The following is a 121896-nucleotide window of genomic DNA, read 5'->3' on the forward strand; positions in this document are numbered from 1 at the left end:
TGCTGATTGGGCTGAGATCTGGATGAGTAGGAGTTAACCAGATGGAGAGAGCAGGGAACTGCATTCCAGACAGAAGAAAGAGCATGAATACAAGTCCTGGGGTGACAGGGCCTGGTGAGGGAGAGATACTAAAACCATGAAGGAGGCTGGCTGAGGTTTAACTGGAAATAGGTAAGGCCAGACATCGCAGGTTCTTGATAACCATGTTAAGGATTTTATATTTACATGAAGAACATTGGAAAGCTGTCACTGGGTCTCCAAAACTTGGGGATTCTTTTCTTTGCTGTGTCAAACCTCATTTTAATTCTTTGTAATTATGATGAAATAAATTGTCAGGACACCAAGACATAGAGATCAGGCAAAGGGCTACACATAGCCTCTATTTCTTATCAAGTGCAACCAGTAACAACAGCCACACTAGCTCCTGCCTCTGGTTCTCCCTGTAGCTCCTCTTCTTCAGTTATCCAACCAATTCTGAGCCTCAGTCTTGTGTTTTTCTCGGTGTTTAGCAGAGCAGCTGATAGAGGAGTTTTGACCACAGCTTATATGTGAACCCCTGAAGAAATCAACTGTTCCAGAAAAGGAAGTAAAGTTCTTACATATTTTAAGTCTGACCAATGAGTCTCCATTCTGTGTAAGAGCAAAGAGGAAAGATGATCACATTTGGAAAAAATAACTAGAAGGGTGCCTGGGTCAGTTGGAAGGGCATGTGACTCCTGATCTTGGGGTTGTGAGTTTGAGCCCCACATTGGGGATGACTTAAATTTTACAAACTTTAAAAAAAGAAAAGAAAAGATAATTAGATACAGGTGGGGAAAAGAGTGAGGGGAGTTTAGAGGTTAACAGAGGATGCAAGGAGATAAGAACACTGTTGCTATCAACTAGGCAAGAGGTGACATCAAACGTGATGACAAGTAGATGGATCGGAAAGACCCAAGGTGCTTCATGGATGTTTCCAGTCTGGAAGCTCAAGTACTCCAGTGTGTGCAACACTCTTGAATTATTTCTTTGAGGCTTTTCTTGCCTTCGTTTTTTTCCTGCTTTTTTAGTATAACTCTTGCTGTTCAGGTGTTACATCCTATTTTTCATCTCTTTTTCTTTTTGACATATTTTCTGGAATATTTCTTCAAACTTACCTTCCAACATTTCTATTGAACGTCAGAGAAAAAGTAATAAATGTAGGCCCAGCTTCACAGAGAGATATCTAAAAATTATCACAGAAATCTGACTGGTAATTAGTAGTGCTATAGACTGAATGTTTGTGTCCACACCAAATGTTTTATGTTGAAACCTATTTCTCAAGTTATCTTTGCAAACTCCTAACAGAGTCCTGAAAATATGGTGAGGATAACCACTGTAGTCCCTTCCCTAGGCATAGAGACCCTACGTAACTCTCTGTGCCTCAGTTTCCTCATCTGTCGAAGGAGAGGAACAATAGTACCTATCTCAGAGGGCTTTACTCACAGAATAAATCAATCAATACATGTAAAATGTATATACATTAGAATAGTTTCTGTATATTGTAATCACTGGAACAGTGTTAGTGATTACCTCGCTATTATTATCAATTCTATTATATGAGAGTTGAGTGGCTGGTAGGAGACATTTCTGGCCTAACGTTCTCTTGGGATGATATCGGAAAGAGTGAGTCAATTGGCCTTTGAGAGCTCCTGATATGTCTGGGATAGACAAATGTGCTAGAGTGTCCTTTCTGTACCTGCCAGAGACTCATGTGGACCTTAAACTCAGCTCTTGAGACTTTTCTACGGTACACAGAGTCACTGAGCAGACTGAAGTTTCTTTGAGATTCTAACAACTTGCCATTTAAACCTATAGATCCAAAAGATAATAACCTCCATCCTTAAAAGGAGCCCAAAGTAGACAGGATTTGCTACCCATTGCTGCATCATAATACCAAGAGGACAAACTAAAGCAAAGGTGGTGTGGGCCATGCTAGGGTCAGTGACATTGTTGATGCGGCAAAGCACAATCTCATGAAAGGAGCCCAGGTCAGATTTTTATTTAAAGAATGTTAGGCCTTGCTATTCCTAAGGCTGATCCATTTCTATAGCAACCCTTGCCCCTTACCCCTCACTCAGGGTGTGGTTTATGCATGGCTGAAAGCACACCAGCTAATTCTCTTTGAGCCCAAACCTCTCCCCAGCTTGCCATTTGAAGATGGTTTATGGGCACAGAGCTCATCTCTGGAATGCTGGAAGAGCTAAATATTTGCCCAGTGGGCACTGCACCAAAGGCAGCCCCAGCTTTTTAGCTTTGGGTTGCTTCAATGTAGGATTTTGCAAATCTATCTTGCTGCATACTTAACCATAGAGACAGACCTCTCGGCTTTGGGAAGGCAAGCCAATTCGCAAATTCCCTTACCTAAACTGGATCAATTCTCCTGGACTGCCCCAGGCTCTTGATTCCAAGTGTGATCCTTTCATGTTACTCCTGCTAATTAACTATGACTAGAGAAGTGTCAAAGAGCTTCAGATAAAATCCAAATTAATTTTGAAGTGAGGGATTATCTTCACTGATTTTGAGGAGGCCCATTCCATTCTGCAGCAGGTGGTGTATTTTCACATGTATAGAAAAGTATTCTCTACAAATGTCAATCCTACAGATCTGGGGGCAGGACATAAGGTAGATTTAACCAATCGGGAGATATTTTTCATGCCATCTCGAAAGTAGCTCACAGATGCCTGACAGCTGCAGCTGTCCCGGCCCCTCGCGATGGCATTGCTCTATGACTCAGAGGGGTGTTTATGCCAGAGAACGCTGCCACTGCAACACTACCCCAGAGATGTCCCAGGAGAAAATAATCTGGAGCAATAAGTGAGAGAGGAAGGTCCTCGGGCAGACTTAGTCAAACCCAGCCCTGTATGTAAGGGTAAACAGTGTTATATGGGGTGGTGGAAAATGCATGGGCTTCGGGGTCAAACAGACCCAGCCATAATTCTTAGCTCTCACATTTTATATTCATCCAGTCAGTTATCCACTCATTCACTCATTCAACTAATATGTATTGAGAATCTACTATGTGACAGACACTGTACTCGGTGCTGAGAGAAAGGGGTAAGCAGGACCAGATAACATAATTTGTGAGGCCAGTGAAAAACGAAAATGCAGTTCCCCTGTTCAAAAAGCATTAAGAATTTCAAGACGATAGGGAGCCTGGGTGGTTCAGTCAGTTAAGGTTCATGACCGTGAGGTCATGCCCCACGTCTGGCTCTGCGTTGGCAGTGTGGAGCCTGCTTGCAATTCTGTCTCTCTCCCTCTCTCTCTCTCTCTCTGCCCCTCCCTACTTGTGCGCTCTCTCTCTTTCAAAAATAAATACATAAACTTTAAAAAAAAAAAAAAGAAAAAAAAAAGAATTTCAAGATGGTAACGATAGAGCATTAAACCAGCCACGGGGCCCTTCTGAGCATAGGGACTGTGTGACTGCATTACATGAAGCCAGTTCTCCTGATAAGCCTTAGGAAACAAGAGCGTTTGTGCTCATGGAGCTTAATTCACACCAATTAACCTAAAATCATGACCCTATAAGGACAGCTGAAGGACAAGAGCATGGTGCCATGTCTGGAAGAGGAGGTGTCTCAGTCAGCTCAGGCTGCCACAAAATACCACAGAATGGGCAGCTTGAACAAAAGAGGTCTATTATAGTTCTGGAGGCCGGAAGTCCGTGATCAGAGTGCCAGCATAGTTGGGTTCTGGTGAAAGCTCTTCCTGGCTTGCAGATGGCCACCTTCTCTGTGTCCTCATATGGCATAGAGACAGAGCTCTGGTCTCTTCCTCTTCTTAAAAAGACACCAACCACATCATGACCTCATCTAAACCTAATTATCTTCTAAAGACCTCATCTCCAAATACCAACATATTGGAGGTTAAGGCTTCAATATACGAATTTGGGGGGGGCACACAAACATTCAGCCCACAAGAGCGTTTGATTTGTCAAGGAGACGAGGAAATCCTTCACCAAGGAAGTGATGCTCAGAGTGAGATTTGAATGATAGTCGTTAACCAGCAAAAATGAGAGCTGACCTATGAGAGGCTCCATCATTCCAAAGCCAGTGATGAGCCTGCAAAGGAGAAAATGTCAACACAGGAGGAAACCAGGAGAGGCATGGGTTATGGGAGCCAAGGAAGGAAGTGTTTCAGGAAGCACAGAAAGCCTACGTGGGTGACCCTGGCAAGTGGTCTCATGTATCAACACAGGGATATACTCCTGAAGGCTTAGTGGGATTCTTGGCACATGTCATTTTTATTCCTTCCTGGTAATTGTCTCTATGCAAAAGCAGCTTCATCTTTTCCCAAACAGGTGGTCCGGTTCTCAATCTTGGGGCATATTTCAGAGAGGGAAGTTGAGGCACAGAGAATTCAAGTTTAAAAGGCTTCTAGGAGTGAGATAATGATCCGGAAACAGACAAGCAAACATACGTATTGTGAAGCCACTGGGAGCCACCTCCAACTCCAGTCCCATCTCCTCACTCTTCATCTCATTCTCTAGACTCTCTGCTCCCTGCACTTTCAGTCCCAGGATGCAGCACCTTTCTTCCCCACCTCCTAACCTGTGCTGTTGCTCTACTTCCTCTATTTCCACCCTCAGGCGTGGCACAGGACTGTTACTCATTCTTCTGACCACAGTTTACTAGTGCTTCCTTTGAGAGCTTGCCTTCCCCAAACCTCTCTCTGTTTTCCCCTATTATGTCATCACAAATATAATATGTAAATAAATGAGAAATATAAAATATAATTCTTCTTATAGCCCTGTTCTTTTCTTGATACCATTTATCCTACTTATGCTCCTACTTGTTAATGAAGGTGTCTTATTTCACCATTGATTCCTGGCAGGCAGGTACTGGCATGTGTTCGCCACTGTAGACCAGTTACCTACCACATGAAGTTATTAAATGAATTAACATAAAACTGTGTTCACCATAAGCTGAAGGTGCCCAACATCTTGCTCTTGCTCAATCTTGACTTAGAGAGGAAAATGTGCTTGAAGATTATTTAAGCTTCATTTACAGATATTTCCATAAGCCCTTCTCAATTCCACCATAGTATCTCACCCTCCCATCACCATAGCAACCCATGTATTAAAAGAGAAATATTCTGAAGCTTGTACTCTGATTCTTCATTTAGGTAATGTGTGTGTGTGTGTGTGTGTGTGTGTGTGTGTGTGTGTTTAGAGGATAGCCTTCACAATCCATCAACCAGGACATGGAGTCAAGATCAAACATTGTGGTCTGAATTCTCCTGTGACTCACAATTTACATATCAGTCAGGTAGGGTTTCTAACTGGAAGATAGGGCTGGGGTAGGGCTGGGGTAAGGAATGTAAACACTTGGGGTTGATTATAGCAACATATGTCAAGTTAGACATGTTCATGCCAAATTCTTAACAAATAATGGGTAGAGGAGCAGATTCCAAGTTTTCTGTCTCTCTGAGTTTGTTCCAACACTATCTGAATATTAGACTACCTTATGAATGATGTTGGGCTCTGTAGCATCTGTTTTCTGCAACTTGCACTAGCTGATGCTATTCAACAAGCTCAGAACCAAAGAATAGAAATAAAAAAATAAGACTAAGTTTGCATGGAGAAGAACCTTGGGTGTGTTATTCACCAGAGTGTAGACAGGAGTTCACAAAGTGCCTGGCTAAAAGTAGATATGCCTGGAGGAAGCACTAATAAAGAGGCAGAGAAGAGAGACAGGGAAGACAAGGAGGCCTATAATGGTATGTTATTGAGCACCTGAGACAATCACACTGGGGAGAACATCCAGAGGCATCTCAAAATTATTTGCCTTCCCCAGAGGGAAGGAAGATAAAGTATTTAATCTCCAATTTCCAACCACTTGGCCTGCTTTTAGTGGGCCAAGAAAAGGCCCTTAAGTGGAGAGGACTCCTACAGGCATGCAATAGAATGGTTAGTGCCCAGAGGTCATGGGTAGGGCACCAACAGGATCTGTTATGGATAAGAGAAAAGCAGAGTGAAGAGCAAAATGAGGAGAAAAGAGAAACAATTGTGTGTATGTGTGTGTGTGTGTGTGTGCGTGCGCACAGAGTAATGAGATCTACAGAAAAGTTTTAAATAGGAAATAGGAACACCTCACAATCAACCCATCTATACAACTCCTCTCTCCACCTGACATAAGCACTTTAATATTTATCAGTTTATAAAGATTTAAAAAGATTGTTGTTTTTCATTTCATGGATTTTCAAACAAAGCAATGCATTATAAAGCATTTATAAATAAAAATGGATTCATAGGAAAGAAAATTCCCTCAAGGGCTAATAAACATGATAAATACATGAAAAGATAGTCTACCACAGTGGTAATCATAGAAATGTATATTAAAGCAATGATATACCATTTGGGAGGAAATATTTCAGAGGATAGTAAAAAGATTAGTAATGTCCATGGGCACCTGGGTGGCTCAGTGCGCTGGGTCTCCAACTCTTGATTTTGGCTCAGGTCATGCTCTCACAGTCATGGGATCAAGCCCTGTGTTGAGCTCCTCACTGACAGTGCAGAGGCTGCTTAAGATTCTCTCTCTCCCTCTGCACCCCTCCCCCACTTTCTCTCTCTCTCCCTCTCTCTCTCTCTCTCTAAAACAAGCAAATAAATAAATATAAAAATAAAATAGATAAAATCAAAAGGTTAGTAATATCCAGCGTAGACAAGGATATGGGTGAATAGACATTGCCATGTATTGCTATTAAAAATTTAAGCTACAAAAAAATTTGAGTTACTAAAAAAAAAAAAAAAAAGAAAAAAAACACTTGAGTTACTACAACTTTGGGGGAAAGAAATGTCAGTATACACTAAAATTAAAAACATTCATACTCTTTTGTCCTGAATAAATAAAAGCACCAGAATATAAGGAGATTTGCACAAAGATTTTTTTGTGGCATTATTTTAGCAAAAATATTAATGCCATTAATATAAAAACCAGAAAATTTGAGGTATATCCATGCTAGTAAAAGTAATGCTGTTATCTGTTTATTTTAAGTAATGTTCGTGATATAGTGAGAGGAATTAACAAGTTGTACTGTAATATGTACAGCTCAATCCACTCAAGTGAAAAAAGCTAAGAGGAAATTTGTATGTGACAGGGAAAGATATGGAAAGATATACTTCAACCGATACTGTTAGTTACGTTGAGATTTGAGAGAGTATGATGGGATTTGTGGTAGAGGAAATCCTGTAGATAAGAATGTTTGCTTTTTCATTGTATTGTTTGGCTTGTGGTAAAAAGCAGGTATTTCTTCTGAGATTTGAAAATAAAATCACATAAAGTGTGAAGAATTTGAGAAACTCCACAGATGAGCATAGGGGAAAGGGAGGAAAAATAAGATAAAAACAGAGAGGGAGGCAAACCATAAGAGACTCTTAAATACAGAGAACAAACTGAGGGTTACTGGAGGGGGTGATGGTTGGGGGGAAGGATTAAATGGATGATTGGCATTTAAGAGGACAGTTTTTGGTATGAGCTCTGGGTGTCATATGTAAGAGATGAATCACTGGGTTCTACTCCTGAAGCCAAGACTACATTGTATGAACCAACTTGAATTTAAATTTAAAAAAAAAATATGAGGAAAAAACCCTCAATGTTGGCAGGACTGTTGAGAAGCAAATATGCTGACATGTAATTGGGGGCCCCAAGAATCAGTGGAATCATTGTTGAAAGTAGCTGAGCAGCATAAACAAATTTTCTAGAATAAATGATACTCACTTTGGGAATATATCTGGAAAAAATATCTACCTGTCCTCTCTTTATGAATGACCCCTTTTATTTTTTTTTTAAATGTATACATGTTTCTTCAACAGTGCAATAGAAAACCCGCATGGCCAAAAATCAGGGAGTAACTCAGCAAACCATAATGTACTAAGTACATTGTAATACAATAGTAAAGGCCAGAACTAGGTATATGTTGTGCTTGTGTTTGAGTCCTGGTTCTGTTTCTTGCAGGCTGTGTGGCTTTAAGCATGTCAGTTAACATCTTTGGGTTTTAGCTTCTTCATCTTGAAATGGGGATAACAATAGTATCTAACCAATAGATTTGCTCTGAGGATTAGATAAGATATGCATATCCTTATTATTACTACCACTACTTTATTATTTATAAAATAAATGAGCAAATGAATAGACAAATGGAGAACTCTATATGAGATACTGTTAAGTGAAAAAGTAGAACAGGACATGTGTGCTTTATATTAATTATGTTAAAATGATTTACACAATGATTAAAATCAAAAAGTCAATAAATTTTGTAAATGCTAGTAGTTGGTATTTTGACATGGAATTATTTGCCTCTTTGATTTTATTGATCTTTTACTTTAAGGTTAATTATGTAATAGCATAAATACATATATAATATGTAAAGCAGATTTAAGAGAAAAAGATTCTTAGAGGCTCATCCTTTGAAAACAAAAATAATGTTTTGTGGTGTGCTTGGGACAAATGTTTATTATGTCTCTCCCCACACCCCTACACACACACACACACACACACACACACCTCCAGAATATCCTCATTGTTCCAGGCTGCTCATCCAGCTGTGGCTGGCAATTGCAGTCTTACCAAATTAGAGTCTTCTAGGATGTCTTGCCAGAAACACCAAGGTCCAGGCTGGTGGAGGCATTTGGAGCAGGTCTACTCAGAAAGGAGATCAGAGAACAAGGAGCACACAGATATCTATGCAAGAAAACTATATAAGCCTGATTATTGAAAAAGAAGAAGAAGAAGAAGAAGAAGAAGAAGCAGCAGCCTGAGTTCCTTAGCAGAGCAGATAAGGTCCCTCAGAATCTGGCTCAGCTTCAGTGTTGGTCTCGGCCCTCGGCACTCTGCAGGCTCCATCAGGCACTTCTAGCCAGCCCCACCAGCCTTCTTGCCAGTCTCTGAACACAGCGTGATGTGCATGCCTCCATGCCGTTGTTTTGGCTGTCAGGAATGTCTTTCACGGCCTCCAAATTTTTCCTCTGAAAAACTTTCCCTGATTATTTTCTTCTTTCCATGGAAGATGGAACTACTTTCCACTGTGCCCAGCACTGGGTACATTTGTCCACCAGACCACTTACCATCCTGTACCATAACTGTTTGGCTCCATATTGTGACCTCCCCAACTAGATTATCATCCCTACCCATTTTTTGTTCCTCTTTCACCCTGCATAGTCACTAGTAGATAGCAGGCCTCCAAATCTGTTGGTTGGCAAAATCCACAGGGAATGAAAACACGGAAAGAAAATTGGGTATTCAGTGACATCCAAGGACAACTTAAATTCAACACTTCACTATTACACAACCAACTCTAACATAGAATTAGGCATAAACCTACGTCATGTTCAGATGTCACCCAAGAGGTTCTAGTTACAAGAAGCGCAGAAACAACCATGATCATAATTCCACCTAATTTTATCTCTGCCTTCCACGAGTTCAAGCATAGTAATACATACCACTTGCTAGCAATTTTCTTTCTTTTCTTCCCTCTTTTCCTTTCTTCCTTCCGATCCATTTCAGTCACAAAACAAATTTTGATCAAACACATAGTACCCTGCTACCACATTTAGCACCATGCTATGGGGATACAAACATTAATAAGATATAATTGCTGCAACATTTACATTTAGAATCTTGGCGTTGTCATTTAACCATAGAGTGAACTTTAGGGAAAGCAACCTCTATGACTCAGTTTCCTCATCTTTGAATTAACCTAGCTTTTCTTCCATCAGGCAAGAATCTTTTTTTTTTAATTTTTTAATGTTTATTTACTTTGAGAGAGAGACAGAGAAAGAGAGCATGTGAGTGAGTGTGGGGGGGGGTGGGGTCAGAGAGAGAGAGAGAGAGAGAGAGAGAATCCCAAGCAGGCTCTGCGCTGTCAGCACAGAGCCTGATGTGTGGCTTGATCTCATGAACCGTGAGATCATGACTTGAGCTGAAATCAAGAGTTGGATGCTGAACTGACTGAGCCACCCAGGTACCCCAAGAATCTTCCTTTTTTAGGGCTTTGGGAAGAGGGAGAATTCTCCTTGGCAAGGCAGGGAGGAAAGGAAAGTTGTAGATACTCTTACAGGATGTGTTTTTGTTTTTTGTTTTTTTGTTTTGGTCCCATCACAAGGATGTTTGGCAACCTGCAGGAAGGAATGTGCCAGAGACAAATGGAAGAGGAGAACCAAGTTAGAAGTGGAAAGGCATGTGAAAGGAGTAACAACAGCAGGTGGGTCGCCAGGATGGAAAGGAGAAAGGGGTGACCTAACCACCTGACTGTAACTTAAAATATCTTTTTTACTCTATTAATATGGCTGTTGGATGTCACTAGTATGGTAGAATTTGCACAGCTAATGAATGAATGCTACCCATGGGTATAAGATAATCTAGTACCTTTGGAGGAGATGTTATTGTTTAAATCTGTAGGTATTATGTGTGGAATTGAATTATTGAAGAACCACGTCAGCAACAAACACATCCCTGAATTGTGCTCAAAATATATGGAACAAGCTGCTATTTAGTGGGGGAGATAAAATGTTAGCTTATATTTTCTCCAAGTTTCAGAATATGGGCTTGAAGCCCGACTGTCTAGTGTCAGATCTCATTCCACCACTTCCTAGCTGTGTAACTTGGGTAAAAGGAACTTCTTCATCTGTAAAATGAGGATGGTAATAATACCTTCCACACAGTATTGTTGTACTCATAAACAGTAAAGAGTAGTATTTATTACATTAGCCCTCTTGAGATGGAGAGCTGAGAATGCTTTTCTTCTTATATTAAAATGTTTTGATGAAACAGAACTTGAACATTACAATTAAATCTGAATCAGGATAGAAAGCAAAGGGGCTGGGAGAAGTTATCATCTGAATGAGTTGTAATTAGCTTGGATAATAGAATCATAATATATTACTAGGAAAGAGAGCACTTCAGATATTTTGCCAGGTCTTCACTGAAACTATTAGCACTTCGTATATCAGAAGTTAAACTTAACTCCATGAGTAAGGCAGTTTGAGCCTATATTTATAACTGCCCTGGAAGTCTGTTGCATAGATGAAAGATCCTTGTTCATTTGGGATCTTAGTCAAGTTCAGGCCAATGAAAGAAGGGGGAAAAGACTGCAGGTAGCTGGCACTAATCTAGGATAGGGCTTGGGATCCATGTCTTAACTTGTTACAGAGATATTTTCGAGAGCAGATACTGAGTAATGTTGAGCTTGGAAAGACGTTAATATTATCCAACTAACTGTAGTGTGGCTTGTTTTATATCGTAAGGTGTTTTTCTCTGTATTATTATTTAAAACTTATTCTCCTGTATCTGTCACAGGAAAAGCTTAAAGGTTTGAATATTCCTGAATTGCTTACCTGCAAGGGAAAATGACTTTGGGCATGTGTTCTTGGTATTGCTATTTTTCCTTTCCTAAATTCAATGGCCACTGGTACCCATGGCAGTCTCTGAGGATGAAGTTGGCTAAAACTAAGTGTAACCAGAGTTAGTGACATTTCCTTACTGTACCTGTCACCAGCTGTATCAGATGCTCACTCTGTTTCATCAGTCCTATCAAATGTGCCCTTAAGCAGACGATTATAAATGCCATGAGTAAATGGGGCTAAAATGGGTTTGGGGACGTTGCAGTTTTTTAGAAGGAGGGCAGACCAAAAGAATGGAAGAGACCCCCATCCATTAGCCTTTTGGTTGGAGTTTCACAGTTGCTTTAGATTTCGGGCACTTGAAACACTTCACTCCCATCTGCAATGGGATAAGGCAAGGAGAGGTTCTTTGTTCAGGGTTCAAGTACTCTTGTGACCATCCCCAAAATAGCTCTGAGTGTAATACAGTGGGGCCTCACATAGCAAAACCCTCAAGCCTCTGGCTCACTATCACTGTCACCTCAATTGTTTTCTCCTCCTTTCTTAGGCAAGCCAGGCACTTGAATAAAATTTTCCGTCAACAATCAGGGTTGCATAAACCCCTGCTTTTTGCTTTTCCAAGTCCACGAGGAGCCTCCCTGTCGGTTAAAGAGAAAGTACATAAGCCTGATTTATCAAGTACTTCTCTAAATAAGTCTTCCTGGTGTCTTACACAGTTCTTCCCTCAGATTCAAATCAGATTAAGTCAATCTTTCCAGTTGGTTTCATTTCACCAAAGGATCTTATTTTCTTAATTGGTCAGATTTTGCAAGAATTGTGATATTTGCAACCAGCCTTTTATTTATGAGGTCCTGTGCGCCACTCTTCAGCATGTACTTATTCCATCAGCCAAGTTATTATGCTGAGTTGAGTGTTAAAGAAATCTGATCATTTCCTTGGTCTCTATTTTGGAAGATGCTAAAGTTTTATCCCTAGTGACGGCATGAAAGCAATATTTAAACTTAGAGGTTAACAAAGAGAAGGGGTTGAGATGGGAGGGTAAAGCTGTGAACACTTTGTTTTAAATGACCTCAAGATGCAGCATAGGAAATGAAAAGGAGTGTTTTTGAAACTGGGCAATTTCTAGAGTTATTATAATGTGGCACAGAAAAGCAGCACATAAGATGTGTGTGTAAAGAACACTGTGAAACTGATACCAAAAGGAAGGAAATATACCAACCACATTGAACATTTGGGTAGTGGAATTGCAGGTGATTTATTTTTTTCTTTGTATATCACATGGATTTTTTTTCAATTTCTATAGCTTTTCTCTATCTGCATGATTTCACACAATCTTTGCTATTTCATGCAAGTGTTTTTTTGTAGAATAAGTTCCTAGAAAAGGAGGTGCATGTGTAAATCAAAGTTTTTAAAAAGGGTATAAACTATTTTTATGTTTAAAATGCACAAAATTTAGGGGCACCGGAATGGCTCAGTTGGTTAAGCGTCCAACTTTGGCTCAGGTCATGATCTCACGGTTTGTGAGTTTGAGCCCTCTGTCAGGCCCTGTGCTGACAGCTCAGAGCCTGGAGTCTGCTTCGGATTCTGTGTCTCCCTGTCTTTCTGCCCCTCCTCCCCCCCTCTCAAAAATAAAAAAAACATTAAAAAAACTTTTTTAATGTACAAAATTTAAACAATAAAATGTTACATAGCTAAACCTTGCGAATTTCTTATTTTCCTTTAAAAATCATTTGTGTTGTTTTAATCCTAGTTACAAATGGTACATGGTATAAAACTGTCACTTCTTTATTGAACAATACTTCCTATTATTATTATAATTATTATTGTTGTTATTATTTACAAAGCAGGATCATATTATATACACATATATATTTCTGTGCTGCGACTTGCTTATTTCCCGTTGTATCTCAAACGTAGCACTCCATGACAAAATATAACTCTATTTCTTTTTGGTGGCTATTAACTCCTTTATATGTGCCATCTTATTGTGTAGCAAATATATATAATATATTTAATCCAACCCCCATTACTGGACACTTGGCTCATTTTCTTAGTTGCAAACAGCGCCCCAGTAAACACCCTTTTACTTAATCTTTACTATCTTGTGTACAGAGTTTCGTAGAGTAAATTTTTAGAAATGGAAATGTAAGTTTCCAAATCAGGCTGGGGAATGTGTTAGACAGCCTTTCTAACTTATCATTACCACAGGATGATGGTTTGCATACCCTACAAACAGCTCCTGCACACTACCTTGTCTGAAAAGACACTTAACTTTGTTTTGGAAAAATGGAAAGTGTTCAGTTTCTTCACCAGTAGGTGGCACCTAGTCTTCCTTTATATTGACAAAAATCCCCCCTAACCTCAACGCATTCCCAATGTGTCACTGAGCCTGCACTAACAAAGCGATGATCACATCACGTACAAATGCTCCCGTCTCATTCCACTTAGCCCATGTTTGTATTGTTCTGGTTCCAGAACGCTGAGACTTTAAGCCTGAGGCTCTAACTTGAGCAGGAAGAGTTTATTTTGGGATGAAGAATCTTCCCCCATAGGAGGGCCTCTCAACCAGTGTCTCTAGTTCTCTGTCTTTAGAAACTGGGAAATTCTGGGGAGGGGGAGAAAACTTTTTCTAAATCTGCAGATTGTCCCTTTCTCTCAGAAAGTTTAGACTCATGTGTTGGTTGCTCAGTTTATTGAGGGGAACACAAAGTTGCAGGGACATTGAGAGGTCATGAAGAGAGATTTCAGTCAATTGTGCTTAGGAAAATGACTCTATAAATCTCCTTAAGTATGTAGGGTTCATGGGATAAATATATACAAAGTATGCATTTCATCAAACCTATAAATATACATGTTTAAAATGGCCAAGGAGGAAGGAAGGAACAGCAAGCTATAATTTTTAAATGTGATGACACATCATTTTGTGTAAGTATCAGTTTCTTTTAAAATAAATATAGAAAAGGTCAGTGTAAGAGTTTAATATTTTACTTTCTTTAAAAAAAGTCATTTTGATTCAAGTGAATGTAAATTTTTTTCCTACAAAAAAACATTAATATGACCTTGAGTAAACCTTGAGGAGAAATATAAGAGAGAACTGGAAATGTATGATTTCCCTTTTCTATAAAAATGGAAATGTGCCGACAGAGTTCTTGTCTCTCATAAAGAATAGTTCAAGCACATGGGATTTTCTCAGAATAGATAAGAAAGATGGGCTTTTGGGTTTGGTAGGAAGGGGAAAATAACACTTTATGACACATTTGGCCAATTGCACCATGTAGCATTGTGAAAATTCCACTTTGGTCCCTCTGGGGATGATTTTATACTCTGACGTATAGGGTTTGCTTATCATCAGCATAACCTGCAAAAATGCAGTCCTTAAAAAATATCCAGATCTTCTTTCTCTCCTTCTCCCATTTCCCTTTCAAATCAGTAGAAAATGTAAAGTTAGAGTCTTTTCTAACAGACTATTTTGTAAATAATTGGGTGATGTGGACCAGTAAAATACAAAAATATCTTTGTTTTGTTCTAAGTTAGCTGAACATATTGTTGACCTCCCTCCCCTGGAATATCATGATATTGATATTGGGGGAAAAATAAGTGGTGAATTTTCTTACATTAAAACAATTTTTTTAATATTTACTTATTTTTGGGGACAGAGAGAGTGCAAGCAGGGGAGAGGCAGAGACAGAGATAGATACAGAATCTGAAGCAGGCTCCAAGCTGTCAGCACAGAGCCCAATGCTGGGCTTAAACCCACAAAGCATGGGGTCATGACCTGGGCTGAAGTTGGATGCTTAACTGACTGAGCCACCCAGGCATCCCATGAATTTTCTTACATTTTAAAAGGTTACATAGGGGCCTTTGAGTGGCTCAGTGGGTTAAGCGTTGACTTCGGCTCAGGTCATGATCCCATGGTTCATGAGTTCAAGCCCCACACTGAGCTGACTGCTGTCAGCACAGAGCCCACTTGGGATATTTTTTTTCTCCCTCTCTCTCTGCCCCTCCTCTGCTCACACTCTCTCTCTCTCAAAAGTAAATAAACATTTTTTAAAAAATCTTTTGAAAAGTTACATAATATAGAATTATTTTCTACCATATTTTATTCCTTTTTAACCACATTATGTTTTTTAACCTCCTTGTCCTTACAAATTCAGATACAGCACCAAAATTCCATTTTCATCTAACTTGAGATTTTAAAGGAAAGATACATGATAACTTTTAAAGGAAATGGGGGAGAGAACTGTTTTTTTCTGTGACTTATGAACAGAATATGACCTTTTATACACAGCTCAGTATTAGGCTTTTTAAAAATAATCACAAAACTATTCACTACAGAATTCCTTCTATATGAGCTTTCCTGGTGAATTTAGTAATGGTTATTAGATCATTGCTACTTGACAAAGAAATTGGAGTGTCAATGAACAGCCACAAAAGAAAAAAAATAGGCCTTCTGAAATTAAAGTTAGTGAGCAAGGTGGCATTTATAATTCCAATGGCCTTTCAGAAATATCCCCATTGTATAAAGTGAGCTACACCTGTAGAAATTCTTCCTTTGGACCAATCAACTACACCACTCAGTCTTTAAAAGTCTGACTGTTGACACCTGTGGTTATAGACTTGGCTGCAGATTTTAATCACCTGGGAGAACATTAATAAAAAAAAAAATCATGGTGCTGGAGCTCCATCCCATCCACCCCAATTAAATCTGTGTACTTGAACAAGGCAGTGAAAGCCTCAGTATGGGTATTTTTTTCAAGGTTCCCCAGGAGATTCTGATGGGTAACTGGGTTGCAAACCACCTAAATCTGAAAGAAATTTTCTATTTCAAATTCCCTGAGCAACTTGCAAGCATCTGGTTGGAACTTGAAATTTTTTTCCTCCCTTTCTCAGAAGGGGGCAACTGGACTGTGCTAACGATATAACCAAGACAGTTGGTGAGAGAAGAGAATCTGACTTGTGGTGAAGATACCCACAGAAATTATTTAAAGAAGGTGAACTTGTCTTACTGAGGGTGCCTCATGGCTACTTTATGACGTCATGCTTACCAAGGTCTTTCTCTCCTTTCAGAGCTAGCTTCCTAAGAAAGGATGAAGCCAGACAGTTGGCTTCCTCTGTCTTGCTCTATTCCCTATTTAGTAAGCCCTCAAAATGTGAGCCTGAGACACTTTGAAGTGGAGGGCATTTTTGGTCAAATGAAGTTCTCCTACTTTAGGTAATGGGGACATGCTTTAACCATTTTTTTCCCAGCTTTCCATGACTTACTGAAAATGAGAAGCAGAGACCACAGCAGCTAAGGGTGAGTGTTGGACAGACCACACAAGTTGAAATTCTGACTCTTCTATTTTCTAAATATCTATATATTTGGACAAATGACTCAATTTATCTGAAACTTGTTTGTTTTTTTTTTCTTTTTCATCTGTGAAATGGTGATGATAATTTCAGGGATATTGAAAGAATTAAATGAAATAATGAATACAGAATCCTTAATAAAGGATTAAATGTAGCGGCGCCTGGATGGCTCAGTTGGTTAAGCATCTGACTCTTGATTTTGGCTCAGGTTATGTTCTCGTAATTTGTGGGATTGAGCCCCACATCAGGCTCTGCACTGGCAATGTGGAGCCTGCTTGGGATTTTTCTCTCTTCTCTCTTGCCCCTGCCCCCTTCTCTCAAAGTAAATAAACAAACATTAAAAAGAATTTTTTAATGGAATAAAATATGCAAAATGCTCAGCATAATGCTTGAGTCAGACTAAGTAGACAAGAATTAATAGACATTACTATCAACTATTTTTATCCAACTCTACTTAACTGGAAAAATTAACCACCTTTCTCTAGAAACGTGCTGACTGATGCCCCTACCACCCTGGAATACTCTTTTCTTTTCCATTTATTTTTTATTTTAAGTAGGCTCCATGCCAATGTGGCTTGAACTCATGACCCTGAGATCTAGAGTTGCATGCTCTACTGACTGAGCCAGCCAGGCACCCCACACAAGCTTACCTCTCTTACCAATGGAGTTACAGCCTTATCAAGAGTATTTTTTGTTCCCAAACTTGTTTATGCCATTTACTTGTAATTAGAATTTAATTAAATGTTAAGTAAACAGATTAAATGTGAATGTGGAGGGTTATTTGATAACTAGGTGGAATACATAATTAATTCAAATTGCAAAAATAAATGCCCAAGTGGTGAAACTATGAACTGTAAGACTTAGAAAATGATAATAATCTAGAAGAATTCTAGGACTAAATTTTGGCTCTGCTTTTGTGAAACAAATGTTGGAAATCCTATGAATGCCATTTATGTGATAAATTAACAAAGATCTCTAGTCAGCATATTTAAAAAAGAAAAAGACTTAGTTTTATATCAAAAGATAGATGACTGAATGTGCACTTGTAAAGTCTACATACAAATATTGATAGATATCATTAAAAAATTATCACATATTTTTTTATTAGCCCACCCTCTTATAATGTTGAATAAAGCAGCTTTTACTAAATTATTATTTTCCAAAGATTTCACACTAGGAGAAAGTGGGGAGAGGTGATTTCATTTCCTCCAGTCAGCCTTTCCATTATAATTAGCCTAAGATAGGTAATTAGCTTTTTTCCTCTGGTTTTTGTATTTTTATTATCAAAACCTTCAAACACAAGAGTATGATCATTCTGTAGGTATAATGATCAACCACCCAGCTTCAACAACTATCAACTCATAGCCAATCTTTTTGATTTTTATTCTACCAAGTCCCTTGCTGCCTATATTATTTTGGAGCTATATCCCAAAGTTGATTTTTTTCATAGCTAAAAGATTTTATTTTATAAAGAAATAAAGAAAATGTTATTTTTTAATATAATTTATTGTCAAGTTAGGTAACATACATTATATATAGTGTGCTCTTGTTTTCGGGGGTAGATTCCCATGATTCATCGCTTACATACAACACCCAGTGCTCATCCCAACAAGTGCCCTCCTCAATGCCCATCACCCATTTTCCTGTCTCCCACCACCCCCCCAGCCCCCCAAATAAACCCTCGGTTTGTTCTCTGTACTTAAGAGTCTCTTATGGGTTTGCCTTCCTCTCTGTTTGAAACTATTTTTTCTCCTTCTCTTCCCCCATGGTATTCTGTTAAGTTTCTCAGGTTCCACATATGAGTGAAAACATATGATATCTGTCTTTCTCTGACTAACTTATTTCACCTAGCATAATTCCCTCCAGTTCTATCCACATTGTTGCAAATGGCAGGATTTCATTCTTTCTCATTGCCAAGTAGTAGTCCATTATATATATAAACCACATCTTCTTTACCCATTCATCCGTCAATGGACATTTGGGTTCTTTCCATGATTTGGCTATTGTTGAAAGTGCTTCTGTAAACATTGGGGTACAAGTGCCCCTATGAACCAGAACTCCTGTATCCTTTGGATAAATTCCTAGTAGTGCTTTTGTTGGGTCATAGGGTAGTTCTATTTTTTTTTAATTTTTTTTAACGTTTATTTATTTTTGAGGCAGAGAGAGACAGGAGCATGAACGGGGGAGGGTCAGAGAGAGAGGGAGACACAGAATCAGAAGCAGGCTCCAGGCTCTGAGCCATCAGCCCAGAGCCTGATGAGGGGCCCGAACCCAGGAACCGCAAGATCGTGACCTGAGTTGAAGTCGGACGGTTAACCGACTGAGCCACCCAGGCGCCCCCTATTTTTAATTTTTTGAGGAAACTCCACACTGTTTTCCAGAGCAGCTGGATCAGTTTGCACTGAAGTATAATATGCATATGGAAAAGTGCATACATCATTAAGTGTGGAGTGGAATTGCAGGGTCCCATTCAGCTTTTATAAATATTGCCAAGAATTTTCAAGTTGGTTGTTCTAATTTCAGAGTTTAAATATTTGTTTTGTGGTGTTAGCCTGGAAGGCTCAGAACCCATCCACATAGTCCTGAGGAGAAGAAAGGCCTGTGTGGGAAAGCTCTTAATCCCTATGAGGGAGGGTCTAAGAGGCTTTTAGGTACCATATCTGAACCTCATCCCTCTTTAGTAACTTTTTTTGAGAAAATGTTTAATTCCTTAACTGGGATTATAGAAAAGACTAACTTCATGGGAGATAGCCAACTAAGGTCCCGTATGGAGGACCCAGAATCACAAACATACAAACTGTAGGATTTAAAAAATGTTATTGGAGGTCTAGGTCATTTATGTAATGTAAGTGTGGGATATGACTCTGTAGATCTTCTACTTGGAAATATGTCCCAGGATGCAAGTCATATGCAAATAGAGACACATGGATGTAACAGGAGACCTGACCTATATGTGCAATTGTGATAATCTCCATTTGTCTATAAGAGGGTAAATGACCAAGATGCTATGGTGCAAATAGACTTATTAGAGCTTGGAGGATAGGGGGACAGTGTGAAATCAGATTTTCTGGCTTGGACAACTGAATTGAGAGTAGAGCTATTAACCCTGATAAGGAATATGGGAAAAACAGCAGTCATACTGTGTGGATAATGCAACTTTGACTACGAGAAGTCCTTTGAGCAGGTGGGGGCAGACTCTCCTTCAACCAATGAAAGAAATCATATCTGGCTTCTTGAATAGTTCCATGGTGTCACCAACAAACCATACTACACCAATAGTAGTATCAGTAACAGGAAACTCTAGTCCTCTAGGTGGTATTGAAGAGGTGCTCAACCCAACCCTCCACCATGAGTGTGATAATGTGGTGAACTGTCATGAAGTGAGTTGTTCGTGTCTGTCTCCCCAGCAAACTATAGGCTCTGTGAGGGCAGACACTGAGTCTTTTCATTGTTGAATACCCCGTGCTAACACTGTGGTAGACCCAAAGGAGATGCTCAACAAATAGACATTGAGCTGAATTGGATTGAGGTCCCCTATAACGATTGGTCATAGGAGTCTTGTATATCTCAGGAGACTGTAATTGAATCAAATGACAGGCAAGAGATGCTTCCTGTACACGGAAGGCTTAGGGTGTGCTGGAGGCATTTGTACATAGCAAAGATTATTTGGAGATTTGCTTTGGAATAAACAATTGGTATTGTTTATCATAATTGCACACTATAAATCTAGGTTTTTTAAGCTCTTAAACTGAGCTTACAAATACAATAATTATATTTTTACCTGTGGTAAAATTTAGCGATCACTTTTAAGGAGATAGCATATGATTGTTCCACTTATATATCTTGTTAGCTAGGGGCACCTGGGTGGCTCAGTTGGTTAAGTGTCCAACTTGAGCTCAGGTCATGATCTTGCAGTTCATGAGTTTAAGCCCCACATCCAGCTCCCCAGGGACAGTGCTGAGCCTGTTTGGCATTCTTGCTCTCTGCCCCTCCCCCACTGGCATGTGTTCTTTCTTTCTCTCAAAATAAATAAATAAACTTAAAAAAATAAATAAAAATAAATCTAGTTAGCTAAATCATTTTTCCAAAGTAGCACATATAATAGGCTATAGTTTATAAATTCAATATATTTGGGTTTTGTTTAAAAGATTTTACTTTTCTTAAATAGATTCTTAAATACTTAAATAACTCATGTGTGTGTATAAAATAAAATTCCCTTAGATATGCTGATATCGCCCAAAAACTCAATGAGATTTCAACTTAAAACCACAATTCTAAACCAATTACTCAATTACATGTTTTCAGTTGGAGTTATGAGGCTGTCTTCTAAATAGTATGGGACAAATGCCAATACATCAATACAACAATATTCATACCATGGTTTTGATTCTCTGAAACTTTTCCTAGACTTAATTCTAAATATTACCAGAGTTAAAAAAAAAAATGCATGGGGGCACCTGGTGGCTCAGTCGTTAAGCAGCTGACTTCAGCTCAGGTCATGCCTCACATGTTCCTGAGTTCAAGTCCCCCATCAGGTGAGCTCCAGCCCAGCGTGGGGTAAGCAGGAGCCCTGCTTGAGCCCCACTTCTGGTGAGCATGAGCCCTGCTTCAGATGAGCCCCAGTTCTCTCTCTCTCTCTCTCTGTCTTTGCCTCTCTGTCTCCCTCTACCTCTCTGAGATTCTCTGTCTCTCTCTGCCCCTCGCTCACTCACGCCCCTCCCCCAGTCTTTCAACAACAACAAAAATACCTCCTCATTTAATGAAGACAATTACTAGGCTAGTTAACTGAGGTTGCCCTTTTCACAATAAAGATAGATACTATACCAGGTAATAGTGATCGTGTGGGACCAGTGATTTTATCCAGACATGACACCTAGAGCTCCAGAGACATTTAGTGATTCTTCTCCACCCTCTACTGTCAACCTGAGCTCCTTCTCTTAGTCACTGTGGTTTGGGCTTTGAAAATTGTTGGGAGGCTCTCTGTCCTCTATCTCCCAGTACCTAGTTCTCTTTTGTTAAGAGCCCAACTCCCAAACCAACTCTGAACCCGTGCTGATCAGATCATTTTGTGTTTCTTCAGTTCTTAAATATGTGCATAGGCTTCCCATTAATATCTAAAGACTTTTGGACTTGACATAATTTGAATATACATAATTTTTTTTAACTTAAAAGACTTTGAACTTGACAAAGCCCTAAGATATGAAAATGTTTCTCTTTTCTGCTTGATGGAAACTAAGAACAATATATTCTTCAGAAACATTAAATGATGCTGTGACTTTTGACTTGCGGCCCTAACTAATGAAATCAATCTATTAGTACATTCCCTCAAAGTTAAAATATAAAGACCCTTGGGGCACCTGGGTGGCTCTGCGGTTAAGTGTCCAACTTCGGCTCAGGTCATGCTCTCACAGTTCGGTTTGTGAGTTTGAGCCCCACATCCAGCTCTGTGCTGACGGCTCGGAGCCTGGAGCCTGCTTCGGATCCTGTGTCTCTCTCTCTCTCTGCCCCTCCCCCACTCATGCTCTGGTCTCTCTCTCTTTCAAAAATAAATAAACATTAAAAAAAATCACTGCATTTTCCTCACTTAGTCCAAATGCTATTCAGAGTCCTTCAGTACTGTTTCAGATGACTCTATGGAGGCTTATGAAGTGAGCCTAGAGAGGACACCCTTGTTGTCCTGCTAAGGGAGGATTAAACAATTAAGGACTGGAAGAAATGTGTTTTCAAAGGAAAGATATTAACCTAAATTTATTTGAGGAGGTATAGTTTAATGGTTAAGACCGTGGATTCTGGGAAACATACCTGCTTTCAAATACTTGTTCCACTTCTTACTGTGAGCTTTGAAAAAAATTTTAATCTCCTTGTACCTCAGTTTCCTCATCTTAAATATTTTCTTTAATACTTATTCATTTTTGAGGGAGAGAGGGAGACAGAGCGTGAGTAGTGGAGGGGCAGAGAGAGAGGGAGACACAGAATCTGAAGCAGGCTCCAGGCTCTGACCTGTCAGCACAGAGTCAGACACTGGGCTCTACCCCAAGAGCCTAGAGATCATGACCTGAGCCAAAGTTGGGACACTTAACTGGCAGCCACCCAGGAACCCCTAAGTTTCCTCATCTTAAAATGAGAATAACAGTGAGACTTAAATGAGATAATACATGTAAAATGCTTAGCAAGATGCCCAGGACATTATAAATGTTTACTAATGAATAATGACAGTGGTTCCCTGAATTTTCTGGGAGACAGCCGAGGGAGGAAGCACACCTTCACCCAGGGAGGCAAAATGAGGCATGCGGGACAGCAGCAACAGTCAAGGCAGCTGAGCGGGACTACAGTCTTTTCAAACCAAAGGCCTGGAGCAGAAAATAAATCTGAGCCCCAGAACTCCCATCTCAGAGGCCCAGCACTGCAAATAGCAGCTGCAGCTGCAGACCAAGGGCTGGCCTTTACATGTCCACCAGCGTGAAAGGATCATAATGACGAACGATCTTTTCCATCACCCACATAGCGTTCAGCAATCCCACATAGGAATAAACTCTGGTATTAAGCAGCCAATTTTTAGTAGAATATAGCAGCCTGGCTGATAATACGACTATTGGGAAGAGCGCTTGGCAAATGTTGTAAAGTGATTATGATGTTCTTGTATCTGCATAGACGATTCTGAATCATTTCACTGCCAGTATAACTCCTTACACCCTGTAGAACACTTAGCACGTTCCACACACGGGTACCAAAGAATTCACATGTGTTTAGCTCATTTAATCCTCTCACATCTCTATGGGACAGATATTATTATTGTCTCGGCTAGATCTTGAAAGGGGCCAGCAAAAGATGAGGAAACTAAGGCTTAGAGGGTAATAATTTGTCCAATATAGAAGCTCCTAAGTACAGAGCCAAGATCTGAACCCAATTCTGTCGGGTTGCAGCATCTCATCTGTTAAAACACTTCTCTGTGCGGCTTTGAAATTGCAATGCTATCTAGCTCAAATTATTCCATGTGTATATTTCTTGTTACCTCAACTAGTCCCCTTTGGGATGAGCAGGGTGCCACATTTTTGCTTTGTGTCTCCAAGTGTTAACGCATAGTAGAAAGTGAATAGATACTTATGATAATTGAACAGTGTTATGATGGGACAGGAGAAGTGGGATGAACTGGTCAGATCCCAGTGACAAACCTCAAAGTCACTTTCAAGAAAAAAAGAAAGACTTGCCTCTCAAACCAGATACACTTAGTTTTTCAGCTGCAAATTACTAAGTGTCTGCTGTAGCTTACAAATACGATTAAGATAAGATCTTGCCTCAAGAATACTATAGTCTAGACTAAGTACTGCAAGTTCAAATGGCCACCTGGACTAGGCATGTAACATAAATGACTGAAGTGACCCAAGAAGCCAACCGGGGTGGCCCCTGTTGAGCTCCAGCTTATTGTTTCTTTCTGGACCAAATATTTCCAAGAGAAGTCATAAATTCATCTTTTATATGATATTTATATTTTTTGTATGAAACAAGTGTGTGGGCCACACAAAATTCATTTGCAAACTGGAATTAGCTAGTAGGCTACCAGGTTGAGGTCTCTGGCTTAAGCAACAAAGACACACAAACAAGGACAATATGAGGTAAACAAGGCTGCAATCACCATACAAGGATTGTATATAAAGTATTGAGAGAAGCCAGAGATAATTTCCAACTGGAGCATTAGAGAAGACTATGGAGGAAATCACTTCACGTTGATCCTTCCAAAATGGGTCCCCTTTGGCACCGTTGTGATGGGAAGGAACACTGCTTCAGCAGCAGGAAATAGTAGGAATGAAGATCAGCAGAGGGAAATGATGGGTCAAGGTCAGACAGCTCTGATGTACATGACACTGTACTTCGTTTTTTTGTTTTGCTTCGGTTTTCGCTTCTTACTGAAAATAAATGTATGGTACATGTAATCTATAGTCATCAAAATTAGGGACAATTTTTTGTTTTTTCAGTAAGCACTACAAGCACAGAGTAAGAGATATGGACGCTGGAAATTGTTAGGGTCCATAAATTAAAGGAGATTTTGAGGCAAAGGAACTCTCACTGCTGGCAGTCTACTGCATGGTGTGTGGTAGGACATGAAGCTTAAAAGAACATCTGAATCTTGGAAGGGGTCCAGCAAAGGCACCAGGACTAATTTGGGAGATGAAGGGTATGTCTTATGAGAGGAGGCTTAGAGAGCTTAACATGCTTCTGCTTTAAAATAAGGCGGGTGAGCAGAGTTCTATTGATAGCCTGCAAGGCTTCCAGCATGAACTTGTACTTGGTGTGAGATAAAATTCAAAGTCACACTAAGGAATGTCAAGAAGGCAGGTTTCTTTCTTTTTCATTTCAAGAATGATGAGTCCAGGAACATTTTGTGCAAGAAAGTTTTTAAAATGGAATAGGTTCCTATAGAGTTTTGGGGGGCAACGTCTTCAATTTTATCACCATCTGTTCACTAGTGGGCTAAATTTAAAGATAAGTTATTCATCATATCAATTTATAATGTTGTGGGTAGAAACATCACTGTCCGGGTAGCTGCAAGGGCACATAGAACAAATTTCACACACACACACACACCGCACACCGCACACCCCACACTCACACACACCACACACACCCCACCCCCATACCCATACACACACCTCAATCCCCCCCCCCCACATAGAAAGAAAGGGAAACAATATTCTCTGTAGTCATTGCTTTGCAAAACTCTGCTAAAATTTTACAAATTCACCAAGCTGTCACCACCTTTGCCACACTTGTTCCTTCTAGTTTCACATACAACGAGGCAGTTTATGACTGGGAGAATGGATAGACCTTAGAATGTCAGTAATAATTCTGTGGGGTCACACTTTAAATTTTAAATCACTTGATAACCTGTTTTCTGTTGTATTTGGACTAATTTCATTTTGGATCCTGGAATTCTGCTTTTCACAACTTAGTTAAAACTCAAAAACTCTCCACAAAATATGCTTAGGAAACAATGGGAAGGAAATATAACAATTTTAGCAATTGTTACATCTCTAATGGATTAAATTTTTAATACTCAGTACATATTGTATGTTCAGAAGTGGAGCTCAGGGTCAAGGTCAGAGATAGGTTCTTGGAGTCATTCACACAGTCGTAGATGTGTAGTCGTAGGTGAGGAGGGCTAGCTCACCAAGGGGGAGAATATACATAAAGAACAGAGGGATAGGAGCAGAATCTTGGGGAAAGCTCCCCACCCCAAACCCCAAGGACCCAAGCAAAGGAAGAGATGAAAAGCAGAAGCAGAAGGAGGGGCAGGCTCTTTTTATTGCCACTTAAATCTGTGAGCCACTTCTTCCTGACCACTCTCTTCTCTTAAAACGGGTCATTTATTTTATATATATATAATATATATATATATATTATATATATATTTTAAATATATGAAATTTATTGGCACATTGGTTTCCATACAACACCCAGTGCTCATCCCAAAAGATGCCCTCTTCAATGCTCATCACCCACCCCCCATCAGCCCTCAGTTTGTTCTCATTTTTTAAGAGTCTCTTATTAAAACGGGTCATTTAAACAAAGCCCTGAAGCTACTTTGTTCACATACCTTTTGCTATGAACTGAACTGTGTGCCTCCAAAATTCATATGCTAAGTCCTAACCCTAAATTGATGGTATTTGGAGATTGGGCATTTAGGTGGTAATTAGGTTTAGATGAGGTCATGAGGGTGGGATCCTCACAATGGGATTAGTGCCCTTATAGAAGAGCACCAGAGACCTTACTTTCTGTCTCTCACTGCCCTATGAGGACACAGTGAGAAAGTGGCTGTCTATAGCTGGGAAGAGGGCCCTCACCAGAACCTGACCGTGTTGATACTCTGATCTTAGACTTCTGGACTCCCGACTTGTGAGAAATCAAGTTCTGTTGTTTAAGATACCCCATCTGTGGTATTTTGTTAGGGTAGCCCAAGCTAATGCACCTTCAAAGCAAATTTTGGATGATCTTTACAGATTTTCAAATTGCTATTTAAAAGTTTCTGTCATAAGCTTAAGTAGTTGCAAAGAATATCATTTTCAGCCTTCTATAAATGTTGGCTTCAAAAATAAAAATAAAACCATAACCTTACTATTTTATTTTTTAAATGTTTATTTATTTTTGAGAGAGAGAGAGAGAGAGAGCGTGAGCAGGGAGGGGCAGAGAGAGAGGGAGACACAGAATCTGAAGCAGGATCCAGGCTCTGAGCTGGCAGCACAGAGCCTGATGAGGGGCTCGAACCCACAAACTGTGAGATCATGACCTGAGCTGAAGTCGATGCTTAACTGACTGAGCAACCCAGGTGCCCCTAACCTTACTATTTTAAATATCTCCATGGAATAAAAATGTCAGAGTGGTACAATACCCACCCTAACATATTCAAAACATATAAAAAAGCTCTTTAAACACAGGAAATTTATTTATTTATTTTTTGTTTGTATATATAAATATATATATATATGTATATATATATATATATATTAACGTTTATTTATTGAGACAGAGAGACAGAGCATGAACGGGGGAGGGTCAGAGGAGGGAGACACAGAATCCAAAACAGGCTCCAGGCTCTGAGCTGTCAGCACAGAGCCCGACGTGGGGCTTGAACTCATGGGCTGTGAGATCATGACCTGAGCCAAAGTCGACCACTTAACCGACTGAGCCACCCAGGCGCCCCAATATATTATTTTATTTTATTTTTTTTATTATATGAAATTTATTGCCAAATTAGTTTCCATACAACACCCAGTGCTCATCCCAAAAGATGCCCTCTTCAATGTCCATCACCTACCCTCCCCTCCCTCCCACCCCCTATCAACCCTCAGTTTGTTCTCAGTTTTTAAGAGACTCTTATGCTTTGGCTCTCTCTTCCACTCTAACCTCTTTTTTTTCTTTTTCCTTCCCCTCCCCCATGGGTTTCTGTTAAGTTTCTCAGGATCCACATAAGAGTGAAAACATATGGTATCTGTCTTTCTCTGTATGGCTTATTTCACTTAGCATCATACTCTCCAGTTCCATCCACGTTGCTACAAAGGGCCATATTTCATTCTTTCTCATTGCCATGTAGTACTCCATTGAGTATATAAACCACAATTTCTTTATCCATTCATCAGTTGATGGACATTTAGGCTTTTTCCACAATTTGGCTATTGTTGAGAGTGCTGCTATAAACATTGGGGTACAAATGCCCCTATGCATCAGTACTCCTGTATCCCTTGGGTAAATTCCCAGCAGTGCTACTGCTGGGTCATAGGGTAGGTCTATTTTTAATTTTTTGAGGAACCTCCACACTGTTTTCCAGAGTGGCTGCACCAATTTGCATTCCCACCAACAGTGCAAGAGGGTTCCCATTTCTCCATATCCTCTCCAGCATCTGTAGTCTCCTGATTTGTTCATTTTGGCCACTCTGACTGGCATGATGTGATATCTGAGTGTGGTTTTGATTTGTATTTCCCTGATGAGGAGTGACACTGAGCATCTTTTCATGTGCCTGTTGGCCATCTGGATGTCTTCTTTAGAGAAGTGTCTATTCATGTTTTCTGCCCATTTCTTCACTGGATTATTTGTTTTTTGGGTGTGGAGTTTGGTGAGATCTTTATAGATTTTGGATACTAGCCCTTTGTCCAATATGTCATTTGCAAATATCTTTTCCCATTCCATTGGTTGCCTTTTAGTTTTGTTGATTGTTTCCTTTGCTGTGCAGAAGCTTTTTATTTTCATGAGGTCCCAATAGTTCATTTTTGCTTTTAATTCCCTTGCCTTTGGGGATGTGTCAAGTAAGAAATTGCTGCAGCTGAGGTCAGAGAGGTCTTTTCCTGCTTTCTCCTCTAGTAAACACAGGAAATTTAACATTATTCCCTTTCTCCCTGGGTAAATATTTTCATTCTACTTAACCTCATAGGATTCTTTTTTTTTTTTTAATATTTATTTATTTTTGAGACAGAGAGAGAGAGACAGAGTGTGAGCAGGAGAGGGGCAGAGAGAAAGAGGGAGACAGAATCCGAAGCAGGCTCCAGGCTCTGAGCTGTCAGCACAGAGACTGGGCGGGCATCGAACCCATGAACCATGAGATCATGACCTGAGCTCAAGTTGGACGCTCAACCGACTGAGCCACCCAGGTGCCCCATAACTTCATAGGATTCTATTCCCATTTAATATAATTTATTGCCTTACATTGAAAAAAATGTTTTCTCTTATCTTTCTTTGCCTCAAAAGTTATATAAATAGAAATTTTTTTAAACATTTTTTTTCTGTGACCACAAGGCTTTATAGTGTTAGCAATGTATTTAGAATTGTTATTGTTAGAAGTATTGTTTATACACAATTGATTAAAGCAACATAAAAGATATTACATGATAAATAATTATTAAGCACAAAATAGCATTTTATTGGAAATGTATCCTTTAGATGGAAGATACTTTTGCTTCATTAGTTTATTTATTCATGTTTGGGTATTATTTATTGTCAGAAAGGAACAGACCTCAGTATCAATATCAGACAGAATATTCCAGCCACAAAAGTTCACATACCAAATGAGTCCATTTATATACAATATTCACAGAATAGGTAAATCCACAGAGACAGAAACATGTTGCTTGTGGAGGGCTGAGGAGGGGGTAAATAGGGAATAATTGTGTCATGGGTTTAAAGAGAAAGCACACTGACAAGTGAAAAAGGTACACTGCCTCTATGAATGGAGTCGTTTATTTGGGAACTTAACATAAACTCTAGATAACATTTCAAGTCAGTGGTAAAATAACAGTGAAATGGTGCAGGCAGGCATGTGTGAGGAGGGAACACAAACAAGTTTGGGCCCCCTAATTCACATAAGAAAATATTTTAATATTTTAAAATATTTGAAGAAAATTTATAAGAGTAATCCTGGGTGGTGGGACTTTTTTTTTTTTAAATAAGACAGGAAATCCAGAAGCTATAGAGGAAAAGATGACAGACTTGAATAAATACAAATTTTAAAATTTTGTGATAGCAAAAGACATCATAAAATCAAAAACCAAAAAGGATAAAATTATTTGAAACATATATTACAGAGTTAAGATTAATAAAAAGTAAAGTATTTGAAAAAAGCAGTTTCACAGAAAAAGAAACAGAGATCACCAGCAGACATGAAATCCTGCTTAACCTTTTGGAAAAATGGAAATTCAAATAATAAATAATAATTTCTCAATCATTAATTTGACAAGTTATGGGAGGTTTTTAATGATAAAATCCAAGGTATAAGAAAATAGGCAATCTCATATGTTGCTGATTGACCTAAAGCATAGGCAACCTTTTGGGAGGGTAATCTAGTAAAAATCTTTTAAGATTCAAACTATACATTTGCACCAGCAAGCTCACTATTAAGAATCTATCTTCCTAATTTGAAAGTATTGATATATAAGGTTAGTCTATGATGCTTATTGCAGTATTAAGTGTGGTAGGGAAACACTGAAAAACCTAAGTGTCTATCAAAAGGGAAGTTAGTTGAAAAATATGCCTCACTATGGCACTTCCATACCATGAATGATTATTCAGCTATTAAAAAGATTGAGTTAGGTATACACACACGCACACACACACATTAGCACGAAGGGATGTCTATGACAGGTTAAATGGAAAAAGTAACTTGAAGGGTAATGTAAAAAGTAAAGAGTAAATAAAAAATAGATGAATAAGGGTGCCTGAGTGGCTCAATCAGTTAAGCGTCCAACTCTTGATTTTGGCTCAGGTCATGATCTCACGGTTTGTGAGTTCCATCCCCACCCCAACCTGCACTGACAGTGTAGAGCCTGTTTTGATTCTCTCTCCCTCTCTCTCTTTGCCCCTCCCCTGCTCATGCGCTCTCTCTTTTTTCTCTCTCAAAATAAACTTAAAGAAATATATGAATAACTCCTGCTTATGAAAAATATATGAAAAATAAGATGTGAAACATATATGAATAACTCCCTGCTATGTCCTTACATACACAAGGAAATGTAGACTTTCATTCACACCATGGAGTGAGATCAAGGTTGGAGAGAGGATGAAGCTTACATTTATACTTCTCTGTATTCTTTGGTTGAGGCAGGGAATATTACTGCTTTTGTTTTGGAAGACGTGGCAGAGATTGATATTTGCCTATTCAACACCCCTTCGCTTCATTCTCTTCAGTAACAGAAGTCCATTGTAACCGAGAATAAAGGACTACATTTCCCAGCTTCTTTTGTAGCCAAATATGGCCATATAATCAAGTTGTGTCCAATGATAGGTATTAGATGTTTTGTATGGAACTTCAAAGAAGTCTTATTAAAATGGAAAATTGAGTCCTTTTTTTCTTTTTTTTTTTAATGCTGCCTGGAATGTGAACGTAATAGCTAGAGTACTTGCAGCCACAGTAAGCCATGAAGTTACCTGGAGGATGGTGGAGCAGGAAGAAGGAGCCTGGAATCCTGATGACACTGTGGAGCCCCTATAATGACTCTATATTAGTTACTTTTAGACTTATTTTGTGTGAGCAAGAAAGTTCTATCTTGATTTAACTGTTGTTATTTTAGGGCTACATTCACCCAAAATAACACTAAATAATAAAAAAGGAAAAACCCAATAAAGCATTTAACAAATGAAAAAAAAGAGCCTTGTTGACTATTTTCCCCACTTCCTGAGAGTGATGTTGGAGATGAAGTCTGTAACCTACTAAATGGATATACAAGATCCAAAAAAAGGGTTATGTGTTCCTAAAACAATATAGTCCTGGAAAAATTACACATATCTACTTGCTATTCTAACTTAAATCTTACTTCAACCATCTTATAGACGGCATTTATCCTAGAATTTGTCTTCCAATTCCTCCAATAATTTTTTGTCTTTTTACAATCAAGTCCTATATTACCAAAAAGTTTTTCAGGTCATAAAATATTTTCTCCATGGGTTGCAATATTTCCTGGCATTTGTTCGCTTCAGTAAAATGATCAGTGCATTAAAAACCCAATGGAGTCTCTGCCAAAGCCAATGATGGCATGGCACCTCTCTTGTGGCACGCGTGAAATCTGCCCATCACTATAGACATTCTTCTGCAATATGACACTTCGTCCTTATGTCCATTTTACATGTGGTGTCCAGTGTGCTGGGAATACTGAAAAATAAAAGATTCTTTTTTAGGGACTACTCATATAGAATCAAGACGTTAAACCTAGAAGGGGCTCAGAGGTCATTTTTTCTAGTCCCTCATTTTACACAAAAGGAAACTGAGGCCTAGAAAGGCCACTTGACTTTCTTAGAGTAACTCAGCTGGTTGATGATAGGTCGAAAAATAGAACCCAAGGATCTGACTTCAGATTCTAGCCTCTTTCATTTGTTTCATCTGTTAATTGATACTCTCATGAAGACTCAGGACAAAAAAAAGTTACTTTTTCTTTCAAGGAATATCTAGCTTTATATTACCAAATTGGCTGTTTTCTGGCTGGCATTCAGCTGTTTAGCATCTAAGAGCAAGGGAATATTTCAGAAAAGCAAAACAATGTGCTCAGTCTCACTATGTGGTTGAAAAAGGCTTTCTTTAGAGAAGATGTTCATTGACCTTCTTAACTGGCTTCCCTCCCCCTCCCCACCACATAGCTAAAGCATGATGCTATTGAGTTCTAAGTTGAGTTTCCACCCTTATATGAAAAGTTAGCTTGGCACAGAGTTTGGTAGAGCTAAGTCTGACCAGCTGCGCTCTCAGCCACAAGGGAAATTAAACGAGACAGTGTGGCTGGTTCAGTGCAAATCAATCAAAGTCCCTCGAAAATAATCTCAAAAACACATACCAATAAAGATACGTGAACAGTCGTCTTTCCACATGAACTAATTTTAGTCTTGGTCTCTGAGGTGTCACACATGTGGACAAAGAAAGCAAGGTGTCTTTTTTAGTTTGACCATGTGGTAGTTCATACTTCTTTGTCAGTTCCATGAGAGTTTTGGGAGAAAGTGGCCAAATCTGATATAGTTTGTCAATATCTGAGGTTACATTTGTGTGTCTGTTGGCCACCTTGAAACAAAACAATGGCTATAGGTCTATCTAACTGTATTTTCTCATGGCCCATATTTTTAAGTGAACAATTCCGTGGTTTTTAACACATTCACAAAGTTATACAACCATCACTACTATCTAACTCTAGAACACATTTTCATCACCCCCAAAGAAATTCCACATCCATGATCAATGACTCCCAATTCCAGCTCCTTCAGCCCTGGAAAAAAAGTCAACACTAAGTGACTGTTTCTGACTTGGATTTGCCTAACATGGGCATTTTATATCGTGGAATTGTATACTGTGGTCTTATGCACCTAGCTTCTCTCACTTAGTATAATGTTCTCAAGCTTCCCCATGTTGTAGCATGTATCATTATTTCATTTTTATATGCCCGGTATTTTTTTTCAGGACATTTCTTGAAAAAAGGAAAATGCTAAGTATATCCCAACAGAAACACTTGCTATTCTTGCAAAAACAAAAAATAAGGCAGGATTTTCAGTATAGAAATTTAGCTTGACAAATTAATATTAACATATTACTGAAAAAATGAGAAAGAAAATTAAAACCAATAATTAAGAACTGATGAATACAAAAAGCCAATGGGAGCATAAACATTGTCATCTGAACACAGAGATTTTTTTCCTTATAATCTTAGTGAAAATTAAGGTATATGTTGAATTGGCATATTATGATTTTTAATTTAATTTTTTATCATCCAGCAAACATTCTGTACTCTTGACTCGACACATGCCTCATCAGACAGAAAGACAAGAGTAAGAAGGAACACGGAGCTGCAGCTGAATTTAGAAAGTTAGAGGTGTTCTCAGAGCCACACGAGATGGACAGGAGATTCCTTCCAGTAGGCGAGAGAGCAGAGTGCAGACAACAGATGTGAGAAAGGTCCTCATAGCTGTCAAGTTTCAGCATCCTTGTGTTGAAGAAAGGGCGGTGCCAACGTGATTGCTGTGCAGACACAGTATAAAAGCACTGGACTTCTCCCCAGCTGCTTGTCACGCTGACCTGCACCATCTCTCACTGTCTGTGGGGTTTCTATCAACTAGTATCGGAGGGGAACAAACTTTTGGAGAATAACGTTTTATTGTGGTCATGCCAGAACCCACTAAGAAAGAGGGTAAGACTCATCCATAAATCTCTTTGTTGTACTTTTGAATACAGTATGCTCATTTGGGTATTTATTTTCAAACAAATACCCAGTTTCTTAAACAGACTATAAAATATAGAATCACTGTGATTTAAGGAAAAGATCCTTTACAGTACACAGACCAGAGGAAAAATATAGGAAGAGTATAACGAATTGAAAAATATCTGAGAAAGATGGCTTATGAAGGGATAGTGACTAAAATGATCAAATTATAATTTTATCATTCAGTTGAAAGGTATCCTCAAAGTGTAATTTAAGGATGTTAATTGCTCATGGTGAATATATTGCCTTCTCAAGCATATTTTCTCAGGCTCAATCACAAATTTTTCACCATGTATTTGCAATTTGTGGGTGGTGGGAGAAGCTTGTAATGCTTTCTTAGTTAATAAATTTGATCAGATTTTAAAAAATAATTTGCAACAAACATCTCCAGATTTGCTATATGTTTTTTCATGGGAAGACATTTAAAATATACAGATATACAGATGAAGCTATTTTTTTATCAGTGCTTTTGGAGTTTCTTATTATATTATTAAATTCTTGCATGCAAAGAAAATGAGACAACTGGGTAAAAGAGAATGTCTTTGAATATCGCTGCTACATTATGTTCTTCAATGGTTTTTCTTATAGACATATTCTTAATATGTAGCCTTTTAAGAATAATTACACTGAAAATAGGATAAGATTCTTCATTAGAAGAAATGCTTCCTCTAATAAAATTTCTCCCTTTTATAAAAAAAAATCAGTATTTAAGAAGTACTAATTAGTAACATAAATAAATTAGAATTAGAAATTACTAAAATGACTAATGAAAAACACAAATTAACAGCACAAGTACAGGAAGCTTAATTTTTAATGGAAATGTCTTTTTAAAATATTATTCATTCATATTAGTCTTCATTAGTGCTTACCAAATCTTATTTTTGACATCTTTTTTTTAAAAACACTGCTCATTTTATTTTATTTTGTTTTTCTAGTTTTTGCATTTTTTCTTTTTTAATTTAAAATTTGAGTTAGTTAACATACAGTGCAGTATTGGTTTCAGGAGTTTATTTTTGACTTCTGCAAATAAAGCAAAAAAAAAAAAGATGAGCAGAAGCATAAAAATAGTATTCAGTATTTTCACTTTTAATTCTTAAAACTGCTTTTAGTCATTGTTTTGAAGAACCTTGAAAAAGATGCTAGACATGGGGCCTAAAATTGAAATACTACCCAAATTATCAAAAGTCTTTGAAATATATTTTCTTTATGTAATTAAGTAACCAGTGTTGACAGGCTGTGGTGATCAGTTTACAGGTTGGCTTTACTTAGTGGTGGAGGCATTGATGGATGAAGTCTTCCACCCGAAATAACCACACCAAATGCATGCATTAATATGGGAACTTAATCCCAACTACCAGGCAGTGAGTCCAACCCCTGCTAAAGTGTCTTATTTGTAATGCAAATGATTTACATGTGTATTAAGTGTCCTTTTTATTTGATCTGTCACTTGACTAGCCTCTTCAAGGCTTATTTGGATGAAATGCATTCTATGTTTCCTGGCTAAGGACAGAATATTGTTTTAATTATCTTGCATTTAGTGGATAAATTTGCATGTGTTATTTTAATGCTCAATTGAAAATGACAAGCTGAAAAACTAATAAATAAGATGATAGACTGTAGAGTTTATAAAGCCAATCAAATTACGTTGGTTGCTAGATGTGATAAAGTTTTACTTTTGGTCTGGTTTTACAACTCAATCTGACCCACTCCGCTTTTAGAGACCATGAAATTTTAGAGCTACGAAAAGGAAGATCTATCTTTAACTTCAGCATTCCCCCCTCCCCCCAAATATTTATTTTTTTCTTTTTGAATAAATCAATACAGATGCCAAGGTCCCCATGATCTTCTTTTGCTATAAATGCACGGTTGATATTCTGTGTAAGAGTCCCCCCACCCCCCAGGACAGTAATTTTATACTCATAGATTCTGCGGTTAGTTTAAATTTGGATGGTGGGGAGTGGGGATAAAAAGAGGGTTACTGATGTATTTAAAATCCTTTAAGGAAGTACAGGGATTTTTTCCATTTCCTTACCAGCAGAATGGGTTCTTAAAGGAACTGCACCTTACATAATTTTCCTGGTGAAATCATTGCACTTTCATATTATTTACATTAAAGAGTAAGATGTATGGCAATTCAGGAACTATTCTGGTCCTTGTACCTCCTCCTAACTTACTTCATTTTCCCTGGGGTTGGTTTTGTTCCATCCGCTTGGATCCCTCTGAAAGATAGCCTCAAGAATAAAACCTGCCACCAAACCAAGTCTTCAGAGTCACTTTAAACTATCTGCAGAAACACTTCCAAGGGACAGGTTCCTCCAGCTCCTATAAATCTTACATCTTCTCTCCACCTGGGAGAACCATGCCCAAGAAGGACATGACCACTTGCTGTGACTCTTGATAGGACACATGAGCCTAGGATCCAGGAGGATGCAGTAACTCCTCAAAAGAGGCTGAGTTTTCAGCATCTGAATGTGTAAAAGATATCTATCTTAACTGCCTCCCAACCTACAGTGACCAAATTCTGGGAGCTTCATGTTGGGTCTTGGGAGAACTAAAATCTTCTAAGGAGGTGGAGGAAGGACAGGTGTAACTTTGGACCTCAAGGAGGAAGTCTAATGGAAGTAATTAGTCAACAGTTCTGATTTAGACTCTTGAAAACATTCTGGATGGCTCAGTAACCCCTTCTGGAGAAAGAAAGCATTATTTTTTTTTTTTAACTTTAGTTATTTATTTTGAGAGAGAGATAGGATGTGTGAGTTGGGGAATGGCAGAGGGACAAAGAGAGGTAAAATCCCAAGCAGGCTCTGCACTGTCAGCCCAGAGCCCTACATGAGGCTTGAACTCGCGAACCACAAGATCATGACCTGAGCTGAGATCAAGAGTTAGACACTTAACTGACTCAGCCATCCAGTTGCCCCAGGAAAACGTTATTTTTAAGGAGTAACCATTTCCTATTGCCCTCCTCTCCACCTTCATCAATTGTACATTTATTCATTAGACAACTATAGTATTTTTACTGTCAGTTCCAGATAAAAGGCCTATCTTTTGCTTGGGATTCATGCAGAACCTGAGGCCTAGTTATTCCAATCAAATAGTAACAGGATGTGGATGGAAGTTTCAGATTTGTGGGAATCTCCCCGAGTTTCTGATACATATATTTATGCATCAACTATTAATTGAGCACTTACTGTAAGCTAGTCTCTGGGATTTCAGAGACATATACAACATGGTATCTATTCTAAAAGCCCTCATGATTAATTGCCTCTGAGCATTTAATGTGTAAAAGAATCACTTTTCACTGGAAATTTCTCTTTTCCTTCAAAGAGTGACTTTATCAACATGAAACTTGAAAATTTCTAATTAGAAATTAGAAAATACTTCTGTGGTAGAACCTCTAATATTTTAAAAATGCCATGAATGGCTTTTAAACCCATAAAATGATTTCATCAGAATTTTATCTCTGTAGTATGTGATCATTAAAATCTGGTTCTTTAATATACTTAGACAATTGTTAACTATCAGAATCTACAGGACCTAGAAAAATTATCTGAGGCCTTAACACCAATTTCACTTTTTGTTATGTGATATACCAGGCCCTATTGTATTTCATGTACTTAACTCATAGGAAAAAGGCAAAAGTTCTCCTTGTTGCCTGGGTATGATTCAAAAAGCTTTGGGAAAGACACTATAGCTTTCTCACCTTCCATGTCAAATCTCTTCTTGAAAACTCAAACATGACAAAACATAGGTTCATTTATGGCCACAACTTTAAGGGACCATTCTGATAACTCCAGGAATCAAAGGTATGGCATTGTTGCTACAGACTCTTTTGTTATATCAACATACAGGATCTATCTGTCAAAACTATCTTGACCTTTCTCAGTAGGAATGGATGGGAACGTGGTAAAGGAGAATAACTTTCTTTCAGTCCATAGAAGTTTTTCCTTTGCTTTATCTTTTTTTCTTGGTCCCTAGAGATTTCATCACATCTTAAAGTTCTGCCCCAAATCTATCTGAATGTAGAGCAGGATTCATCACCTCTTGCTTATTTCTCAGCATTGCCCAAAGCTTAGTCATCATCAGAAAAGGTGCCCTGGTGATGGCCAACCTCCTCTCATATTTACTCCTTGACCTTCAGTTTCCACCTGCATGAGACTGGAAGGCCTATTTCAAACACCAAAATAAATTTGTTTTGGGAGAAGTCACCCTACATATAGAATATTACCTTTCATTCAAATTGGGGAAAAGTTAATTTGTAAGAAGTAAGGGAAAGAATGGGAGCAGAGGGAGGAGCTATTTTATCAAGGGCGACTATTTTCCTCCAAATCTGAAATGGTTCATTTAGGTCAAGTTGAAGATTTGGATGAGGAATGAAGAAGTTGTATAAGTGAATGTCACAATATTTTTCCCCCTGACAAAACTCTGCCATTCTGTACAGGAGAGGAGTGGTGTAGATCTGAGCTCTCTGCTGTTGGAAGGAATACTCTGGGACAAATGCATGCACACCAGAGAAGCTTAATACTTGGCAAAATCATTCTTTTTCAGTAGCCTGCTTTTATGACTGTCCGGGCTGCACCTGTTAGGAAGATAAATAAAGGACTGGCCAATTCTTTCCTCTCAAGTGCCCTAAATATATCGCTTTAAAAAAACTTTGGAAAAAACAAGTTGTATCCTTGTTTCTCATCCAGTAAATCTGAAGAAGTCTTCTCCGGGTCTTTCAAAGTACAACAAAGTCAGCTGTAAGGGAGTTCCTGAAAATGAGCAAAGAAAAAGGCTGGGCTCTTCAGTGGGTCTGAGGGTCCCAAGTGAAAGTGAAAAGGAAAGCATTTGCAAGCCTCTGTTCCCTCAATGACTCCCTTTATTCTGGACCCGAGACATGGCCTTGAAACATTTTATTTTAGGCCCCTTATGGGCACACAATTCACACTTTCCTTATTTATAGCCATTTCAAAGTATCCCCGAATCCTACATGAATGGTGAAGAAACCACCCTGGCTGAAGTCACTTTTAAGAAATGCACGGGCGGGGCGCCTGGGTGGCGCAGTCGGTTAAGCGTCCGACTTCAGCCAGGTCACGATCTCGCGGTCCGTGAGTTCGAGCCCCGCGGGCTCTGTGCTGACTGCTCAGAGCCTGGAGCCTGTTTCCGATTCTGTGTCCCCCTCTCTCTCTGCCCCTCCCCCGTTCATGCTCTGTCTCTCTCTGTCCCAAAAATAAATAAACGTTGAAAAAAAAAAAATTTAAAAAAAAAAAGAAATGCACGGGCATAATAATAAATAAACAAGTGGTCTTTCTAAAAAATTTGAGCAAATATGAAAACAATGTTTTTGCCATACTTTTGTAAGTAAATATATCCCTTTTTAAAATTTTAGAGAGTTGTGAAAGAAAATAAGTTCTGTGGTTTTTACAGCCCTAAAAAGCAAAAGCATTTTTGTTATTTTTGCAGAAATTTCTTATAATTATTTTCTCTAACATGTGTTTGTAGGCTCTTTAGGCACACACGGAGAAGAATTTTTATTATTGTTAATAATTACTATTTTTATCTGCACTCCTCCTTAATTTGTCTTTGAAACCTATATTAAGAGACACAATATACTCTTGGCAGCCTGTGATTTCTGGTAATTCTAGATCTCATCTCTAGACACACTTGGGTGTGTTAGATAATAAAGAACAGAATTAAAGCCCTAGAAATCAAAAATCAAAAATCAAAAAATCAAAACTCATTTTATGTGTGTACCTGAGGGGATACGGCCATGTCTCCTTTCTTGGTTTTTATCCCATTATCAGCTCTTGATAGGAACAGCTGTCTTTTCTGGAGTCCTTGTTGGTCCAGCCTGTTAAACCCGAGGAAAACCCAATAAATATGTGGAAAGGCAGTTACTGAATTACAGTGTTCCTAGTTGGGGTAATTATGAAGTAGTCATTGTTTATTCAAGAGCAGTTTCCGAAAATTTGAAAGCATAGTGATTAAGGAATATGAAACTGTGAAAAAGAAGACCTTATCAATTAATTTCCTGTAAGTATGCAAAGCGTCTCATAACCAGAGAGAACAGAAAGCTTCTGTCCCCACAGCTTTTTATAAAAACAGCCCCAAACCATCAAAGGGACAATATCATGTGCTCTATTTTGCGTGGCTAGGCCCAGTTTTAGTTTATAAGAAGTACATTTGTTTTGGACAGCTACGCAGATAGACAGTAAGCCAAATTTCAGGATGTTCCCATTCGTGGGGCAGATTATTTATGGGTTTTCCATTTCTATATTATCGGCAGTGTATTATTTATGCATTTCCAGAGTAAAGTCTTAGATTCCTTCAGGTTGGGGAGTGAAGTGGTCGATTTGGCAAACCAGGATCATTTCGTTACATGCTTATTTCTCTCTCTAAAAATGAGTTCATAAAAAGCTAACTGTAATCTGGCTTCTATTATGCCTTTCAAGTCTGAAATCCACTTTGATAAGTCTTTTGCCCTTTTACGGTCCCTCAGGAATCTTTTTTATGGGCCAGTTTGACACATCAATATAGGACCTAAAGTTATGTTTAATATGTCAGATGTTAGATCTTTACTTTTGTTTTATTCATTTTCTTTGACTTGTACTATAGATATTTGCAAGAACCTAGGCTAGAAAATGTTTTTCTTTTTCTCCAAAATCATCCAATTCTTCCTGTAAATAGTATCAAATCTCTTTTCAAACTCCTCAAAATTCTTTGCTTGTATCAGATATTACCTTCTGCATTTTATAAAATTTTATATATCTTGCAACAGAATGCTCTACTTGTAACTTAAAAATAATATATTTGTATAATTCTTTCTTTTCATTTCTCATTTTTTAAAGTTAGATGGATTTAGAATTATTCTGCATAGTATTTTGGTTTTTCCCTTGTGCATATTAAGTCATAGTCATTATTAAACACAGTAACATAAACAAGGTATACTATTCATAGAACATTCTAGGCTGTTCAAGTTCCAGCTGTACCATGTATTGAGTTAGTTACACTTCATATGCTTCAGTTTCCTCCTCTGTGAAATGTGAATAATAATAGTACCCGACCCATTAGGTCTTTGCAAGAAGGAAATAAGATAAATAAAGTAAAAAGCTCAGAATAGGACCTACCATGTAAGAACTTAAGTATTTTCCTTCTAAAACAGCAAACTCAGAATCTGGCATAAGGTGTTAAATGCCTTACCCTTAACATAAACTTTGAGGGCATTTCCACCAACATGGAACAACCACTGTAAGGTACATAATAACCACTGCTTCTCTCCTTAATATTTATTTAATAACTATTGTTAATATTTATAATATCTTCCAAAGAAGTTGCTGTTATTATCATAGCCATCACTGCCACTGCCATGAGAATTTCCTTTTTTAACTTGGGGTGAATCATCTTAGTTTTCACCCACAGAAGCCCAGATAAAATAAGAGGTCTCTACTCCAGAGCCTATGTTGTGTTCCCACTGAAATATATCATGTCCACTTAGGGGTCTCCAGTTGTCAAACAGACGAAGATAACCAGTTGTTTCCCCACTGTTCCGTTGTGGGAGCATGGCCTTTCCCACTTAGTTGAAAGAGTCACCCTGTGCAGTTGAACATGTAACTATATCCGCCACCAACGGCTGAAAGGCTTGGGTTTGTGGAACATTAAGATTTCTCTCCCCACAGGGGTGCGTTTAGCAGGTGGGGTCTTCCAGGTCTGAGTATTTCTGAGATAGTCACATAAAGAACTCTCCATGACCACATATGGTTGTGATTGATTGAGTGCCACTGTGTTTACTGCTGTGGAATTTTATTTTATGACCCCACCTGGCATCAGGCCTGTCCTTCCTCTATTTTTAAAAAGTCACCCAATCGGAGGCCCAGCAATGCGTTGGGGCAAGGCCTTTAAGAGATTTATCTGATAACCGTATAACCACATAAGAGTGCTGTGATTGTGGTGATGGTCTGCCCAGGAACAGACCCCTGGGAGAGGCAGAATAAGGGACTAAAAGGGGAAATTGTTAACAATTTGAATCACTTTTGCAATAATTTCCTTGTGACCTGTGCTAAATTTTTAAACTTTTTCAATTTGAGTAAAGATTTTCCCACACCACCTCCACCCCATCTATGCCACTCAACCCCCGTTTGACTCTTACTTCAAATATGGTAAGAATCACGCTAAAGAAACAAGTCATCAGATCTTAGCAAAAGGCTTCATTTTAATCCAACCCCATGTTAACAGTGAGAAGCTATTTGTTGCTGTGCAATTCTAACCCTATTTCAAATCTTTTCCTGTGTGGAATGACATTCCGAAGTTGAAACATGCATAATTAGAAAGACATAAGACCAACCTGACTGGAGGTTGGGGTGGGGTGGGGGGGCACCTGGCTGTCTCAGTCGGAAGAGCTGCCAACTCTTGACTTCAGGGTTGTGGGTTCAAGCCCCACACTGTGTGTAGAGATTACTTAAAAATAAAATCTTATAAAAAATAACAATTCTACAAGGAAAGGGGAAAAAATCCTGTGGGTTCAGGGAAATTCCATCAAGCTGAATAATGAGTCATTGAAAATTTGCATACCTGATGCACAAGTAGACTTCATGTATTCAGAACCTTAGAATACAGTTTTTGGCAATATTTAGCCACAGTAAATGAATATGGATTTAATTGACTGAAGCATTCTGAATAGCTGGTCTCCTTGGAATCTCAGAGTTTATTTTGTTCTCAAACCGTATTATTTCAACCAATTTGGATAGAAACATGCCTTCAATGTAACATTTTACTCCTTGCTTTTTTTTTTTAATTTTTATTTATTTTGAAAGACAGAGTGTGCATGCATGCATGCATGCATAGGGTAGGGGCAGAGAAGAGGGAGAATCCCAAGCAGGCTCTGTGCTGCTAGCTCACAGAAATGTGAGATCATGACCTGAGCCGAAATCAAGAGTCAGATGCTTAACCAACTGAGCCACTCAGGTGCCCCTACTTCTTACTTTTAAAAACAAAGTACAAGGGTGCCTGGGTGGCTCAGGTGATTGTCCGACTCTTGATTTAGTCTAGGTCATGATCTCGTGGTTCATGAGTTCGAGCTCCACATCAGGCTCTGTGCTGACAGCCAGGGCCTCCTTGAAATTCTCCCTTTCTCTCTGCCCCTCCTTGCTCTCATTCTCTCTGTCTCTCTCAAAAATAAATAAATAAATTAATTAATTAGTTAAAAAAACCAAAGTACAGTGGAAATAACTTTGTCTTAAATTATAGATGTCAGTTATTGTGCCACGTGACGCCTTGAGAGCCCAAATTATTTGCTTTTGTATTTTACATATATTTGCATTTTGAATGCAATTTTCCATAGCTCTCCTGTTTCATCCCTTGCTAGAAGCCCACTATCTTCTTTTATTACTCTTGTCAGACAGTATTTTAAGCTGTCCCCCTCTCTTTTCTGTGGACCCCAGGGGGATTCTGGAATCCCCCTGAGTGGGGCTACACTGTGGAGTGTCCACAAGGCACCTAGGGCATCATGTTTAAGGAGGCACGCACTCTCAGAGTCATGCAAGGGTCGAGTTGGCACTTGTGAGTGAGTGCCTCCTTAAATCCCACCCCTGGCCTGCCTCACCAGAGTCCCAATTCCCAGGCTTGTTAAGGACCTGGGTGGGCTCTCTTGTGAATCAAGCACTTAGGCTTTTAGTGCCCAGGGCTTGAGAAGCTTGAAACAAATCCATTTTGCTCTTTGGACACCCTTTTAAATTGACTGGTCAGCAGCTGTTCTCTGGATAGTGAGGTTGCTAGATAGCTGAATTCTGAATAGGGGAGGTATTACCAGATGGTATTTTGTCTCTATTATTGTCTCCATTATTGTACACATAGGAAAATAAGTTATATTTAAGCCCACCAAACCAATTTATAGTTTTTATTTTGACTGCTTCATTCATTTAATTCATCAAGGCTACAGATATTTCCTGAATGAGGCATATGACATAAGTTTATTTTTTTAAGTGTCCACACACAAAATAATTTTTTAAGAAGATTTATCATAAATTCTAAATGTTTCTCAAACTTGTGGTCTCAGATACATTGGCGCTTAATAACTATGAGAAAACTAAAAAGCCTACACACATTATATCTATCAATATATACTGTATTAGAAATTAAAACTGATAAATTTTTTAAGAGATAAAAATACACAGCACATGTTCTATTAGTTGTCAGAGAGTTGATGTCATCACACATTATATATCCTTTGCATATTTGTGAGAGAATATGAATGAAAAAGGCAAATAATGTCTTAGTATTATTATGAAAATAGTTGTGACCTTGTGGACTCCCCAGAAATGTCTCAGGTGCTCTCAAGGATCCCAGATCATACTCTAAGAATCACTATTATAAACCAATAAAGAATTGCCTCTAAAAAATGTCTAATCCCAAATCCCTAAATCCCAAGGTATAAGATATCCACACCCACAGCCTATAATGGATATAATAGGGAACAAATTAAGCATCTAACTGTAAAAACGTAGATTAAACATTAATTTATTTCTCAAACCTAGATTCTGATGCCTAAGGAATATGGCCAGTACAAAAGGCATCGTCATTGTGTTTGCTGATAGTTTTGGTGACAGTTATACTTCATATAATTAAAACTTCTCTAGTATTATGAACACTCCATACAAATAATATTTTATACTAAGCAGTTTCCATTGTGCTGGGCATAGCGGCAACATGCACACAGTGTCAGATCCCACTATCACCAGGGATATACCTGACAATGTTATATATTTAACCTGGGAAGAAAGATAATTTGCTATACTACCAAACATGACAAAACAGAAGTCGGCCAGATAAAGCCTCATTCACCACGATGCTTACAATATATAAAGCATTCACATATTTTATTTCAAACCAAGAATGTGACTTTGAGAATACATAATGAGGAACAACATAACAATTTTCTCCCGCACAGAAAATTACCAAAGGATGGTTTTAGCACAATTATTTTATCCAAAAAAGTGACAAAAGGAAAGCCACAAAAAAAGACCTGTAATTCTACCACTCGATGATAACATAACAAGTGTTATTACATGTTCTTCCTGTCTTTTCTATGCCTCTGCAACATATTCATAGGATGTAATTGTGTTCTCCATGCTATCAAAAGGCGAAATTAAACTGCACCTGAGAGCCCATAAAACATTTTTAAAAAAGCCAAACAATGTAGTCAGTGAGCCCATGGGAAGGAGAGAGCTGGGGTGTTTATATCATTTTGGTGTAGAGACACATACATAGAGAGAGGCAGGTCAGTTAATGCCTCCTAAGACCTGAGTTGGTTTTTTCCCCCCCTTTAATTTACTGACCATGGAACCCTTGATTGTAGAAAACAGGAATGGATTGCATCAGAGAAAGCAGACCATTTATGGAGCTTCTGGGTTCCTGGTCTTTCAGCAGACCCCAGCGGCCACATACGGTCTGTGTGTTTAGCAGCTGCCACCAGTGCCCGTCAGTTAGAGTGCCCTGGCACTCGCTGTGCAGACATGCCATTGGTGGCATACCTGTGCTTCTTACAGTAGGTGGTCATAGGAAAAATCCACCATAAATAGATCAAGCCCTTTGAAAACGCTTCAGTGTTGCAGAGGGAGGGTAAGTCTATATCTGTGAACTAGAAAGGATCAAAGAACAGCCGTCCTTGCCTAAGGAAGCACGAGGTAACTTTAGTTGCTGGTTCAGAATCTAATTAATTTTCATGTTGTCCACAAAACATTTTGGGGTGCCTGGGTGGCTCAGTCGGTTAAGTGTTCGACTTCGGTTCAAGTCACGATCTCACAGCTCATGGGTTTGAGCCCCACGTAGAGCTCTGTGCTGACAGCTCAGAACCTGGAGCCTGCTTTGCATCCTATGTCTCCCTCTGCCCCTCCCCTGCTCATGCTCTGTCTCTTGCTCCTTCAAAGGTGAATAAACATTAAATATATATATATATATATTTATAAATATATATGTATATATTTATAAATTATATATTTATAAATATATATTATATTTCCTTGGACTTATTACTTTCTGGGTTTCCAAGTTTCTTCCTTTTATTAAAAAAAAAGTTACATCCCTTGTATATCCTTTACTCCATCCTGTCTGTATGTTTCCTAATCAAGACAACGGGGGAGGATGAAAGAGATGGACAAAAATCCTACTTTATTCACCTGGCAGAAAAGTTCTGAAAATTTGCCTTTTGGTTTTGAATTAGCAGAAGTAGAGCAGGGCCTCACTTCAATAAATAAACCTTTCCTCCAAATCTAAAGATTTGGAGAGTTTCCCAAGGCCAAGTGCCTCCTGACAGTTAGGACAGGGCTAAGCTAGTTGACCGGGAGTTAGCATGGCTGATTGAGGGTTATGTGCTAAGAAATGCAACCCAGATTTTGAGAGGGGGAATTCCTTAGAAAGGCCAAGGTTGTACCAGCACTGAGGGCCAAACTCTAGCCTAATTGCTCTCCTGCCCTTGTTAAGAATGATGGGGTTGGGTGAATGCTCACAGCATTCAGCCAGCAGAAGGGTCGCCAATGGGAGACATAGTGTTCCCTGTGGGTAGTGCAGATGAAGAAAGCTGCCCTTGGAGTGCCAGCGGACGGTTCTTGATTCTTGGCAGCGAGGAGAAGGGGCTTTTGTGCCGTACTGAACAGGCTGCCAATCAACTATATTTATAGAGCACCTGCTGTGCAGAATTTGAAAAGGAGGGGAGACAGGCCTTGTCCTCAAGAAGCTTGTGATCAAAGAGAGAGGAAAAGTGCCCATGTATGGTAAACCCTTACATTCACAATCACATTTGAAATGGGACAGAATTAGATGATATTAGGACACAGTCTGAGACTTCTTACTCAAAGTGTGGGTTGTGGACCGACAGCATCAGTATCAGCTGGGAGCCTGTTAGAAATGAAGAAACTTGAAGCCTGGCGCTGACCCCCAGAATCAGAATCTGCACTTGACCAAATCCCCAGGTGATTCATATCCACACAGCAATTTCAGAAGCACCAGACAGACTGTAGAGGTGTTGAGTCTCGAATGTTCTGAGAGAGCAAAGCCACTTGGTTTGGTCACTAACTTGATAGAAAAGGGTAGTTCCTTTACCTGTGAGCTTCTTAAACACTGGCACCTCATCTTTGTCTCTCTTATAAATGCGTACTCTTGTGAGATTTATGTTGGATTTATGCTTAATGAGTTCTGGTTGGGTGGGCCCTTCTTCCTATGGTCCCCATTCAGTGAGTACCATGGAAATTGTTGTGAATGAGTGATTGTTATAAAGGCAGCTAATGAATCTGGGGAACATGCAAATGGCTTTTAGAGGGGTGGGCAAACCTGGGCACCACAGAACCTGTCAGTGACAAAATATGACTTGGAGTAAGAGAGATGCATTAACAGCTCTTTTAAGGCAAAGGAGATACCTCAGGTCCTGAGACTCACCTGCAACTATGCATTTCCAGTCCAATTCCTTTGCTGCTTGACCTTCACTACACCCGGTTCTCCATTCTCTAGGTTTAGGACAGCGGGAATTCTTTTGTTTCAAAGGCTTGGAAAACTATGGAGGGTTCATCTTTTCATCCTTTCTGTCCTACCAAGATTGATTGACTGATTGGTCAATGTATCTACATAAACAAACTCTACAATGTATGTAATTTTCATCAAAATCAATTATTATTACCATTGCCACAGTAGAAGAGCATGGTCCCTACAACCTCTGCTCAGTTCCCAGATGCTTCCTCAGCCCCCACCCCAATTCCAAACATGTTCTGACATGATACAGCCACAGACCTATAAATAAGGCAAATCCCTAGCAAGTGGCATGTGTGGAAAGGCATGAGTGTCATTCTCACAGTTGTGTCAGAGTAAAATTATGACAATAATGATGATAGCCACAAAAAGAGAGATTGCATATATGGTATTTACCCCTGTAGGAATTCATCTGTTTCTGTCAATAACTCTTAAGATAGGTTATGCTATTATTTCTATTGCATAGATGAGGAAATTGAGGCATATTCCACTTCTACAGAAAGGACAGCATCCATATGAGGTTATGTGGCCATAACAATAAGGCCAATTCACTAGGAAAAATGCAGTAATATTTCTGAAAAGTCCATCAATCCACTTCTGCCTCCACAAGTCTGAGCAGCTGAGAAGGGAAGTGCAGCCCCATCTTGGGGAGCCCAGGTTCTGAGTCAGGCAGACCTGACTGCACCTGGTGGGGCAGAGCTTGCCTCCAACCTTCATGGGCTGTAGGACCTTGCCTCAGTTGCCATCTGCAAAATGGGGATAATTAAAGTACTGATTTCAGGGTCACCTGGGTGACTTAGTTGGTTAAGCATCCAACTCTTGATTTCATTCATGATCTCATGGTTCGTGAGTTTGAACCCCATGTCAGGCTCTGCACTGGCAGTGCAGAGCCTCCTTGGGATTCTCTTTCTCCCTCTCTCTCTGCCCTTCCCCTGCTCATGCTCTTTCTCTCTATATAAATAATAAATAAATAAATAAACTTAAAAAATATTTTTTAAAAAGTTACTGGTTTGATAGAGTTGTAAAGATTAAAGAATTAATATACACTATGTCCTTCATGCAGTTGGTGCCTGTAAGTGGTTGTTATTTATTTATTCCTCCAATGGCTATATAGTAACAGGGTTTCTATGATTTTAAGAAGGAAAAGTTCTGGCTCTACCTCCATGCCAGACAGGCATGCATTTTCCTACTTCCATTTCCTGAAAACATCCTAAAAATATCAGTATTAATATCCTATAATATTTCTATAGTTCTCTAGTATGATATAGTCAGTTGTTAATGACTGAAATTCTGTGGATTTATTGGAAGTTGAACTAAGCCTTTTAAATTCTCATTTTGTTTCGATCTTGGGGCTTTTACATAGAGCACTGGGACCTATGTATGGACAATTCACATTCAGAATACATTTACGGTTTCAGTGTCCAAGATAATTCTCCTTTATTTATTTGTTTAGAATTCACCCTTGGCCTTACTTCCAAATCAGGATTTTGAGTAATCACAGCTTCCCTTACAAAAATTGGCCTTTGTTTAGCATGGTCAATGTGATAACCAATGAAGCCCTTCGAATTCTTTTTTGTCAATTCACTATGCATTTAATGTATTTCCAACAATAAAATGAGGTCCCAGAGAGGTGGGAAAGGAATGAAAAAAGTCTCTGTTCTTGTTCAGTTGGGAGGGAAAAGAAACACATATATACTGAGATAAATGGAAAATAGTTAAAAAATAATTAGTGAGGGGCGCCTGGGTGGCGCAGTCGGTTAAGCGGCCGACTTCAGCCAGGTCACGATCTCGCGGTCCGTGAGTTCGAGCCCCGCGTCAGGCTCTGGGCTGATGGCTCGGAGCCTGGAGCCTGTTTCCGATTCTGTGTCTCCCTCTCTCTCTGCCCCTCCCCCATTCATGCTCTGTCTCTCTCTGTCCCAAAAATAAATAAACGTTGAAAAAAAAAATTAAAAAAAAAAAATAATTAGTGAATAAAGAGTGTATTATCATGTGGTCCAGAATGCAAAGAGAATAAGGGAGGGGAGAAGAAGGGAATAATTAGCTCTGGGAATCTTAAGAGAAATGTCAAGATAGAAAAAGATTGACAAATAATGATGGTAGTTATAGTTGAAAATTATAGAGCTCTACCTATAGGCAGGAACTGTGCTTTCAGTTTGCATAGATAACCACCTTGTTATTTCACAGATGAGGACACCAAAATTGACAGAGATTAAGGAATTGTCCCAGATTACACAACTAATAAGGCGTAGAGTCAGGATTTGAACCAAGGTCTACCTGATAAAATCACATGCAGAGAATAATCAAAGGTCTGTCGGGGAGAAGACCATCATCGTCTTCTTGGTGGCAGACAGGTCAGAAGTTGAAACGAGAAACCAGCTCTAGAACAGAGGGGTCACCGTGGTGCACTTAAAAAGAGGGAGGGAGGAAGTGTCCACTGGCAATGGCTTTGAATATGAACTTGAAGAGTGTAGACCTCACTAAAGAGATAACCGAGACCCTCTAGAGAGAATAACAGGATGAAACACAGTTGTGTCATTAAGTAATCCCTGCAGCTATGGAAAAAGAGACCAGAAGACAGAGAAATTTGTCTGCAGGGAGAGCCAGGAAGATGTTCTTGGGCATTGGGTGACAATGACCCTGTCCAAAAGATAGTGTGCCAAAGAAGTTGGGCTCTTGCTCTGAGTATTCTGATATCCGTGTGCTGCAACAACTCATGCAAAGCCAAGAGGTCAACATTAGATTTCCATCTGCACTCAGATCTCTGAAAATAAAAGGCTTTTACCAAGGGTTTTGTCTTCTGGCTAACACTGGCACCACAGATCCTTTCCATGATGTGGTGAAGAAACTAAAGCATGTCCCTTGATGCCATCTAAAGGACACTTGTTCTATCTTCAAACTACATTGTATCCTGCCATGTTAGCTTCTGCTATAAGCGTATATGCTTCTCTCTTTTGGTTTTATATTTTTCTCTCTCTTTAGTAAATGATAATATATTTACTTATGGTTATTTGAATGAAAATAGTTATTTTTTTTAATTTAAGTTTATACCCAACACAAAAAAATTAGTGATGAAAAAAGATATCAATGCATCCTAACAGCCTGTGTTGCTCCTTTCTGATTTTTTTGAGGTGTAGTTCATTCTTGATACACTCATTCCAGCCTGTCTAGACTGCATATAGTGATGACTGTTAGACCAAACTGGGTTTTTTTAAATTTTTGTTGTTGTTGCTTTTTAAAAAAAAAGACTTTAATTTTAAGTAATCTCTACTTACTTAAGGTGGGGCTCGAACTCACCTCCTGGAAATCTATAGAATTCCATTTAGTCCTCCTGGAAATCTATAGAATTCCATTTAGATCCTTACCTCACACCATATACCAAAAGGCAGTGTGTCTTGGTCACAGGTTGATGCTTTTCCTGCTCTGTCCCTCTTGTCAGTGCAGGTGATTAACTGCCTGGAGTTGAGCACAGCCTGGGGCTGTGGAAAGTAGCTTTTCTCTCAGAGAAGTGAGACTAATACTTCCATTATTCTTTTCATTTCTAGAAAATGAAGTGCCTGCCCCAGCCCCAGCTCCAGCCCCAGCCCCACCCCCAGGTGAGTAAAAACACTACTTCACACGTCTGGGCTGCAAATACAGAACCTCCATCCCAGCATGATCTGGCCTCCATTGAAACTGTGAGTTTTAATCTAACTCCTCCAGAGAAATTGGATGACCACAGTTGTAACAGGTTTATAATAATAATGATAATAATAATGATATAAAAAATAATATATTGTGTTTGTATAGTCCTCTCACATTAATCTGATTTGGATGGTACATCATACACTTATGGAGACCCTTCTAGTTATGCCAAAGTTGCTGTCATGCGCACGTTTTAGCGTTGTGGAGCCTGGGCTTCTGAGGGGATGAAGGATTTGCAGAGCTTTTTCACATATAGCTAAAGCCAAACAAAGCCCACTTCTTTCTTGTGAACTACGTCACCATCAACTTCTCAAGAAACAGTTTCCAGGATGGTTCGGTGGCCTCTGAGGCTCAACGCCTCCACTTCATAGTACCCTGTTGTCCCCCTGGTGACAACAAAAAAAAACAGGAATAAAGAGTTCCAGCAAGGGGCATCTGGGTGGCTCAGTTGGTTAAACATCCAGCTTCAGCTCAGGTCATGATCTGGTGGTTCATGAGTTCAAGCCCAGCGTTGGGCTCTGTGCTGACAGCTCAGAGCCTGGAGCCTGTTTCAGATTCCATGTCTTCCTCTCTCTCTCTGCCCCTCCCCTGCTCACACTCTCTCTCTCTCAAGAATAAATAAACATTAAAAAAAAAGAGTTCCAGTGAACCCCTTGGCAGGTAGATGTGATGCCCAGCAACAGTGGGCATTACTATTTCACACAACAGGTGGAGCCTGCTTTTACGTTCACATAGACCTAAGGAAAAGAACAATATTGGAACTCTAAGAAGAAAACATTATCTTGAATTCAGTTTGCTTACAACCACATAGAAAATAAAATACAGCCTGGAGAACCACCAAATATAATACAACCACTAAATTGAAACACGAGGAAATACTGTGAGAATCTCACAAGGCAGAAAGTGATTTAATGCAGGTTTCTTGAATTGACAATGTGGTGTGAAGTCAAGGGGTGAGAAGTCACTGTAGACCAACCCAGTCTAGGTGAAAGCAGAAACTGAAAAGGCCTCAGTTGCTGGTGATTTTTTTGCATGGAAATTTGAAAGGTGATTATGAAGCTCTTCCATCTGGAGATCATTTTTAGGAAGCCACTTTGAGAAATTTGACTGTCCATAGGAGCCCCTTTGCCCGGCTAAGAATACAAGATTCACACACTCAAAACACTTAACCAGTGTAGAAGAATATTGCCATGTGTCAAAATGAATGAATGAAGCTCAGTGCCATGTGAGTTCAAATAGGGACAATCTCAATTTAGTTTTCTTTTAGCCAGTATAGATGTGTGACATTCTTCTTAGGATCTTCTTCTTTGGTGTGTTTTCTCCTTGCACATACAAATTTATTTTTGCCAATATTGAGTACACTGAAAACCTACAGGCCATTGAAGACATAACTTCTCCCTTCTGTTCTTCAGATCTGTTGAGGTCACTGGGCTGCTCTAAAGTTCCCCTTATTATGGCATAGGCATATTTCATATTCATCACACAATACTGACTTCCTATTGCTAAAGCAAGTCTCCTCCCAAACTGTTAAAGTAGTTATTAGTTAACTAAGATTCAGACCTCTACTTCACCCATCCAGAAAAAAAAAAAGAATCCATGCTTAAAATAATTCTTTTCTCACATATATCACAAGTCAGACATATTTGCAAATATCTAAACTAATATAATTCTGGATGGAGAGAAGCAAGCTAGATGGTCTGCCTCAGCTGATGAAATTGGATGTTACTGCTCTCATGTTGCATTGATTATTGCCTCTCCATTCAACCTAGAAAATTAGTATATGCACCAAAATATTTGCTTTGAAACTATTGTATAATTATAGATTGTATACCCCGGCTTATTACTATAATATCATCTCGAAGTCCAAACAATTAGAATCACTACGTGGGTCAAACTTCCTTAAAAAGTCAGTCCCTTTTGGGGTCTAAAATGAAGTGACCCACATTTTATACTCACTTCTACATAAGCACATTTAACATAGTCTCAGCATAGCTAAGTATATTTTAACAAAATCTGTATTGCATGTCCCTATGTATACTTTTTTCAAAAGTGATCAGAGTTATTCATTGCTTTTATTAAACTTAATGGGATTCTACATTATAAATTCCCAAATCCATAACTCATGTATAGTGTAATAAGTGAATATGTGGTGTCATTTATGACCTGTACTGTTGTCATTAATTTCTTCTTTCCCACCCTCCACCTCATTGCTCATCACACAATTAAATGCTTTCTTTGAGACACTTTTAAAAATGTGCTTGTACTTTCCATACAGAACCAAATAAAGAGAAAGAGGCCGGAACTACACCAACAAAAGGTGAGTTGCGGGGGAGGGGAAGTGAGGCTGAATTCAACAAAAGGAGGTCAGTAGAAAGAGGTCAGTAATGACTGCCATGGTGGTCCTATAGAACTTCTCCACATTACCTTTCATCGGTGTGGTTTAGAGTTCTTCTGCATCTTACCTGCATGACCAGTCAGCATAATGACGGGTGCTTTGATCAGTTTTCATGATACACCTTTCTAAAAGAAAAACAACAATGATAAAAATATCACAAGCATTTGTTGAGATGCCAGCAAATCAATTGGTAGTTTCCAAGTTACCATGTGCATGTGAAGGAAAAGAGTTATCTGGTATTCTTGGGATTGTGCCAGTTTGGAAAGTTATCTGGATTACACATTTTTTTTAAATGGAATATTTTCATGTTACTGATGAACTGTTCCAAGTTTCACTAGCAATTTTTTAAGGCTAGCATCTCATTTTGTAACATTGTATATTTGCATAGATTTATATGATGGTTTAAATATATTGACAGTACAACCTTAAGCAAACATTATGTTGATCCTTATTGAATTGGAAACTCATTTATGATTGTAATATTATTCTATTTTTACTTTATATGAAGATAGTCCAGTCTTAGAAAGTGAATAATCTTTATCATGTACTACTTACTACTGTGAATCCATGAAATATTCATTCCTTTGTCTCTCCGTGGAGGAAGGACCAACTGTCCTAAGCTAAGGAGCATTACCCTTCTACAAAAGAAAGTTTTCACAGATATAGATTAGAGAATTCTGCCTATATGTTTGTATCATCATTTTTAAAAGTTCCTCTTTTATTTGTGGATTGAATAACACAGTTTAAATTTTGGAATAACGAATTATTTCTTGATTGCAATATTTCTTTTTTTTTTTTTTGGACACTACTCAAAAGCATGCTAAGTATTTCTTTGTTCTTACTATGTCATATTTCATTACCTAATTCCTATGGTATTATTGTCTCCTATACATTAGTAAAATGCTTTTTTCTTTCAGTACATTGGACCTCTTTTCTTCAGTTAACTTGAATTTACAATATCATAAATGAACACATAATGTTGGTGCTTTTGTCCTTGACCTTCAGTGGCACCCATGGATAGTAACATGAATAGTAATCTTGGCCACATGGGCTACAGTCTGAAGGTTATTTGCTTATGGAATGCAGACAGTGCAAACTTCTAGAACTCCTTCCATGAGAAGGGTTCAAGGATGTTTAGACATCCTGGCTGAAGCTATTGAAACATTATTCTCTACAAGGCCAGTGGCATACCCCTCTGTTTCCAAATTTAGAAAGGTGGTTGGACCAAGCTGTAAGGCTCAACCAACAAAGTAGATGATATAATACCAGAGGGCAAGCTGTCGATGTTTAAACAAAGCCTGTGCCTGACCCTTAATGTGAAAAGTCATCATTATATTTGTATGCTTAAATGAGAAAATGCCTTCCTATAAGTTAAAATCAACCAATCAGCCAGTCAACTAATCAACAAAAACTCTTCTCTAAACACAGAACCCAGTATGATGAAAGAGCTAGACCAGATGACTAGGGAATTTTGAAATTAGCAGCACTTTTTCTGACATTTGCAGAATTAAGGAAGCCCATGGCCACATGCAGTCATGCTCCCAGCCACATAAACGGCCATGGTTCTATTTGCTCTCCATGACTAGGAAGCAAATCAGTTTAGGATAGAAAGTGACATCCCTAAATAAAGAAGGTAGATGGATGGAAGTTATTTTCTAATACACAGTCCTCTTGAACTATTACTTACTTTCATCAAGGAGAGGGAAATTTCAAAGAAAATGCTATGTAAAAGGTAGACACAGTAATCACCGCTTTATGTATTTCCCTAGTTGAGAAAGAAGGTTTGCATAAGCATAAACAGAATTGACAGGTGTAGCAGACCTTTTCTTCAGCCTTGACTAGAATGTCCCTATCTGCCCTTCACCCTCCCTCAGCCCTCAGTTCATCTCATTGTTTTTTAACCCGTAAATTCAGGTTTCACTCCTCTGTGCAGCTTTCCTGGACTGTCTTAGCTGTCTTTCATCTGCCCTTCCTCCTCCTGATTTCTCTTGGACCTATGGCCTCTGGCATCAAATCACTCTTTTCTCAACTTAATCACGTATTAGTGGTTCAGTCCTTCCCCTAACAGGTTTCAAGTTTTTTGACAGTCAGGCACCATGTCCTAACACTTCTTTGGTCCCCTTAGCTCATTTCTTCCAGTGTTTGGCAGAGAGCTGCACACGGCAATCTCCTAATAAATACTTGTAGAATGAATGAACAATTGAATTTCCAGGCAGGCTTAGCTATTTGGTCATATAGACAGTGGCACCTGGATAGATTTTTATTTCCACTTACCATGTTTGCTGGGCAGGAGTATGAACATCCCCCACACTCTTGAGTCAGTGAGATTCAGGATGAGACACTGGTGCTATGCATCCCCAGAAGAGATGGATGATTTTTACTGTGAGGCCAACTCACTTAAAACCATTGAGAATGGCCACTCCTGGATATTAGTGCATTCTCAGCACTTAGTCTTCTATCTGATTAGTTGAAGTATATTCAGTTAGTAGCTCCGAGACTGTCACTACTAAGAAAATTTTGCACAGCAGTGTAGACTTAATATTTTTCTCAGGTTGCCTGGATCTTTCTGGAACAATCTGGAAACGTTCTGAAAATTTTTTGATAGCCGCAGAATGTTGCTTCATTCCTATATCAATCTTACAAGTAGTGTTTGAGGTTAGATTTGCCAACTCTTTCACATTTACTAAGAGTCTCTGTCTGGGAAATAGCTGATTTCCCAGGAAGGGGTTTTAATATTTGTTTGTTTATTTGCTTGCTTGCCTCTGGAGTTGTCCATCCAGCTACCCTGTTCCCTAATACTGATAACTTTGTCCTGGAATTGAAACAATAGAGATGACAATATAGAAATGTGTGTAACCAAGCAGCAATACCAGAAATTAGATGCACAAATCCCTTTTAGAGTGATCATACTGGGAAGCAATGTCTTTTTAAAAACAATGCTGCTATGGCTTAGAATTCTTTCAGAATAACACAGATGGCAAATCAATGGGGTGCTAGGTACAGGTTCTTTTCTACATGCTCAGTGGGGCCAAAAGATCTGTCTTTTATTCCAATGTCCATTTATTCAGCAAGTTTTCACTAAGTGTCGGCTCTGTGCCAGGCATGGGTCTGGCTGCTGGGTCCTGTTCTCCTGGAGCCAACTTTAGGGAGCTTTGGAGGGGAGAGCACCCATCAGCAGAGGACAGTGGCTTTCAGTTTTGGAAACAGACAATTGTCATGGAGGGCCATGTGTAGAGAATAATGTTGGTGATCAAGTGGGATCATACTTTTTTTTGGCCAGTCAACCTTGTACACGTGAACACAGGGTAATGAGATTGGGTCTCATCTCCACCTTAACACCTGATCCCACGGGAAGTTCAAAGCTGGTCTTGGGGGTGATTCCAGGTGTGCCAGACCATTAGAATCAGAGACTACTTTGAAAACCATTATTCACTTCAATACCTAAGTTCAGGCATTTAAAAACAATTTTTTTTTTAATTTTTGCGTCTTGATATATTTTGGTAAGCCCAAATGGGATATTTACTGCCTCTTTTTATTTTTCTTTCAGAAAAATATTCGCTTTTGGTAATCACTGCAAGTGAATAAAGACTTAATTTCTTTTTTCCAGGCATTAACTTCAATATTATCCCATAAACTATCATGAATGAACCTTGTGCATATTAAAGATCTCACATAACTTGAGATGAAGAGCCTTTCATTTGGCATGAGTGTGGCTGGCAAATGAGGAAGTGAACCAGCGCAAGCTCTAGCAAGTTTTCTCCTAAATGATGTGATCCTTTTTTTAAATTCAAAGAGTGATTCCAATTTTTTGTCTTCATTTAGATCCCTTTTCTGCAATAGCATTTTTCTGGTGTTTTTAATTCACATGCTAACATTTTTTTGTGTCATTTTACCTTTAGGTATCAGACAACCAACCATCCAATGTACTTTATGCTTTTTAATTATATTACTTCTTTGTAATGATCTTTGTTAAAAACTAATATCACTGGGGTGCCTGGGTGGCTCAATTGGTTAAGCATTAGACTCTTGACTTCAGCTCAGGTCATGATCTCCTGGTTCATGAGTTTGAGCCCTGTTTTGGGGCTGATAGCACAGAGTCTGCTTGGGATTCTCTCCCTCCCTCTCTGTCCCTCCCCCACTCTCTCTCTCTCTCTCAAAAAATAAATAAACTTTAAAAAAAATGAGAAGAAAAAGTACTACTATCACCACACATTTCAATTTTACGACACAGCCATTATAAGATACAACATTGATTTAATAGATTTGGAAAAGAAAAAGACTCAATAAATGTATATATTTACTGTAGGATGAATCCTGACTTTAGAAGTATCAAGGTGCAAGGGACGCCTGGGTGGCTCGGTTGGTCTAGGGTCCAACTCTTGATTCTGCTCAGATCCTGATCTTGAGGCCCAATTCAGGCTCTGCCCTGAGTGTGGAGCTGGCTTGGGATTCTTTCTCTCTCCCTCTCTCTCTGCTCCTCCCCTGCTCACGCTCTCTCTCTCTCTCAAAAATAAATAAATAAACATTGAAAAAATAAGAAGTATCAAGGTATGAAGGCATGTGCCTTTTCATTAAGAAAATATGATCGTAGGTGCCTGGGTGGTTCAGTCAGTTAAGCATCCGACTTCAGCTCAGGTCATGATCTCAAGGCTTGTGGCTTCATGCACCATGGTGGGCTCCATGCTGACAGCTCAGAGCCCGGAGCCTGCTTCTTATTCTGTGTCTTCCTCTCTCTCTGCCCCTCCCCGACTCATGCTCTGTTTCTCTTTCTCTCTCAAAAATAAATAAAGGTTTAAAAAATTTTAAAAAGGGGTTTCAGGATGGCTCAGTCAGTTGAGCGTCCGGCTTCAGTTCAGGTCATGATCTCACAGTTTGTGGGTTCGAGCCCCGCATTGGGCTCTGTGCTGACAGCTCAGAGCCTGGAGCCTACTTTGGATTCTGTGTCTCCCTCTCACTCTGCCCCTCTCCCACTCATGCTCTTTCTCTGCCTCTCAAAGCTAAAGAAATGTAATAAAAAAAATTTTTTAATAAAAAAAAGAAAATGTGATCAATTAATCAAATGCCTCCAAACATGATGAATTCATGTCAGCTGTTGATATTATTTCCTTACATACATGATTGTTGTTGCTGCTGTGGTTAATTTGGTCACATGAGCCAATGTTTTCCACAACTGATTGCTATGCTTGAGGAATTCAGAACTTGGTCGCAATCAAACAAGGTTAAGTGGTTAAGTGAGGTTTGTTGAGAGTCACATATATTTTAATTTCATGTGCTTTTTGGTCTTTTTAAAAATCTCATCAATTGTCCCAAGTTTTGTATGACTTAAAAATTAATTTAAAAAGGCAATTTATAACAACCATAGGTAGAAATTATTTTATGCCAAAGAGAATGTGTAGAATCATAAGAATCTATATATTCTATAATCTCTAGAGTTCTCTCCCTGCATTCCAGATTTTACATGTGTCCCCCTAAAATCCCAAGCTTGTAATATGAGACAGAGTTTTTCCTCTACTTTCCAGGCCCTCTTCTCTGGGAACTTCAGTTATTTAAAGAACCGTTTTTATGGTTTTACAAAAAGTGCTATTTTCCCATGACCTAAGGACAAGTAAAATTCTGTGTTGGTAAATCTCCCTTCCGTGAGCTAGGGGAGAGTGTCTGGTGTTCTGGTCTGTGGACTTCAGATATGCCGTATTCTGAAGACCCCAAAACAGATGTTTTTCATCGTCACTGTAGTGACTTTTAAATAGAAAAAAAGAAAATATGACTTATGTATTGTATTTTTTGTTCTGTTTTGTTTGAAAATGTTCTTTGTACGATGCCTTGGCTTTAATATATGTGTTGTGGAACTAGGCACAACCCAGAACAGTTGGATATTCTGTTTCCCTTCTAGCAGTAGAACCTGTTTTTCCATAGTAAATAAGAAAATTAGATCTTTCATTCTCATCCAATTCAACCAAATTCAAGCAGGCACCTTTTTTAGAATTTAAGATGAGGATCCAGCATCTTTTTTTTTTTTTAATGTTTATTTTTGAGACAGAGAGAGACAGAGCATGAACGGGGGAGGGCCAGAGAGAGAGGGAGACACAGAATCTGAAGCAGGCTCCAGGCTCTGAGCTGCCAGCACAGAGCCCGACGCGGGGCTCGAACTCACGGACCGTGAGATCATGACCTGAACCGAAGTCGGACGCTCAACCGACTGAGCCACCCAGGTGCCCCGAGGATCCAGCATCTTAACTACATTCTCCAATCTATGGGATTCCAGGACCAAAGCTACTTTTGAAAGGAGGGAATCATAAAATTTGCCCCTTGTCAATTATATTTTCTAGAACTTCAGTAAAGTTGAACATTTATGTACAACGAAGTGCCAATTGGGAAGTAATTGCTGTTTGGAAGTAATGTGGGATCATCCAGAGTATCATTTCCTGATACTTTGAAGCACTGCTTTAATATGTGGTGCCTTAATAGTCTAAAACAATTGTGAATGTCCCTCCGATTAGTTTTAACATTTAGTAGACTCTGAAAGTACTGCCCATCAAATTTCTGCTCAACAAATGGCTTCTCTTTTCACTTTCATTTTATGCAAGTATGTAAATATTCTTTTCTCAATTATTTTGCATTCTAAACAATTAATTCACTATGCACAGTGCACAAAGCAAACTAACAACCACAAAAACCTGTATAAAATGTTCATTTGACTCAAAATGGCTCCAGCTTCTAGTTTCTAGTTAAAGAAGCTGCTTCCTGGGGCGCCTGGGTGGCGCCGTCGGTTGAGCGTCCGACTTCAGCCAGGTCACGATCTCACGGGTCTGGGAGTTCGAGCCCCGCGTCAGGCTTTGGGCTGATGGCTCAGAGCCTGGAGCCTGTTTCCGATTCTGTGTCTCCCTCTCTCTCTGCCCCTCCCCTGTTCATGCTCTGTCTCTCTCTGTCCCAAAAATAAATAAACGTTGAAAAAAAATTTTTTTAAATAAATAAATAAATAAAGAAGCTCCTTCCCAGGATTTGGTTCAGTTTTAAAACTTCATTTTCAAGAATTTTGACAGGACTGGGGCACCTGGGTGGCTCAGTCAGTTGAGTGTCCGACTTCGGCTCTGGTCATGATCTCACGGTCTGTGAGTTCAGGGCCCGCGTCGGGCTCTGTGCTGACAGCTCAGAGAGCCTGGAGCCTACTTTGGGTTCTGTGTCTCCCTCTCTCTCTGCCCCTCCCCTGCTCATGCTCTGTCTCTCTCTCCCTGTCAAAAATAAACATTAAAAAAAAAAATTTTTTTTTAAAGAATTTTGACAGGACTTTAAATCAAGATCCTTTACATACTTCAGTAAATAAAAGCCTTCGAATAGGTTACAAGAATAGAATACCAAATAATGAATTAAATGCATGACAAATGATACAGAAAAATCTCAAGGTATTTTATTTTTGGTTATGTAAAATTTTGATTATCTAACAATCTTCTGGAATAGCTCGGAAATACCTATACCTCCCCAAATGCACGGTTTTGTGGAATGTTAATGGATGTTCCAGGAGAAGAGGATTGAAAAGTGAACAAAATTTGGGAAGGGCTAACTGCTGTATCATTTTTGTCTCCACCCCTCAGTGCCAGTGTCCATTAGCATACAGAAGTCTGCGATACCCCTCAGTAAGAGCACATCCATACGATATAATAAAATACATTTGACTTTATTTAGCTTAGCATTTTCCAAGCTTTTTTGACCCCAGAAAGTTTCCTCTGAAGAATCCCAAATCCCAGTGTTCAGTGAATCCCCTCTTGTATTTTGAAGACATGACATCAATTTTCTTGACATATTACATTAGTTATTTTGTAAAAAGTAATAAAACATATTCCTGTTCGGCAGTTTTAGAAAAGAAATCTCAGGCTAGTAAATAATCTTTGTAGTAAATATTCTAGTAGTCTATATTATGTATAATTATATATAATATATATATAATATTATATATTATAATTATAATTATATATTATATAAAAATGTGCTATTTTACATTTTGTCAGGAATTTTTAAGCACTTTAAAATTAACAGCCATGTACATGTATTTTCTGTATCCTATTTTATATAGTCATAAGTTTGTTTTGAAATTCACAATTATTCTAGTGTTTTAAGTACAAAGATTATTATTATTTACACCGACATTAGTTTTTACGCTTCGAGAAAGGAGGGGCAGAGGTTCAGATAACACTGAATGCCTATTTAAGCATCTAAAATTATATAGACCCTTTGAAATTCAGTTTAGAAAAGGAGAACATTCAGTGCCTCTGCACATGAACACTCTAAAGCAATTTTGTTTTGAATTTTACAAATGTGTTTTCATAAATATTTTTTTAATTACACAGCATTTGGCCAATACCAATATAATCATGAGGAAATGCTTACAAAGTTCCTAAAATAAATATTGGTAAACTTAGTAAGTATGACAAACTGATTTATCTTAATTAATGTAGTTAGTGCTGTCTTTTGTCTCCTAAATATAAAAGGGGAATTAGTCACAAGGTTTTGGGGGGCAGGAGAGAACAAATTCTCTTTTTTATGCTTTTTTTATGCTTATGTTCAAACGACTGTGGCATGCAAATTATATCTGACACTGACTTTAGTTACAAAATAAGAACTCTAAAACACGTGTGTTGTTGATTTTGTCAAGGTTCAATTTTTAGCATTAATTTTTTTCCTAACCTACAGTCACATGAAATTTTTGCACAGAGCTCCATTTCTTAATCTACACTTTCACTGGATTGCTCTATTCTCTCACGCTTTTATTTATTTACTTTTCTCTTTGGTCTGTAATACTGAGTTTAATCTTTCAGGTACCGAGTCTTCTAAGGCTGACTCATCAGTTCAGGGTGTTTTGTGTGTTCTCTCTTTTTTCAGCCTTCTCTTTTTGCAGGAGACTTCTCTTTTGCAGGACAAAGTCCTTTTCTTCTTGACTTTTTCTTCCTTATTTCTTGTTTCAGATGAAGAGGAAGCCTCCACGCCTAGTGCCGTGCCTCCAGGTTAGGATGATTCCAACTCCTTAACCCCACTTTGTAATTTATTGTTAATTGACAATAAAGAAACAGAAAAGGCAGAGAACCTTGATGAGACAGTGTGCAAAGCGAGGTCACCAGCGTTTGCCTCTGCCAACACCAGCAGGGAAAACTTGGGCTTTAATGGTGATTTTTTTTTTTAAATGAAAGGAAACTTTCTTTGTGAAATAAATAAGATTAGTAAATCTTGGGTATGAATTTTAAGGACAAAAATGTTTTTCTTTCATTTCCAGCTATATGTCCTTGTCCCCTGTTCTTTAGATATTTGAATTCTTTTATTTTATTATTGTTCTTCTACTAATCTTCCAAACAAGCTGACTTCTATTTTTTTTTTTCCCCAAGACGATTTCTAGTTTTTTTTCCCCATCATGAGGAAAGACAGGGTTTAGGGGAATCCAAGAAGGTTGGAGTCAGCTGTCCATTTTCACCCCTTGCCCTTGTATCATCCGAATCACACTTTCCTTTCAGGTGTGGGTAGTCGGGCCCTGGAAAGAAAAGATTCAGGTGAGCGCTCGCCTGCAGTAAGGCGTCCCGACCCCATCCTAATATAGTCACTAATGACCTCATTTCTTGAAGCTGTTTTAATTCTAATCTTTGTTTTATTCTGTTTGTAGCTTTTTTAAAAAAGCAATATTTTATTACAAATCTTCTTACAAGAAAACTAATGTATTGAGAAATGATTAATTTTGCATGACACACACACACACAAATACAGGAATTTAGCCACATATATCACAGATTTGTTTGTTTTATTGTAGATATCATTTTTTAACATTTAGCAAATACAAAGAGATCAAGAAACTGAAAATCTCCATATTTGGGATATGCTAAAGTTAGAGAATAATTCACACTTCTCTAGAACTTTATTACAGTTTGTAAAAACCTCCAAATGTATCTTGTCAGCAGTCACTACAATTTTGTGAGGTCGTATATTCACTCGACAAATTCGTGTTAAGGGCTCACTATAATCCCACTGTGGGCCTCTAAAGGGACAGGCACTTTTGCAGGCACTTGTGGGTATACAAAGGAACAAAACAATACAAATTCCTGCTCTCTTATTCCAAATATGAATGGCCATAATTCATTCTTACCATGAATATCACAGACATTCACACGCACACACACACACACACACACACGTAATCATGTAACTACATTGTATAACTTCATTGTGAAAATGATGATTTCTAAGGATAGCATGACTGATACCTGAAAACTAAAATAACTAAATGTACATTTCCTTCTTTTCAAGAAACATTAACAGAGAGTTGGCAACCCATGCATTTTTTTTTTCCAGTTACTAAGTGGGTGAAACTGAACTTCTCTGCGTTTAGCTCTCGGAGACAGAGGGAAGGAATGTCTACAGTTCTCTCTCCTGCCCTCCTTGCTGGAGTTGACCACTGATTAATACCAGCCTAGCACTTGGAGTGCAACCTAAAAAATGAAAATAAACTTCACTTTCAGCTTCTCTCTCTTCATGGGAAAGCCTCAGAGTTGATTTTTCTTTTTCTGTTTTTCCCCCTTTGCAGGATGCACCTAGTATTCTTGGAACTTGTGCCTGCTGGTCATGATCCGTTACTTAATTGTCAAACTACCGCCTCATTTATGCAAATCCAGTGGAATCATCTAATCATATAAAAGCAAGGAATCTAGAAATATCAGGCTAGGTCTGGCCCTAGCCCTTCTCAGTTGACCAGCAAACTGATTTTTTCCTTTAGTCTTTTCCAGTTCTGTTGTTGTATGGACGTGGCACATTACAGTCATTCACCTATTATGACACAGTTCTGCTTTAATATATTTCCCATCATTATTTATCTGTTAGGGGACAGACAGGACGGGGAAACTCTGGCTGCCAACAAACACAAAGTAACAACCTACCTGAAAAGTTTTACTATTTCTAGGAATTAGAAAATGTTCTATATGGAAGAGGCACCCCTTGTAAGAATGGGAATCTGTCACTCTACTGATGGCTCCAGGGGAGATGGATGGAAAGAATGATGTTATATTTATCCAGGTTTATTAGACAAAGAAAAGCTTCAGCGTTGACAAGAACGACAAACCCAGGTAAGTCTGCCTAAGAAGGATCTGGCCCTGAAATGATCCTTTCCTTTCTTTCTTCTCAATAGAATGGTCTCTTGGCGAATCGCCTGCTGCGGAGGAACAAGACAAGCAGAACGCCAATTCCCAGCTGTCCACCCTCTTCGTGGAGAAGCCTCAAACAGGATCAGTGAAAGTTGGTGAGTGCCAAGCATTAAATCTTGCTTTCCTGTTGAAATGGAGGTGAAATTCACACCGCATGAAATTTACCATTTTAAAGTGAACAACCAGTGGCTGTTCGTACACTCAGTGCTGTGCAACCACCACCTCTATCTCAACATTTTCATCACCCCAAACAGAAACCATGTACCCCACTAAGCAGTTACTGCCCATTCTCCGTCCCCTACCCCTCCCCAAACCCTGGCTAATCTGCTTTGTCTCTATGGATTTCCCTGCTCTGGATATTTGGTGTAAATGGTATCACACAATATGTGACCTTTTGTGGCTGGCTTCTTTCCAATAGCATAATGTTTCCAAGGTCCATCCAAGCTGTAGCATGAGTTAGTACTTCATTCCTTTTTATGGCTGAATACTATTCTATCATATTTATATACTAGATTCTCATTTTTCTAACCTGAAACAGAGAGTGAAAGCTATCATTTTAGGAACCTTTAGCACATAGTTGTTGAGTTCCTAGACTCAGGAGTCAGATTGGGTTCAAATCACTTTCCTCATCTGTAAAATGGGGATACTACCTGTGAGGTGCTTTGAACAATGTCTGGTGTATCTTAAAGCTCTGAGCCAGTTTTGCTGTCATTGAGGCATACTCATTCCATAAGATGATTACAAATCTGCACACACACCATATGATAACAAGTAGTATCTCAGCAGAAACTAGTGGGATAGAGGGTTCACATTGGAGACATTCATTCCAAAAATATTGATTACACACCTCCTGTTTTAGACACTGTCCTGAATACTAGTATAACATGTGAGAATTCAGAACTTACAATCTTTTTAAAAATTTATTTATTTATTTTGAGAGAGAGAGAAAGTGGGGCAGGGGCAGAGAGAGAAAGAGAGAGAGAGAATCCCAAGCAGGCTCAGCACCATCAACACAGATTCCAAGGCAGGGCTCCACATAACAAACCGTGAGACCATGACCTAAGCCAAAATTGAGAGTCAGATTCCTAACCAACTGAGCCACCTAGGTGCCCCAGAACTTACAGTCTTAATGGGAGGAACAGACAATGAGAAATTAAACAAACAGATAATCACAAAAGCCAAGTGCCATGAAGGAAATAAACAGGGTGGTAAGTTAGAGAGGACCTAGTGGTCCAGGAATTTTCACAAAATAAGTTTTTATAAGGAATATATTGTGATCAGAACAAATGAGCCACCTAGCTGACTGGTTATATTCTAAAATGACCTCTTTCAGGTCTAGAATATAGAAGTACATTGCATGTGGATGGAAATATTTGTTCCCCTTGTATTTCTAGAAGATACCAAAGTACTTGGCTGGATGCTAGGCTAGAATTTTTATGTCCTTAGGGCCCAAAAATCAATACAAATGGATAAGTAGTTTTATTTCAAAAAGATCAATTTTATTTAGTCACATTTAGTCATGTAAATCCAGACTTCCCATCATCTTGCCTAATAAAGAGGATGGAAAAAATCCATACATTTGTGAGGCTTTCCATTTTTATTTCATTTATACATGATAAAGCCAAACAAAAATTATTTCCTTATTAACCCATTGCTCCTTTTCTGCCTCATAACTTCAAAAACAGAACAAGTTGGAGTACCCTAAGAACTCCTAGGGCATGCATAAGAAATCAGGGCACCAGTCACATCACAGCCTCTACAGGGCAATCCTGTGTAACTCCTTCCAGCTGAGAGCAAAACTAATGGCACTTTTTACGCCACAGTCTGAATTGCTTGTGCTTTTTCTAGGTGAAAATATCACCTTTATAGCCAAAGTCAAGGCTGAAGACCTTCTTAGAAAACCCACCATCAAATGGTTCAAAGGGAAATGGATGGATCTGGCCAGCAAAGCTGGGAAGCACCTTCAGCTGAAGGAAACCTTCGAAAGGCAAACCCGGGTATGGCCCTTATCTCCTGGCACAGGGTGCAGTTCGGTCATTCCTTCTGTGTCATTTTGAGGTTCAGCTTTGAGAGATTTCAGCCCCAGAAAATTCTCTAGAGTTACCACTCCTAGTGCCTATACTTGAGCCTGGTTGCCCTGCTGTGCCAGAGGCTGGGGAGCACATTGACCCCCTCCTATGTTGACAGCACTGTGCTGGAGCTCCCAGATAAAAAACATTAAGCCAATGCTGAGGAATTTCAAAAATACCTGAGATGTGATAGCTTCTGTCCATTGGCAAGGTGGGGCTGAAATATGCCGGATGCATTTTGTTGCAGATGTACACATTCGAGATGCAGATCATCAAGGCCAAAGAGAACTATGCAGGAAACTACAGGTGTGAGGTCACCTATAAGGATAAGTTTGACAGCTGCACATTCGATCTTGAAGTACATGGTAAGAAAGTCTTCTTGTCTGGATAGATGTGGTTTTTTTCCCCCATGGGATGTGAGGGGATAGAGGAGAAGAGGGTCATTTAATACTATGAGATTTTGAAAATAAAGTTTTCTTTCAAACTGTGTGTGTTTCTGATTGTGGTAGTCTCAGCAAGCCTGCTGAGTTAAATTGTTATGAAGCAATTTAAAAATGGAGTTTCAGGGGATTTTACTGCTAGGTACCTCTTGTCCATGCTATCTGTATTCCTTCAATCTTCTGGATAAGGGCTGATGCCATTTGTTCTTCTACTGAATGTGCCTGTTTCATTGGGTCAACTTATTCCCACTCAAGTTTGGGGGATAATTTCATATGGTACCAAGGATGTCAGGATACCCAGGTGGAAGGGAGGATTTCTCTTCTAAGGACTAATGTCAGATGGGGAATTTCTCCATCCATATGTTCTGTGTGCTGCCCAGAGTGAATTTAATAGGGTAAATGTAAATGTGTGCATGTAGATTAGGAAAAAACCACTTCTATAAGTATACAAACAGAAAGTTGACTTGGCGGCAAAGATTATAAACTTAAGATGAATCCAAAGTGTGATAAAGCCACAAGTGTGTAAATTTCTGGTGTAATTTAATACTGGGCTATAACAAGTGGAATAGGATCTAGGCTTAGAAAATAACACTACTCTCGCAACATGCTACTTGTTCCACATTTAGAGTAATGTCTTTGGCCATGGGTACCATACATCAACCTGGTTCTCTTCTGGAGTAAGGTACCCAGCAGGATGAAGAACCCAGAAACCACACCCTAATCAGCTGAATATGGTGTGAACGAGGCCAGGCATCCATAACAGATAAATAGGGGAAGTGCTGTCACACGAAAGTGTTTCAGACAAATTAGAATCTAAAGGTAGGAGTTATGAGGAGGTGAAAAAAAATTTTTTTTTACTTAACTTCAGCATGAGTTCTTTCATTAAAGCTATGTACACAGCCTGGAAAGAGTATGAAACCCCATTTCAGGAGACGCCAAGTAAAGCCTGGGTGATCATGGACGTGCTGTAGAGATTTCTGTATCAAGTGGGAATCTGGTCCTGAGCAGGGCCTCTTCAACCTGGCCAGGAATCTCTGAGAATCACCTGAAGGGATTTTGAAGAGTATTAATTTCTGGGTGCCTGTCCCTTATCCGGTGAATCAAAATCTCCAGCAAGGAGATCAAGAAGCTGATTTTTTTTTTTTAAATTCTTCAGGTAATTCTAGTGGAAAGGCAGGTAGAATGACAGCTAGATATGGTACCTCCTGTAGTCCCCACATCAATTCTGTGTGAGGGAGGATGAGGTATGATGCCTCAGCAGCTCAGCCATCCAGGAGGAGAGCCATCCCCCACTCCACCTGGTGTTCCTTCCATCTAAGGAATTCCCACAGCCTGGAAAGGAACTGAGCACAAAATTGCCTTCTTAATGGGTATTTATTTTATTGTTTTCTTTCCTTTCAAAGAATCTACTGGGACTACTCCAAACATTGACATCAGATCTGCTTTCAAGAGAAGGTAACTTCAAAAGGGGAATGTAGGTAGCTTTGGTATAACGTGCAAGTGCAGGGTTTTCAAACACATATTCCCTTCCTCCACACTCTTGTCTTCCAGATGAGAGCACCTCTTCACTCTAGTCAAACATACTATGTATCCAAAGGTTAGTGTTCTAGAAAAGCTGTAGGTTTAATTTCAAATCAGATGTATACTGATCATTTTTTAGATTATTCTGGTCATAGTGAAGCTCCTATTTTTTTGAAAACACACTTTTAGTCTCTTCACGTGTGACTTTGTCCTTAATTACATTATTTTCCACCAAATGTCCAAGAAAGATGTATAATGATATAGCATCAGTTGAGTGATGTCAGAAAACTTTTATTTGTATTGCTTTTCATCTAGAAATTGCTTATGGAGCCATTCTCCACAATTAAGTAGTGACTTATTGAAGTTAGCGCTATTTAAATATTGGAGTATTAAATGAAAGACCACTGAGTCCACTAGAATAAAGAATACTGTAGAAAGGCAAAATATAGATACCCATTTGATTTATTTTGCAACTGCCAAGGCTGAAAAATTGGGGGTTGGGGGACATGGAAGAAAAATGAAAAACAAAAAAAGTTCCAGTCTACAGGAAATGTAACTAGCCCCTTCCAGACATTATCTTACTCTCTGTATTTAATTTTTCCATAGTGTAAGTTCATTAATGAGAGCAAATATTTTGTTCTTCTTAAGACTGAATCCACTTAATTTTGTTGATAAGGAAAATCATCCCAACCTATCATAAAGCAATGATTTAGTCTGTTAATAAAAGGCATATTTCTCTCCTAAATTATGAATAAATGAAAATTTTAATTACTTAAAATATATTTAATGTTACCTGATCAATAAGTTGTTATTTTTTTAAGTCATAAGTTCGAATCCTATTACTTTCCTTCCACCTTCCCTTTCTCCATGATCAGCAAATGCGTAGGTCTAAAACTATGCTCATCCTATGAGCATAGTTCTAAGAGAGGGAGACATAATCTACTAAGTTTTGTGCTTTAAAAGAATAGAAATGTGTTTTCTTCAAAAGGTCTTCTCTAAATACCTGCTATTAAAGAAATTTTGGGAACACATTATTTGAGTTTAATTCTTATAACTTACGTGTTATACACACTGTTTTTAAACCCGCAGACTCTTTTCTTAGAAACCATAACTAACATTTGTAAAGAGCAGGAAACAAAATCTTCATTAAAAAATTAAACATGTAAGTAAATATGTAGTGCCATTTAAATGTCAGCTCCATAGCTTCTATTTAGAGTTTCTATGAAATCATGAAGGTGGCTGCATGCCTAATTTAAGATGCATTTCTCTATAGGAAAGTATTCCTAGTAAAGGGATCATCAATAATTCAAAGTCAAATTTTTGAAAAATACATTTGAAAAGGTATAAATATCAATAAGAAAATGAAAAGTTTATAATGATTTCCCTTTAAAACAGAAAGGAATGCATCTTTTAAAAAGCTCTGCACTAGTTCCATTTTTGTTATGTTGGTATCACATTATCTGATTCAACTATTGATGGACACAAAGAAGTTACCTTTGAATATAAGCTCTGTACTTATATATTTGACACTGGTATACTTCGTTCTCCAAGCCAATCTCTGACATCAATAACAGAGATCAGCAAAAGTCCTTTGCTTTTTACACAGGTATGTTTCTACAGCCCCAAACTTGGAAAAACAAAGTACTTTGTGTTGCTTGGCTTAAGTGCATTTGTGTTACTCTGTTTTAACACAAATCCAAGCAGTTTTATATATGCAATCTACAAAAATGTGTCTTCTGAAATCATAGAGTAACACAAGCTCTTCATGTTTACTTTTCCACAAGTACATACCCCAAAACTTAAAATGTCACTTGTGTGAAAAGAAATAGTTTGTGTTGATTTAGTCCCATGACTTGTGTGCCAGTACAAAATTGCATATACGTTATATGTAGAGTGTTTGGGGGAAACTGTTGTGTATATGTCTCAGCATTAAACCCAGATTTGCTTTTTTTTTGTTAATGACAGTGGAGAAGGTCAAGAGGATGCAGGGGAGCTTGACTTTAGTGGTCTCCTGAAACGTAGGTGAGAACCGAGCGATGGAGTGAGGCGCTGTGGCCTGGAAATCTTTTAGACACTCGCTGAGAGAAGTCAAGTTTAAAGTGGATGTTTTTCGAAGAATTTCTCATTTCTTAAAACGTGTTTCGCTTATAGAATATAACACAGAGTCAACTAAGAAAGAGACAGAGAAACCACTGCATACTAATCTGCTAAAGATTTTAGTTGATGCTTTTTAACCTTCTTTTTAAATCTTTCATGAGTTTCACATGTTTTCTTAGTTGGGGATGAGGAGATCTGAAAACTGAGGCAGAAGACTTAAATACCTAGAAGCCTCTGATTTCTCTAATAATTTCTATCATTTCAAGCATGATCAAATAACTAGAGCCTCTATTCTCCTGCCTTTGATATTTTACCAAAAAATCAGTTCAGTTTCACAATTTTGGTAAAAGTCTGCAGGTGTATGTGTGTGTATATATATATATATATATATATATATAATGTTTTTAAAGGAAGACCTATTTTAAAATAGTATTTGTGATTGTATTTCATCAAATCTAAGACACCATTCATTTTAATATATGTGTTTTATAAATCAGCAAGCAATGAAAACATTGCTCCAAAGTGTTTATTATGACACACTATTGATTATAGGATACATCCTTATTTTAAAAATGTTTAGAAGTCAAAAAATATGCATTTTAGAGATAAAATAAATTAGTAAAATAGAAATAAATGTTTAGTATTATCAGTCACACTCCCTAACATTGTTCTCTTACAATAAAATTTATAGATTTCATTATGGATATTCAGTACATAATGATTTTATAGGATTTCTCCCCATATATGCATATACATAATCATATAATGTATTATGTATGTGTTTTGTATAAAGCTATACATATTCAGATATTTATTATAGCACAACTAAAAGAAATTGATATTTGCTGAGATTTTATTTACCTACCAAATGTGCAAATAAATCATAAAACTATGATTCTAAATTAATAATATATAATATTGATATCAGTTTTCATTAACTTTTCAGGTTCACTTTTTATTACTTTTAGTGCTTTCTATGGTTACTAAAGAAATGTGTATAAATACACTTCACAACAAATTACAAGTAGAATAAAATGGACTTGTGTCTGTTCTCAGTTTAGTTGGATGGCTTTATTCAAGTCCTTATGAATGAAAAATTCCCCCAGGTCTAAAAGTTGAGGTTGAGAACAGAAATATTAACAGTATTGTTAATATTTAATAATTTAATAAATATTGGTAATTTATTAATTACCAGTGGATATTAGCCAATCAAGAGACGTTGGCAGTATCAAATATACCTTTCCCTCTTTGGCTACTTCAAATAATCATTAGTCTCAATAATATCTATTAATTCCCCAAATTTATTTAAAGCAATAGTATATGAAGTGACCCTAAGTGAAACTTACCCTTCCTCACTTTACAGGTGAGAAATCAAAGACCAGACCTATCAAGTAACTTACCCCAAGTCATACAGCTAGAGACAGGCAGGGACCTAAATCCACGTTTTCCTCTGAGGCAGCTCATTCCATATAAGAAATACCACACTGAATCTACTTTGGAAGTTGGTGCTTCAGTTTATAATACAAATTGACACTGTAGGAAGACAAGAGATTTTTTTTCCTCCTGCAATCATTTACTCAACCAGGAAAACACTAAGTGCTTCCTTTGTGCCTTCTGTGTGCCAGTGCCTTCCAGTACCTGGAATGCAGAAAGGGCTGTAATACACTTTTGTGGGAAGGAAAAGGTGGTGGTAAAAATATGGATGTGGGTCTCAACTCTCCCAGTTACAAACTGCATGACTGATCAAATTACATGTCCTCTCTGAGATTTGTTTTCCACATCTGTAAACGTGGAGAACAAAAACTACTTGAATCAAATGTAAAAAGCTGGCTCATAGTAGGTGTCAAATATTCACTCCCACCAAAAATGTGACATTTTCCTTTGAAGAGCCTTTATTCATAAAAAGACATAATACACACACACACACACACACACACACACAAATCAATCAATCAAGATGTAATACAATAGATTATTAAACACCATGCTCTGATTAAAAAGGAAAAAAGAAAGAAAAAAGAATGACTACTAGTAGTTTGTAGAGTCAAAGAAATCTAATTAATGATCAAAATTACTGAAGACAAAATGGGCAGCAAACATGTCTCCAGTTCTCACTTTCTTTACATCCCCTAATTATGATTTGGACTCATAATTAAATTGTTAGCCTAAGACTATATTCATTTAATATACTATACTAATCACCATTATAACTTTAGAAATCATTGTGTTTTCCTACTAATTTGTGAATTGCATGTGTTTTCATTGTGGCAATGACACCATTTCTACTCCAAGAGGGTGTGGCAAAATCCCTATCAAAATAAGTATCTTTATATCTCTCTACAACATCTCTCTACAACAAAAGATCTCCTTGACCTGAACAAAACTGGAGTATTTCAAATAGACATTAGCTAAATTGGAATAAATCTATTAGGCAAAATCTTGTTATGGGATATTATATATATATACATATATATATATGTATATATATATAGCAATTATAGAAATTTTATATAGAAGAAAACTTTCAAGTATATATATATAGAAATTTTATATAGAATATAAATATATATTTCTATATAAATATATATTTCTATATATATATATAGAAATTTATATAGAATAAAACTTTCAAGTATATATATACTTGATGGTCCTAGTAAAGTACAAAGCAATCATAGAAATTTTATATAGAAAAAAACTTTCAAGTATACTTGAAAGTTTTATTCTATATAAAATTTCTATGATTGCTTTGTACTTTACTAGGACCATCAAGTTATAGAAATTTTGATGTAGATGAAAGTACTGTGAATGTTATATAGGTCTATCCCAATGCTTGAAAAGGAATCAGTAGTGCCTATAGAAGACGAATTTCTCTCCTACTGTAATTTAATATAACCATGCAGATAGGGCCATGCACAGCCACCATGGTAAGTAAAGATCTATTCTGGATGAGTTAAGGTAATGCTACAGGTAGAAGCCTTGACTTCACATTCAAGTAAAAAATAATGAATACTTCTCCTTGCAATTTGGAATTGAATTAAGTAATAGAAAAAGATGGACTAGGAAAGAGGTTACTGGTGTGTGGATACCAAGTTTGCTAAGATTAAGAAGATAGTAGAGCAAGGTGTATTTTGGTGTTTTAATGAAAAAAAAAATGGTGAGGATGATTGGTTTTATGAATCTACCAACAAAACTGACTTAAGGAATCACATTGACAACAATGATCTTTATACTGGCTTCCCTTACATAAATATTCACATCATGGATCCAGGTATGTCTTAGTATTTGACTTGTTCTTCTTGCTATTTTAATCTAGTTTGGTATCTTTAAATCCTTTTACCAGTGTTGGGAGGATACTCGAAATGTGGATGTAATTCTTCTTGGTTGAAATACACATTTAACACAATGTAATATGGCATATTTTTTACAGTGAGGGGACTATTTAGGCTGGAATACAAAAAAAAAAAAAATAGAGCACTAATAAAGTGGTTGAAGAAACACATAGGTACACAGACACATTTTAATTGCAGTTTTCCAAGACTTTCTACAAAATATTTAAAGGATATATTTGAAATTTAGACTGATTTCAGACAGTAAACCTAGTAGATCTGGCAAATTATTACCAATATTCCAACTTCAGGACAATTTTCTTAAGCTTTTCAATTTATCTGTGTTAATAGAGTGTGTAGTTATTATCTCAGTGACATATGAAAATAATACTTGCGTATTGAGCTCTTAAGAGGCACATTTCCCTAATGGTGTTATCTGGTCCTTCCCATAAAGGTTACTGACAGGCCAATGACCTCCCACTTCCTTCCACTTTCCAGGAGATTTGCCTCAGCATCCTCCTCCACTGGGCAAAAAGACTTACACAACAATGTAAATTAGATATTTAGAAGTCATCCTTGCCTAACGCCACCCTAAATTCTATGTTAATATTTATATTCTCCTCTCCTTCCCTATGATTACAATCCAGTATTTTCTCAAAAAGTACAGAAACAGGTGTAATTAATGTGACAATGCAAACACATGTAACCCATCATTTGCTAACATGATAGCAAGAATCTGTTTTCTCACTGGTGTTTAAGATGTGTTGACCAGTTTTCCTGAAAAATCATACCCAAACCAGAATTATTCACAGTAAGTAGCCACTGTAACATTTCCAAATTAACCTGATAAAAACAACTAAGTCTTTCTTTAAAAATCAGGATTATTTAGCCAACAAAGGAAATCAATTTGAGTTACATTTTGCTTTTAAACTAGTGTTTATTCTTGATTTTTTCTTTCATTTATTGGTTTTAAAATAAGGACAGACAAGTGTACTTTAAATCTCATATCGTGCGTGTCCTTTATATTTTCTGTATGTTCTTTAGTCAGTGATCAAAATTTGGGATCACAATTTTGATAATTACACTAAGAAGTTATTTTCCCTTTGTTCATGGGACCTTAGCCATTTGCTTTAAAAGTTTAACATTTAGGGGTGCCTGAGTGGTTCAGCCGGTTAAGTGTCTGACCTCGGCTCAGGTCATGATCTCGAGGTTCGTGGGTTTGAGTCCCGTGTTAGCTCTGTACTGACAGCTCAGAGCCTGGAGCCTGTGGTCTCCCTCTCTCTCTGCCTCTCCCCAACTCGTGCTCTGTCTCTTGAAAATAAATAAACATTAAAAAATTAAAAAAAAATAAAAGTTTAACACTTATATTTTTATAATTCATACCCAACCTGCTTTCAAAAAATTTCAAGACAGTGCTTTAAGATGAGATATGAGAGTATTTTTGGCCTCATTTTCCTTTTCTCCTGCCAATTTAGAAAAAAAAATATTTAAAAAAGTGAATGTATCCACAAAAATCATATTTTAGAAAAAAAACAAAAAAAAACCATTCTGGCAGTGTCAATTTTTTTTTTTTGTATATAAAACAGCAAAAAATGGTTAGTGTACACATTTACTAATATGGTAGGAAAATGCAATTTGCAAAATCCTAAGATTTGAAATACTTATTTGTATGTACTGTCTTCACATATAAGCTAGAATGTATACAATGAAGGGAGAAAGAGATCATTTTTCTTTTATAGACCAATATTTAAATCTTCTCGTTCTTAATCCACTTTTCCGAATTATTGCAGTTGCCTATAGCCTAGATGTCAACTAATCTTAAGTTCCTCAAAATCTCACCTTCTCTTTAAACTTTCAAGTTGAAAATAAGTAAAAACATCTTCAGCACACTTCCTGATACCTTTCTCTCTCCCTAATATTGTATTGTTAACTAGGAAAGCGAGAGCGTCAATACAAGCTCACACACCTGATCTTTAACTATATGGAAGTTTCCTTGAGACCGCGGCCTTTAAGTACTCAGCCTTTAAAAAGGGGGACTTTTAACACTGAACCGACAAATCGGTACCATACTCCAGCCTTTCTTGTGCTTCGGGGCCGGTGGGCGGCTACTAAACTAGGCAATGGTTCTCCCCGGTTAGGGAGGTGAAGCCTCAGGAGGAAGAACCCGAGGTAGACGTGTGGGAGCTGCTGAAGAATGCGAACCCCAACGAGTATGAGAAGATCGCCTTCCAGTACGGCATCACCGACCTGCGCGGCATGCTCAGGCGGCTCAAGCGCATGCGCAGAGTGGAGAAGAAGAGCGCAGGTGAGCTCTCCTGGGGGAGGTGGCAGCGGGGCCAGCATCCAAAGCGGACCAAAGAAATGATGGCGAACCCCCTGCAGGGATGCTTCCTGTCTCTCTCTGGGTTTGGGGCGGGGATGGATGGGGCGGAATTTGCAGGGGTTACACTTCTTACCTTTGGCTTTGGGCGGAGGAGTTCACTGCTCTGCACATCAGTAGCTATGAGGGTAGCAGGTAGCTAGTGAACACTTAAGGTAACGGAGATTGACTTTACAAGTACCTCATACAGCGTGTAACAGAACAATAAATATCTTCACTCTCACTGGGAATTTCTCAGTGGCCCTTTCTCCAGACTCCATATCTCCCTCACTCTGAAATTCTTGATTATTACTTACAGTAGATTCGATGTCTCTTTGTTTTGCCATCATATTCTTCCACCCATTAAATGGGGACTGGGGAATTCACTTCTCACACCCAGTGCGGTTGTAAAACAGCTATGCTGCTCCCTTGAGATCTGAAGTGAATGGATTTTGTTGTGGTTTTAAATTATCTCTTAAAAAAATACTTTGAGATGTTGAAATTTAAATTTTACAGAAAGAAAAACAAGAGCGACACATTTTAAACTGATCATAAGCTCTTCAAAGTTTCCTATATTTGGTCATGGTCAGTTATCCGTTTTGTGACACATCAAGGTAACATATCAATCCTATTATTGTTTACTGTTTGTTAATGTCCAAATCGAATTTATTTATTTATTTAGGCACCCAACCTGGATGTCCAAGCAGAATTTAAAGTCTCTTGCTATTTCTTTTAAAAAATCTGCCCTTTATTTCTAAACCTCCCTGTAAACTGGGTGAGAAATGGACCCAGAGAAATATAGAAGTGTTTTGTTTTTTGCTTTGTTTACATAAGTCAGCCATTCCCACTATTTCAAAACTTCAAAACCTTCAGAAGTTTAATTCTTGAGAGGTATCTGAGATGATATAGTCATCACAAACATGTTAAATGCCAAAGTGTAGAGCCAGCTGATATCTCTTTTCCCCCACACTGGCCTAATTCTTGCCATTAGCTCTGAATTGATGTCATGAGGTATATGATAAATAACTTTTTTAAAGCTAGTATTTATTATATCATGTTAAAATATGAGGAAGTGAGTTTAAGCAATACTATGGCAAAGTCTCAATGATGGAAATAGAAGCAGAAAAATTCCATGAGGCATTCCACAGGTGTACATATTTTCCAAACTGTCTAAATGAGTATTATCTTTAAAATCAGGGAAAAACTATTAAATTTATTTTTTTTAATTTTTTAATGTTTATTTATTTTTGAGAGACACAGAGAGACAGAGCACAAGCAGGGGAGGGGCAGAGAGAGGGAGACACAGAATCCAAAGCAGGCTTCAGGCTCCAGGCTGTCAGCACAGAGCCAGACACGGGACTCGAACTCAGAAACTGTGAGATCATGACCTGAGTGAAGTCGGACGCTTAACTGACTGAGCCACCCAGGCACCCCAAAAACTATTAAATTTAAAAAGAAGTTAATTTCTGCTTAGGACCTTTCAAAGATAATCTTTTTTTAAAACTATTATGTTCTATGTTATTTAAAATGTTTTGAAGTCCTGAGTTCCTAACCATATATGTATGAAGTATTTAATATGTGTCACTATTTGGACAAGTTTCCACAGTACAAAACTTTGATAAGTCTACTATTTCAATTAGTCAAAGGCATTCAGTTTCATCTTATGAGTCATTGAATTTATCTCATAAACTCTGTGTTAAAAAACTGTGACATATAAGAAGTACAGAGATAATGCCAATAATCCTGATAGGAATCATGCTAGAATAGGCATATTCTTCGAGTTCACTTTCATATGGATCCTTTATAATTTCCTGAAGAGTTAGGACAGTCATTTTTTTAATATTAAATTTATTGTCCAATTGGTTTCCATACAACAGCCAGGGCTCATCCCAACAGGTGCCCTCCTCAATACCAGGACAGTCATTTTTAAAGGCTCTTCAATACTCTTATGTTTCTTTCAAAAACATGTGGGTTCTCTTCAAATTGCTAAGTCATCTTATGATATATAAATCAACACAGAATTCTAAAATATAGAGGATAATTTGGAAGGTTCCTAATTTATTTCTACTTTGAGTCTCCATTTTTCATTTAGTTTTAGGTTCTTATACATACATCGGCTATTTAAATTCACAGCATATGTATGCACATATTGACATAGTTTTGCTTTTTCTCTCTACCAGCTTTTGCAAAAATTCTTGACCCTGCATATCAGGTTGATAAAGGAGGCAGAGTAAGGTTTGTTGTGGAACTGGCAGACCCAAAGTTGGAGGTGAAATGGTATAAAAATGGTCAAGAGATTCGACCCAGTACAAAGTAAGTGGGCTTTGCAAATAATCAGTGATAGCTACATAAATCAAACAGTAGTTTGACTTAATTTTCTATGAATAAAAACACGCTTTTGTTATACCTTTTTAATGCAAAATCACATGGAGGGGGAGTAAAAACTTTTCATGTGTTTTGGAGCCATTAAGATTACAGTGCTATCTAAATAAAACTTTGTTTTATGTTTTAATTCTATACAAACTATTTTGAGTTATTTCAGTTCCAGTTTTGTGTCAATATAGGTTATATGTGATTATTTCAGAGCACTGTCAAAACTTCTCCCAATTTTTAAAATAAAATTTTGAAAATTTTGAAATATGTATTTGACATACCAGCTGGGAATCACACCTTATAATTAGAGAACTTTTGTTTTTCCAAAAGAGCATCTAAAGCCTGTATTTTATTTCTTGGCCCTCTCTCAAATGAAGGAAACAGACTAATCCCTGATGTCTGATGGTATTGCTAGTCTATTATGAAACTACTTTACACAGATCCTTCTCAGCCTGAGAGATTTTCAACTCCAATATATTTTTTTAAGTTAACAGGAGCCACACGCACATTTATAAAAAGACTTTAATCCTGAAAATCTGTCACTTCTGGAGTGCAATTAGGTGGTTTCCAATTTCTTAATGTGGTCATGCCTACAGAGTGACTTTGTGATAATAATGTTTGTGTCTGATAAAAATCTCTTGAAAGCGGCTTGAATTTACCAAAAACATAATTTTAATCGGTTATTTTTATCTATAAAATGTTGTGTAATGCTTTATTCTTGAAGTCTTCAATTAGAAGATTTTCCAAATAAGAACTTTTTCTTTAGTTTGTTATAATGCCCTAATATACTCATCCATAATCCAGATCACAGACAATTAAATTTTGTGATATTCTTGGCTTTTAGTTTTTTGTTTCCAAATGCTCAAGTTCTTTTTTAGTAGATTGTTACTGTGATATGATAATACTAGTTCTTAAGCTCATTTAAAAGAACATCACGTTCTAAAAAATTACTGCCTGTAACAGTGATTAAGTTCACATTATTGCTTAAATTGTATAATCACTTATTCACCTAACAAAATCTATTGTGTCACTGCACTAAGCCATGAATGGAATCAAGGAATCAATGAGTAAGATTGAGTCCCTGTCCACCTGTAAACTAGATGAATCGGCAGGGGTGGGGGTGGTGCCTGAGTGGCTCAGTGGGTTAAACATCCGACTTTTGATCTCCGCTCAAGTCATGATCTTGCAGCAGTTCATGGGATCAAGCCCTGCCTCAGGGTCTACACCGACAGTGTGGAGCCTGCTTAGGAGTCTCTCCCTATCTCTCTGTCCCTCTCCTGATCTCTCTGTCCCTCTGCCATGTTCTCTCTCTCTCTCTCTCCCCCCTCCCCCACATTCTCTCTCTCAAAAATAAATAAATAAACTTTAAAAAAATAAACTAGATGAATTGGTCATTTAAAAAAATTTACAGAGTTCAAAATCTCTCTGACAACCTTAGCCAATCCTATTTTCCAACAATGGGTTAAAAAAATTAAAAAGCAAATATGTGAGTACTAATTTATATATGAAATAAAACTTCTATAAAAATACAGATGTTAAATATTATGTGTAAATATGAATATGTATTACAGTGTGCATTATGAAGCTAACAACAGTTTTCACATTTTCTGTTAACTATGTAAGATATGCTACATAAATGGCAGATCATAATTATATCCTTGACTTTCAAACATTGCTGAATTACAAGCCAAATTTGCTGGTAATAAAAAAATAAAATCAAGTTCACAGACTGTTATCTCCCTCCCATTTCAAACAGATACATCTTTGAGCATAAAGGATGTGAAAGAATCATGTTTATCAATAACTGTGCGCTAACGGATGATTCAGAGTATTATGTGACAGCTGGTGATGAGAAATGTTCCACCGAGCTGTTTGTGCGAGGTAAAGTGCAATCTCTTACTGTAGTCTTCAACAGCCTTTGGCACTCCTTCTCCCAAGGGTAGTTATCAAAATGAGTGGGACAGGTAAGCTCTTGAGCTCTAGGGCACAGGTAACAGCACGCCTAGAAATGGGTTTGCTTGGGGACAGACTGGCTCTGCATGGAAGCTCCTCTACACTGGCTGTTATTACGTATCCTAATTAATCTTTAAGTTTGTTGAAGACTAGAAAAGCTGAGGGGGGGGGGGAAGACTGGTGAGTCTAAATACCTCATGTTTTTGACTCAAGCAAACAGTATAATTATTCTAGTTATAGCTTCTGAAACCCAACAAACTTTACTGAATAATCCTCATTTCACACATTCAGCTGATTGCAAATACACTTCTCTCAAAATCAGTTTTATTAGTGAAAGGGAATCAATGGTTGACACCGAGGGTGCTGAAGACAATCTTTTACTAAAACATTGTGAAAAGAGCTGGAGGGTGTAGATGAAGCCCTCTGAATACAGAGAGCTCTGCAATCAGAGCTCCAACCAGAACCAAAGAATCATACTGTTAGAGATCCTCCATCACAAACGTCTACCACGTGGTTTCTTATTTGCCAAAGGAAGGATATTTGATACATGTTTTGTCTGCTCTCCAGAACAATAATTGATTTGATTTGAAGAGTCTGAGAAAATTGGGAAAACTTACCCAGGGCTGCTAACTATTTATTTTGCCAACAAAGATATAAAACAAAACAAAACAAAAAACCATCTGCCAACTATCTACCACCATCTAACCATAACCCTATGGTAGATGATACTTTCTTACTGTTGGTCTTTTATCTGTGAACAAATCTGTGGTCATGAGCAGATTTCAAGCATTTAATGATTCTGATTCTCCTTTTTTTTTTTTTTTTTAAACAGAGCCTCCAATTATGGTAACCAAACAGCTGGAAAATATGAATGCTTACTGCGGGGAAAGAGTGGAATTAGAATGTGAGGTGTCGGAAGATGATGCTAATGTGAAATGGTAAGTAACTTTCCTGAGGTCTGTCCATTTTTAATAGATTTTTAAAAATATGCTTTTATAGATTGGAGAACAGGAAATGGCTTTTACACATATGAAAAAAATCACAACCTCATTTGTGTTAGTAGAAATGGTAACTAAAACTACAAAGATGCTGGGAGTTTTTTCACCTATGAAACTAGAAAATGATCCAGAAAATTAGACTGGTAAATGTAGGGAAGTAGGCACTTAGTAAGAAATGGATAGCTCATGGTTGTCCAGATCTGTTTGACTCCAAATCCCACGGATGCTCCTAAGTTCCAAAAGTTGCTTACTCTCACCATGCCACACTGGCAACTTACATGGAAAAATATTATAAATTTTCCCTAGTTACCTTATTTTTATAGTACCTCAGAAAAATGTTTTAGGCTAAGGATCACCAATTATTTTAAAAAATAAAATCATTTTTTTGTCCAGTTAAAGAGTGTTTTCTCAAGTTCTATGTGAGTAACGTCAAAATTAAAACTAAGAGATCCATAATAAAATTAAATGCTTTGTTGAAAAGTATAGTAAATTACACAGCATGAATCTGTGGTAATTGGTACAGAGTAGATTGTTCATTCTACTCTAGAATCATAGCTATCTTTAAAACATGTTAAGTGAGGGGCACCTGGATGGCCTAGCCAGTTAACCATCCAACTTTGGCTCAGGTCATGATCTCATGGTTGGTCCTGTCTCGGGCTCTGTGCTCACATCTCAGAGCCTGGAGCCTGCTGCAGATTCTATGTCTCCCTCTCTCTGCCTCTCTGTCTCTCTCTCTCTCTCTGTCTCTCTCTCTGTCTCTCTGAAAAATAAACATTAAAAAATTTAAAACATATTAAGTGATGCAATTCTTATTAGTGAGTGGAAGAGGTAATATTCTCTCATAGCATATTCAACTGATCTTGAATGAGAAGAAAGAGCTTATGTTCTTTTAATGTAATTTTTTAGACAATCCTTGTTACATTATTAATCCATTTGATGTAGTGATCGTACATTCTTTAATTCAAAAAATAGTTCTTAGATACCAGGATATAGCAAAAACAAAAACAAACAAGCAAAAAAAAAAACAAAACCAAGACCAATAAGGTCCATTTCCTGAAGGGTCTTTTATAAAACTTTTTATAATCTATTTAAACTCAGGTTTAAGAATGGTGAGGAGATTATTCCTGGTCCAAAATCAAGATATCGAATTAAAGTTGAGGGCAAAAAAACATATTTTGATCATAGAGGGAGCAACGAAGGCTGACAGTGCAGAATATTCTGTAATGACAACGGGAGGACAATCATCTGCTAAACTTAGTGTTGACTGTAAGTAAGATCTCCTTGGGTATCTTCCAAGTTGCGTATCTACTGGTGTTGCATTTGTTAATTCCATTTTAGGAAAGTTTCTATCTATTTTATTTCTACTGGTGGCAATTTTAAATATGTAAAATTGGATTCATTCTGAGTGTCTATGTCATATCAGTCAGGGTCTCTGAAAAAGAAATCGACTACTCAGTTTAATAGTAAAACACAGGATTGGGAAGGAAGTATAAAAATCACCTGCCACAGAAATGGTCCAAATGGTTAAGAAGCACTGTAATCCCAAGACCACATAAGTAGATGATAAATACTTAGATACAATATAAAATCCTGAAAATGTTTGTGTAACCCATGAGTGAATTTGCTATCAATTCATTAAATAAACATTCAACATTCTGCAATTACATTTGGAGTGAGAAGGAAGTTACTCAAACCAAGGGGGATCAAATGAGAACATTGTAAGAACCCATTTGCTACTAAGATCCAGAAGCATGAGAGAATTTATGTACTTCCCCAAATACCTCCAAATAGTAGTCACTCCTCAATGGCAGAGTCTGTCTCTTCCAGCTGGCCATGGAAATTAAGATAGCAAATCTCACAGGAAGTTTGGTAGTAACACATGCAGAGCAGAAATCCTGCTTCCTTACTTCTTTCTTAGTCCAATTATGATTCATAGGATCACTGAATTATTCAGAAGTTATCTCAGTTACACTCACTCCTTATGCATCGCGGAGTTGTGGTCATTTTCCTTTAATACCAAAACAGTTTTTTCAGCCATGGACAGATATTTGTATCCATTTAAAGCAATTACAGTCAGTTCTGCTATAATACAACATATGCATTTCTAAAATAAATATGCTATACAAAGTTATGCAATAAAACCACAAAACTAATGGGCAAAATGAAGTTATGGGCATGACACTCAAAAGTTTTGTCAGCCACACATTAAAACAAAACAATAAGAACCTAATAAAAAACAGTATCACAGTTTTACACAGGCCAAATGGTTAATAAATATGGCACTTTATGTTAAATGAGACCTAAAATTTCCTTGTGGAAGCAGTGTGGGGAGTGTTGTGGTTACTGAGATACTGTGACATGGTGAGAAGAGGTTATTTGAAATTGGATGGACACTGGTAATCTCAGATGTGCATGAGTATGGTTTGTATTGCATGGGTGAATTCAAGCAGCTGGTAGATGTTTGACGTGTATGTGTGTGTGCACACGTGTGTGTGCATTTTGTACAGTTCTACCTGGCTCAGTTCACCTGGGTGCCATTTCCTCTTCTTCATGAATGAAATCATGCATCATCAAACACAAAATTTGTGTTATGTTCTGGTTGTCCCCCAATATATCAATTGCACTGGAATAAATTCTCATTTTCAAAACAAGATACCGTCTTGGCCTGTCTGGGGTTTGGGTTTGGCACTTATAAATATTGTTTCTGTAGTGAAACCTCTGAAGATTTTGACACCTCTGACTGATCAAACTGTAAACATTGGAAAAGAAATCTGCTTGAAGTGTGAAATCTCTGAAAACATATCAGGAAAATGGACTAAAAATGGCCTACCTGTTCAAGAAAGTGACCGTCTGAAGGTCATTCACAAAGGAAGGTAAGCAAGTTAGGCGATCTGTAACTTGTCTCAGTATGCACTCTTCCTCTACTTCCTAAATTACATATTTGGTGAGGAAGTTTGGAGAGTAGTCATAAAGAGAGGATCTTCTTCTGGTTCTTTGCTTCCAAATAGCAAGAATGTCTGACTTCTCTGTTCTATATCATGTCCTACCAGTGATCCTTTATCTGCACCTCATGGTATGGTACTTTGTCTATTCAAAAGCCATCAACTTGGGAATGCAAGCTGGTGCAGCCACTCTGGAAAACAGTATGGAGGTTCCTCAAAAAGCTAAAAATAGAACTACCCCATGACCCAGCAATTGCACTACTAGGTATTTATCCAAAGGATACAGGTATGCTGTTTCAAATGGGCACATGCACCCTAATGTTTATAGCAGCACTATCAACAATAGCCAAAGTATGGAAAGAACCCAAATGTCCATCGATGGATGAATGGATAAAGAATATGTGGTATATATATACAGTGGAGAATTACTTTGGCAATCAAAAAGAATGAAATCTTTTCATTTGCAACTACATGGATGGAACTGGAGAATATTATGCTAAGTAAAATTAGTCAGAGAAAGACAAATATCATGACTTCACTCATAGGAGGACTTTAAGAGACAAAACAGATGAACATAAGGGAAGGGAAACAAAAATAATATAAAAACAGGGAGGGGGACAAGACATGAGACTCATAAATATGGAGAACAAACAGGGGGTTACTGGAGGGGGTGTGGGAGGGGGGATGGGCTAAATGGGTAAGGGGCATTAAGGAATCTACTCCTGAAATCATTGTTGCACTATATGCTAACTAATTTGGATGTAAATTTTAAAAAATTAAATTAAAAAAAGAAAGAAAGAAAGAACAATGACAAACGAATGAACAACAACAAAAAAAAGGGGCAAAAGAAAAACAAGCCATCAACTGATTCTTTCCATATAAACAGAAGGTTAAAGGAATGATACTGAATCCTATGGATTCAATCAAATGGATTAACTGTCCCTAACCGATAAGTGCCACATGACCTTCCCACAATTTTGGAGGGCAGACATAATATCCTAGAATCTAGCAAAGATCTAAGGCAAGAGTTCTTAAACTTGGATCTAGGAATCCTGGTTGTGAATCTGGTTAAGATCATGAATGTACTCCAGGGGGGTCCCACAAATCCTCTGAAGTTGTAAGCCAAGTCTGTGTGTACAAAAATACATACTGTTCTCCAGAGAAAGGATCAATGGTGTCCATCAGATATTCGCTGATCCCCAAAAAGTTAAGAACTACTGCTTTTAGATTTGGCATATAATGCCAAAATCAAGAATATTCTTGGTAATTTTTTAAATCTTAAATTATGGCACTAGTGAGATGTTGTATTTTAGCCTTTTTTTAAAGCTATGTGATGAAAAAGGAATATTAGACTCTTGTGTGCATAATAATCAGGCTATATTTGTACAAATAATTTCATATACTCAAAAATGAATATTTGATGAAGATCCATAAATAGGATAATTAAGCCTTCGCATTTATATTCTCTCTCTCTGTTTCTTGGTCTGTCTTTCTCTCCAGCCTGGAGATAGGCTTATCTCTTAATCAGATAAAGTCCAGGTGTCTCTTCAGTTGGGCCATATACAATCTAAATCTTTGCAAATTCTTAGAAATGTTTTTCTAATTTCCTTAGAATCCACAAGTTAGTGATAGCCAATGCTCTTACTGAGGATGAAGGTGATTATGTATTTGCACCAGATGCCTACTCTGTTACTTTGCCTGCCAAAGTTCATGTTGTTGGTGAGTAGATAAATCATTGCAGAGTTGTGTTCTTGTTTTTTTGTTTTTGCTTACCATGGAAATATAACACATTCAAAACTGTGATATACATGAATTGGTGTAAGTCACTAAGCATAATAGTTGATTCTTAAGAAGTCTTACAATGGAGTAGCTTTGCAAGGTGCCAGGCACCAACTACTTTGACTCCTCTTATATTCTTTTTGGCCAGATAAAATGTTGGTTCTACCAATATTTACCACTAGCAAAGTACTGGCCCAGATATTCACATGGAAATGATTGTCTGATAACAAAGGCCATATTTAACATTCTAGATCCTCCTAAGATCATCCTGGATGGTCTTGATGCTGACAATACAGTGACAGTAATAGCAGGAAGCAAGCTTCGTCTTGAAATTCCTGTCACCGGAGAACCACCTCCCAAAGCCCTTTGGAGCCGAGCGGATAAGGTTTGTTTTAAGTACACACACAGACACACACACACACACACACACACACACCCCACCACACCTCCTGCCTTCCATTAGTCAAATGAAAGAAGAAAGCAAATAAATGTACAAGGGTACAGTATAGATGTAATTCCTTGGATTAAGAAAGATCACTGGTTTGGGGCGCCTGGGTAACTCAGTCGGTTGAGCATCCGACTTCGGCTCAGGTCATGAACTCACTGATCGTGAGTTAGAGCCCTGTGTCGGGCTCTGTGCTGACAGTTCAGAGCTGTCTCTCATAGCTCTGACAGCTGTGACAGCTCTCTCTGACAGCTCACAGCTCTCTCTCTCTCAAAAATAAATAAGGATTAAAAATTTTTAAAAAAAGAAAAATCACTGGTTTTCAGGCAAATATAATCATCAGTCATCTACTTTTCATATTTCTAATTGCCTACTATGTGACCAGGCATGTTTTCATGTGCTGTAAAGATCCCATTTTTCATTCTAATAAGTGTCAGGGAATGAAGTGGAAGAGAAATAGATAATGAATTAGTAAATAAACAATTGAACAAAATCACTGTGGATAGTAATAAGTGCTGTGAAGATTTTTTTTAAAACAGTGTAATATGATTAGCAAGTGATTGCAAGGTAAATGACAATAGTCTCTATGAATGACAAAGAAACCATTATACAAAGATCAAAGGAAAAAGATTTCCAGGTAAAGTCAATGCAAGGGCAAAGGACAAGAAGAGAGGAAAAAATGAGCTTGATGTGTTGAAGGAACAGAAGAAAAGCCAGTGTGACTGGGTCAGAGTGAATAAGGAGGAAAATAATAAATAAGATTGGGTGGTAGACTAGTACTAGCTCAAGTGTCATTCTGTGGCTCCTAAAATAAAATGTGTTATGGGCAGTAAAACTATTCCGTATGATATTATAATTATGGACATATGTCATTATAGACTTGGCAAAACTCACAGATGTACAACATAAGAGTGAACCCTAATGTAAACTATAGACTTTGAATGATAATGATGTGTCAGTGTAGGCTCATTGATTATAAGAAATATACTGCTCTGATGTGGGATGTCAGTTGTGGAGGAGGTTGGTTTGTGTGGGGGAGGGATTATATGAGAACTCTCTGTACTTTCCACAATTTTGCAGTGAGTCTAAATCTGACCCCCAAAATAATTTATTAATTAAAAAAAAGAGTTGAAGAGTGTTTTTTCCTTTTCTGTTTTCTGGAGGAAAAAACCAAAGAGCATCGTTAAGCTTTGGAGCAACTTGAAACAGTGAAATGTATGTGTAATTAGAGTCCCCAAAGAGAAGGACAGAAGAATATGTAAAGAAATTAGAGCTAAAATTTTCCAAATTTGATAAAAAATAAAATTGCAGATATAAGAAGCTCAATAAAATCTAAGCACAAAGAGCATTAATAAAACCACACCAACTTGATAATAAATTATATTAAATAAATAAATAACAAAAATAAAAAATATAAAGAAAAAAAGAAAAAAAACCACACCAAGACCCATTAAAATCAAATTGATCAAACCCTATGATTAACAAAAAAAAATGTTTTTAAGTAGACAGGGAAAAAAGTCACATTAAATATACAGAAATAAAGAAAAGAGTGACAGCAGATCTCTCTGGAAGCAAGGCAAGTGAGAGGACAGTGAGGCAACATCTTTAAAGAAAAAACTGTCAACCTAGAATACTATGAATTCTAAAAAATTCTATAAATTCTAAAAAAATATATCAACCTAGAATTCTATACTGAGTAAAAATTTCAGAAACAAAGGCAAAATAAAATTATTTTCAGATATATAAAAGCTGAAAGAAATAATCACTGGCAGACCTGCACCACAAGAAATGCTAAAAGAAGTCCTTAAGTCATAAGGAAAATAATGTCAGGTTGAATCATTTTCACAAAGGAACAAAGAGCATCAGAAATGATAACCGTGTGGATAAACATAAGAGTTTTTTTGTATTATTTCAATCTCTTTAAAAGATAATTGACTGTTTAAAAAAAATAATAATAATATACTGTGTTGTTTGTACTGTAAGTAAAATTTATGACAATAAAAACATAAGGTCAAGAAAAAAAAAGAAGAATGGAAAGTAAGAATTAGGAGGGTGAAAAGGGAGGTATTGTTGTAATATCGCATGAAAGTAGACTGTGAAAAGTTAAAGATGTATACCATAAACCCTAAAGGAACCACTAAAATAATGAACAAAAAGTTATAGCTAATAAACCAACAAAGGATATAATATGAAATCACAAAAAATATTTAATTAATCTAAAAGAAGGCAGAAAAAGAGGCACAAAGAACAGGGCAAGTAGAAAACAAATAGCAAGATAATAGAATTGCAATAGAAAAATTGCAATAGAAAAACAGATAAATTAGAGATTTCAATACTCTTCTCTTAGTAGTTGCTAAAACAAGAAGACAGACCATCAGTAAGGATATTTAAGATGTGAACAATACTGGCAACCATCTTGATCTAATTGACATTTACAGAATACTCCAATGACACATACAGAATGGGCATTATTTTATATATTTTTTTAATGCTTTTATTTATTTTTGAGACAGAGAGAGAGCATGAGCAGGGGAGGGGCAGAGGGAGAGGGAGACACAGAATCTAAAGCAGGCTCTAGGCTCTGAGCTGGCAGCACAGAGCCTGATGCAGGGCTTGAACTCACAGACTATGAGATCATGACCTGAGCTGAAGTCGGACGCTTGACCGACTCAGCCACCCAGGCGCCCCCAGAATGAGCATTATTTTAAAATTGCATATGGAGGAGCGACTGTATGGTTCAGTTGGTCAAGCGTCCGACTTCGCCTCAGGTCATGATCTCAAGTTTGTGAGTTCACGGGGCTTTGTGCTGACAGCTCAGAGTCTGGAGCCTCCTTCTGATTCTGTGTCTCCCTCTCACTCTCCCCCTCCCCAGCTTTTTCCCTCTCCCTGCCTCTCTGTCTCTCTCAAAATAATAAACATTAAAAAAAAATTAATTGCGTATGGAAAATGTCTAAGATAGACCATAAGTAAGTCTCAACAAATGTAAAAGGATTAAAGGAATACTACTAACAGTAAAGAGGAATGAATTACTGATGTATGCAACGACTTGGATGAATAATTATGCTGAATGAAAGAAGCTCAACAACAACAACAACAATTATTTTAAAAAACTGCTAATACCAAATACAAGGATATGGAACAATCAAACTCTCATACATCACTGGTAGGAATGCAAAATGGTCCACCCACTTTGGAAAACAGTTTGGTAGTTTTTTTTTTATAAAGTTAAACATGCACTTTACCATACAATCCTATAGTGAAATTCCTAGCTATCTACCCTAGAGAAATGAAGACGTATGTCCACACAAAAACTTGTACATAAATGTTTATAACAGCTTTATTTATAATTGTCAAAACTTGGAAACAACCCAAAAGCCCAATTGTACAAACATACAGTTTGTACATGCATAACCCAACTGCACATGGAATATACAATAGAATACTACTCAGCAGTAAAACAGAAGGTACTAGTAATACATGTAGCAACATGGTTGAATCTAAACAGCATCATACTGAGTGAAAGAAGACAGATCCAAAAGGCTACATACTGTTTGAGTCTGTTATATGAACATTCTGGAAAAAGGAAAACTAGAGAGAGAAATAACAGATTGGTGGTTGCCAGGGACCAGAGTGTAGGGGTGAATGAGTTGACAGTGAAGGAACATGGGGACACTGTTGGGGATCATGGAAATGGTATGTATCTTGATTGTGGTGGTGGTAGTTACACAATCACACAAATTTGTCAGAATTCACAGAACTCTATGTATAAAAAGTGTGAATTTTACTCTATGTAAATTATATAGCACAACAGACAAGCAAACAAAATATAGAAAACTAAAGAAGGTAATGCAACACCACCCTAAGTATTTTCTTTTCACATTAAAAATAAAGCAGAAAATCTTTTACAATCTTAAGATTTGAATTTGGCTAATATGAGAAAATTTTGTTCTATTATAAAACAGAAGAATGAAAACTATCTCAGGTATTCTTATTGTTCTCACAATCTTATGTTATTGAAGACTTATGAGTCCTAATCCAGACACAAAAAAGTAAAGAGTTAATTTAATAGTTATAAGAAAATTACCCAGTTTCTAAATTACCTTGACCTTCTCTGTTTTTTCTCTTTGTATGCTGGCTATTCATTGTCATATAGGAAATATGACCTAGGAATCAGAAAAATGGAATGCTACTTCAAATTTCTGGTTTAAGAAAGAAAGAAGGAAAGAAGTGAGGTAGAAGAAAAGGAGAAAAAGGAGGAAAAGGATGAAGAGGAGGAGAAAGAGAAAATAAAGAAAGAAAATATAATGGAAGGCCCAACCTCACTCTGTCTTTACTTTGGGAATTAGATATTCATTCATTCATTCTGTCCTATTAGAAGGGAAAAATCAATACTCAATAACTTGTAAGGAAAACTGGCATTGTGGTCTTCTTCAACCCTTTTCAGTATTTCTAAATTTTCAAGACACATAAATAAGCAAGTCATGATTAGTTCTTAAATATTTAATTTCATGTACAAAGAGACTCCTCTACTAAAATAACACTTCTGCACTCCTATTTTTAGTCCTCCAGCTTTCTCTTTGGTGGGTTCGTGCTTAGTGGGCTTTGGAGACAAATCCCAGTTCTTCTCATTGTTAGCCATGTGGCCCTGAGCCACAGCTTTCTCCTGTAATATGGGATGTTAACACCTTTATCTTTAGGGTTGGTGGAGGATTACATTAAGAACATGTATTTTAGGCCTTAGCACCACATCCAGCTTAAGTTCTAAGGTACTTTGGAATAGTCCTTGTCATATAGGTCATGCCGTATTTTGTTTCTCTCCTCCTTAGGCTATTATGGAGGGCAGTGGCCGGATAAGAGCAGAATCTTACCCTGACAGCAGCACTCTGGTTATTGACGTCGCTGAAAGAGATGACTCTGGTGTTTACCACATAAATCTGAAAAATGAAGCCGGGGAAGCACATGCAAGCATCAAGATTAAAGTTGTGGGTAAGTCCTCTGGGTCAACAAACTTCTAGAATCAAGTTTACATGTCCATATCCAGAGTAGACTTTGCCAGCTCTTGGTTCTCTCAACTCTTCTGGGTAGTCAACAAATGAAACACAGATAGCTATGTTTTATAAATCACCATTGTTCTTTTTCTACCTTTCCCATTCCTTTTCTTTCCTGTCCTTCCCTTCCCTTCTCTTCTCTTCGTGTCTTCTTTTATCTTGCCCAGAGGTCCAATTGCAGGAATGTGTAACTAAAGTTAACTGTTTGGGGGTTGCTGGTCATTAGCTCTCCACAGTTGTATTCCTTTCAGTTTCCTTTAAAGTCACTGAAACAATCACTAAACAATTTCCAACATCACAATCATTGTAGAAGAGTAAGATTTGCCTTAGTCCTTAGATGACGACTTAGGTGTATTTTTCCTAAGCTTGAAACCAAGTGAAATGAGTCCAGCAGATTATTGGTGGTCCAAGCTCTCATGATCTCTTCATCTCACTTTATTTCTCCCTTAAGAATCATATTTCAAATGGACCAGAAACTAAGGTCACTTTATCAGACACTGAATTATGTTAATAAGATATGGTAACTTGCCATTTTTGACTTGGATTTTTACCAATCAACATCTTGATTCTTCCAACTGATTTACAGTTCACTTTGTAGTTCAAAACAAAACACAACACGAAATCACATCTGATATTTATGCAATAATTTCTTGTTTACCGTTTTCAAGGTAAAGGACAAGTATCTGGAGTTCCATATGGGGCTTGCTCTCTAATGTTGTGACACTGGTTTAAAGGACTTGAATACATATTATATTTATCTTTATTGGGCTCACCTTCCCTTATCCCATATGGAGCATGACTTTTTGCCCAAATTAGTTACTACATGCATTTCGATAAACATGGAAAAGTATTCAGAAAAAACACTGCTTCTATGATTATTACCAAAAACTGATTTTCCAATTAACATTTTTCTTGTGCTCTCACTTACTCTTACTTTATTTTACTTTTTTTATCCTATTCTATTCCATTTTTTGTTTGCTACAGACATCCCTGATCCTCCAGTGGCACCAAATGTGACAGATGTGGGAGATGATTGGTGCATCATGAACTGGGAGCCTCCTGTCTATGATGGAGGGTCCCCAATCTTAGGTAACTGCATGTCGGTCAATCTGTGAAACCACCATTGAAGTTGAAGTCCTCTTTATGCTTATTAGTACAGAGCATATTTTAAAATATTGCATGTAGAAGAAAACCTATTCTACTATGACTTTAAATATCCATTCAAATTGAAATATATTTTGGGATTCTTTATAAGTACTTGAGATTAAAATAACTCTGATGAATATCATCTGACTGTTCCCTTTTTTGTTTGACATCTACATTTAATATCTAGTTTTGCAACATCTATAGGTTTAACTTTAAGTTGTTTTAATCAGTAAATATCTAGCTCCATAGAATTATGTCTATGAAAAAAAATTTTTTAGAGATAAATACTTAGAAGAATTTGCTTCCCTGTGGAACAAGAATTTTTTCTATTTGAAACTCACAAAAGTGAGTTTTCCCTCTTCTAACCTACATTGTTTGGACTCCTAGCCAAATCTATTACTCAACTGTAACAATGGTATTTCTATGGTCTATATAGCCGTGATTTATTTTTCTCTCTTATCTTCCTGTACAATTTTAATTTTTTTCTAGTCCTATTACTTTTATCTATATCCTATGATGTTAATGTTTATATTCCCTATAATTTCTCTCAAACAACTGGTGAAATAAGGTGGCTTAAAAATATATGCATACCTGACTATTTTACTTAGAGATTTTATGAATTCTAATATCTGACAAAGTTTAATTTTGGAAGCCATGGAAAAACCTTAGTTTCCATTTCGTGTCACCTACAGGATACTTTATTGAGAGGAAAAAGAAACAAAGCTCCAGATGGATGAGGCTAAATTTTGATCTCTGCAAAGAAACAACTTTTGAGCCCAAGAAGATGATTGAAGGTGTAGCTTATGAGGTCCGCATCTTTGCAGTCAATGCCGTTGGTATCTCCAAGCCCAGTATGCCCTCCAAGCCTTTTGTTCCTTTGGGTAAGTCAGGAGATGTGTCTCTGTCATGGAAATCATTGCCCTGACTTGTGACTGCTCCCTCCAACTTCTAACAAGGCTTCTTAGAGTCGTGGGTGAGCAGGAGGTTGGAGGTGGTTAGGGGCACCTAAGAAATTGAAAAACAACTTTGGTAGAACTGAATGTCTTCATAGTGTAGACCCTGGAATTTATTACCAGAATTCCGGTGAAAGCTGTATGTGGATCTGGTTGGTGCTTCCCACTGAAAACACAAAGCTGAGCCATTGACACATGACCACTCCCCATTTGTCCTTCTGAAGGTATAACTCAGGACCTATGTGTAAACACTATAACTAAACAGAGCCAATTCTACAAAGCACTCTTGAAAACTAGTCTCTTTGCTTTACCATCATACCTTAAATGTTGTCTAATGAACTAACAAAGTCAGCTCAGTAAAGGCAAAGAAATAGAAGATAAGATGTTTTCCTCTTTTATGGTAGTGAAGTACTACTTTTTTTCAATAGAAAGAAGATTCAGTACAGGATTTATACTTTAAAATTAGAGGGTTATGGGAAATTTACTCTGGATCATTAGATCTCAAACTCTGACTTTTTTCAACTTCCTTGGGCCTCCCAGCCTCTCATGCCAACCTCCCAAACTGGAGGGAAAGTGTGGCAGCTTTTCTGAAATTGTCCACGCCTAGCAGATCTTTACCTTCCACGCAGCATATCCTCAAGGAGTCTTCACTGAATTTTATTAAGACATAGGCCTCTCTGTATATTTTTATTTATATCCTAGTTAATTTTTATCACAGCTTGTGCTTTAACACCATAGTTAATCATTTCTTCTGTTTCTTTCTTTTCTTTCTTTCTTTTTTGTTTTTTATCTTTGAAGCTGTAACCAGCCCTCCTACACTTCTGGCCGTTGACTCTGTAACTGACACCACTGTCACAATGAAGTGGAGGCCCCCGGACCAGATTGGTGCAGCAGGTTTAGATGGCTATGTGCTAGAGTATTGCTTTGAAGGAAGTAAGTACAACTCGTAGTTAAAATGAATACCATCATCAATAGGTGAGATACTCCCCCCTTTCTTTTGTTATCATTCTGGGGAACTCTTCTCCTTCCTACCAAAAATGACAACAAGCAAAAGTCTTCCTTCTAAGATGGATAAAAATTTAGCCCTTTTTTGGTACTTGATGCTAACAAATGGAGATCTCAAAAATATACTAGATAGGCGGCCAGATTAGACACCACGATAAGTCTAAGACATAGAAAGAAGGGATTCTGACAAAACTTCAGGGATTTCCACTTCTTGAATTGGTGGAGTTAAATTGCACCAAGAAAAATAAAAGTCTAGTTAGGATGAAGCAAGTTGGACATTCTAAACCCTATACAGAGTAGAGGTCTGCTATCAAAAAAGCTGCCTACTTCTGGGTAATAAAGGGAGACTATATATTTGGCTAGCTGCTGATCATGCCTTAAAGAAGAAGAAGAAGAGAAGGAAGAGGAGGAGGAGGAGGAGGAGGAGGAGGAGGAGGAGGAGAAGAAGAAGAAGAAGAAGAAGAAGAAAAGGAGAAGCAGGAGGAGGAGGAGGAGGAGGAGGAGGAGGAGGAAGAGAATTAAGAACAACTTTCAGTGGCAGCATTAAATCCCAGAGGGTGTAAGCAATAGGTTTGACATGTGACAGGAATTTGTCTCAGTATATAAAAATGTAATCACCGAAATTTAGAAGGAGAAGAGAAACAGTTAAAAAACTTGTTGATAGAAATAACAGACAAAGAGAAAACGACACAAGAAAATATGGGCCAGAGTGTACCTAAAACCAAAAATGATGTGAAATTCACTGAAAGCCTGTTGTGTTTTTGGTATCCTGCTTGTCATGATTTGAAAATGGATGTCTAAAACTGTCCCAGTTTGAACTCAGGCTCCACTCTAGATGAGGTAAGTAAACAACCCACTGGGGAAGCTTGTACATATCACCACTAATGATAGGCCAAGATTTAGCCTCTGAGAAAGCTCTTTGGACTCCAAACTTTAATGTGGATCTTATCTGAAGGAAAGGGAGACTACAGAGCACATTTGGGAAATGAGGAATGTGACTACAAAGGCACCCTCCCAGGAGGAAAACCTCTGGAGAAGAAACTTCCTATGAGAGAAAACTGCGGCAAAGGAAATCCCAGGCCCCTGGATTGGGGCACCCCTGGAAACCACCATTGGTGCTGGTTGGGAGGGAACAAGAGACGGGGGGACAAGGCATCCTGGTAACAGTTCCATTGACATGTGCTCTGCTCACAGAGCACGCTGCTTCATTTCTCCAGGGCTTAGAAAGCCACTAACTAAAACTAGTAGGGGCCTTATGAGAAAGTTCCCAGGCATCCCAGCATAGGAGGGGGGTAGTGTCACTAATGCAAAAAGGTAAATTCTTGAGCACTTCAGAATATGGTTTATTCCCATTCTATTCCTCTCCCATTTCAAAAACTCATGAGTACTCCACTCTGTTATTTATATCACCCCACCAGCAAAATCTCCCCATCTTACATGTGATGTGGCTGCTAAGCACGAACATTTGTGTTTGTATGAAACAGAGCAAATTCTTTACTCTTTTCTTTCTGCTAGGTTTAAAAAGTAAGAAGATACAGCAAAATGATAGATGCCTGTCATTTTGATGTTACCCACCTTAGATAAAATACAACGAAGTGTATTTTACATAATTTTGTGTGTGATCTGTGTAGATACATATGTATACGGGTATATACATATGTATATGTACACAGTCATTATTATGTATATATTTTGCCACATAACGTTTTGGAATTAGCTTTCTATGGAAGTTCTTTCATAACGTGTATATCTTTCTTCTCGCAGTCTTTTCTTTCTTTATGTGGCTGCCCTATTCTTCATTCTTTTTAATGGCTGTTGTCCTCCAGACTAATTTTCTGTAGTGTTTAATGCTTTTAGATATGTCAGGTTTTATTCTGTAAGAGAATTCTTTCTTTTATAAGATCGTGTGTTGGTTTTGACTCTGCCTTTCTCTTGGTTTTGTTTTTTTTAATGCCTGCAGTACATTACTCTTCTTTGTTTTCTTCCTTCACTCTAGCTCTTTCTTTTCGTTCTTAAAAATTCTCCTCATGTATCAAACAACTTTCGTATTCCTTCCCCATCCCCTGGACACCGTTTTCTTTCTCTGTTTTCCTCAATTAAAGTGGTTCAAACGTGAAGGGATGGGCTATTTTTGTTCCCGTCTGATCTTGTTTCGTCCTGTCTTCTCTTGAAATTTCTCCTTTACTAGTTCTTCACTATTTCAAGCACGTTTTCTGTCTCCTATTTTCACTTTCTCATCAACTGTCTCTTCACTATGAAAATATCAGCACAGTGACTCCCAACCTGACCATTGGCTTAAAGAGGTATTTCTTTTTCAGTGTCCTTAAGTAATTTTTATCATCCACATGCCCTTGCAGCCACCAGGATATTTTGGCTCCCTGCTCCTTTTCCCAGATACTCCTAGAAGGGATGGGATAAGAGAGAGGAGAAGGTTCCAAGGGGTTCCACTCCCCAGCTCCTCTCCTGATAACACGTGAAAAGGCATCATCCCAAACCAGTGGGGGTATGCCCACAACCACCCCATGAGCCAGCAACATTCCCTCCAGTCACATGGAACGCAGGGACCCAGGCATGCTCAATTTGTTTTCTTGACTGCAGAACTTGTTGTTATGGCAACCAGAGGCTGCCTGGGAAGACAGGGCTGGCTTTATCCTGAGTGCCTTCACTCCCAGACTGTGATGATTGAACCCCATAGCAGGAGTTCTGTGTTACCTGGGTGCCTGGGAGGACCCTCCCTGGCTGAGGTCGCAGGGACAGGTGAAAAGATAGACTGTTCCACTGTGTGCTGCTCCCCTATGGAGTCCGGGACCCGCTCCTCCTTTCTCTTCAGGGTCTTGCTTTGTTCCTCTCTACCTCTTGTTCCCACAGCTGGAGGTGCCCAGCCTCTTGTCTCCTCTTCTTCTCTGTGGCAGATGCCTCAGGACAAAAACCACAGTCTGAACACAGTAGGCTGTGGATCTCCTGAGGAACTACCCACCCCCCCACCCCAATGTGTTTGGTCTCTTCCGTCACTGCTCTGAAGACAAATATCTTTGCATACTTTGCATACTTTACTAACAGAGAATGCTGACTACTGATACGATATTCTTCTGGTGTGAAAGTGGGTGTCTTTAATTAATTTTAATGACGGATTCTCAAAGGTACATCAGCAAAACAGTCTGATGAAAATGGGGAGGCTGCATATGACCTACCAGGTAAAGTATTCTATGAAAGCTTTCAAACTTTCTTACTATATGATACAGTTTCTGGGAATGTTCCATGACCAAGCATGAAGTACACCTACCACCCACACATGAAAAAGTCCTTAGAGATCAAGGGGGTGGGCAGGCATTGAGCTAATAATGTGGGATCCAAGCCTCCCCCAACCAACCCTGTGGGCATAATGCATGCAAACTTTCAGAAGTTGAAATATTTGCAACCCTTGAATGCTGGGTTCAAATTCTCTTGATGTTATAGATAAAGCTACCAAAACCTTTTAAAAATATCATCATTTTTGATTGAAGTGAAAGAATTATGCCAATACCTTATAAGCCTTGTCTCCAGGGCTGTGTTTCCTGTCTGCCGTGGATATTAGCTTCTTATATTCATAAATGGAAGCATTATCAGACTCCCTATGCACATATGAGTGCCTCGTAAGAAAAAAACAACCAAGATAAAACAGGGAGATTATATAACTATAAAGGTTTGTGTCTCTCATTCGTAAGAATAGTATTTTCTTGTTCTTCTGAACTTTAACATATGTAGATGGCTAAATGTCATGAGTATGTCAATCCTTATGAAACTGAATTGGAGTAAAACTGCTACAAAATTCTTGGGGACAGGTACTGTGATTCAGGATACTTGTAGTATCACCTCAGTATCCTGAATCATAGTGACTGTCCCCAAGAATTCAGGATACTCTAGTATCATAGTATCCTGAATAAGAGGTTTTTCAGAAATAGCAGAATCTGATTATCCTTCTTCCTGTTACTTACATTAGCCATTCTAGGCCATTTTCATTTAAATATGAAAAATGCCTACCCATGTAATGTGAGTCCATACCAAAATCATATTTCCTCCAACTGATTTAATTGTAAGTAAAATACTAGTTTGGAGTCGACCGTACCAGTTAGGATGATTTTTTTTCACTAAACACCATTTCTCCTTCTTGTCCTTTTCTTTTATGAATTTTAGCCGAGGATTGGATAGTTGCAAACACAGATCTGATCGATAAGACCAAGTTCACCATCACAGGTCTGCCTACAGATGCAAAGATCTTTGTTCGCGTGAAGGCTGTGAACGCCGCGGGCGCCAGCGAGCCCAAATACTACTCCCAGCCCATCCTGGTGAAGGAAATCATAGGTAAGTGGCAAGGCTTTCAAAACTTTGTCTCCATTTCATGTTATTTGATTTTGCTTTTTAACCCCTTTCTTTCTCAAAACCTCCTATTTTGCTGTCCCTCCTTTGATGTATTGTAAATGCCTCCTGGGAGTTAGAAATGAACAAAACAGCTCTTATTTACCAGTGTGGAGGTCAGCTCAAAGTCTGTAACTTGGAATGACGACCAGCTAGCTAACCTCCCCAGGCTCTGAGCCAGCTCTGGCGAGGCTGCCTGTTCCCACAGAGGGAGCGTGAATGCAGCAGTGCCAACTTCAGCAACGTGGCACCAGTGGGTCTGCGAGGCCAGAGCCATCTTCATGGTGAGATGAACGCATTATTTGCCCTTTCCAGCGTCTGACCTCCGCCCTGACGGTGCGAAAGCAATGGCGAGTAAAACCACAGGTGCCTCAGCACAGGTCAAGTCAGAGCCACGGAACCAGACTAGTTCTTTCCGTCTTCCTCACCACCTTGCACTTGGAGTTAAAATCAGACGGCCGGCTTTGCCTTGGCATGTTCTTGCTGAAGCATAAAAATTATCCATTTATTAAACCTTGGTCCTCGAGTACACATTTTTCCTACCTCTATGTGGCAGTGAAATGCAAAGTATATATAAAGACCTCACGCTGCGTGCTATAGCACAGTGGTTGTCTGTAGAAAGAGGGCTGGTACAACTGAGCCAGAGGCTGAACTAGTGACTTTTCTCACACAGTTCCATTTTACTTGAAAAAATGGCCACTTGGCAGGCATTTTTAAGAAAACAAATGGAATGAGCCTGTCACTGTGAAGAAAGCAACTTAGAGTTTTTGTTGTCAGCCTTTCAATGAAAAAATGTGAACTTTGAAGCAAAAATTGGAATTTTGGGAAACTCATATCCATCGCCATGGACTTGACAGCCCTCAACACTTAAAAACTTTTCTCATGAAAAAAATTTTTTTCTCGTGAAATAGGCGGTGATATTAACAAATGTAGTTTTTATATTGAATAAGGGAATATGTCAACATTTAGAAGATCTATGTAATGTGGTGAAGTGATGTTTTCCATTAAAAATATGCATGGGTAAGATTTACATTAAAAATGTAAGATAGAGGGGCGCCTGGGTGGCTTGGTCGGTTAGACGTCCGACTTCGGCTCAGGTCATGATCTCGCGATCCGTGAGTTCGAGCCCCGCGTCAGGCTCTGGGCTGATGGCTCAGAGCCTGGAGCCTGTTTCAGATTCTGTGTCTCCCTCTCTCTCTGACCCTCCCCTGTTCATGCTCTGTCTCTCTCTGTCTCAAAAATAAATAAACGTTAAAAAAAAAATTTAAAAAAATGTAAGATAGATTAGTGGATTTTAATGTAACAGAGTATGAAAAATTAATTGAAGTGGCTTCAGATTCCACGCTGCAGCTCACCTTTAAGAAATCACAATTTATCATGTTTTAGTGTAGGATCAAAAAGGAATATCCATAATTGTCTGAAAAGTTTATTAAAATATATCTCCTGTCTGTGCAAAGCCAGATTTTCTTCATTTAAATGACTTCAGCCAATACAACACATTGCAACAACAGACTGAACACAGAAACAAATAGGAGACTCCAGATATCCTCTATTAAGTAAGACATTAAATAGATTTGCTAAAATATAAAATAATTCCATTAAAACATCATTTATGTTATCTTTAAATTAATAACTAGATATTTGAAAAGTTCAGTTTTAATTTCTAATATGGTAAATATTGATAAACCCACATAAGCAGAAGCTGAGAAATTGCTTTTTTGGGAAGGGTCCTTGATAATTTTTTTTCTTTTTCTAAATTTTTTTTTTGACGTTTATTTATTTTTGAGACAGAGAGAGCATGAACGGGGGAGGGTCAGAGAGAGAGAGGGAGACACAGAATCTGAAACAGGCTCCAGGCTCCGAGCTGTCAGCACAGAGCCCGACGCGGGGCTTGAACTCACGGAACCATGAGATCATGACCTGAGCCGAAGTCAGACGCTCAACCGACTGAGCCACCCAGGCGCCCCGGGTCCTTGATAATTTTTAAGAGTATGTTAGAAAACTGAGACCAAAACATTTGAGAGTTCCTGTTCCAGGGGAAAGAACACTGGACTGGGGGCCTGGATATCTAAGTTCTAGACCATGTCTGCCACAGACAATTGGGAGTGAGTTACAGGATGGATGGATGGATGGATGGATGGATGGATGGATGGTTGGATGCAAGAAAGCATGAAGAGTGGGGCGTCTGGATGGCTCAGTCGGTTAAGCGTCTGACTTTGGCTCAGGTCACAATTTCATGGTTCAAGCCCCGTATCGGGCTCTGTGCTGACAGCTCAGAGCCTGGAGTCTGCTTTGGATTCCATGTCTCCCTCTCTCTGCCCTTCTCTCACTCATACTCTGTCTCTCTGTCCATCTCTTAAAAATAAATAAACATTAAAAAATTTTTCTAAAAAAAGCATGAAGAGTATACATTTTCTTAGTAGATTCAGAAGCCAATCTTTTTAAGTTGAATCCTGTTTCCAGCATTTATTAGCTAGTGACCTCAGATAAGAGACTTGATCTTCCTGAGCCTTAATTTGTTCATCTGCAAAATGGAAATAATAATAGTATTTGACAAGAGTGCCTGGGTGGCTTGGTCAGTTAAGTGTCTGAGTTCGGCTCAGATAACGATCTCACAGTTCATGAATTCGAGCCCCATGTCAGGCTCTGGAGCCTGCTTTGGATTCTGTGTCGTCCTCTCTCTCTCTGCTCCTCCCCTGCTCACACTCTGTCTCTGTCTCAAAAATAAATAAACTTTGAAAAAAAAATTTAATAATAGTACTTGACACATCAAGAGGCTATCAGAATTAAATATATTGATCCATGTTGCTGCTTTACAGAGTGTTTGCCACATAATAAGCTCTCAATATGTGTTAGCTTTTATTATGATGATGGTTTAGTTTACTACAGAATCTGGCTGAGTCTCCTTTTCCTTATATGTAAAGTTAGGGAGTTACACGATCTCCAAATTCTCTTCCAATCCCAATATCAGTAATCATCATCATCATCATCATCATCATCATCTCCTCAAGTTTATTGAACACCTACTGTTCTCAACCATTAATCCTCACAACAATTGTACAAATTAGGTGCTTTCATCATCCTGATTTTATGGAACAGGTGTCTGAAACCAGAACTACCATGTATCAGATCCAGGACTCAAACTCAGATCTCTAACTCAGAAGTTCATGCTTCTAAGTAGAGCATAGGACTCAAGCCTGACTCCAGGTTCTTTTTTTTTTTTTTTTTTTTTTTGAGAGAGAGGACACAAGTGAGGAAGAGGCAGAGAGAGAGAGAGAGAGAATCAATCCCATGAGGGGCAGAGAGAAAGAGAGAGAGAGAGAGAGAAGCATGGCTCACCCAAAGCGGGGTTCATGTTCACCTGAAGTGGGGCTTGAGTTCACCTGAAGTAAGGCTCGAGCTCACCCATTGCAGGACTCAAACTCTCGAACTATGAGATCATGACCTGAGCCAAAATCAAGAGTCAGATGCTTAATCGACTGAGCCACCCACCCAGGTGTCCCAAGGCTAACTCCAGGTTCTAATCCTGGCTGTGTCACCAAGGGCACATTACTCAACCTCCTATCCTCCTGTTTCTTTATCATAAAGTAAAATAGTACCTATCCTACAAGGTGGCCTTGAGGTTTAAATTAGTCCCTTCATCAAAAGTGTTTAGTCCAGTGTCTGCCACATACTAAGCCCTCAAGTGCTGACACCTGTCTCATCCCTGTGAACCTATGAGCCTTTGACTTCCTGCTTCTGATGGGTTTGCAACAACATGCTCTAGTATCTTTATGGTGTTTAATTAATGAACATTAATACATAGTGGGCTAGGGCCACCTATTATGTACCTCGTAGCCACATGGGGAGAAAGTTACTATCCAATTCCAACAGAATTACCTAAATAACAAGTGCTAGGTACTAAAACTTTGTTTTGTTTTTTTTCTGGTGAGAAAAGGTGGGCACTCCTATCAGCTAATGTGGTGCCTATGGATCTTTTGTGGAATGTTCACTGCAGAATGCATTTGCTGTCAGAAACTGAAAAATACATATAAAATCCTAAGAGAAAACTTGGTGTTTTTCTATAAAGTTGTTTTAGACTTATAATGACTGTAAAAATAGGAAGTTGCTATAAAATCAAGGATGTCAAGGATAAGTTCTGTTGAGCCAGACTGTGAAAATATCTCTGCTTGAAGAAAGCATTTAGAACTAAAATTACCATACATAATCTTTTAATGGCACATCTAAGATTTTACTGTAGAGACATCAGCACAAGAATATCCCAGTGACTCTCATGCCAGCATGCTTATGTAAGCCTATTTCCAGTGTACTCTACTGATCACAAAATTATGCTGTTCTGCCCTCACTCAGAGCCTCCGAAGATTCGCATCCCAAGGCACCTGAAGCAAACCTATATCCGCAGAGTTGGAGAAGCTGTCAATCTGGTTATACCTTTCCAGGTAATAATTCAGGGGCACTTATTTTCTCTTTCCAGTGCTGGGGTGTTTAAGAAGCAGAGACAGGTACTCTAGCACTTAAATTCATCATGACCCAGGACTTCCTCAGAGGGAAAGTAGATAAATAATGCAAGAGATCTGGGGAGTGATTAAACAATCTTGTGCTTGTTGAGAAATCTATCAAACTGATAGATTTTCATTCTGCATGAGATAAATGACACCTAGCTTGGACTGGTCTGAAGACAGGGACTACAGTGGGGCAGAGAGGAAACACCAAGGAGATAGCAAAACAAGAAATTGCTTGAAGATTCTTTCTGGTCCTATATATCCGTAAAACTAGTCTTCATTTTAAGTGAAGCTCTCGGAGTAATATTCAGGAAAACATCATGTGCTTACTTCCCATGATTACCCGAAACCAAAGGAAGAGGGATAACTGAATGTTGAAATCTTGATGCCACTAACTGAAAGATGTAAACACTGTTAAATCATGGCTCCAGCAAAAGATTCTATTGTTTACAAGATTGACCAAGCCTCACCTATAATAATCAGTTTTGGTCTCATAAACACACACACACACACACACACACACACACACACACACACACACATACACTGTACCACCACCCCATTACTTGTCTGACTCCTTTTAGACCCCTAGACAGCACTATTCAATGGAACTTTCTGTGATGGTGGAAATATTTCACAGGTTCAATGTCTAATATGGTAGCCACGAGCCAAATGTGGCCATTGAACACTTGAAATGTGAAACTTGGAACCAGTGCAACTGGGAAGATTAATTTTTAGTTTTCCTTAATTTTAATTTGCTTTAGTTTAAACAGCCATGTAGTTGTTACATCAGACAGCAAGACTTTAGAATTAGAATTTAGGTCTCTGCACACATTTGAACACACACACAGCTCATTCAGACCCGGGCTCCCATGACAAGCAAGCTAAAAGACAACCAATTCCAGCACCAGCACCTGGGGCCTGCAGCTCGAAGAAGTGATTACCTTCTACATAAAGTGTGCGAAATCAAAATGAAAGCCAAGGAGGACATGAGTATAAACAGGGCAGGGGAGGAAGGAGGTGGCTTGACAAGTTTCCTCCCACTTCTCTCCCCACACAGCCTCAAATAAAACCAGGAGTTGGCACTAGGCAGGCACGTGGGCTGGAGTGGGGCTGCTGAATCTGGGCTGCAAAATTTCCAGTTTTTGTACCATGTCTACTGCTAATGCTAATCCCAATTCCCACATCTTGGGAGTCTGTGTGTCTAACTTCTGGCTGGGTCTGGGGGGAGGAAAGACCATGAGAACAGGGACCTCACAGGTATGGCATCCCAGAGGCTGCTCAGCTGCCAGGAAGGGGGCAATGAGACCATTGTGTCATGTTCATCTATTTGCGGAACCTCAAGAGTTCTCATGAACATCTCATTTGATCCTAAGAAATACCTTGTGAGGCAAGAAGGGCAGATTTCCTTACCACCACTTGACAGGAGAAGAAACTGATGTTCAGAGAAGTTAGGTGACTTGCCCAAGGTCACACAAGTAAATGGCACTTTCAAGAGCAGAGTCCATGTCTGTGGACACTTCCTCCAGTGCCTTTTTTTTTTTCCACTGCATATATTATCGGAAAACTCTGGTTTTTGTTTCCCCAGTAGTGAAAGCAAATTGTACATTTACAGAAGTGAAACCTGGAACTGTTTTTCCTTATCTTTAACAGTATTGTTCTCCACTTCCCACATGTAAGTCTAAGCACCCCAACCATTCTTCAAGCTCTGTAGGCAGGGGTTTGATGTGGGTCTCTCACATTTTTTATCATAACCTATCCACAAGCCATGTTAGGAGCCCAAAGGAAGGCTATGCCTTAGCTGACTGAATTAATCTTCGGTTCCTGTCTGCAGGGTGAGCCTGGGTCTTTGGAAATCCTAGGAAGTTCCTTTGTAATATAAACCAAAACATGTATTCTTGAATTAGATTATAATCCCCCAAAACTTGCTGTTAAAGCATAGTTTCGGCAGCTAGAAAGAGCAGAGAGAGAATTGTAGACAAGTCTGAAATGAGTGGTACGATGCTGTGGAAATAATATCATGTACATTTAGATAATAATAAAGCACGTATGTAGTGTACAGAAGCTTTAGGAACTTCAGTCTTGGGGCACCTGGGTGGCTCAGTCAGTTAAGCGTCCAACTTGGGCTCAGGTCATGATCTCACAGGTCGTGAGTTCAAGCCCCGCATCAGGCTCTGTGCTGACAGCTCAGAGCCTGGAGCCTGCTTCAGATTCTGTGTCTCCCTTTCTCTGCACCTCCCTTGCTTGTGCTTTCTCTCTGTCAAAAACAAATAAACATTAAAAAAGAAATTGGAAAAAAATAATACTAAAAGAACTTCAGTCTTTATAACTATTCTGTGAGATAGGTACTGTCATTGTTCTCATTTTACAGTTTGGGAAATTGAGGCAGAGAGAGTTTAAATAACTTGCCCAAGGTCACACAGCTATTAAGAGGTAGAGTCAGCATCCAAATACAGATTCCAGGGCCCATGTCCTTAACCATTATGCTATGTTATACAGGCTTTGGAGCTAGAGAGACCTGGCGGTAAGACCTGGTTCCAGCACTTAACTTAAGTCACAAGGCCTTAGGCAAGTCACTTAATTCCTTTATCCAAAAAGTGAGGATAATGACATTTATTATCTTGATGGGAAGATGAAAGGAAATAGTAAACCTCATGTACCTAATGTAGTCCTTGCACACAGAATGCAACCAACAGGCAATGCGAGTATTACTGTTTCTGCCATAGTCGCTGACCACCAGGCTGTCTCCAACCTTGCCGAAAATGGGATCAGCAACTGTCATTTTTTGTAACACTGAAAAAAAAATCTTGAAACCATCTGTTTTCCCTCCCCCTCTACTTTTTCCTGTCTTTCTCTTTAGGGAAAACCAAGACCAGAATTAACTTGGAAGAAAGATGGTGCAGAAATTGATAAGAATCAAATAAACATTCGCAACTCTGAGACTGATACAATCATATTTATCAGAAAAGCAGAAAGGAGCCACTCTGGGAAATATGATCTGCAAGTCAAAGTGGAAAAATTTGTGGAAACGGCTTCAATCGATATCCAGATCGTTGGTAGGTTTGGAAGAATGTTCTATCAAAGCAATATTTGTACTCATTGTCCTTGTCATTAAGGCAAGAGTAAGAATTTGTGTTAGAGTGGCTTTCCATAAAATTCTTTTTTTAGAATTAAAATTACATTGGTAAAATTTGTATTTCAAAATACCTTTTTTCTTACTAGAAAAACTAATCATGGAGACTTAGGGCATATATGTTAAAGTAAATTAATATATGTACTTTTTAGTGCAAACCATCTGTACCGCTTCATAATCCAGTTCTCTCTTATTCTGTTTCTCAACTCCTTGATGATGAAACTATTTCCTGTTTTGAATTCTGGCATAAAAGACAAAGCAGATTCTGAACATAGTTTAACACGTTTCTTACCACACCTAAATTTTTCAACTAATACAGTTTTAATGGAGAGGGAAGAGTTTTTTTAAATGTAAGGAAGATGTACCTAAATAGTTAAACACCTAATTGGTTATTCCTACAGGGCTAGATACTCACTCTCCTGTCCAAATAAATGAATAAATAAGTGTAGGTCTTACTTCTGTCCAGAGTTAGGGTAATAGAGGGAGGATCTCTCACAGATAGGCCCCTCTCACTTGAACTGTTCTGTAATTTTTGCAATGCGAAGAAATGCATTTAAGAGCATAGCTACAGAAGCCTTGTTTCCAGTCCAGTCATTTTTATTATTATATTTCAGCAAATTTGCTGAAACTAGGAGTTTTCTCACTAAAGGAGAAACTTCCTGTTGGCTGAAATTTCACACCCTTTAAGCTAAGTACTGACTTCCTACTGGCTAACCGTTCTTGATTTCTGTTAAGTTGAGGGGAGTGCTGAGGCTACCCTGTGCCCTTGGATCTGGCTGGGCTCCATTCTAATGGGAACCCCCATGGAAGCCCCCACTCTAATGGGAGCCTCCAGGTCTGGAAGAGCACCTTCCCTCTGAAACACACAGAAGGACTTCTCTTTTCCACTTGGCCATGTAGTTACTTTAACAGGTAGTTCTAAGTGCCCAGGACATTGCTTGCACACTCAAAGTGTTCAATAAATAATGATTATTATTCTAGTTATTTTATTGGTTCCAAATTTAACATTGGCAGAGAGATAAAATAAGTTTTCTTCATGCACGTTAAAGGGACCTTTTGGGTACAGCAGAGGAACCCACTCACAGGCTGTGGCCTCCGTGCCGCGCACCAAAAGCCAGAGCTGCTTGGCCCAGATGGGCTCTAAGATTTGGAGCCCAGGGTCAGCTTACATTTCCCATTAGGCAGTGTAGCCTTGTGATTCATTGCCAGTAGCCTGCTCTTGGAGTGAAGGTTGATGAGGTTTGAAATTTCATTTAAATTTTCCTTTCAAAATCCTTGTCTTTCCATGAAGATAACAGTCAAGAGTTTCCAGATGAGCTTAGCTGGAGTGCATTCCACTCTCCTAAAGCTTAAGAATGGTGAAAGAAATGTGGGTAGAAATGCAGGGAAGGAAGGGCATTTTAAAATATCTTCCTACAATGAAGTACAGCAGTCCTGTTTATTGATGGAGACAGGTTCCCAGACGTCTGAAACTGTGAGTAGTACCAAACCCTATATATGCTGTTTTGTCCTACGTACATACCTACGTACATACCTATGATAAAATTCAATTTATAAATTAGGCACAGTAAGAGATTAACAAAAGTAACTAACAATAAAACAGAACAAGTACAACCATGTACCATAATAAAAGTTAATCTCTCTCACAAAATATCTCACTGTACTGTACTCACCCTTCTTCTGATGATGTGAGATGATAAAATGCCTACATGGCGACATGAAGTAAGGTGAATGATGCAGGCGTTGTGACATAGCATTAGGTTACCACTGACTTTCTGACACTATATCAGAAGGAGGAGCATCTGCTTCCGGATCTTGGTTGCCTGGGGTAATGGAAACCTCTGAAAGCAAAACAGCCATTAAGGTGGGGGACCACTGCATATGTTGGGAGGGAAAATGACCTCATAATGATGTCATGAATTCGTCCTCTAGACCGTCCAGGTCCACCTCAACTGGTGAAGATTGAGGATGTCTGGGGAGAGAATGTTGCTCTATCATGGATACCACCAAAGGATGATGGAAATGCAGCCATCACAGGGTACACGATCCAGAAAGCTGATAAGAAGAGCATGGTAAGGTCTGGCCATCTCTGGTTCAGCAGCAGCAAAATCGCATTTCATCAAAAGTAAAGGGGGGCAGGGCATGAGGTCCTCTTAAGGACATGAATATTTACTTTGCTTGGTTATCATGAGGCTAAAACAGTATAAAGCAGCTGACATAGTGCTCAATGGAATTCAATAAATTCATTTGTTCAACAAATATTTAGTCACTCTGGATTCTGACTCAGATTTATATCCATGCAACTCTTTCTCCTTGTAAAATAAATGTTGGATAACATGTATAGAAAGAGACCAGTTAGAAAAGAAAGATTCTGAAGAGAACAGCAAGTGCAAAGTTCCTGAAGAGGGAAGGAGCTTATTAGTGTGTTCAAGAGGCAACCTAGTCGGAGTACGATTTATTATTACCTGTATTTAATAGATGAGGAAACTGAGGCTCAGAAAGGATAAATGACTTGCTCGAGATCACCATTTTAAATGTTAAAGTCTAGGTGCTCCTGCATCAGAATCCATCCTCTACACCGTACTATTGCCCTACCTGTATGTGAATGAATGAATAAATGAATATTTGGGCACACAATGGCATCGAGCCCCTCTTCCTTCTCGTAGGAAGAGTGAAATATCATACTTAATGATATTGACAGGAAGTCTTCAGGCATTTACACTAGTAGATGTCAGTAAGAACTTGTCTTCTTGGATAGCCAGTCAAGTCCAGGTGAACCTGGACGGACTTTCTCACTGTTGACTGAGTTCTAACTGGTGACAGAGACTGATCCCCAACCTCTGCATCCCTGTGTTTCTGTCTGTCCAGTGTAACTCCCAGGAGATACCACACCATTGTCTCATTGTGGCTACAGATGCTACTCTTCACTTAAATTCCTGTTGTCATTCATAACTTCATAGACATTTTTTTCATTATGTGTGCCAACACATTAATTTATTCTTCATTCACTATATGTTGAGCACTGTTCTAGCTACTGGATCGGGGGGAAAAAAAGGAGCACTCACAATCTAGGCAAGAAGAAAAACATCATAAAACCAAATGACAAAGCAATACAATAAATGCTGGAATAAATTTTGGAATAAAGTGCTCTGGGAATAAAGGAAGTCATAACTACATTTGCCTGGTGTCCTAAAAATATTCAAAATATGGACCACCCGGGTGGCTCAGTCAGTTAAGTGTCCAATACCTGATCTCATCTCAGGTCTTGATCTCAAGGATGTGAGTTCAAGCCACTTTGTGTTGGGCTCTTACTCTGGGCATGGAGCCTACTTAAAAAATATATATCTAAGGGGCGCCTGGGTGGCGCAGTCGGTTAAGCGTCCGACTTCAGCCAGGTCACGATCTCGCGGTCCGTGAGTTCGAGCCCCGCGTCAGGCTCTGGGCTGATGGCTCGGAGCCTGGAGCCTGTTTCCGATTCTGTGTCTCCCTCTCTCTCTGCCCCTCCCCCGTTCATGCTCTGTCTCTCTCTGTCCCAAAAATAAATAAAAACGTTGAAAAAAAATTTAAAAAAAAAAAAAATATATATCTAAAATACTGAGATAATGATGGCCCCTAAAAATTCTAAGAAAAATCCTTTTCCTTTATGCACTTTTTATCAGAAAATGTATTTTCTTGGGGCACTTGAAAGCATGTGGCTCAGCTGGTTAAGCGTCCAACTCTTGATTTCAGCTCAGGTCATGATCTCATGATTCATGGGTTCAACCCCAAGTCCGGCTCTGACAGGGCAGAACCTGCTGGTGATTCTCTCTCTCTCTCTCTCTCTCTCTCTCTCTCTCTCTCTCTCTCTCTCTTTCTGCCCTTCCCCCATGCTCTCTCTCTCTCTCTCTTTCTCTCTCTCAATATAAATAAAAATAAAATTTAAAAACATCTAAAAAATGTATTTTCTCAATTAGTGGTACTAAATATCTGTGGTTCTCTACTGGTTGCAAGATAAACTTTGAGACTACTCTATTTCTTGGTATGGTGAGGAAAAATTGAAAAGAAAATTACTTGTTTTAGCTTCTCATTCATTCATTCGGGTAGTCAATAAACATTTATTTTGTGCATAGTACCTACTATGTGCCAGGTATTATAATAGGCACTGGAGATACAGGGGTAAGAAGAAAAGTTGTGTTTTCTTCTCATCGTGCTGTGTCCATTTCAGTGGAGGAGGTAGACAGGAAACAAGTAAAACAGTAAATATATAATGTAATTTAAGGTAGCAAGTGCTGCAAAGAAAACTTAGCCAGGTTAAGGTGAGAGAGTATAACCCGCACAGAATGGTGGGAGGGTGAACAGTCAGGGAAGAGGTTTAATATCTGAGCAAAGACCCAGAAGAACCTACTTTAATATTAGGCAAACTTATTGGGTGATATTAATTTTTCTCTAGTGATTTAGCATCATCTCTTCTTCAGAATAGATGTTTGCACAAAAATCCTTTTTTAATGTTTTTTTCCAAATTTATTCTTGAGAGAAAGAGAGAGCGGGGGAGTGGCAGAGAGAGAGGGGGCCAGAGAATCCAAAGTGGGCTCTGCACTGACAGCAGACAATCTGATTTAGGGCTCGAACTCACAAACTGCAAGATCGTGACCTGAGCCAAAGTTGGATGCTTAACTGACTGAGCCACCCAGGCGCCCCTGTTTACACTAAAATTCTAAAATCAGATGTTGTTATACAAAAGATAGGTGACAGACACTGTACACTTAGGAAGAAAATATAAAGGTAGGAGTTGACATCTAGGGTATATGAATCTAATGTGTAAATGAAGATTAAACTATAAGGGTGCCTAGGTGGCTCAGTCGGTTAAACATCTGACTCTTGCTTTCAGCTCAGGTCATGATCTCATGGTTCGTGAGTTCAAGGTCCCTCATCGGGCTCTGTGCTGATAGTGTGGAACGTGCTTGGGATTCTCTGTCTCCCTCTCTCGCTGCCCTTCCCTGACTCACGCTCTCTCTCTCTCAAAAAAAAATAAATAAAGATTTAAAAAAATATTAAATTATACATAATCAAGTATAAGTATATTATAAAATGTTAAACAAATTAAATGTACGTTGTTAGTACTCTCAATATAAAAATCAGTGCTATTTTTCTCATAGTTAATAAAACATCCCCACTGTTTATTCTAATCAACAGTTGGAATAGTTGTGTGTTTTTAGATGATTTTTCTCAAAAAAAAATTTTTTTTTTCCTTTAGGAATGGTTCACTGTCATTGAGCATTATCACCGAACCAATGCTACCATTACTGAACTGGTCATAGGAAATGAATATTATTTCCGGGTCTTTGCTGAGAACATGTGTGGCCTCAGTGAGGATGCAACAATGACTAAGGAGAGTGCTGTGATCGCCAAGGATGGTGAGTTAGCAGTGGACTCATATAAGGAGGTTCTGGACTCAATTCCAGTATGTGGGGGTGTGAGGGGTTTCCTTTTGTTTTTGTTTTGTTTTGTTTTGTTTTGTTTTGTTTTGTTTTGTTTTATAGAGGCTTCCCTACCACGATTAAATCCAATCTCCAGCCCCTCTCCCTTCCCTGGAGGTCTGGGGATGGGACTGAAAGTTTGAAACCACTAATCACAGCTGGCAACAAGTCCCCATCCTTCAGTCCAAAGGTCACCTCATTAATTTAACAAAAGACCCTTTTATAACTTTCCTCCCTTAGGAAATTTCAAGGGTTTTAGGAGCTCTGTGACAGAAATGGGGCCAGAAGACCAAATATTTACAGTGAAGTCTTGAATTGCGAGTGTTCCGCAAGACACGAACATTTCTAATGTATTTTTATGAGATAAACGAGTTGTCTTGCAGTGCTAGTAGTATGTGATGCCGGTCATCACGTGATCATAACTAAGCCAATGTTTCCTGAAATTCACTTTGATATACCAGTGCTTTGGATTACAAGCATGTTTCCGGAATGAATTATGCTTGCAAACCAAGGTTTTAATGTATTTCTTATTATAAATCACAATATTACAACTGGACATCTGGAAACCCCAGTTTTCAATGACTAGATGTTCTCAAGAAGACTGGCTATAGAGATGTGGTGAAAGGGAATTCAGAAACTGATAAACACACATTTTTAAATTGTGGTAAAAATGTTTGAGTAAAATGTTGATTTTACCAGTAAAAATTTTTATTTTTATTTATTTTTTAACTGTTTATTTATGTATTTTGAGAGGGGGTGGGCAGAGAGACGGAGAGAGGGCATCCCAAGCAGTCTCCACTCTGTCAGCACAGTGCCCAACGTGGGGCTCAATCTCACAAACTGAGATTATGACCTAAGCTAAAATCAAGAATCAGAGGCTTAACTGATTGAACAACCCAGGGTGCCCCTTGTTTTTATTTTTAATATCGCATTTTTTAAAAAATATAAACTTTCTGACTTCTTTCCAACTTCTGGGCTGTGGGTCTGGATGGCTAAAATCAGAGATAGGAATTTCATTTCCTCATAAACCACTGTCCTTAAAGTCCTCATTGCTCATTGCCTTTACATTAAAATATACTGTTGATCAAAATAGTCAGATACCAGATTCTTCTCAGTATTTCTTTCAGACTCAGATGACCATACTGACTTTGTGTCCCAGTGCGATTGTCCGTTTGTACACTTCAGAATGAATGTTGTGTGGAATTCACCCATATTTTTACATGTTTTTATAAGCTCAGGGGAGTTTTAACCATGAATAAAGTATGCCAAGAATGACATATTCTCAGGCCAATTTGTGTTTTTCTAATGCTTGTTTTTAAGGTAAAATCTACAAAAATCCAGTGTATGAAGATTTTGATTTCACGGAGGCACCCATGTTTACTCAGCCTTTGGTTAACACCTATGCTGTGGCTGGTTACAATGCCACCCTGAACTGCAGTGTGAGAGGAAATCCTAAGGTACCAGTTTTTCAATCACATTAGTTAAATTTAAGAATTAGTCCCAAATTCCCCTTTGTTTTAAAAAAATTTTTTTAACATTTTTATTTATTTTTGAGAGACTGAGCATGAACGGGAGAGGGGCAGAGAGAGAGGGAGACACAGAATCCAAAGCAGGCTCCAGGTTCTCAGCTGTCAGCACAGAGCCTGATGCGGGGCTCAAACCCACAAACCATGAGATCATGACCTGAGCTGAAGTCGGACGCTTAACTGACTGAGCCACCCAGGCGCCCCCAAATCCCTTTTTTGTTTTATGTTAGACACATTATAATTGCAAATAACAATATAAGTTGTGCTATTGTTATCTTTTTCTGGGATAGGGAGGAGAGTGCAGCATTGTGGTGTTGGTGGATAATTAGGTCCACTATTTAAATACAGTAGTAAAAAAATGCTTATATTTCTTTACTAAATAAAAGATGACTATTTAGGAAAACCCAAAACACCCATTTTAAAAAATACTGAGAGGTAAGGAGATGGAAGTAATATTGTTTCACGTGAAAAATCTGGTGGTAATATTGATTCATTAAATTTTCTAAAATAGATTAAAGCAAATGATGATACTGTAATGCAAGGCAGAATATAAAATGTGCTGTCCTAGGAAGGAAGAAATCATATCTGATTGAAGAGATTTAGAAAGGTTTTAAGGTTTCTTGATGGCATTTGAAAAGAGCAACGAATTAATGAATGTTTCCCATAGAGATATTTTTTTTCCTGGTGGCACTGTGGGAAAAGTGCCCTAGAATTTGGAAACATTGCAAAGTGGTATGATTCCTGCATATACCATCAGCAGGAATAGACCAGTCAAGGGAGAAGTTACACTGAGAATGAGAGGAAGATCCTGAATTCATCTTTAGTTGGAAGTGATGTCGGTACAAGCAGGAATGACCAGGAGGGAGAGGAGAGGTCACCAGAGCTTAAGAGAAAGGCCAGAGCTGTGACTCATCCTAGGCATGGGGTTGCTATATTCCATATCTTGGAGCCGAAACTATAGAAAGGAATATCATTGAGGAAAGAGACTAGTAATCAAAAAGCCAAAGTCCAAGGGGTAAGCCTCAGTGAATGCTCCCATTTGAAAGGACGAAGAAGGATGGAGAGAGGAAGATGATGGTATGAAGGAGACAGAAAAGAAAGTCTCTAGAGTCTGAGCAAGGCAAAAGCATATAAGAGGCAGAAGAGAGAATATGGAGAGTGTACATTTACCAAAGGGAGAAGAGAATATGGGAAGGCAGGGGAGGGTCAAGGGTGATTGAATGTAATTCAGAGGCCAAGGAGAATAGAGTCAGCTTCCTGGGTGACTGGTCATTACTGATCTTGCATTATCTGAAGTGGACCCATTCCACTAGATGATGAATAGAGCTCTTTGAGGAGAGATGAAATGGTGAGGAGGCATAAGCAGCCCCTAAAGAATTAGAAAAGAATGTCAGGAAAAGGAAGTGGAGAAAATCAGATGGTTGTGACACCTTATGAGGATTCTCTGAAAAATGCCCAGCAACATACACTCTCCAGGGTAAGTTGACATCAGGAACCTGTAGATCAAATTAGAATGCATCTGAATTCATTTGGGAAGAGAGCCCCAGAGCTGTCTTCTGAACAAGTCTGGCTTGCTTCTGACCTGCCCATTTGTTTTCTTGCCAAGCACCATGTAGAATTTAATTTGAAAGGAACAGTGCTCAAGTAGATGTGGATTCTTCTCAGATATACTTTCTTTCTAAGCCATGCTTTAAAATTTGGTCACTGGCTTTAATGGTCTATTATTTATTATGCTAAATACTGATATATTTTGACTTATTTTCTTCAATCTTAACTTCAGCCCAAAATAACCTGGATGAAAAACAAAGTTGCTATTGTGGATGACCCAAGATACAGGATGTTCAGCAACCAAGGGGTCTGTACTCTGGAGATTCGCAAGCCTAGCCCCTATGATGGAGGCACTTACTGCTGCAAAGCTGTCAATGACCTTGGGACAGTGGAGATCGAATGCAAACTGGAGGTGAAAGGTATGACATCAAAGATCTCATGTATAAACTGAAATGAAAGAAAATCATTTATTTATCGTCGTTACTGCGAAATCCAAATTACGTGCTAAAATGTTTGGGGGTGGCAGAGGAAGGGGAGAGAGAATTCTGGGACAGAAGACATTATTACATTCTGCATTCACTCTGATTTGTTTAAATAGACTTATTCTCATCTCTTGCAATTCTTGTTAACTAAATGAATATTAATGTCAGTGGAATGCTAGCATGTGTACAGCATGGTGAGGATGAGTAAAGTCAAGGGAATATGACTTTCATGATATAATCCATTTATTTAAAAAGTCTAGTGCAAAAGCTCATCTAATGAAGCTACAATTAAGGAATTTACACTATTTTTAATTAGTTTACTATTTTGTGAAACTTCTAATATATATATGGGTAAGTTTGCTAATTTAGCATTTAATATTGCACATAGAGAATATAGCATATCCATATTATTGTATTATAATCAGTTGCTTTTAAAATCTCATTAAAAATTTTCCATTTATAGGTATGTATTTCATTTATACTAGTTTTTAGAAATGCTGCAACTAATGTAAACCAAGAAACATATAAGGATTTATGTGGTAGAAAAGTCTCAGAATAACCTGTCATCTTAATCAATTTTTATAGTAATTGGGTGTAATTTTTATACTGGAGTTTTTTTCTTGACAATCAAATGATACTTTGGGATACCATGAAAACTATAGCTGTCAGAGTCTCTGTTATGAGATAATGGGTGACATGATCCTAATGTCTTTTCTCTTTTTCTTATTATGTTATATTGCTTTTCTGTGATAACCAAAATCTTTATTTTTTCTACCTCTCTGTAATGAAGAAATTATGATTCAAAAGTCAGAAATATAACTTTGTAAATATCTATTTTAGAAAAAATAGTAAATACTTAAGGTATTAATATTAAAAAAGAGGTTTTAGTCTTAAATCTAGTACAAATAAAGACACTTCTTGAAAAAATTTTTTCATAACTTAAAAAAAAGTATTCTTTCTGCTATGATTTCTGTCCATTCTCAAGTAATACAGTATAGTAGATTGATAACTGAATAAGTAGAAATTTTTAAATTTTTTTCTCTCAAATATAAAACAATAATATTCTTACAAAGTGTCAAACATGACTATTGAGAAAGTGTTTACAAATTTAAGCATTATTTTTATCTGTTTATTAGTTCTAAATTCAAACTAAGTTAAGAGTTGCAAATATATCTGGTTTCTCAACCCCTAGCTTTTTTAAAGTATTGTTGGTACTTATGTCTCAATATCCAACAAAATCCAACAAAAAACTAGTACTACTTCTGCATGCTTTGAAAATAAAAGAATGTTGCTAACGGTGTAAAATGATTATTTCATAAATGGTTCAACATTTGGGATCCTCCATAGAAGCAAATAATACTATACAGATAGATGATATATCATTTATAGTAATTATATAGTAAATTATATAGTAACTGAATTTAATAATATAAAGAATGTATCCTAGTACATGAGTTCATAATAAGGCATCAACTGTGGTATATTGGTGAAAACTTTTAGTCCTAAGAGTAAACCCAAGATTGTTTATCATCAGATTGTTATCTGATAATAGGTGACTTGAATCAAGTTAAGCTGTGAAAAAAAAAAAAAAAGAAAAAGGTAAGAATGTCAACTGAGAATAAATAAATACTGGTACAAATATTCTAATTCTACAGTGATATATCAAGGACTAAATACCCCTGGACAACCAATCTTCCTGGAGGGGCAGCAACAGGTTTTAAAAGTTCATATCCCACTGGATATTTCTACTTTCTGTTCCATTCCTCTTACATGAAATCGCACTTTGCATGTAAAGCTTGACTTTCTCATTTGCTTTTCATTGTATCTGTTAGCAGCTCATGGCATACAGTGTTTATGCCATGAACAGGAAGGCCAAATTATTCAAGGATATTAATTAATGTAGGCACTATGTTTTGTCAGAAAACTAAGTACTATACCACACATCCCCATAAATAAAGCCAAAGAGCTACATTTTAAGATGACCTCACTGGAGATATCAGATTATCAAAACTTGGGAATCAATGACATTTCTTTAATATTTTCATTTTCCAAATGAAGAGAAATATGATCTTCCTTTAAGATAATTTCTGCTGTAGTTTCCTTAGATTCATGTTGAGCATTTTTAATTTACTAAGTTGTAGGAAAAATATTCTAGACATTTTTGATGAAGAAAGGACACAAATATTTAGAATATTTGGATCCAATATTTGGAAACTTTCATATTTAAGATTTCCAATGAAATATTTACCAATAGAATATCTATGACCTATCCATCTGTTGGACATTTTAGATATTTTCATGGAACTAAAATTATTTCATATATTTATGAACTTGAAAGAAAATTTTGGGTCCCATTACTTAAATGTATTAAACAATAAATGAGTGCTATTCTACAAGTATAATTCACCCCCATTTGGAATAATGAATTGAGAAGTTCTTTGGGATTGGGTAAACAACCTGATGTAAACTCTAATGTTGTAAATCTATGCCTGAGTTTACAATTCCCAGAGATAATGTCAGCTTGCAAAAGATGACCAAATTAGGGCTCTTTCTTTAAGGTTTTGTAGATTATACATAGAGTAGCTTTCTACCCTAAGTTTGTTTAGGCCTTGTGTTTATTTAGATCAGTCATATATAATCAGTTCAGAATACAATATTATAGAATATACTAGTTTAATATTTTTATCTACTTGATAATTTTGCCTTTTAGCATTTCAACATATATATATGTACACTAATGCTTTGTCTCTTGTCTCTGTTTTTCTTTTGTTGAAAAACACAATATATATATGTTGTAGGTTTTTTTTTTTAAGCTAATGGTTTGGAAGCTTTTACCATAAATATTCACTGTACAATCAAGTTGGCTTTGCCACCTGATCAGGCAAAGTTGTTGTGCATATTAATAAATGTTTTACATATTAATTATCCTTTTGAAGTGACTGGATCCCTGCCCTTCACTCCATATGCTTCTATTTTCCTACATCTTTCACATGACTAAGGATTAATGAAATCACCTCATCATAATCATGACTATAATTTCATCCAACAAGTACTCAACTTTGGTTTTAGCACTTTATTAATGCTTACAACTTCTCTCTCTCTTTCTCTCTTTCCCTTAGTTGTAGCACAGTAAGGATTTTTGAATGTATATTATCATCTAAGGTAAGCTTTCATATGGTTTTGGCATATGAAGCTTATGACTGTCATAAGCCATACAAAGCCTGTGGAGTATGGCATGATTTTCATTCTGTAATCCAATGAAAATAGACTATTTAAAATCTCTAACTTTGTAGTTTTAATTTGTATTTAAGTATCTTGACATTAACAGCTAGTACTTATTCATCACAACAATCTCCTGTTGACATGAAGCAAGTTGTTGAATGCAGTAAAGCATGAATTAATGCATTTAATGTTGATGAAAATGATACCCAAGCATTCTGAACGCTTTGCATCAAGGAATGGACATGTACATAAGTGGCATCATTTCTACCAATATGTGACTTGAATTTTTTTTTTTTAAAAAGGAGAATGACTTTCCCAAATTTGCATTAAAGAAGTTTTAAGAATGTTCAAATGGCATGCTGTTTTTGCCTGGACGTGAGTTTATTAGCAAGTAGTGAAGCACTTCCTTAAAGGACCATGAATTTTTATAGTTTCATGGGTTCTCTTGTGAAGGGGTACTTTTATTTTATAAATATAATTCAGACACATGGAAGGTAAGTTTGAAATAGTAGTAGGATTTTTCACGTTCAGAAGGCATTGGACACGTTTTACTATTTTTAACAAAATCTTTCCAATTTTTGCACTTTGATAGTGTATAAATAGCCAAAATTAAAGGAGTGGTTCCTTTTTTCTTCTCCACTGTGCTTGAGTTGGAGTTCTTTGTGCTAAGTTAAAAGGAACATTAACGAACAGGAAAACAGTTCTTCTCACTGATTCATAACATGGTCTACATCTACTCTGCCATTCAACCAAAAGGCTTAAATCATCTATAGAAGAATCCCAAAACCCAAAAGAGCAATAGATCCTTTCCAAAACCAGTTAGGAATTTAAACTAAGATGGAATAATAGCAGGGAACAAGAAACTGCTATGGATCTGCCGGGAACTTGCTTTTCCTTCTAGATGCCAACTGCTTTAAATTCTAAATGTACTAAATGCAGGAGATTTCCCAGTAGGACTGAATGAATCTTTGTGACTAACTGGAACATAATTAGTCACATTTCTAGGCAGCTAGTCAGGAAGTAGTATTTCAGTAATTTTTCATGTAGACGGTTTTGACTTGGCCTTTTCCTTTTTGTCCTCTCTAGGTGGTCTTTCCTTCTGCAGGCTTCTCTTGCAAGGCGTACCTCCTAACATAATTGATTCATATTTGCGAGACTTGCAATCAAGCAACCCTGAAGAATACTAAGGGCCTGGGCCCTGCCTCCCTACACTCCACTGCTTTGAAATCTGATTGCAATGAGAAAGCATTTTCTGTTTTCCACCAGCACCCAAGTGTGGTTGTTTTCTTTCCTCCTGATGTTAAAGAAAAAAAAAATGTTTGCACGGGATTGCTTAATTAAAAATTGCATACAAAATTTCATTTGAAGTCAACATTTTGCTCATGATTGTCTGTGCTTGGTCACTGTACTTTACAAAAAAAGCAAGCTAGAAAATTAGCAAAAGCTGTTGTTTCAGTTTAAAATAGTAGGCTGTAAATGCTTTCTTTTTTCCAGAATAAAATGACATAGTACCATATACCACGGTCAGATCTTGAAAACCCATCTTTCTCTTGAAAAGTCACTCTTTTCTTGATCTAACAGATTTTTCTAAGCAAAACAGGGTTGTTTATTTCACACAATCCTGCTTAACACCAGTGGATCTGTACGCTTTTTCCCATTTGTATTCCCTATAAGACAACTTCATAAAGTCTCTCAGACACAGTTTTCTCAACAGAAGGGAAATTGTATTCAATAAATGGTACAATAAGTTTGAAGCACTTATGATGAGATCACACAGTATTCTTTTATGTGCTTGGGGTTCTGTGCGCAAACAGAACTGAGGACAAAAGGCTGGGAGCCAGGTGCCACCAAACTCAGGCCTGACCTTCATTTGTCTCTGGCACAGCCTCCAGGCCAAATGTACCAGAGCTCCTGCCAAAACAGCTAGTCCTAGTGACAGAGAGTTACTGCAGACGACAGAGCGGTTATAGATTTAGAGATTGCTGATGGCATCCATTCAGACTAATGAAGACCATCAAAATCCTAGAAGCTGAGAAACATTTGCAGGAGCGCATCATCTTTTCAGCGCTTCCTTTGACTCTTCCTGCTGTTCTAGAGAAAGTTTCAGTTAAGGGAGTGAGGGGTAAGTAAGTCACCTCACCACTACTGTTTATTCCCTCGCCGCCCCCCATTTCTTCTTTTTGGTCTTTTGTCCTAGGAGATAAATACATTGTGACCTGTAGGGTGGAATTCCCCTATGGGTGGAATGCCCATAGGATCCTGGGACAACATTTTAAAATATCTGCCCTGCTTCCTTTCCAGGTTAGAGCTGGGAGGTATGGGGGAGATCACACTCCTGGGCTGACGTGGGTCTCATCAAGGGAAGGAGTGGTGTATTCAGATAGCTGCAGTACCTTTGGGAACAGCAAGAGAAAACTTGGGTTCTTGTCCAAACTATAATGGCTGCCTCTTCTGTTCTGATGAGTTGGTGATCCTGCCTTATCGGTTGTGAAGAATACTGGCTACTACCCCATATCCTTAAT

The 121896-nt window shown here is 38.1% G+C and overlaps 1 protein-coding gene across 1 annotated transcript; it reads left to right on the plus strand.

Annotated features, from left to right (window-relative positions):
* The first annotated feature begins 22985 nt into the window (after positions 1–22985).
* Positions 22986–121136, plus strand: MYBPC1 (myosin binding protein C1). Its single transcript, XM_030322304.1, is given in 33 exon segments — positions 22986–23164; positions 45245–45433; positions 46397–46530; positions 50976–50999; positions 53363–53404; positions 62440–62478; positions 62980–63015; positions 64638–64748; positions 66502–66650; positions 66970–67087; positions 68566–68617; positions 70649–70705; positions 76248–76414; positions 78649–78781; positions 80598–80722; positions 81627–81732; positions 82891–82954; positions 82956–83058; positions 84503–84665; positions 86347–86453; positions 86765–86898; positions 91785–91944; positions 92991–93095; positions 93845–94033; positions 94904–95038; positions 99284–99451; positions 103856–103944; positions 106868–107063; positions 109073–109212; positions 112374–112533; positions 113917–114053; positions 115903–116089; positions 120461–121136. Coding segments are annotated over 33 exon segments (3999 nt in total). The 3' UTR covers positions 120562–121136.
* Positions 121137–121896: the final 760 nt, after the last annotated feature.

Source organism: Lynx canadensis, chromosome B4 (genome assembly GCF_007474595.2).
Source record: "Lynx canadensis isolate LIC74 chromosome B4, mLynCan4.pri.v2, whole genome shotgun sequence".
NCBI lineage: Eukaryota > Metazoa > Chordata > Mammalia > Carnivora > Felidae > Lynx > Lynx canadensis.